Source organism: Strix aluco, chromosome 3, assembly GCF_031877795.1.
Source record: "Strix aluco isolate bStrAlu1 chromosome 3, bStrAlu1.hap1, whole genome shotgun sequence".
NCBI lineage: Eukaryota > Metazoa > Chordata > Aves > Strigiformes > Strigidae > Strix > Strix aluco.
The window spans coordinates 5,864,400-6,008,578 of NC_133933.1; the positions used below are offsets into that span (position 1 = coordinate 5,864,400).

Sequence of the window (144,179 nt, forward strand, 5' to 3'; positions counted from 1 at the left end):
TCTCCAGCAGTGTCTCAGCTTCTAGCTGGGGATATCTCTAGATTTAATTTTAATCAGATCTCTTCTAAAAGGGATTAAAGGGTGCCAGTTGTGATGAGGAGCATGGCATTTCTACCTCCTGGAAAGATTTTTTTTTTTTTTTACCTCAGCAAGTTCATTTAACATGAACAATGCTTCTACAGGGATCATTTTGACTCTTACCATTCTTAGGCTGAATATGAACTAGCACCTCGTAGATTCAAGGACCTGTGTCTCCTTGTCAGCCTCCTGACATAGTCAGGAAGCTGAGAACGTTCATTCATAAACTTTTCCAGTAAGTGGCTGGATGGAAAAAGATATTCATAGTAGTTTTTTAAAGACAGTTGCTGTTCTTCATTTCTATGATTTTTGTCTTTTGTCCATATCTTGACCTTAGCAACAAAATCCAAGGTCGTCAGTAGGGAAGATCAAATTATTTTAATAACACAGTGCTACCATCCCTCATTGTGTTTTATTGTCTAGCTTAATAACAAAGTTGTCAACAAACCTAAAACTATCCTAGTCCCTAGTCTGAAACTAGTCTGAAGATTATTTTATCAAATTAAACTTGATAAAAATCGTAACAGGCCTCAGAATAAGGAGATTCTACGTTTGCAGGAGCAAAGTCCATGAGAGAACATGTCTTACATGAGAGAATAGTTTTAGACATTGATTGGTGTATGTGGAAGTGAACTGAATGGTAGGAGAGCAGGATCCCATCTGATCAGCTCTGTTACATGCATGCTCTGTTAGAAGACTGGGAATAATTAATGTTTGTAGTGAATCTGTCATAGCCATGAAGCATGTACCTCCTCAAATCACAATTTCTTACTGCTCACAGTCTTAAATGAAAGAATTTCTAGTGAGGTTTTAATAATCACTTCACCTACCCGTTTATGAGACAATCCTCAAAGAAGGGGATGGCCCACATGCTCTTCATATGTACTGTTCAAATTGGAGGGTTAGTAAGCGCATGATAGCAAAAAAACCCCAAATATTAATGTAAAGCAAGGAGGAAATTATGATTATTGCCACCAACCTTGACATAATTGTAAAATTTTTTTGTCGTTTGTGTGATCTTTTTTTTCTTCCATACCGTTTTTCTTCCTTTTTTTTTGTTTCCAGTGTGTGAAAGTTGTTTTTATACCAACATCATTCTATAAGTTATGACTTGTTTAAAGATTTTTTAATGAACATACTTCAGTTAGAAAAATAGGATGTCATATCCAGCTGTATTTACAGTTGCTAATTCTGTTGTCCAGTGGTTCCTTCAGGGTAAATCTTTTTCTCTCCAGAAGAGTAGGAAAGCAGAGATCCAGAATGGTTCCCCTGTTTAAGGAAGGATAAGTGTTTTATGAAGCTAACCTAACTGGGTGTAGATCTGTGTGATCTTCCTGCACCTCTACAGACAGAGATAAACTGCAGATAAACTACTTTCCTGTGACAACAGTTACTAGAAGACATCTCTTTCACACAGACCCTCTTTGCTACCCAATTTCTGAAATAACCCATACAGTCTTCACCCATTTAGTATTGCTGAAGACCTACTGGGTTGTGGGCACCGTAAGACTCTTCCAAGACCATATTGTACCTAGGAACCGGATTCCTGTGATTTGCCAGTTAATCTGAAATAGCCAAGCGTTAAGTACATTTAAAGTAGAGAAAAATCTATTCATAGCAACCTAATATTATTGACACTCTTAAAATGAGCATAGGGGTAAGTGTGCATATATGTAGGCAAATCATAATTGCTTCTCTTGTACCTTTTAAATCACTTCCAGTGACAATGATCTGCTGAAGCTGCTACATCCTGACGAGGAGGTGAAGGAATGCAGTCTGCATATCATCCCCAACATCAAAAACTGTGAAGAATTTCCTAATAAGAAAGCTGATTCCTGGGCAGGGCTGTGAATGACTACAGAAACTCAAGAGCTGTGGAAGCGAGGAGCACTCTCATGAAGACTGTGCTATAGCATGAGAAGTTCTGTCCATATCTAGAAATACAGTGCTAGTCTGTTCACCTGGCAGATCAGCACGTCTCACTAGCTTCAACTCAGAAACATAGAAAGTAAAAATATTCTGAAGCAGGAGGGCATTTGGTAGAAGGGATGGAGACTTCAGGGAAAAATCGCAACAATGAAAGGTTTGATAGCTCCATTGTGAATGCATTTAGCTGTAAATATGAAATGCAGTCTGCTTAGATGGAGCTATTGATAATGTCCACCAAAACTGTAATGAATAAGTACTCATATTGATAGCGGGCCTGGCATCATCACATGGTGCCGCTCTCGGTAGTGCACTTACAGGCAAGACTTGCAGAATGTCACTCTGCTCCACAGCCAAAGCCAGAAGTTATTTTTGACTGCTAGGGATTTTAAGTTTCATCTAGATGCCAAGGTAACCTTGGAGTGTGTTAAGGAGACCCGACTGTGATCATTCATCTGTGGGTGATAGCCTGCTTGTGATGAGACTGACTATCAATCACTGTATGAGCCAGATATGGAGATGGGTGTTAAGAGGTCGTGCAGCTTCAGTAGAACCCAGCAGTCTCGACAATTCCCAACATCTTGGCACTAGAAAACAGTCTTCTGTTCAAATAAAAAAAAAAAAAAAAAACAACCAACCAAGCCAAACAATAAAGTCATACAAGAAAGAAGCCTGCTGTAAGCAAGATAATGAGACCATGGATTTTAAGAGTTGTTGAGACTCGGAAAAGAGATCGGTTCTCAGCAAAGATTGTGTTGGTATTTTCTTTGTGAGTCCCCACTGTGCAAGGACTTATGTAAACCATAAAACTTTCCCTTAGACTACGAGCTGTGTCAACTACTGGACCAGGAACAATTTACCTGTGGCTGTTTCACTTCACAAATGTACTGTCTTTTAATATATTCTGCTGTCATAGAAATGCGGGCTAGATGTTTTTCCAGTAAAAACTTGGCCATTGATTTCTTTTTAGTGCTACACAAGAGTATTTGGCCATTGATTATTGCAGATGAAAAACCTGCTGTGCAGTATATGCTTTCAAAAAATACACACAGGCATCACAGTAAAGGCAAAATCATCTTCTCTCCATTTGCAGTAGAAATGTGAGTTCCATTTAGAGGAGCATAAGATTACAAAAATAGCTATGCTGGCTCAACCCAGGGGCTCATTTTCACTCTCCTGTTTCTAAATGTTGTTGCAGGATGAAGTGTCAGGGTGCATGGAATGAAGGGACCTCAGGAATATCATTACTGCAATTAGCGGCACATCCCTAGTCTTCTGCCTGTTCTTGTTCACCAGCATGTGAATGTACTGCAAACATCAGACTACTTCTGAGTGACTGACCGTCCTGGTGGGCTGTTGAGGTCCATATTCTTCACCATCGGCCCCACAATCTTTGGCAACTTGGGAAAATTGGACTCTGGTGAAAGACACCAGGCAAAGACATTTGGCAAAATCATCACCTGCCTCTTCCTCTCCTATTCTGGCCTCATCCACTGGCCTCATGTTCATGTTTGGCCTTTACAATATCAGAAAAGATCCCCTACCGAGAGAGAGGGGAAAAGGCAAGATGAGGAACTGATACCATGTGAACTCTCCCCAAAGTAAGTAACTAGATATTTTTTCCTGTTATGACAGAAAAAAAATGAAGCCTTTTACGTACTGCTTTATCATCATCATTCTCTTTCATCTGATAGTGCAGTTTTTTAAGCCCAGCAACTGCATACTGAAGAATAGTGTGTTATGGTAAGTAACAGCAGAAATTTAATTTTCCTTTCTGTTTTGAAATTAGCAGTGTTTTTTCTTCCAAATGTATTTGTTGTTTAGAATGATTACCTGTAACGTTGAGCTATGAATTCCTTTGGACATCTGTTCAGAGGAGGTAATAGTTTATTTGATTTGACATGCTAGTCATATGATAGTGTTTCTCTTCTCTTAAGGGCGGAGCCATAAAAATTTTAATCAGGATTCTAGTTTTTATCCTAGAATAGTGAATTTGAAACTATTTTTCTCTGGGGATTGGTTGTATTGTTTTCCACCAGAAATAATTATTTAAAAAAGAATGGTAATCTAAACAATCTCCTCTCTGAGAAAGACTAATTTGTGTAAAACATCATAAATAATTGAAAATGGGATTACAATCCCTAGCTGTTTTTCAGCTTTGGTCAAATAATCTGGACAAAACTATAAGCATTTTAATGACGAAATGCTACCATATTGTCCTATGTCCTTATTTTCCTCCCTGGGTTCTCTTCATAATGTTTGTGTTTCATATTGCATTATGTGTATTTCCTAAGGGGTTGAAAGCATGCTATTTTTTGACCCCAGCATATAAAGGAGTGCAAATTCTGTGAAGCTCCAAGAATGTGCTTCAAATCCAAAATACTGTTGCTTTTGGCTAAAGCATTTAGAATGGGGCAGGGAGGATTCTTCCACGAAGTTTCCTGTGGGCAGAGGGTGATGAAGAAGAAATGTTGGTATGTTTTCAAGTGACCACTACAGAAATATTTGTTGGTATGTGTCAGACATGCATGTTCTCTGTGGAACATCAACTACAAATGTGAATACAGGTAAAATTGAATTAAAACTCGTGCCCGTGCAAATATCTGTAAGCAGTATGTTTCAGTTTGTCTTTGGCTCTTCTGTCCACTAGTCTGAACTAAATACTCTTTCAGATTGTGTTTATTATGTCTGTTGAACAATGGAGTTGTCCAGAATGCAGTCTAATTGATTTTAAATCCTAAAGAATAGGGGAGATTTTTATCTGACAATGGTGATTAATTGTAAATCTTTAAGTCCATTATGGACTAGAAGTGTTAAAAATTATTCTTGATGAACTATTGAACTGATTAATCTTTTTTTCCTTTTGTTCTGTTCCTGAACTGATTAGGTTTTCTATGAATGTGTTAATTGCTCAAAAATTCTTCCACCTCTTGTCAATAAAAAAAAAGAATATTACAAACGTTTTTTATGAAATATCCCCTGCTACTATTTCTTTAAGAATCAGATATTTTTTCAGGCATTTGATTTGTCTGCTTAGGCAAGTCTTCCATTTCTACACTATGGTTAGATAATTTAGTCTGTTAAAATGAGAAAATAACCAAAAACATCTACCCCATAATGACTTGCAATATTCCTTTTCAGCATGGATAATTATTCACTGACTATTTGTGAAGTATTTAGGATTCATAAACATCTTCAGGGCTAAAAACATTTGTCATGCAGATACACATATGCAGTTAATAATAATAAGCCACAGATAATAACTGAATGAGCCGACAGTGCTTATGACAAAATTATTCACCATTTTTTGTGGTATTTAGCCAACTCTGCTTAGGATCTATAAATAACTGCTGACTTACAGATTCTAAAGGCCAGGTAGAACTGTTAGATCTTTTTTCTGATTTCCTAGGTAATGTAGATCAAGTACTCTTACTTAGTTATGCTGGACAATGATTATATCTGTGTGCACATTTATTGTTTTAATTCTTCTGAGTGTAGATAGATTGAAAAACTTGAAATAAAACTAGAAAAAAATCTGGTATAGTAAAAGATGAGGCCTAATGAGAAAAAAAAAAAAGATGTTTAGTATAGCAGTCTCATATTTATAAACAGTGCAGTGGTCTTGTCACAGTTAAAATTTCCTCCATATACAAGGTGGAAGGGTTTAGGGAATTTCTTATTCCTTGCTTTTGCAAAATCGTGTAGAACCATGGTGGGAAATAGATTCCAGAGAGCAGTGACAGTTGTTTCTCTATAGCAAATGTGATTGTTAATGGAAAGAAATGCAAGACAGCCATCTGTTGGATTGCACAGCAACATGCTTGGTTTTCAGGTCCCAGTGTGGGCTGCCGGTCACCCAGAGAGGAACAAGTACAGTGCTCATTGCAAGGGCAGATGGTGTTTGTGGACAGTTTAAATTCAAGCTGAGCATAAGTCCGCTAAAAAAGAAATGTACGCACATGAAAATGGGTCCTGGGAGTGCTGCAGACATCTGGGATGCAGGCAAGGCTTTGTCGTCAGCATGTTAGTGGTTGTACAGAGGATTTCTGCATCTTTTCACAAGTAACAATTCTGTACTGCAGGACCATGTGGCCAGCTGCCATCAAATATGATGGATTCAGCACTGATCCACTGCTTGGGGAGAGTAAACACGCAGCTGATCTCAACATGCATGTCAGTGTAGAACAGAAGACTAGCTTGTCCCTGGACTTGTATGACACCTTCAGGTATATATTGCAAAGAAGGCACTAGTGAAGATCACAATCATATTTATCTTTAAAAAGTTGGTTTTAGTGTAAGTTTGGATTAGATATCTTGGATTCTTATATTTTGTATATTATTATTGGCTTTTATTAAAAATCTTTTCCATCATATTGATCATTAAGTGATACAGTCAATAATTGGGTCTTTAGTTGTCCCAGATCTACTGATCCAGATTTATGATTTGATAAACTAGCCTAGTTGCGTGTCATTACCATTCATGCTGAGGGTCTGAGTCAGTATATCTTCTTTTCCATCCGAGATACTCGGCCAGGCTTCTTTTTTAAACTGATTTTGTACCTTGGATCTGGGGCCATTTAGGTAGGCTTAGTTCCCAATACTAAGGAGCCAACTTTAACACTCTGCTGTCTGTCTCCAGATCTTTTTAGTAGATAGAGACAAAATAGTGGATATACTGGCTCTCCCTCTTACCACAGTCTTCAGCGTAATGCTTGAGCACGTTTTCTGTCTTCCAGGTGACAATAACACAAAGGAGAACTCTTGATATGGTACCACAGTGCTGGGTGTTTGGACAGGGATTTTGTAAGCCTCTTGCACACTGCTGTTGACAGTAGCCATTACAGCTGCATGCTGATACTTAGGACTAAGCTCTGAATCACAGTGAATTCAATGGAAATATTATCAGTGTTTTTATCTGGCACAAACTGTGCAATTTTCAAGAGCGCCCTGACTTGCTTTTTTTTTTTTTTTTTGTCCCTGCTGAGGCCAATTACGCTTAAAGGTAGAAAAAAATGAGCCAGTGTTGCAAAATCACACCCTACATGTTCCTCTGAGTACAAATAGATTGAATTTCAATTAAAAATTAGAGTGAAGTAAAAGGTCACTTGTTAATTCTAATGTGATTTAAAATGGGTCTAAATTAATTCTGTTTCTTTTGCTGTCTTTATGTTCTGTCACATGTTCTTTTGTAGGTCAGTGAAATCACAAGAATGGATAGCAGCAAGTGGTGGTAAAGGGGAGAGGGGCAAGGGTGTCTGAACCATAAGAAAGGTATCCAAATAACTGGTTATCCTAAATAACGGAGCAGAAGGCCATACTGGTTGATCTGCACTAATGATTTGTTTGCTGCATTTTGTGGCAGACATCCATTGTGAATATTTGACACATGTGATTGCTTTGGTGGAGATATTCAAATTGTTTGCAAACACCGAGGATTTGACCGCTGCATTCCATGCGATAATCGTAAGTCTCTTTCTGAATTCCTGTGCTGGTTTTCTTTCTTTTCCTAGTAATTTGGCTTAGACTGTGACAGCTTCTGATTGTGTTGCGTTTACCCCATATGTCATCAGCAGCAGATTAATATTATGTTCTAAATAAGGTTCTGCTGATACCAAACTGATACAGCTGGAAGGACAAGCGTACCAGTAGGGGTAGGCCAGCTTGTTAACATCCCTACAGGTCTTAATGTGAGCCAAATACCTGCCACTCAGGTTGTAACTTTCTGAGAGTTTTAAAATTACATAGGCAGAATTTATTAAATACAAATTCTATACCTGCACACAGAGGATCAGAGTTGCTCTTTGATATGACCATATACCCTTGACACGCAAAAATGTTCACAAAATGTATAGGAGGTAAATCTTGTGGTGTCAGTTCAAACTCAATGAATAATTCAATTGGAAAGACATTTCAGTCTCTGTACATGCAACTATTAGAATAGGGGTAATCCTCATGTCCCACTTGCTAATAAAGAGTCTTACCTGGACACAAGGCCCCTGAAAGGAGAGAAGAAAAAGGTTATACAGTTTCAGGGGAGATGCCTGACAGATTGTGTGCTGTTTTTAAGAGAAGCTGGCCTTTCTGCTATGTAAGGTTTTATTCTTGCTTAGTCAGCAAATTGTAACAAAAAAGGTCTGGTCTCATTCTGATTTTATGTTGTATTTAATATGAATTTCATTACTTTACCTCCATTTTAATCTATAGAGTCTGGATTTTTCCCTTTAATTTAAATGACCCCATTTTGAAATTGCTGACTGCCGCTGTTTTGGGGGTATTCACTTTCAGAAGCTCCTGGGGAAGGTGGACTGATCCCTAACCTCAGAGGAAGGTACACGTTTTATCCTGCATAAATAACTTACTTCTCAAATGCAATCTGGGGTTGGGATATGGGAATTGATGTATCAGTTTGTGTTGAAGGCAAGGGAAAGGTAAAGCAGCTTCAACAGAATAAGATCATAGCTACATCATATTTACTGAAAGCAAAAGAAAAACCCTCAGAAATTTGGGAGCAAAAACAAGCCAATTTTTTTTGCTAGAACAGAATGGTTTCCCAGCAATTCTGAATATGTTTGATTCTGTTAATAATCTCCAAGCTCTGCCTTTGACCCCAAAACCAAAACAGAAGAAGGTGTTGCCTTCCTTGCTCAAGAGAAATGAGTTTGTTAGAGCAAGATAACAAATGTGGATTATGTCACTACAAATACCAAAGGGGAAGGTGACACTTGAGGTGCTTGCCTCTGGCTAAGTATGTAAGGCCAGTGCTATATTCTTACCTAGGCACAACCTTTCTGCTTACCTTACAGTAAATTAAAGTGACTACTTGTCTTCGCTATGGCTGAAGCAGCTCTTTTTTTTCTTTTCTTTTTTTTTTTTTTCATTTTAACCTGAGGGTAACTAATACACCTTAACTTTCCTGAGGTAAAACATAGCGAAGGCAAGACACTTCAGTTTACAAGATCAGTGCTATACATCTGCCTAAGGTTGACTTAGCTAAATTTATCTCACAGTAAAACTGAAGTACTCTGACATTGCTGTCTTTTTTTGTCTTTTTTTTAAAAAAAAAAACCTTACACAACCTTGTGTGTGCTAATTACCCTGCCTAAATCACAGTGCAGCTTGAGCAATGAATTAATTGTTTTAACTGCAGCATTCCTAGGTTATGCTAGTATGGAGATCACAATGCTGATGGTACAATACTTATCTTGAAAGTAATTTATCTTTTCCCATAGGCAAGGAATCTTCCTCCTTCTCCTGGTTCATTAGTCAATTGTGTATTTCAAATTGATTTACTCGTGTGTGGCATTCTGCTGTTCTCCTTACCAGATGTACCTGCTCAGATTTAGGTACTTCTAAAGTGCTTATCCAGCTGTGGGCTTCCTGTGCTGCTGTCACCTGCTCTCTGTCACTAAAGCAGGTGTAATTAATATAGGAACAGTATTTGATATCTCTGCACAATTTATCCTTCCACCTCAGAGTGACAGCCTGAGATTTTCTGACTTTGTTGCACTTAAATAGACAAACTCAATTTCCCATGATTCTTATTTAATTGTTTCTATTATCTGTTAAATACAAGTTAATAGGTCAGGATCCTGACTCTGTTCCTGTGCCACTCAACTTCTTCATTTCACTGTACAATGGCAAAAAGTCTGTATATCATCGTAAAAAAACAAACAAACAAACAAACTTTTTTCCATTCGCACTGCACCCAGAATTTCCTGACTATACTGTTAAAGAAATTATACTGGGTTATTTTAGGTGCTAACACTCTCAGTGTATTGTGCTTCCCTAACTTGAAAACATCTCTCGCCTATTTTCCTAAAAGCTCATTTGTGTACCTGTTTCTCTCTTGACCTATCTCCTGACAACCCACATTCCAGTTAAGTTGCATTGAGTGTCCTGAAATGAGAGCCATAGTATTATAAAGAACTTTCTAGCTCATAGTCTCAGCTTATAATAGCACAAAGGTTGACCATAATTTTGAGATCAACAAAGTGCATGAAGCATTTCAGCTCAAATACTCTTTTGTATTTCTAGAAATATATTTACCAACAAGATTCTTCTATCTCCTAAAGAGAGTGAAGAAGTTGATGTGTCCAATCCTTTCCAATATAGATTAGAAAAGCCGACTGCCTCACCAATCTGAAAAATCTTCTACTAAGTGTGAATTTAGTTTTACTTCCCCCACTTAATTGTAAAACTAACTTTATCTTCTTTTTTCAAAAAGTTTTAGGCATAGATTTGATCAGAGCCACTCTTGCAATGGCATTAATCTGTGCTAACAGTGGCGGTTTAGAAACCAAAATTCAAATGAGTGGAAGCTGGATTTAGCATAATGCTCTCAAACATAATCAAATTTTTGATAAATGGGCCAATTTTCCTGCTAATTGTGTGATTATCCTAGGAAATGAACTGTGAATCGTACGTTCTGTAATATATTTGTGACACTTTGCTGTAAAGGTCATTCGATCAAGCAATTATTTAACCCACGATGTTTATTAATTTTTTAGATGGTACAAATTATTCTCAGTATTAAGGACACTCCAGTAATTGAAGACATATGCTTGAATTTCTAGTCTTAAATCACAATGCTTAACATTAACCCATCATCCAACTGGCACAATTCAAGCCAGAGCAGAAATTAAAACCAACAGAGATGATGTGTGTCTGTGTGTGTGTGTGTGTGTGTGTGTGTACACTGTCTTTTAATGTCAAAGCATCTGGACATATATATGTTACCCACTGTATTCTTGGGACTCTTTAGTGTGCCGTTATTATTAAAGTAAGAAATGAAATGGATAGAATTTTGGATGTTGAAATGTCTTTATGCGAGAGCAGGCTATCGTTCAAAGGCTTACTAGCCACCAATGCTTGCTGCCTGTGCAGCAGCAGGTCTGCAGGTGCCACTCAGTCACCACTTTTCAGCAGTTCTCTGGCAAAAGGAATTGTGACTTGAGTCACTCGGGATATTCTTTTTATTCACTTGCAAATGAGTACTTTTCCTGTTGATTTTAGACTTCACCCTAGTGCTGTGCTGTACTAAGTCAGCTGTATTTTCTCACTCAATTTATAGCACATAATATGACCTGCCTCTCAAAAAAAATCTAAATAGTGTAAGCTAAGAGCGTGTTCTTTCGTAACCACTTTATACTTTTTTACATAAATTCACACCTGCTTGTATTTAAAGCTCACAAGTAGTGATATTTCAGCATGCTACAAAAGTCTCCAATACATCAGAGAAGCAAGGTTCTTGATTTTGCCAAAGCCCACTTCTCTGGCAGCGTAAAAAGCCTTGAAGAAAGTGGAAATAGGTGCAGAGAGGATGCTGTGACTTTGCTGGGAGTTTTTCCTTCAATGGCTGGGTTTTTTCTCAGTGACCACTTTAGGCTTAAAGTGCTTTTGAGTAGAAGTGCTTTATTCAGTATCGGGTTCCAGCTAGCTGTGACTGGCAAGAGCTTTTCAGAAGGATTCAGATGCTGTCTGGCAAGTTCAACCTTTCAAGTCCCTGTCTTCATATACAGTCAGATTGTGCAGTAATGAGGCTCCTCTAATTTAAACCAAAAACTGAAACAGTCTCTCAATGGCTTTGTGTTATCAACGAGAAGTTGGCATAAAACCCTCCTTATCCCTTCCCTGCAGAGGAACTGAACTTCTATAATTCAGGAAGGCTTTTGGCAATGTCTAGGATATCAGGGTTGCTGTGCCAAGACTGCTGCCTTTATATTTTCTTTGGAAAAATGGAGTTTCATCAAAATAATAATTTTTTGCAGGACTATTTCCATCCCAACTATACCATTGAAAGATATGTTTGTAAATGTTTCAAAAAAATCAATGAATTTATTTTGTTTGCATTTTCTTACTTTTGTCTTTATTCCCTTTATTTTGACAGATTATTCTGCTGTATTTTTAGGTTTAATATCAAATTATCAAAGGCATTTCAGAATTGCCAGTCTGTTTAGTATTTCAATTATGAATTTTTCTCCAAAGTAGGACAAAATAAAATTGTGAAAAGTCGGACTATCCAACACGATGGAAGTTCTGTAGCTGGTTTCATGTTCCCATCTGGGCTTTTGTACTCCAAGGACCTGATTCAGTGCCCACCAAAAGAAATGGGAATCTTTCTCTTGAATTGGATGACTTCGGGCTCAACTTTAAGATCAAAGAATTTTCAAACTTATGATAGAGGCCAAGAGGGTTTTTTTCTTTCTCTTTTAATTTTAAATATTCCTGGTGTTATCTTCTATGGAAACCCAGCTGGCAGTAGGAAGTGTGCACTGAACATCCCCATTTAACTCAAAAGGAGAAAGTGAGAGAGCTCCCAGTTTCTACACTGAATCCCAACTATGCCAGAGGATTAGTTTAGTGGAATCGGCTATGAACCATTACTTGGCTCCAATGCCTTATTACTGGATCTCTGCAAACAGTGTGATGTTGAATGTTCAAGAACAATGTTTTATAAATATTGGAGACTTTGGTGTAGATCGCTTTTTTTTTAAGGGATTGAACAGATTTCCTGAGACAGCCAGTATGTATTGGGGTGTTGAATATGGAGTTGAGATGGGGCACAGAAGTGACACTGGTCACACGTCAGTATTCAAGTATGCTGCTTCAAGTGGTTCACTATTGGTCCTGAGCACTCTAATAAGTTTTTGATGCCACCAGAAGTACTTCAGGACAAGAGGCCAGCTCACCTCCTCTGTTACACTTGTGTGAACCTCTCTGCCTATTCAAGGTTACACAGGTAGCAGTGATAAGAAATTATCATATATGAAATGCTTCTCCCATCACACCCTCCTTATGCCCCATCCTGTGCTGTAATGGGCGCCTGCTGTTTCCTCAGCTCTGCCTTGCTCTGTGCAACACAGTGACCCAAGAGCAAATAAAGCCTCTCACTTCTCAGCCATTCAAGCTAAGCAAAGAGAATCAAGCCTCACTTTTAAATTCATATCTCATGTCACCCATGTCAGCAAATATGACTGGACATATAGAGGGAGCAGCTGGCACTTTCACAGAGCTGAAAGGAACTGTAAGCTGCTGACCAGCTGATTTTCTTGAAAACTTAGTGGTACACTGTTAAATGCAAAAGAAATTTCGATGATACACACTGTGTTCCACTTCTGCCATTGCACTTTTGTGAGATGTGATTCGTTTGGACTGACTCAAAATGCAGGTGGTTTCTTTTCTACAGCCTTTGGCAGATACTCAAGTTAGATGTTTGGTTTGCAGCTTCTTTCTGCAGACAGGGAAGCTAGGCACTTGCTCCTTTCATTCTCAAAGCTCTTTAATCAGGCTTTTGGGGCTAGTTTAGGCTATCTTCACAAGACCTGTGTGTTGGGTTTTTTTGTTCTTTTGTTGATTTTTTTTTTTTTTTTTTTTACTAAAGCATGATCTTTCCACTTAAGAGGCTTGAAGTTATTGCTAATAAGACTCCTGGATAAAACTCTAGAAATTCTCAGAGTTTGCCTCAGGGACAAACCCTTGGGAGAAAATCATGCCAGAATGAAGGTAGCTTCTGCCCCTGCCCCACCAACATTTTTGGTGGCCCAGGTGGGCCTATTCTGAAGATCAAAAGACAGTTTCTACCATATTGACAGTTATTTAAGTTCTTGTGCTTCTCCTAAATTAGCGGTGCTAGGAATCTGGTCTTATGTAGTGTATTGTGAATTCAGCAGCCATGAAAATTTTGACAGTAGTTTTTTCATGCTTCATGTGTTTTCTGCCCTATGATCAGAAAGAGAAACTCAGTTATAAAGAAAGAATAAGGTGGACAAGTGTTTTAGTAAAACCTTCTTGTGAAATTTCCAAAAAGCTGAAAGATAGAAAAACAGACATTCCATTGGGAATAACTTTTTTTTGCAAACACTGGGCTTGTATATATTTTCACCATGCTTTCAAAAGAAAATGATGATGCAAAGCAAAAATAATCCCAGGGCTCCCTTATAAATCATTTGGTTTCCATCTCAAAAGAGCTTTTTTTCTTATCATGTCAATGTTATTTTAATTAAACACTGGAGCTCCTAAGGAAGCACAAATAATTGCAGGACCGTGTTTCATACACATTCACAGCCATCAGAGGTCAGTACAAGTTCATTCATCTGAGCAGTTTTAAGGTCCTTTATTCCTCCAGTTTTACATAAGAAGTTTTTGGTAAATATGAAAATGAGCCTTCATGTTTCTGACATCTTACTAGATAAGAATATTCTTCAGAACTGTAAAAAGCTAATGAACACAAAATATATGCTTACGCTAATATCTTGATGCCATATAGTGTGCCAGGAAAAGCTCCACTTCATGTTTGTTCTAGTTTTGGGAGTATAACTCGGCAATTGCAAAAGTGCTGGAATGAGTGGAATAACTATACTAGGTGCTCTTCCAGATTTTGGTTAATGCTTGTGCCTCGCTGAAATCTGTTTGACATTAATCCTACTCGTTATGAAGATTAAACTGCTAAGAGTAGGCACCAGGACAGCTACAGCAAAGAGCCTAGACCTTGCAATGTATTATTTCAGTGGCTCACTTAAGCCAAATATTAAAGGGCAACAGTGAAGAGCCCTCTAAAAAAAAAATCTAAATAGTCTTCAGTTAAAGAGAATGAAGTTTTGAGGGCTACATTCTGTGAATTTATAACTGATTTTACAATATACGATATTTATTTCAAAAAAACATTCTATAAACTGCTAAAAATGGAAAGTATAACAAAACTCTGAGGAATAGAAGGTTCAGGAAGTTCTGAACTTATTTTCCCAAACCAATACTTACTTCTGTATCCTTCTGCATCTGTTTCACTGAAAAATTTTCCTTAGAGGAAAGTGAATAAAATTTTATTTGGCTGTAGTGTGGGAGAGTGAAAGACAGACAGTGAATCTAGTGGTTTAAGTCCCTGCTGCAGAAAAGGACTGAGAATCTCTGTTATGAATCTGGCAGAGAATTAATTTGAACTTCTGTCTCCCACTATAAAAATGGTCTATCAGTTATGGGATCTTCTTCCTCTGGAGACAAATTCAAAAGGTAAAAAAAAAAAAAAAAAAAAAGGTGACTAAAATGGGTTTAAGTGTTTAGGAAAAACTTTCAAAACAATTTTGGTTTTGACCCAAAACAAATATTGAAACAGAAAAATTCTATGAAATATGATTTTAGTTCCCTGGACAGCAGAAATAGTAATGTGAACTGCTTCTTATCTGTAACTAAGCTATGAAAATAAAATTCAAGTGTAGAAGGTCAGTTGAAAATTAAAAATGCAATTTATTAACTTGGTTTTATTGGAAGAAACACTGAAACTCAGTCTCAGAGGATAATAAATATTACAAAATGCTGCATAACCAGAATTGCCAAGGCTTCAGGTTCAACATGGTTCTCACTATATTGGTTGTTTATCTTGAAGCCTAGTTCCCACAGCCATTTATCATCTGAAAATCTCAGCTTTCATTAAGATGCCATGTTGTTGCCTTTGTGCCTGTAGAGGAACACATGAAAATATAAAAAGCACTAACTCAAGTGTTCCTCTACTGTCACTAAAAAAAATAAATTAAAAAAAAAGTATAAAGTTAATCTCAAAGTCCCATTGCTCCAGAAGCTAGGGCTACAGGAGAAAACATTAAATGCTGTTAGACTATTGATGAAACCGTGACATTTGGCAATGCTGAGTGTGGGAAGAGAATCCTCTCACAGTATTTAGCTCAAATGCAAGTACAGTAAATACATATCAGGAGTATCAGCTTTGAACTGACTAGGAAACGATCATAGTCCTGGTGAATGACTTAGAAAATCCCAGTATCTGATAAAAAGTACACCCTCCATCAGGATCAAACATCATCACGTATATTCTGAGGGGTCAAAGACTAAACAAGGCAGTAACCGGACTTCTGTTGCCACATCAGCTAGTGTTAACCCAAAAGTATTTGCTTTTTACTGATGTTAGCTCAGTAATAATTAGCTATCTTGTACTATTCCAAGATAGCAAAGCAACTTGGATTTTATTGAAGATTCACATGGAGGGACAGAGGTACACAGTGAGGTCTTAGGAAGGCCATGACAACCCTGGAAAGAAGACTCACTAGAATCCAAACTGTAACCACATCGAATAATCATGATTTAAGAAATGTCATGAGAATGGTCAAGAATTTTGCTGTATCTTATAAACATTTATTCTCAGCCTTACCTTCACACTGGGAACAACTGTATTGATTTGATTGGAAATATTCAAAGTGTGTATGTAACTGTAGGAAGGCAGGGATGTTTGCAAGAAAAGCTTTGTCTGGTATTCTGAGAGAGACTAGTTAGATAAAAAGGCTTAATTCAAAGGTGTTCTGTGTTATCAAAAGGTCATGACAGGAAACAATGGTTTGAGTTCTTGTAAAGTCCACTGACAATGGACTGGAAAAGAGGAAATATGTGGATGATTTGCTTACTGTTCTATACTACCTGAAATCTGGGATATATCTTTATCTTTAATTATGCTGCTTCCTGACATTAATTAAACTATTGCCCTAAACATCATGTGGAAGGTGGGTTTGGTCTGAAACTTGCCATGCTTGATGTCAGGGAGGATATCTAACTTTCTTATCAAGTTTCAGTAAGACACAGTGAATTAAGCTAGCAAGAATACAAACAATCTTAAACTAAGCCTGGCTAGACTCTGGTCTGAGTCTATCTGGTTGTAAATCTGAATCTAGACAGAGTGCCTAGAGTCAAGGGAGCTCTGTAGAGGCACATGTGTCTCTGAACATGAGCCAACGGTGTCTGAACATGAGCCAGCAGTGTGCCCAGGTGGCCAAGAAGGCCAATCGTATCCTGGCTTGCATCAGCAATAGCGTGGCCAGCAGGTACAGGGAAGGGATCTTGCCCCTGTACTCGGCACTGGTGAGGCCGCACCTCGATGAGTGTGTTCAGTTTTGGGCCCCTCACTACAAAAAGGTCATTGAATGACTTGAGCGTGTCCAGAGAAGGGCAACGAAGCTGGTGCAGGGTCTGGAGCACAGGTCTGATGGGGAGCGGCTGAGGGAACTGGGGGGGTTTAGTCTGGAGAAGAGGAGGCTGAGGGGAGACCTCATCGCCCTCTACAACTACCTGAAAGGAGGGTGCAGAGAGCTGGGGATGAGTCTCTTTAACCAAGTAACAAGCAATAAGACAAGAGGGAATGGCCTCAAAGTTGGGCCAGGGAAGGTTTAGACTGGATATTAGGAAGCATTTCTTTACAGAACGGGTGGTTAGGCGTTGGAATGGGCTGCCCAGGGAGGTGGTGGTGTCCCCATCCCTGGAGGGGTTTAAGAGTCGGGTCGACATAGCGCTTAGGGACATGGTGTAGTTGGGAACTGTCAATGTTAGGTTAATGGTTGGACTGGATGATCTTCAAGGTCTTTTCCAACGTAGACGATTCTGTGTCATTTTAGGGAGAGGGCCATGACTCATCACAGGATTTTTTTTTCCCCCTCTAGAGTTTGTTTTTACATAGAACCACTGATCTTGAGTGTGCATCTGTGTCTTTGTCTTAAACATCAACATCTGGACCGGGATAATCCTGAACATATTGCTAAAGTATTACATTTTCCATTATTGAGGAATTCTGGTTAAATTAGAGAATTTTCTTGAGATATCCTTTGGTCAAACCCAGATCACTAATAGAGCACCAGGATATGGACTAGGAGAGCACTGAAGTGAGTATAATTGTACATTAGATTCAAGATTAGTGGTGTCTCCTGTCCTCAGAGATCTAATGATAAAGATGTCACACTGTTTTAAAAGGGTTAAAATCAGTATCAGAATTCTAAAATTTTTACATCACAAGGAGTAGCGCATACTCTACTAATGCTGTTGATGTAAGTCAGTTGGTTCATAGCTCGATAGAAAATGGGCTCCAAAAAACAAGTGCTTCTGCCAGATCTGTTTAATGACTGCATAATAAGTATAATATATTATAAAAGAGTATATAAGTATAATATAAGTATAATATAAAAGAGGCAGACAGCTAGGGCAGCTGGCAGCTAGGGCAATAAAATGGCCATGTCTTAGTTGTCCCCATTACCAGAGCTAGAAATCTTAGGAGCTAAATTGGCTGGTAGAGCTGACAAGGGAAAGGTTGGAGTTTGAAGCGTGGCAGTTGCTGTGGGAGGGAAAGAAGGAGTGAGGCCTTTTTCCTCATATTTCTTTCACAGAAGTACGATAGCAAACCTCAGTCTCCAGAATTTCTCCCAACAGTTCTCAATCCCTGCTCCACCCCTTTTCTCTATACACCTGCTTTCAATTAAAATAGTCTATTAAGCTTCCCTCCACCCTCAGTTCTCTCCTTCCCGATTGAGTATTCAGTTTTTGCCTATCTCAGAAGTCTTGAGTCACCTCCGTTCTATTTTTAGCTCGCTTTCCTTCAGCAAAGAAAAGGAAGAGAAGGAAACCATATGCAAAGAAACTGCATTTAATGCTGCAGCAAATCTATGACATCAGCTGCTCTTTGCCAGCATAGTGAATAGCAGGTGAGGGAAAGATCTACTGAAGGTAAAAGACTTTAGCTAAGGTGAAAGTGCTGGAACTGAAGGACACGCACTAGTCTCAGAGCAAATTGTAGCTGGTCACTTAATAGCTTGAAATTTTAGCAACACTGAAAAAGCAGCACAAGACCTCTATCCTGGGGTACAGTCTCATGTATAGGAAAGGTTGCTCTGAAATCCACTGCAAGCAGTAGACTGCTAAATATAGCTGGAACAGCCACCTCCCAGGCTGAGGGATGAATGTGCACGTAGCTGGAGAGTGGAATGAGGCCTGCCTAAAAGTACTCCAAGGCCTGACTTGCCTAGCCTTCTCCAGTGATATAAAATATGCTGCTTTGTTTGACACAGGAATTTGTTTCAAAAGAGAACTATAGAGACTGGAAAAAAGCAACACTTGATTCCATTTTTTTACTGAGGTCTGTCAAACTTATCTTGTGTAATATTAAAACTAGAGATTACATGGAATATAAAAACAAACGAACACCGTAGGAAAGAAGCTTTAGTTTTTCGGTGTCTTGGCATGACAGTTAAAGACTCCAATCATAAAATAGCTTCCTGTAAGAATATGAGTGTGTTTAACAAAAATCCTGTGACTGAAACGAATATATTGAAAAATAACCTGCTGGGTAACCTTCAGACCTTTCTGGGAAAAGTTCAGATGAATTTATTCTCTAATACGTGTACCAGCTTTGAGCTGAACTCTTGGAGTCCTAACTCCTGAAACACGGCAGTGTTTTTGGAATACCAGAGTGTGTTCCTAAAGCTTCTGTACCAAATGCAGGGTGTTTCAAACTTGTATACAAAATCTTAAATACAAATAATGCCAAGTAAGATACAACAACATTTTATTTTGTTGACAAAATTATATAGTGCGATTAAATATAAGGCTTAAACCAACTTCAAAAAACTTCTGTCTCAGAACTTTGTGGATTTTAAAAATTCTTGGGATAATTTTGTAATGTTGCCCTTCCTGTGTTTGGGACCAATTTCTAGGATGAATTCTCACTCACCCTTTCATCCTCCCATCCGAGCCTTGGTACCTCTTCAGAGCTCCATTGACTTCAGCGAGGCATGAAATTGAGAAAGAGTTGCAGCTAAATCTGCTTAAAACAGAATTGCAACTAAGCCTGCAGAGCCAGAAATGGAAAAAAACCTCTCAAAAATCAAAAGAAATTCTGCACAAGTAAAAACAGAAGAAAATGGATCTGGAAAACCTTCTGAAAATTACAGTAAGTAGGTAAAGTGAGCAATAATTTGGTTTCTTCCATCTGTTTGACAGTGTAGGGTAAAAAAAGAAATAACGTCAACCATAATAAAGTATCATGAGGCAACTGAATGAAAAGATTTTAGTTTTTATGACAACCTAGCTACAAGCTCTTTACCATAATAACTGGTAATAAACATAGATATTTATTTTTTCTCTCTCTTGACCTGTATTTCCCTAAGACATAGGATGAACAGAACTGAAATGATGAATAACAAAACTATAGACAGTGACAACAGGAAATGAGACTACAGAGAGCCCATGTATGGAGTCACATTTAACACAGTAATCTAATTCCGTGTCACGTCTTGAAATGATTTGTTCACTGGCAATGGGGAAGGCAAATTATCTACTATATCGTGTCACTAAGTTTAGTAATGCTAATAAAAAGGTGTTGAAGCATAACTAATACTTGGATGAGTAGGGCTATTGACCTCACATAAAGTGCCTCATTGAATGAGTAGGAATTGCAAAATGGAGCCACATGTTAGATTAAAAAAAAGATTTTGGGTATTTTGCAATGCTTTTTTTTTTTTTTTACCTGGGTAGCATTGCTAGTTCTCAGCTGGACCTGTATAAATCTCATGCTTCCGGAAGAACCAAACCATTACATTGCAAGAACAATGAGCAATAACCTTTAAGCTTTGTGTGAAATCACTTCTTAATTTCCTGTTCACAGACTGAAATTCCATCATTAAACATAGGTTAAACCTATGTCTTTTGGTTCAGTTTTATTAGTAATACTAAGGAGATTTGTCTTCCTGGTTAAGTATCATTTGTCTTAATGTTCCAGATGTTTGTAGCTAAGAATGACTTGTCTGGATTGATGTGGTGATGACACAGAGAAGGAACAGATGGCACAGAGCTGTCCTTGCTCTATTCATCACATCAGCGACTGAAAACAATGACAATACCACACTGGCTCGTTCCAAATTGTGGAGCCCAGCAAACAAATTAGCCTGAATGGCAGGAGGTCTCGGAAAAGTAAACTGAAATTTGCCTTGGACAGCTGTAGAGGTTACATGGCTGTGGATCACACTGCTGGAGAAAGAGGTCAGTAGAAAAATGTCCAAAGAAAGAGATTTTGCTTCTACCTGGTGCTTGTAAAGTTCTTTCAGGCTTTCGCTTGGGTGAGTAGTTCTGTTGACTTCACTGGGTCTAGCTACATGAAGAAGTTTTTCATTTGAGGTGTAACAATTGCAGATTCAAGTTTATAATCAAATACTAGGTAAGACTGTAGTAATGACATTATACTTGTAAGTGGAAGAAGCTAGAGCAGAAGGGTATACTAGGCTTCCTTGTGCTTACTGCTGTATTTTTGCAGCAGGCTCTTAGTTACTGTACTGTTATTCTTTTTGTCTGGGTCCGACTTTCTGTATTACTGTTGGTTTTCTCTGACCATGACATTCCAGTCAGGTATTTTGTATTTTTGTATTGTAAATAGATAGGGACAGAACCATATCAACTGTGCAATTTGTAAGGTCTTAATCCTTGCAAGGAGATTAAAGTGTCAGGTGTCGCAAACATCCTGGGGTTGGGTACAGATTCCTAACGAGATATGTGTACCATATATCAAAAATCCCAACAATTCCATTCCTAATGTTATACTTACAGCTGATTGACATCTGGATACACACAGAGAACAAGTTCTGGTAATATTGTTTAAGAAACCAGGGGACAGTATTATATGCTTATGGCTTGCAGCCCTTTTACCTGTTGTCTTATCATACATCATGAAAGAACAAGGAGGAAGAAAAGCAGATTTTGTTGTTCCATAAAAAAGGAAACTTGGGCTTTTTCTACTCAGGCCTGTGATACCGGTTGTTATAGAACACCAAATACAAGTTTTTTGGTATAAGATATTTATTGATGTGAGTCTTTATGAAGTTTCTTCTGTGCCTTGGTGGACACATTGTTTTTGTGAGGGGCATACTTATCATTTTGAAGGAATAGGAGTATTCATAGCGGTGTACTTAAAAAAAAAATAGTAAAATTACTTGCTTGCTAAATATAAAGTGAATAAAATTAACTGTTTTATCCGGATTGGAAAGTGAGATGTGGATAAAATCCAGTTGCCTCCTTTACAAGTGATAAACTGTTTACCTGTTTTACTCTTGACTGCTCTGGCAGTGTTGAGGTTGTCTGGCAGACTATTTTGTACAGTGAGTGGAAAAAGGTGAACTTGTAGTTCTTGTGCTAAGGGTGTGAATAGTTCCCCAAATATGTAAGTTTGGGGATTTGAACCCAAGGTAATTTTTCATACCTTTTCCCTACAAGCAGAGTAGCTTGTTCTGTGCTTTCTTTTATTACCTAATGTGAGTTCCATATGTCCATCTGAAAAGATCTTGGAAAAATGTTTGCATCAGGTTCTTGTACACAAGAGTTAGCAGAATTCTTTGAAATGAAAAAGTCAGAAAAATTCCCTCTCCGCTGCAAAGCCTACAATAACACTTTGAGATTATTGCAGCAAAGCCTATGTTTCTAACTATGGTGATTTCAGGCTGTTAGAAATTAACTTTCTGTCAGAAGAGATCCCCAGCTTTCAATAGCAACAAAAGATTTTGCATTAGTACTTGAAAATATGACTCAAATGCATCTAAAAGTTTTGGAAAGGAGGATGTCTCAAATCATTATTATTTTAAACTTGTTTTATGATATTTCAATACCTGATATTCACTGTGCCCAGTAAATCATGAAAACAATGATAAAATGATTTTGTCATCTATATAATGACCAAAAATGGTAAAGATAAGTAGGTATTTTGAGAGGAAAATGCAACTGTCACTGAATTTCCAGTAGATCAGTTATGATAATGGCAGACTGTTAATACAGAGTACACGTGGTCTGAGGATTTAAGTTTTATGGTAGAATAAACAAAAGGGAAAGAAAGAAGAATTTAGAAGCCTCATTTCTCAAGAGAAATGGCCAAAATCAGAGGTTATATGCAAACTTCTTAGACCATACAATAATATTATAATTTAATTTTCAGTTTATAGACACTAAAAAAACAAAGGGACTACAAATATAATGATAGTGACAGCAAAACAGCAGAGGACCTTAGTCTAAGTTTTAATAGGTCTAAATGGTCCAGACAAACACAGCTCTACAATATTAATTGACATTCAAAAATATCAGCAAGAATCACATGCCAAGAAGACACCCCAAACTACCAATCACAGTAACTGAGTTATCCTGAACCATCATGCTTTTCCTTCATAACATAATACATCTGATTAACCAGTAGAAACTTGGCTACCTGGAAGTCTAGTGTTGTTTTTTTTTCTACTCAAAACTTACAGCCTCCTTTGTTTCTATAACTGAGCTAATGCAGACTTAAGATTTTTAAGATGCGTACCACTGATTATAACCAGGAAAAAAAACAGAGACTATCTTATTAATTTTATCTAATCCTGGCCTGAATAGTAGATTTCATCACTAATGGCTCTGGAATATAAACTGAAGATTTGAAACGTGTGGTTTCCTTTTATAGTTCCAGAGTAACATCCAAAGTGATGTGTACATGCTGATACGTGAAGCTTTAGGTCTGGTTATAATATGCCAGTCTGTCATCTTTTACTAGTCTATAATTAATGATCCATGGATTTAATAATCTGAAGTGTTCTTCAGCAGTCCACGAAAACTTTGCTAGTTGCTGACACACTCTTGACAAAAGTTAGGATGAAAAAATCATTAGAAATTGAAGACGTCTGCCACAGCCAGTAACTTATTCATACTGCTGTTACTCCACCGACATATATTGACTTAAGTAATGTATTACTGTAGTGCAAGAGTAGAATGAGACTTCAGCTGTATTAGAGAAGGGAATGGCATCTGTGGATAGCAAGAAATATGTTGTATTTGTCTTTTTAACACCTACATATTAAAGTGGTAAAAGCAAAAATGACAGAAACAAAACACTTAAAGATCTTGCTGTCCAACAATCAGACGATCTGGCTTTCAGACATATAATACTGTCCTGCATAACTCAAATTAGTAAAACAGTTGTGCTTGGTTCATGCATCTCCTTTTAGCCACTGTTTTTGCTCAGAGAAATGTACGTTACGGTTTCAGTACATTTCCCTGAACCACTGGAACACTAACACTAAGTGCATCCAGGGAGGGTTTAATAGAATTCAGTATTAAAATCAGAAATGTTATGCATACTGTGTTTAATTTGGGGTTTTTAGATGTCCAGTGTGATTGAGGGTACTTGGGTTATCTGTGATGGTCTGGCAATTCATGCGGTCCTGTCTGCTTTGATTTAATTTCATTAGTGCACACAACTAGTCCTGGTTGCACTGATACCAAACAGCAAAATTCTCTCTGTAGTTTATTCTGTTTTTCAAGAAAAGATAATTTCTTTCCAGTGTCATATAAGCACTTGGAGGTGTGATTGGAGCTTCATTACATTCCATGTGTAAAATGAGAGCCTTGTTCTGAAGAGCCTACAACAAATTTGAAACAAAAGACATAGAGGTGGTGGGAAGCCAAATTCAGAATATGTCTGAGCCAGGGGTGTGCAAGCAGCATAAATAGAGCATCTGCTCTAGTCAACAATGTTTGAGCTTCCCTTTGAAAACATGTATTTTCACGTAGGTGTGAGGAAGCTTTCTCTCCTTTCTCCTCAAAGTAAACAATTGGTAGAAATGTACCTACATTTAAATTAGTAGCACTTCATCCCTCTCTCAGCTGTGGTTTTACCAAAACTTCTTTTCTTTCACTGGCACTTCTCTTCAGTCCCTTCAGCCAACAGTTTCTGAGATAAGAAGGGTCATTTGGTTTTAAAACAGTTTCTGATCCCTTCATGAACATAGTGTAATCAAGTTGTGAAACTGAATTCACCCCTGTCTTCATAGGAGTTATAAGCCTGAAGGAAAGTTTTTGGAAGTGTATGGAACTGCCAGCCTGGGTGGTCTAAGAAGTGTTCATACAGGGCACCTAGTTCTCCACATCTTTTTGATGGGTGTATTGATTTATGCCTGTGTCCTGTAGATTTCATGCTCTGAGCAGTTCAGTGACTTTACTCACATCAAAGTAAACCTTTGATTCCCATTAAATACTCATGTATAACACTGCTTTGCTGCTAGCCTGTGATCATAACTGGAAATCTCCTCCCTTCCTTATACCCATGCAAACATTTTTTATTAGTGCCATGCAATATGAATTCTCAAAATTTTCAGTGGCTACTCTGTGTTTGTTTGTGGTTTTTGTTTTTGGTTTTTTTTTTTTCTGAAGCCCACTGATGATTTTGTGGGCAAGAAGGATGGATGAAGGCCAAAAGCTCTTTGTGCATTACTGAGAGCCTATCCACAAAAATCTGTTGAAAGGAAGGAAAGAGCAAAACAATGGATTGTGATGATAAAGCAATACAGATGAAATTCAGATGGAAAATGTAAAAGATCAAGTCTCTGCCTGCTTCATGCTGTTTCCCAAGAGCTTCCCTTGGGCCATCCATCAAAGAAAGAACTGGAGAGGATTAATGAGGTGTGTCACATTTCAAAGGTGACACCTGTTCTGGACTGCCCAGAGCTGGATTTTGGGGGGCTTATAGACTTTTTTTCCCCCTTCTAGAGACATGGGATCAGATGTGGGGGAGGGGTAGAAAATGCCAACTGCTTGAAAAAATGTGGAATTTCGTATTTTCCTTGTGGAAGTGCTTTCTTCATGTACCTGTGTACATATGACTTCCCACAGAATCATGCTGTTGTGCCACTCCTTGATGTATGAGCCTGAAAGTAGGTTAGTAATGTCCCACCTCTGTGATTAAAAATCAACAAATCCATCGGGGCTGTGCTAAATAACAACCAATTTTCAAGGGCCATTTGGGGGGGGAAAAAAAAACCCAAACAGTTTTTCGATGGAGTGTTGTAGCTTCATAGTGTACCAAATGAAATTTTCAATCTTTTGTAGACCCCTCAGATGTGTGAATCCATGTGTAAAGACTGCAAGTTTGCACAATAGGCTTTCTTTCCTTAGGTACCTATATCCATGATTCCTAAGAAGTTCTTGCACCCTGGTAGTTCCTTGTGAACTACCAGAGTAAATTTTCCAAAAATATCTCTTAGGGAAAACCAATGCAGTTCAGAAGCCTGGAATAACATTTTGAACTATGAAGCAACACTAACCCTTAAAGAGACCGCCACCTCTTTTAAGTTTTAGTTGCAGTCTGAGGTGTGGAGGAGGGACCTCTGCCAGCAGAATGTCAACTTCCATGTCCCTTAGGACAGGAGCCATGTTGAGGAAAACTCATCAAGACTTGATATGCACTTGTAGAGCAAAAGGTAAAGAAGTTTACATAAGTAAGGAAAAAAAGTTGCTTCCTAGCACACAGTAGTCATTTGTACATGCTGACAGGATAAAATTGCTAAACTGGTATTCTTGCTTCACCCAGAAAGGTTTCTATAACGAGCAATCAAATGACTGTATAAGGCTAATCTGTCTGTTCAACAGTTGGGTCCAACAACAGGCTGCAATGCAGGACTGTAAGCATGTCAGACTGCACCCTCCAAGTCCTTGCCTGCTCCCCTGGCTCTTGTTTCCTAGGGCTAGCTCAGCTTTCACAGCTGGACATGGCTTCTTGCACCTGTGCCAACACCTCTGGCTGTGCTTTTCCTGCCAGAGTGTGAGCATTTTACAGTGAATTCAAGGAAATTTGAAGTAGTACAAGACTACCTTGTTGGCAGGACCTTCCTGTTCTGGAGATCTCACAGCCTCTCTTCCAGAATTTCATATAACCCAACAAAGCTGTAAAACGTGCAAATTTTCCTTGGGGTTGATCTTCCCAGCCACTGATATCTAATGTAACTCAGATTATATACCCTCCTCTACCTCACTGCTGGGGAGCGTGTTTGTGCCCTTCTCTCCTCTCCAGCCCCTGGACTCTGCAGATGATGCATGGACCTGCCAGAGTTGTACCTTGTCCTCTCTGTTGCAATGCTGGTTGCGTGCATCCGCCTATGCCATGGGTCTTGGTTCTGAGACACTCTAGGATTATTTCCCAACCAATTTCAAAGCATTTTGTATATCCTTCAAGGGACGGTTGTGCAAGGGGACTTGAGGGAACCCATCAGCACTTCTGTGCAGTTTTATGCCCAGGTATAGAGTCATATCCCTACTCATTCCCACATATTTATTGGCCAGATAGGGTTTAAAGAGCAAACATGGATTAAGGGTTTTTCCATGTGAACGTTTAGGAGTTTTAGCCTACAGCGAGTACTGATGAAGTCTGGATGAATCTGGAAAGACACCCAGGGAGATCACTGGCCAGCTGATAGCCTGGTACTTGCTGTTTCTTATGTTGCTTTGTTGTTATGGTGTCTTCCCATTTGTTCATTTATATTAGCCTCACTGGTGCTGCTATATCATAAGTCATTTACATACCTGAGACAGAAATTCTGTTAGCTATGTGTCCACTGGCACCAAACATACTGGGATCCTAATCAGAGAATAAGTCATCAATGGTACACAGAGTTTATAAGGTGGACTTCCATTGTAAGAGAAGTGATTGGGAGAGCAAAATGCTTTTTAACTGTGTACTCCATTACCGGGGCATGCTCTGCAGCTATTTTAAAAATATTATTAGAACCATGACTTTTAACAAATAGAGTTAGGCTCCCAGTTTTTTCAGCTTCTGTTTGACACTAGTGTCTCTCCAGTGAAAATAAGCATGAAGTTAGTAGATGTCTTGGTGTAGATCCTTATTGTTTCATGTGGCATGTAAATTTGCATGTCATGAACTGAAATTATCAAGATCTTGCAACTAGATTGCAATACCATTTCACAACTATGCCGCAACTAACTGTTCTCTGGGATGAGCAGGAATCCTGTGGAAATCCTTCTGGCTTATGACATTACACTTTTCTGGGGATCAGCTCTCATGCTTTCTTGCAACATGTACTCTTTTTATTGGTAGGTAATCCAGTAGTGCCATTATAAATGGGGACCCTGTGGCCACTCTCATGACACTAAATGGTCTGACTGGGCCAAAAATCTCATAGAAGGTTAGATGGTTTTGCCCCCATTTCTTGAATGTGTCGGCCGAGGTCAACCTTTTAACCTATCCTGTGTAACAATGGTAGTGCATAGCAGAAAAGTTATTTTCCTCAAGAACTGAGAAACTGCTTAGACAAACCCCTACCCCTCCCTTTTCTCTCTGCTCTGTTGTTAAATCTCAGCTAATTAACTGTATATATTTTACTTCACTTTTGCTGTTCCTCAGCAATTTGTCTCAAAGCATCTACAAAGGTTTTAAACACTTTTATCCTAATTTCAAGAAGTGAGTCAGCAAACACCCAATGGTGTTACCATGCTAATGGCATGTTAAAAAGGGACCCTGGGAATTTATTGGTGTCTCTTCTACAGATTTATAATAATTCTAGTGACATCTTACAAACTTTACCAGCATCTATGTAGAACAGTGTGTGGGGTCTGGTAGTAATCTTAGAAATTAACCATCTTCTTGCTAATATACGAAGAGCAACTTTGTCACTTCTGACCAGTACCTAAGCCACTAAAGAGAAGCACACATATAATCAAAGTAGGACTGGGGTCCGCTGCAGTTACATACACACAGTTCTTGTACAGTCAACATAGCAATTTTTTTTCCTCCCACTTCCCAGAATGGTAAAAAGACAGGGTACTGCTGGTAGTGGTTTTGGTGTTGCAAAGTACACAATTATTGGGTCCTTCCTCCGGTGTCCAGGCAGCATAGACACTCATATTTTTGAGTACTAGATTTAGATGAAGCTAATTGGTAGCATGATAGATATGGATATAGAAGCCTGAGGAACAGATGGCTTTGAGATGGAGTTCTGAAGGTCACAATTCAACATTTTTTTTTACTGCAGGAGAAATACTTCATCCTGTTTACAGATCATCTGTGTGTATTTGGCCAGACTCATCTCTTCTATAAATCACTTGCTCTGAATGGAATCAGGGCAGGAATTATACTCAGCCCCTAATGGTGTTTGTTTTGTGAGCTCTGGCTTTCAGAGCATGGTTAAAAGAAATCTGAAAGGACACCTGTTCTCTGAGGTTTTTAAAATTGCTCAGTTAAATTCATATCTAAATGTAGTCTCTTTTTTTAAGTGCTGCTTGTTTGTGTTCTTAAATGTTAGAGATGTTGAAAACTAAAGTTAATATAGCATATTTAATTCACTATTTTATTCATATAAGGGCACTGGTATTTCATGGGCCTTGAAATAGATAAGAAGTGTAGACTTACACCTTGGGACCAGAGACAGAATTTGTATCATCTGAACTGTTACCTAATCAGAGATTCCAATCCCCCATAAACCTAACTGAAAAAAAAAAATAAGACACATATGAGATGTTAATTATATCACTTTGTGCCCTGGAAGGTGCTCAGTCTGTTGGGAAGCATACCTGGCAGAGGTGCTAGCTGAGACACTGGAAGCTGTTAAGGGGAAGAATGCTACTATGGTAAGTTTTCTTGTCTTGTGTTTATCCCAACAGGGTCAAGATGATCAGCAACTGAGTGAGCAGACAGGATGTTGTACAGATGTTTGATTTGCTGTGACAATCAAGGAAACAATTCCCAAATGAAGAATGCTTCTTGGTGGGAGGGGGATGCCAGGTGCAGAGAGCATGTTCTACATTATTTTGTACTATTTATCATGGTACCATAGGTGATAGATATGCAGGGAATTATTACTGACCGTTCTTTCTGCCTATTTCTGGCTTGTCCTCATCTTAGTCTTTTTCTTGCAAATATGAACTCCTAGCCACTTATCATGACCAATAATTTATCACTACATATTCACAATTAATCTGTAATTGAGTTATCCTTACAAATGCCTTAATGAAGACTGAAAAATACTTTCATACAGAAATGCCTAGGAAAAACACCAAAAAGGTGAAACCTAGAAAATTTGAGTTCTGATGGTGAATCTGGTGTAACAGAAGCAAACATTTTGGTGGTTTACTGCTCTGTGTCATTTTAGTCAGTTAAGGGGATATCTTCTTGACCAAAACTACTACTGTCTTATTAATTGGAATATGTAAGTAAAAGGCTTCTTTCCAAGGATATAAAATCAAACCTAGAGATGGACTGCTTTTTCAGTTGTGCTACACTATAGTGTATCATGGAGGTTTTCTACAGATCTCAGTAGAAGTCTCTGCAGGCCACTGGGTGGTATGAAACGAGGTGAAATGCAGAAGGAAATATACACAGATATTTCTTTTAAACACAGTTCAGTTTAAGTCTCTCCTGGGTAGGAACCAAAAGTTTTCCAACACATCGAAGATATCCCACTTTCCAGATCACTTCAAAGGAGAAAATACATTTTAGCAATTCAGTACATGTCTAAGACAAGTTTCCAAAACCAAGGCAATGTGTTTCCTTGTATATTTTCGCAGTGGTTCATTTAAGATTTAATCTTCTGCATTCCACATACTCAAGTTGTAGGCTGCTTTTTCTGTATATTGCATTTCATTGCCAAGATGACATAGTAATTTTTTCTAATTAAAAATCTCCAAATATTTTTATTCTCCAAGACTTTCATCCTTACTGTTTTCCAAAATAGATACTATAATACAGCTTTCCTTTAATCTGTCTCCATGCTAATTTTAATTATTTTGGGAGGAATTCTCTCAAATGCTGCCAGAGATGCTTATACTTCTATGTTTTGCCACTAAAATCTGAAACAGGAGAATTTGGTTCAGCAAAAGCAATATATGTATTTCCACAATCAATAAACTCTTGTCTTAAAAGCAAGGATGTATTTTAGTCCTGCTTAGTAGTTTCACATGTGATTAAAGCCTGACTTGTTTTAAAACTAAATTAATCAACTTTATAAAAGTCCATTTCCGATTAATTATAATAGCATGCCATTTATTCCATTACTGGCCAAACTGAGTTTAAAGGGACAGTTCACTCTAGTAAACACCTGTGCACGCATCTGTAGGATAGGGCCAAATATATTGTTTCTAGCTCTAGATAAAATTTCGTTTTAATACTAAAATGTTTTCCATTTCCTTGCAGCATTAATGGTGTGTCTATCATGTTACCTATATAAGAAGACATTAAAAAACAAAAGAAAAAAAGTTGTTGTGTTCTACTCAGCGAAATACTACTTTTTGCTGGCCAATGTGCTCTTAGCAGGATGAACCATGTAATTGTAAAGATTACTCTGTTTAAATTTTCAAAACATTTTGTTACTCTACTCTAAACGGAGTGACGTAGCTCTATGTTGAGTGTAATCAGGAGAAAGAAACGTAATGTTCCTCACTGGGAGATATTTAAGAGGTAATATATCTTTAAGTGTCTCCGCCTCTGAATCCACCCACTCCTTGATAGCTGCAGCAGTCTTGTTGACTCATAGAAGCTGTGTTCATACAATAGCCAGCAATGAGCAGTATTTTTCAGAGATTTTAAGAGCACACCTTCTGCTATGTATTTCGCGTTCTAGCTTGCTGGGGCTGAAGGTGTATGAAAGAAACAGTTTTAAGTTTCTAAGATATTGCAAAAGATAGTTCCTCCTCTCATCCCGGAAAATCCTGACAGACCAGTTGGATACCTTTCAGGCCTTAACCAAGAACTTTATCTGCTCGTCCCACTGTCTTTTTACAGTAGAAAGACCTGAGACACCCTTAAGAACTGAGAATCTGACTAATTTAAACAGATGGCTAATCCCAGTGCTGTCTGCAATGGACATCTACATCATCATCATCATCAGAAACAGAATAACCTCTTAAAAAGTGGAATGTATAAGAAAAATGGAATTACTAAAGGAATGAAGGTAAGGTTCAATTGTTTACCCTAATTGCCTCAATATTGAAAACAAATAGGTAGTTGCAACATTACTTATTAAGCTAGATTTATGGCAGTCTTAGTCTTCATTGAACAGGTTGTATGGATTAGGCTTGTGTGTTAAATTTGATAGTCTTGGGACCAGAAGCTGCTTTTTTTCTGCCATCCTGAACTGCAGTGAGAGTTGTGAATGCTCATGCAACATACTGTTGGTCCCGTGGACTAACTAGGGTCTAGTTCATATCAAACACAACGAACACATGCACTCTGAAATGTAGTAGTTTCCTTCTAAAGCTTAACCGATGGTGGAATTGACTTTGCGATGTATTAATCACTAGTGGAAAGCTGTTTTATCACCTTAAAGTGTGTGTGGAGTGGTCTTTAAAGTGTGATTTATTGCTGTACAAGTATAACCAAAAAAACGTAGGCAGGAGAAGCAGTCTTTTCTTAATGTTTACATTACTGCAAGGTTGGTTTAACTGATGCCTGCACTTTACTGATGCCTGCTTTCCAGCCTTGTACTCCTTAAAATCCGAGTCAGTTTACTATTTTCTCAAGCTGTTCTTTTTGAAACTAGTGCTTCTCATTTATGTGAATGTTCTGTAGCACAGTCGGCATGTAACATCCTAAAGAATGAACCACAAAACCAAAGGTATGCTTTTGCCAAAAAAGCCCAAATCTTAAATATTGTCTGTCTGCAGTACCTGTTCTGACTGGGAACATACTGTCTTGAAACGTCATAACTCTGGATCTTGATGTGATAATTAGTAGAAAGTCTTGTATTGACTAGAAAAAGGCTGGCTTTACAGCGTGGTGTGACGGTGAGAGGGGGATGGAGAAGGTTGCTTTTGGAGCCTGAGAACTCACCTGACCATCCCTGTCGAAAGCTTTAGACAACAACTGTGGCGAGGTCTCCTCCGTTTTACAAATAAACTGCTATCTTATATCTTTCTCTAAATGGCGCTCTCACACGCCTAGCACACTAATGAAGGCACGCCCAGTGTCATGCTTAATGATTGTCTGGCTTTAGGTGTCTCCCTTGGTATGGGTGTTTCCCAATCCTTGGCTTGTGTAGGATGAGGAAAGCAAAAAAGCTTGTGCAATGATTGAAAAGGCCTTTCTCGGGATTTGCTTCCAGAAAGATAATCTAGCATCCTTTTATCTATCACATATATCTCCTCATCATTTTATGTGTTAGCTATTTGACACAACAATGCCTGAAATCTTTGCCTTCAGTTTGAGTGACAAATTCCAAGGACTAAGCCTTGCCATTCATTTATTGTTAACCTGCTGCAAACGACCGGTTTTTAAAGCAGTAGACTCCCAGGAGGGGATTAATTAGGATTTCCTCCTTAATAGGAAAGATATGGCTAGAGAAGTAAAGTAGAATATTACTGAGGGTGAGCAAAAAGGAAATAAAGATTGCCCTGAAAGGGGTGGCAAAGAGATGAAGGAAATGTTAGTAGATGTACCTGCTAGATTAGTGAAGTCTTACAAGAACCATATGGTTGGAGGAGAAGGGGTTTTACCCTGCCATGTGACATATGAAAGAAGCACTGCACCACTGGTAAATACCTTCCATGGCTGAGGAAGTGGTAAGGAAGTGAAACCTTAGAAAGTTCAGGAGGCTTATCAAAAGCACATTTGGTAAGTCGAGGTCTAGTGCTGTGTTCCGAATTACATGCCATTTCCCCTCTCTTCCTGCTTCAAACACAGATTGGGAAAGAAGGAAACAATAACAGACAAGAGTCTGTATGAACCAGGAATCTCATTCCTGGTAGGAATCTCCCCATTCCTGTCTGGTCTGTTTCCCCGCCCCAGCTGCCTCACCCTGTTCGGTACTTACGCTTTATCCCATTTTACAGGAACAGATACTGCTCCTTCCTACCCGATCTGTTTACATGACTTACTGCTGTAGGTGTGCGACTTCACGCAGTCTTCCAGTGTGTTTATATTTGCAACACCTCGCTGAGGTGTGCTTCCCACTTTACAGCTGGGATCTGAGGAGCAGGGAATATGGCAGCTGGGTGCACAAGGAAGCCTGTGCAGGAACCAGACCCAGGTTTGTCATGATTCCAGTCATCCTCCTCTTTTGCTCTTTCTCCACTTTGCCCCAATTTCCCCTAACACACACACGTATATGTACTTTACTGCCTATTCAGTAAATCAATTCACCATTAAACAACTTAACATAGGAGGGGAAATACAGCGCTAGGATATTCAGAGGACGTGACTAATGATGCTGGTTCTAGCACTTGAGACTTGTGGCAGTTCTTGGGGTTAGTTACAGCTGTGTTACTTTGTAAGGAGGGAAAGAGGATGTGTTCTCGTCTGAGAGAGGCAACTGGTGGTACAGAAGCTGCAGCAAGGGCATGGCACAGTGAAGGCTTCTAAACCGGGAATATGTAGCAATAGTTGCACACAATTGACTGACTGGAACATCAGGCTTTGCAGAAATTAGCTCCATAAACCCTTTTTTTTCTAGGGAGCCCACAGGAAGCATTGGCTTCAGGAAATGCTGGCTTTGGAAACACTGCTTTTGAAAACAGTGGCTCAGCAACAATGTGTTTTGCATCTTAATGATTTAAGAACATTCTGCGTGTCTGTGTGTGCATGACAGAAATAGAGAAGCAATTCTGATACAGCAAAACCCCCAGGTTTCCAAAGAAAGGATTTTGTTCAATGCGTTGGGGGAGGTAATTAGGGATGATCAAATGTGGGGGAGTAGGGAGGCTCTCTTTGCTTCTAGCAATCTGTGGCATACCAAGGACGGAAAGGGAGGTAGCCAAGTAATAAAGCCTCAGTGAAGCACCCTACCAGAAGAGAAGCTGTTGCTGCTCTGGGGTGGGACTGCTTGTTTGAATAGCTTCTGGGATTATTTTAAGTCCGAGTCGCTCAATTCTAGCTGATAGCACAGACTCCTGGACACCAGGCCTAACCACGTCCCCACAACCATGCTGCATCCTTGCATTCATTGGAAGTTGAGCCACAGTAAGACCTAAGCTTTGGGAGGTGGGTCATGGGCCATGTCTTCCACTTCATTAGTGCTTATAACACAGGCAGATGCTTTGTGTTCTTCCAGAACCTGTAGCATGGACTTGCCTTTATCCAAAGCACAATTCAATAGCTAACCTATTTGTTTATGTAACTGTAGTAGCCAGGAGAAGGTGTTTTCCTAGCAGTGGTTTCTTTTGCTGTTATATTGCTGTTGATTAGGTGTCAAATGTAGGGGACATTGGAATTTTAAAACAATAAATATGTTTGTCCAGTGGAAACTTCTTTTTTTCTAAAGTACACATGCAACATTTTATTTCTTTGATAGATCCCCTTGGATGCCTTAGAGAGCTTCCAAGACACTATAAAGCTGTTTGCAAATTCTTTTTTTTTTTTCTGTTCTGCACTGAGAATGGCAGTAGCTTGGAAGAAACTTGCAATGAACAAGACTACAGCCTTTTCCAGGGCTTTCAATCTCCTTTCTGAAAGCAAAAAAGAGCCCAGGATGAGATCAAACTCAGTAACATCTGCCCCACTTACTTGATAGCCCGAAAATATTATAGTCTCTGGCATTTAAGGGCTCTAAAATTTGGAAGCTGATTATATTTACCCTCTTCCCCGTGACATCTGGACCTCCTCCGAACTGTTCTACTCTGCTACTGATTCAGTACTTCAGCAGTTAGTTTCAGTCCCTTCCATGCTTTTGTCTCCTTTGCTTTTCTTCCTCTCGTTTCTACACTATAATGTCACTTACTCCCCAGTGAAGATCTTAAAGAAAACATTGATTGTTCAAAAAGAGAGTCATGCCGTGCAACTGGGAATTATTTTCTTGTATGTTGTAAATGCACCCTGTAATTTCTTTGTGCTTTGTCCTCTCGCATATATAGATCACACTTACTTCATGTGCTTCTGCAGTAGTTCGTGTAACTGGGGCATTCTGGATGCAAACTCAATATAAATGTTAATAAGTCCCTCGGGGAAAAAAAAGTAAGCTAATTCCCACAATTAGAGTCATGAGATAAGGCATATTAATAAGAGAAAGGAGGGAGCATTAAGGCTGATCACATTATAGCCTTTTCAGATGTTTGCAGCCTCAGCTGTACAACCAGAATCATTTTTTTTTTTCCTGAAATACCTTCATTTTTTGGTGTTACTTTGGGTGAAAACAAACTGAAAGGAGACATCATTGGCCGCAGCTTGTTTCACTTGCAGCACCTAAGCCTTTTGGACTTGTTCCATTGTGTATGTATTAGTGGAAAGTGCAATCCCCATAAGCCCTCTGGATTTCATAGCTGTAGTGACAACAGGAAAATACTGAGAATGGGTTTCCAGTCAGAGTTCTCTACCAATCACTACACCTGTTGCTTCACCTGCACCACAGACATGACTTCCTCATCCTCAGTTCCTGGCTTCTCTTCTCCTTGGTTTCGAGCCCCAGAAATTTGTTGCTTTGTACCAGCACTCTTGGCTAATAATCACAGGCCTTGGATCCACACCCTTGTTTCTGTCATCTACCCTGCTATGTGATGAGCTCAATGCACTGGAAGCAGGAAATGTTGAAGACGTCTTTCTGCAAACTGAGATGTGACCAGTGTGTAGGCAGATGTAACAGTCAATGACTCTTGTAACAATGCTTTAAGTGTGTTGCATGAGACTTTACATGCAGGGCTAGAGATTTTTCACATAGCACAATAAGTAAGTTTCCAGTAGGGCTGGAGTCACTACCCTGTTAACACCTGGAAATCTCTAAATTCGGGAAATTAAATTTTGGAAGTTTAAGCCCTGAGCATGTATTTATTTGCTTTGACTTGAAAGACCTAGTATGTCAGGTCTTTAAGGACAACCTCCTCTTAGCACAAGAACAGCTCATCCTTGTACTCATGAAAACAAGTAAATGTATCAGGAGGCTAGTTTAGCTAACCAGATAACCTATGATGGAGCTCCAGTGCAAAGAAGTGGTATCCAAGAGGTAGAAGTAGGAATGGGCTACAAAAGAAGAATTTTGGAGCGTTGCAGGGGCAAGTAGGGATGGTATTAGGAAAGCCAAAGCTCACCTGGAGTTGAATTTGCAAGGGACATCAAGGGAAGCAAGAAGAGCTTTTACTGCTACATTAGTAGTAAATAAATAAATGGGGAAAATGTGGCCCATTTCTGGATGGTGTGGGTGACTTAGTGACTGCAGATACAGGTAAGGCTGAGGTACTCCATGCTTTCTTTGCCTCATTTTTCCCCAACAAAGTCTTCCAAGCCTCTGTGTCGTCAAACTACCAGTAGTGGAAGAAGACTGAGTCATAGATCTCTTGAGAAATCTCAACCCAGGGTGCTGGCTGATGTCATAGTGCTATCACACACTATCATCTTTGAAAGGTCATGGATATCAAAGAAGATATTTGGTAACTTAAGAAAGGCAAATATTTCACAGGTAGATTTCTAGCGAAGGTTGTTTCTGCAAGCATAGAGAGGAAGGTGATTTGGAATAGCAGGCATGGATGTACAAAAGATAAAGGATGTTTGACTGACTGATTGTCTTTTATGATGAAGTAGCTAGATTTGTGAATGAGGGGAGAGTGATGAATGACATCTACCTTGACTTTAGCAATACTGTCCTCATAAGCTACTTGGGATATTACGGTCTCGATGGGTAGACTACTATATGGGTTAATAACTAGCTGGATCATTGGGCTCAAAGGGTAGTGGTTAATGGTTCATACTTTGCCTGGAGGCTAGAGAGGTTTCATATATGGGAAAAAAAAAAAAAAAAGGTGCAGATAACAGCACTGGGACATGTTGCTCCGGAGCCTCTATCATGGAGGCTTTAAGGATCCAGCTGGGCAAAACCCCTAGCACCCTGCTGGGAATTTGGTGTTGACCTGCCTTTGAACACAAGGATGAACCAGAGACCAGCTGAGGGCTGATTCAGTCTAAATGAGTCTGTGACCTTTTAGTGTAAGGAGGCAGCATTTCTCTGGTAAGAGTCAGCTGCAGTGATCTAAAAATGGACATAACTGATGTAGAACCCCAGTGGGGCTTCTGTGGGTAATTAGCTGGCAAGCAGCTTATTCTTGCTCAGTAGAGGTAATTAGTAAAAGAAAGCCATGAAGTGGCTAGTCCCATTGCCTGCCTACTTACGTCCCTTCAGCATGGGAATTAATTACCTTTGCAAGCTGTAAGTGGAGTCTAGCTTTCAGAAACAAGTAAGGTAATGCGCGTTTCCTACTTGCTATGTCAGCAAGGGATGTAGCTGGCTGTGTTCCATTGCAGAAGCAAGTTCATTAATATAATGGGCAGAATGATAAGATAATGGCTGCTTTGGAACTGTCTAGGTCTCTGTGTGAGCTGACACTGGCAGGATACAGGAACAAACACAAAGCCTACAGACGAAATGCAAAAAGTAAATTTATTTTCATTACCTCACCAACCAGGGGATCCCTGAAGCAGCACCCAGGCAGAGGCACACAAGCGGGGACACAGGCACCGCAGAGCTCAGTCCATGCTAGAGGGTCACCAAACCTGCTCTTTTCCCCTGTATTTCAGGGATTTGCGCAGGTGTAGTTTACCACTGTGCTTTGCTCTTTCCCACAGCAGGGGAGGAATCTCAAGCGTGTTCGATAGGGTGTCTCTAAGTCTCTCACAGGCCAATGTTATCAAAAGACAGATGTTGTACTTGTCCAACACACAAGGCTAGACAACAATTAATATGATATATGTGTTTTTCTACACCTCAGCTGTAGGTGACTTGAGCGTGTTTATAAACCTTCTTGTCAGTCTCCCCTTATTTTCCCACATTCCATCCCCTCGCTCAAGCAACCACTTCTGCTCGGGCTGGCAAAGCGGGAGGTGTCCATTTGGGCTTGCGGGGTTTAGGGCAGGGTAATTTAGAGGCACATAATAAACACATATAGAAAAAGGAATAAACACATCTCTATAGTAATGCTTTGAATCAGGTGTTCCACTCATCCTGTCAGGGAATTAAACCATTCAGCCAGCCAGGTACAACCAGTAGATTGTTTCATTTGATGCATTAAGTTGAATGTCGTCCGATTCATCAGTTATGTTAAAGCAACACATGCCGTCAAAATCGGAGCAGTGTTTATGGTGTCAAAGAAGGGGATGGTCCACCGCCAATCGATTTTGTAATGTTCCTTGGTGTACAGCCGTTACCTACTTGGAAATAATAAGAATGAGGAACATTAATATCAAAAGTACTTAGCATAGCATAGTTCTGCAATACAGCTACTGGGGTTGGCACGCCAATGAAACACGTTGTCAAAAGATCTGCAGCTGTTAATCCTCTCTTAATACAAAAGGCAGATGAGTTAGTTAGAGACCAACCAAATCCGAGTATTTGTAAGTTGATCTTAGAAATGTATCCAGGGCATGTGTGTCTAGTACAAGACTACAAAGCACGACAAGCCAGCCTGTGATAAGGGAGGAAAAGAGGAGTGTCATCTCCTTCCAGTAATACATATGCTGTTGCTCCAGCTCCTTCAGCTAATATCACTCTGGTTTGATAACCTCATGTGAGGTAATAGCCTTCACAGATTGAAGAGCTATGGCTTGCACTTTTTCAGATTGAACTTCAATTCAGCGTTGAGTTCATGACACCTATAACACTGTTCCTCTAGGTTAGGCACAGGTATTCACTGGAAATACCTGAAATACAAGAACTCAAGAATCTGATATCAACAGAGGATGTAAAATAAGAGAAGTTGGGATACAGAACCATATGGCGTTCTCAGGGGTTATTATATGAATCTTCATGTTTAGACTAATAGGTTGCGGTCCCACCACACAATCCGTCAGTGTAAACAATTCCATTTCCCCTGTAGTAAATGTTTTGGGAGAGATACCATCTGGAAGAATTTCAATCCTCACCATGTTTTGTAATGCGATCACAGGGTGTTTGATTATGATTATTTTGGCTATTTAACCAAAAACCTGCTTTAGTAAGATGTGATCTCCAGCATTGTAAAGTTTTAGTACTGGTTAGCTTTTTTAATTGTTCCTTCAACATCCCATTCATTCTTTCAATCAAGTTATTAGCTTAGGGATGGTAGGCAATGTGGAATATCCAATCCATCCCTAATCCTTGACCCCAATCTTGGACATTATGTCCAATAAAGTGTGTTCCTTTGGTCACATTGCATTTGGTGAGGAGGTCTGTATTGGTGAGTTGTTCTAATGCTTCAATTGTGTTATGTTGATTAGCATATTCAGTGGGTTTAGCAAAAAACAGTCCTGACACTGTATCCACAGTAGAGGATACATATCGCCACCCCCTTGACAGGGGCAGGGAGCCCCTGTAATCAACCTGCCAGGTATTCAAGGCCCACTGACCCTGTTTTATCTTTCCCTATGGCCTACATAATGCCCTTAAATATAGCTGCATACGAATAGTACAATTATGTGCACCTGCTTTATAAATATGTAATGGCTATTGAAAAGAAAGCATTAACAAAATCTGTTGCCACCATCCAGGGTTGTAAATTTTTGCTGATTTTTTTCTATGAGTAACCATATCTGGTACCATAACTGCAAGGGGGAAGGTGAGTGACTTTATTCAACTCTCTACAGTCTACAGTCATTCTCCAAGTGCCGTCTGGTTTTCGAACAGGCCAAATAGGATTATTAAAAGCAGTTATGGTTTCCTTAACGATTCCCACTTGTTGAAGTGCCTGAATGGTTTGAGTAATTTCCTCCTCCCTCCTGGAATATGATATTGTTTTACAGTTACCACCTTGGCAGACACAGGCACCACAACAGGATCCTACTTCATGAATCCACAGAAGATGGTTATGGGTTGAATAGAAAATCCCGCCTGTGAAGTCCTGAAGCAGAAGTGACCATTTAAAGTTTCAACTGTTCATCCTGCCAACACATCAATACCCAAGATATAGTCTTTAATTGGGGAAATTAACACTGTTGTGGTAAATGAAGTGGCATTTCCTATTGTTAAGGTAACCTTAGCTCGGAGGCAGGGGTCGGATTTCCCCCAGTCCACAGATCTGTCATGTGGCTTCTTTACTATTAATATTGCTATGTAATACAGTAACCTCAGCTCCAGTATCCACCAGACCTAACACATGTAAAATCCCCCAGACCGCCACTTTATAGTTAAAGGAACGTAGGGGTGTCTGTCCCCTTCACAGTAAGAGGCTACAGTGGCAGCAATTTTGGGGGACCTGTCAAACCTTCATTTCTGCTGTTTTGGCATTTGCCAGGTAATTCCTTGCCTTGAGGTGGCAGGCGGGGGTGGAGGGTGGGCGCAGAGTTGGTGGTGGGGCCAGGGGCCATTGGCTTTTTTGCGTAGGTGTTAACTCCTGCCATCGGTGAAACATTTCTGATGTTGTAATCCCATTTATTTCTGATCGTGGGACACCAGCCTGTACAAGATCATTCCACATTTGTTTCCTCATCACCCGTGATGTAACTCCTTTCGGTTTTGCCAGCTTTCCTTTATTCACCACCCACACAGATGGTCCCAAAGTTATAGCCCAATTTTCCCTCAAGGTATTTGCTAGAGTGCCTACATTACCCATCGCATTTGTGACTGCTGGTATAATCAAGGGTTTTAGTGAGGCAGGCACTCCTCTCAGAAGCTGCGTTTTGATACTTCTTGTTACTTGCTACCCTGTCCAGATTGAATTCTGTAATCAATGCATGAGCCACTGCTGTTATCAGAATGTTCCCAGGCACAGCAGAGTAAGAAGATAAGCAGTACAGCAAGCAGCGACAGCAAAAACCAGCCAATGAGTACTAGACTCTAATATAGAGTAAGACAAGCAAGGTCCATGGCAAGCACAGAAGCCTGCCAATTAATAACTAAACAGCAATAACAACTATAAATTTGATCTAGCACCTTCCAATCAAATCTGTCATTATCTTGAATCCTTCACGCCCCGTGTTGGGTGCCAAGAAAGTGTCATGGTTTAACCCCGACCCGCAACTAAGCACCACACAGCCACTCGCTCACTCCTCCTCTCTGTTTATTAGGGGTATGCACTATCAACCGTTCTTCAGTATCTTGCAGCCCACTGCAATGCTCTGTTTCAGTAGTAATTACTTCTTGCGCAATTGCCTTTGCATCTTGTAAAGTCCTGCCTTTCCTTTCCAATTTTCTCATTTTACTCTGTAATACAACAACTTCATGGTCAAGAGCTCTAAGATCAGTGACTAATAACCATCCCAATCTCCCCTCTAACTTGCAACAAGAATCTGATGCTGCTGTCCACGGCAATCCCCATATAGCTGTTTTAATTCTTTGGGGGGTAACCACCACACTGTCATCTGTTTCAGGCCATGCTTCTACCCCATGTAGCCAGGAAAGTGGCCATGGGGGTCCAGGGCTCAGTATTGGGCCATCCAAGAATATGGACAATCACTGTCGTGGCCTCCCCAGTCCCCAACTTTTTTGCCACTGTTCCTGGATCCTGCTGACTATGCCCAAAGTGTAAGCCAGTACAGGCAGAACACAGGAGCAACCACAAAGCCTACAGATGAAATGCAAAAAGTAAATTTATTTTCATTACCTCACCAACCAGGGGATCTCCGAAGCAGCACCCGGGCAGAGGCACACAAGCGGGGACACAGGTACCGCAGAGCTCAGTCCATGCTAGAGGGTCACCAAACCTGCACTTTTCCCCTGTATTTCAGGGATTTGCGCAGGTGTAGTTTACCACTGTGCTTTGATCTTTCCCACAGCAGGGGAGGAATCTCAAGCATGTTCGATAGGGTGTCTCTAAGTCTCTCACAGGCCAATGTTATCAAAAGACAGATGTTGTACTTGTCCAACACACAAGGCTAGACAACAATTAGTATGATATATGTGTTTTTCTACACCTCAGCTGTAGGTGACTTGAGCATGTTTATAATCCTTCTTGTCAGTCTCCCCTTATTTTCCCACAGTCTCTATAAAACCTGATTTTTCACCAGAATGATGGTTAACATCATGCTGCCTCTCACAGCTTGCTGTTTGCAAATGTGCAGTGGTGATTCAAATCCTGTTTTATAGGGTACTAGACGACCATAAAGACCCCTTAATTTATCATGATATGCAGGACTGTTTCTGCTTCCAACAAGACTTATGAACTCTCTTATGGATTATTATTTTTTAATTTCTTTTTAAAGAAAATTAACTTCTGTTGTGGCTAGGACTGTGGCATTAGCCAGCAAAACAGGAAATTAAATTTCCGTACAATGACCAGTGGCTCAGCCAGAGAATTCCTGCCATTCCTGGCAGCTAATTTTTCCACTTTTAGAAAGCAACCAAGTGGGAAGTTTTGTGAGACTATTGTCTGAGAGAGTTGTCATTGTGGGATGGATGTTGAATTGGGAAGAAAAATTCGTTTAAGGAGAAGAGGAGGAAGCAGGAACCAGCAGTATTGTGTGCCAGACTGAAGAGGAGCTGGAATGTTTTGCACTTTAAGCTATATTAATTTAGCCAGATAGGTAGAGCATTCAGTGGGATACCTTTAGTATAAAACTGCAAGGTGAAGGAAGAGCTGAATTTCCAGGGCAGATACCATCTATCTGCACCCATGTCTTCAGCGCAAACTAATGTTTAACCTGTTCTGTCCAGGTGACTTTCTGCCTCCTGAAGTGTTTTAAATTTCTGGGAGAACATTCAGTGTAGATGAAACTCAGCAAAGCCTTGTCTGTTCTTCTGATCATCTGTCATTTTGGAAATTACTTAGCTGTATACTTTCCTTTGTTCATTTGGCCAAGCATAGGCTTTGACATGTGCTCTGTCGTTTCCCCCTCTTCCAAAAAAATCTCTTGCTTCCCCTCAGCCTACCAAGAAGTGAGAATTTATTCACTTAGCAACAGGAATATGGAAAGACAAATTTGTGGTGAGGAGCTGAGACTTGTAGCCATTTCAGCCAACACCATGCTGCTCTCTGGTCCCTCCAGGAAATTTCATTTGAGTTTCTGCTTCCCTGTCACTGCTGCTGATTCACATGGTCTGAAGAGCTGCCATACATCCCTCTCTGTGACTTGCATACAGCTATCTAAGACTTTAACCTGGCTAATCTTCTCACAGTTGCAAAGCTATCAGCCTACACGTGGAATCACAGTGGTCATTTGTACATTCTTGAGCTTCTTGGGGCTGGTCTGCAAGAGAGTGCCTCACTCTGTCCCTGTATTTCAATTCCCTGTCCATTCCTCGTGTCTCCACAAAACTTTGTGTTTCTCTTCTGAAAGAAACATTTCTCCCTCCGTGGTTCCCAGGTTGCACTCCCTGAAGGTAAATGTAGCTGTGATCAGGCGTTTGTGTACACTGTTGTGGGGTTGATCTGTAAAGATCACCCAAGCCACTGCCTGGAGAGGGCAGGATACAGGTGTTTCCACCCAGTCCTAGCAGCCATGTGTCAGTGACTGTAGTAATTTAGGTGGGAACTTTTGAGGCCAGGGAATATAACTCAAGAAATAAATTTAAGATCACCTGTGCTCGTCTGGTTGTACCTCATTGTCAGCTGTTCCCTGAAAGAATCCCCGACCCGTGATCTGATCAAATATATCTCCTACTTGGGCCACGTGCTGATCAGCCTCAAAGTTTCCAGTGCTACACAGATACCCACAGCAAACAATGAAACAGTTCAAGGCCAATGAGCTTTTGTTGAAGGCATTTCATGGTCCAAGAAAGCATTTGAAAAATCAATATATTTTCCCAGCTTTTTAAGATCATATTCATGTAAGTTCCTGAGTTTGAGCTTTTGAACTTCCAGCAATGTCTTGTCTTCAGGCATGCTCAAAGGGAACATTTTACTTTGTCTCTGGCACAAAAATGTGTGTCTGCACATCTCTTGATGTCGTATCTTCTTTATAAGGCATTGGTCTCCTGTGCAATTTTTTCCTTGCATCATTGTTGCATAAACAGTTTTTTTTGTTTGCATATGTGGGTGGTAAGATTGTTTGGGAGGTTCTAGGAGGTACCAGGGTGTGTTAATCCCGAAGGGGGAAATCTTGGTTTTTTGTTGTTTTGTTTTGACCACAAAGGAAACAAACCCTTTTCAAACTGTTTTGATGCAATCTCCACCCCTTTTCCTCTCTTCTAATCACAATCCTTCACCTGTGGGCCATCATCCTCGGTTTCTTTTCACTTACTCTAGATTATAAAAGAACCAATAGTGAGATTTTTATAAGCCTTTAACTATTGGATTGGTCCATCTGTGTGTGAACATATAAGGGGTCTTACAAAGTAGATTCTGCTTTCTGTGTGTGTGTAGTCCAGTTTCATCCCCAGCTAAGAAATACAAAATTACTTTATCAAATAATCTAGGAAGAATCCCACATGGGTGGAACTTGCTTATTAGTATTTTTGGCTTTCAGCACATTTGTTAACAGTTGAACTGTAAAGTTGAACTCAGAACCTTTGTTTCTAAAATCTAATTCATACCCATAACCAAGCAGGAACAAGTACAGATCCCAAACCAGAAATGAGCATTTGCCAAAATCTACACGTTTTAAAGAAAAAAGTTAACGCTGTTGGTTTTCATTCTGTGACAAGTATGCTGTTGGTATATGCTAAGTCTAATTGCTTGTTCTTAAAATCTACACACATTTTCAAGGGATAGAAAGCTTATCAATTCTGTAATCTGTCTTTATTTTCAGGTGTATATTAATGGAACTGGTATGTTGACATGCAGTAGTGTGGAATGTTGGCTATGCTGTGTGCATTAGTAAGACTTAGCAAAATAATTATGACTAAGTGTGTGTCCTGAGACAGGAGACATGTGCTTTGGGCGCTGAGGAGTAGCTTTAATAAAATACAGTTTCACCTTGGGTTAAACCTTTTGTCCCAGGAGAGGTGTAATTTATTGCATCCCTGAAAAGGAATTAATTGGCCTCTTCACATCTCTTGCTCACCAGTGAAAGCTAAAGAAATAAAATTCTGTAAGAGATGACTGTCTTTAACCAAAGATATACAGGATCAAGAAGGGCTGGAAGGAAGCTTTCCTTTTTTTTGTATGTCTATTGTGAGGATGGATAGCTGAGCAGGGTCGCCCCAAAGTCCTGGCCCTTGGGCATTGGTGCTTAGTGTAGAAATCTGGCAGAGGACTTGTTGTTACAGCAGCAGTTTTCAGCATGAAGTAACATCTACAAGATCCTTCCATCTCCCTCCATGTCCAATGTCTTCCCAAGCACACAGATTCACCTGTCCATTTTCAACAGGCTTTTCTCTGCACTTCAAAAGTGTCTTGGCTCTTCCTCAATTTCTGTCGTGACAAGAGAAATCTCTTCCCTTTATTGTCTTATTATATAAAGGAAGTCCTGTCATCACCACTTTGATTTGGTAAAGAAATCACTGTGGCTTTTGCATTAGAGATACGTCTCTGAAGGTTACGCAAGAGTGAAAGTCAACAGACTCTCTGCTAGTAATGAACAAGACGGCGTTACCAAGCATGACAGATCAAAAGTGGAGCTCTATCAGCTTCCATCTCACCCCCAACCCAAAGTATCAATTAATTGATGCTTTTGAAAATGTTGGTGTGAACTTCTTTATGCTTTCGGCACAGCATAATTAAATCAAGCAAATCAGAATGTAAAAATCAGCTTTACCCATCAATAGGTGGAAAATATTTTAAAATTTGCAGAGATGAGGTACTATTGGTAGTTTTTTATATCTGTGATTCAGTATAACTGGACATCTTTTGAAAACTTGTCTCACATGTGGGCTGAGGATTACATGGGTTTATGTAAGTGAAGTGAAGCATATTTTTATTTGGTTTTGTCAGTATTACTATCAGACGCTTTAGCTTTTTTGACTGTTTCGGTATGTACCTGATGAGAAGCAAAGCATCATAATCCCATGATTTTGTTAGAAAGATGTTAACATTTATAGGAAACAAAATTTCTTTCAATGACAAGTTATGCAGATTTTTAGAAGGTCAGGTAGGCATGCTTATTTTTATTCCCTGCTGAACGCTTTATAGGTGTCAAAAATGTATGTGGTTGGGAAGGGGAGTGTTGTAAGAGGGGGAAAAAACGCCAACACCCACAGAGTTTGTTCTTTCAGCATGGTGGCATTATACAGTCTCGGTTGGTTTTGGCCTCATTTCCTATAGAGACAAGACTTATTTAATGATACTATCTGTCTGTCAGCTCCTTAACAACTTGTGAACTGTTCAGTCATTTTCAGTCAGATTTGACAAAGGCATATCATCCACTCTTTCCTTAACATAGGCAGCTGGGCACAGGAGAAAGGCCCTGCACTTTCCCTGTTGAAAGAGAAGCTGCAGTGTCAACTCATTCCTCCAATATCCTGGAGAATCTGTAGTGGAAAGGAGATTTGATCTACCTCCCAAATAAGAAGGAAGTTTCTGTCAGTGTGTTGCTTTATTTGACACCAAAGTCAGTCAACATGAGACACATGTAGAAACCCAGAATTTCTTATTTCCAGAGTTCATAGTGCTCTGTTTACTTCTGCTCTAAGTCATTTCCACATGATGCGTATCTTCCCATGCATTTCTCTGGAATTTATTTAGTCTGTAAGTCTTCTGAGATAAAGACTTCATTTTCTGTCCTCTTCTTGTAAAATACTCGGTACACACAGGAGCAGTATCTATTAAATGTACCTTCACTCACAGGGATTTTCATCAAAGTCTTCCCACTTTTTCAAATGTCAGTGATTTGTTATCAGTATTGTGTAAAGCAGTTGACCTATCTCCTGTTCTACTTGCTTGCTAGTAAGTTAAGATAGAAAAGTGTATCTTGGTCTCATGTCTCATGGGACATTTCTCCTCTACCAGTCTAGAGATGAAACTTGAGTTCAAGTTAAATGTTATACTTATTGTTTTGCAGTAATTCGATTCTAATTCAGTCATGAATCATTTCTTCACCTTTAGAGGAGACCGATCCAAAGGTGAGCAGATTGAGACTCATTATTGTCATCTGATTGGTGTTTACCCATTTCACAAAGGCTGCAAGGTTTCAGTTCACCTCCTGTTGAATTCAGCAACGGCATTCTAGTGGGAGCTGTATTTTGGGACATCAGCATAAAGACAGAAATGGAACGGATACAAACCTCTCACTCTGTGACAGGTAGTTTCTGTAAGCTTGGGCTGAAGGTTGATGGTTAGGCATTTTAAAGAGCTTTGACTATTTCTTCCTTGAGATTTAGGAGATCATAATTAGAGGATTTTGTTTTTCAGAGCTACCCATAGAATAACTTGAATAGTTTGGAAAGCCTGTTAAAGAGCTTTTAGACAGATATCCCAAAAAGGCTTCTGCCTTAAAAATGTAGTCTAAAAGACTGGCAGAGGAAACTTTGAGGGTTCTTTAGTTTTCTTGTTATTTTGAGTGCTGTTTTGCTGGGGGAATCTATTCAAAATATCTTCACACCCTGACACTTCTCAGTAAGTAGCCACTATGGTTGGCTAACAATAATTTGTTTGCAGACTTCACTGTTTGCTGTGTGTTCCTATCTTCCTTTTTTCCAGCCCTGTACATCTTCCTGGCTTATGGCTAACATTTCAAGGCTACGTCTAGTCACTGTTGCACAGTGTGTTGCATTCTTCTCTGTGCCACATGGCCACTTAGCTGTGTGGCCAAAAAGCCCAGCCATTTTCCACAGAACTCAGACAGGATTTGCAATGCGGTATTTCAGCAGAGGTGTGAAATGGGTATCGATCATGTGTAGGCAATCATATTTACCCACTGTGCCTTCTTGGCATAGGAAACAGCTTTAACTATGAGATCATGATGACAGAGTTACCAAGTCTGATGATAAATCTTCTGGCACAATTTCTGGAAACTCATGGTAGAAGCAAAACAACCAGTATTACTTCCTGTGCTATTGGACAAAGAATTTTTTTCTTAACTTGAAACAACTGCTGGAGTCTTGTTTCTTTATTAGCCTCATTTAGCTGTGGTTAAAACAAGCAGACACACCTGCGCTCTATCTATTCACATGTTCTGGCAGATTAATGCAGAACTGAAAAGGAGTTTTTGATTTTGGGTTTTTTTTCAGCCCATATTGTTCAACATGTAAGATTTAGCAGAGCTTGTAAACAAGACTGTTTTAACAATTGAGTAGGTAAGAACATTGCCATGAAACATTCTGTGTTTTGAAAAGAGAATTAAATTGCAAAAAAGGATATCTAAACTGCACACACATGCAAGACATTGGAAGGGAAGGATGCTCCTAAAGCTGCCAGATATAGGTCCTTATGTATGGATACTGAACACTTTTGAAATAGGAAAATTAATTTTCAAGCTGCATAATATCTGATTTATCTAATATTGGCTAGTTTCACATATTCAGATTACTCATCAGCTAGATGCAAAGCCACGTACGTCATAAGCCAAGCAGGTTACACTTCTAAATAAAGTTTGGTTTAGGTCCCATTTTCACGTCTGTTATGAGAATAAGACATACGTGCCTGGCACAATTTCTAATTATTCAAGTGTCAAGGAGTCATAGCTGAAGTTTTGTGACTCCTCACTTTCAAGTGAAGGTCAGTAAAATCTGTATTAATCAATGAAAGGGACAAAGAGCTCTCTCACAAGTGGCAATTGGCCAGTCGGGGTGGAAATGGGGGAGTGAGATAAGGCAGTGGTTGAACTGGCCAGTCTGGCTTGCTTGGCTGTGTGGAGGAGCGAGCTGCAGCGGGCAGTGGTAGTGCTGGGGTGGGGTGAGGCAGAGCTGCCCGGGGGGGCCAAATGCGCTGTGAGAACTAGGCCAGGGGAGTGCCCAGCTGGCTGGGGGTGCCGGCGGGGCCGCAGGCTAGAGAGGGAAAGCCAGAAGGAGGTGAAAGGTGGATGGGTTGAGTCTGTGGCAGGTGATCTCAGCCAGGGTGAAGGCAAAGAACCAAGGGGAAGGAATGGCGCAAGAAGGGAAGGTGTAGATCTGTAAGCAGCTGCAGTCTCAAAGGAAGGGAGTTGATTTTGATTTTTATTCCTTCCTTTTTCTTCAAGTAGCAAAGAAATAGGACTGGCAAGCAGATAGCCACAGAAACATGAATTATTTCACAGCCAGCGTGTGTATTGAGTAGCACTTAGTACTCTGAAATAAAATACTTTAGAGTTGACTGAACATTTACTTAAAACAAAAGCAGTAGTGCTTGCCGTGGCTGCCACCACCAGTGTTTTATCATACCCCCATTAGGAGAATTCTAGCATAACCTTTTTTGTAACTGTTTGCAACACCCTTGTTCTGTTCATCTGGGCTAGTAAGAGTGCTTTAATCCATTTTGTCATACATTCTTCAAAAATACACTTAAATTTTACAGTTTGCTTTCCAAATCCAAAATGGGCTGTAGTAGTTCTGGGGAAGTGTGGTCTCCTCTGCAGTATGTCTCTTAAGATACCAGAAGTAGATTTGAGGGCTGTGTGGGGCTGAGATGGATCTTAGGAAATAAGGATAGAATTGCAGTTTTTTGTGTAGGAATGCAAGCCTTCCACATTATTTTACTGAGGTTTGTAACACAGGAAAAAGTTGGTAACACTTAGCTCTCATTCACTACAGAGACACAGGGACATATATGGAATTTCAAAATGAGTCAACTCTGCTTTGCAAACTAAGTGGTCAGAGTTTTGGAATGACTCCCACAGAAAATAAAAATCTTTCAAAATTCTGTGGTCTGTGATCCTTTCTCCTGGCAATGCAGGAATGCTCTTGTCAAATATTTTCCATTCCTGGCATGAATTTACTCCCCCAGAGGTTATGTTCTGCTTTAATGCAAATAATCTACATGGTGTGACGCACCTGAGTGAGCGTGCTTTAAAGATTTTACATTTCATTCCAGTCAAGACATAAGTGATAATCTGAACCTTAAGCATCATTATATCTTTATTTTCTCTACCTTCCTGTGTATCTTCACTTGCCACTGCACTGACAGTTGCATTTTCAGTTCTCTAGGCATGGTGTAGGACCCAATCTTACTACCTTGCTGTTCTCAAGTGATTTTGACATACAGTGGTTAGATCTAGCCAAGTCTACCTTTTCAGGCAATGTGTCTGTGGTAGAATCCCAGTTTGGATACTCTTCCGTTGTTCAGGGTTTTTACCTTCCGAAAAAACTTCTAATCTGTTTTGTTCGTTAACAAATAACAGAGGATACTGGATTTTACCCCTATGCTTTGGTTTATAGTGATTCTGTGAGAATGAAGCAGCAATGCATTTGGTAAGGCAAACCTGTAAATAAGCTACCTGAATACAGAATTTATGTTTTAGAGTATGTGACATGAAGTGATATAATCTCTCTTCACATTTTCTCCAACTCTTCTGAAATGCGTGTAATTTTTTTCTGGTACTTTTCAAGGTCCCTCAGGGAAACCAGTGCTTTTCACTGTACATTTCTATATCATTTCCACACAACTCCAATGGACATGGCTATACTGAGCACTTAGCTTAGTCTGAACTGCCTTAATCCTTCTTTCATTCAAAAGGAGAAACCTCTCATTTATTTCTCTTTTAACTTGACTTAAAGCTAAAGCTCACAGTACACTTTTGGGATTAGACGCTAGAACTGGATGGGGATGTGAACTGCCATTTCTTTCTGTGTGGGTGTAGGCAAGACTCAAGCCAAACCACTGCTCAGATAGAACTGAGTCTGATTCCAGCGCCACTACCTCTTGCAGAGGTACTGCAGAGGTATCACGATTTCATAAAGCTCAGCGTCAGGAAGCAGTTGACAAACCTGCCAGCTCCCATAAAAGCTGTGGGCCAGGAGCCCCTGTGTGTCACTGAGGCAAGACCTTGCCTTCAGGCACTGCAGAAATCGCCTGCCACATGGATTGATTTACTGCAAAATAAGGAGCGTAGCTTGGCAGCGGAGGGCATTCTGTGTGATCTCCTGCCAGCCTGGAGTGGAAGCATTGCTGGTTAAAGAGAAGAGTAAGAGACATCGTTGGAAACATCAGGTCCTCCCATAATTCAAGCAATTATTTAAACAGGTAACTCAAGCTAATTACATAGTTTAGCCTTTGCAGCTGACAGTTCTCTTTTTCTGGAAGCAAGACCCATCTTTTTTAGAAGTTTCTCTAGGGCCTTGTGCTGGTGCCCATAGCTGTGTATCCTGGGTACTGAGTTGCGTTTTCTTTGGAGCTCACGGTGCCTCAGCCATATTCCCTCAATGATTGACTTTGGATTTTGCCTCATGAGTCCCTTAGGTCTGCCATAAGTCCCTTAGGTCTGCCTAAGTTTTGTTCTAAGAGCCTCCACTTTCTTCCTCCTGAGCAGAATGAAGAAAAAAAATTAACATGTAGGAACTGCAAATAGTGTTTTACTATACTTTTTATCTTCCAGCAGCTGCCATGCTCTAAAAGATTAGCTTTGATCCATGAAAATGAAGAAAAAAGGGCAGGGGGGAAGAGACAACCATGCTCTCCAGTATGAATTTGGTCCCCAAGTAGGGATATTCTTGAGTTATGATGGTTACTCTGCATGTCTCTCTTGTCATTCTTGATTTTGTATCAACTGATTTTTTACACAGGCTAAAGTTATTCCATTAGCCCATAAGGGACCTGTCAAGATGGGTGCATAAAATTTCTTAATTCATTTTAGGATGATTAATTTTCTGTATGAGAATGAGGGGAGTGCAGAGCTTCCTTCTCTATGGAATAGGAAAGCATATAAACCAAGGAGTTAATAGAGTATACTGGTATCATTTCAGAGTTCACTGTGAAGCATTATATCCCAAACATCTAAATATTCACCTACAGGTTAGACAGATTTTTGTGAGGAGTTTATGTGCACGAGACCTCAGGTAGTTGGGGTTTTTTTCCCCCACTGTAACTGAGCTTTATTAATTCTTTATCAACTGATTTGTACAATGGGATATGCTAGTAAGGTCATATTATTTTGCACGTGTGGACATTCCTCAGAAGTAAATGATGTTTTTCTCTTGCTAGATGATAGGATGTAAGTATGTAGTTCACCTTCTCAGAGTAGATACTGGATGAACTAAAGTTGTCAGAATAAATTTGAGACTTCTCTACACTGCAGTTGAGAGAGACACCTGCAACTTTTGTCATTGCTCGTTATTTGCCTCATTGCACAAATATATTTGTAGCAGCCATCATAGAAGGGCACAGCATTAATCTTATGTTTGGGTTTGTAATTTTTTTTCTCTTTTTTGCAGATGTGGAAAGGTAGAGGTGAAACGAGGTCTTCTGAAAAAGGTTTATTTATCTTCTATGTGAAGTTTTACTGTGACTTGCTTATAACGTATAACTTTAAACAACTATTTTTTTCAGAAATATGAGACTGTTTTACTAGTACTTTAAAATATTTGCGTTTTAATGGGCTTTAAACCGACATTCCTTTCTGAGAGAGAGTGAGCCTTCCTTTTGCGTTTTGTTGACAACGGTCATATCTGAGAAATAAGATTGGTGTATAGGCATTTTCTGTCACTCCTGAAATGTGTCAGGTAGCTCAGGACAGCGTATGGTTGATCAGAGCTTCAGCAGATCCCTTCTAGATGGTCCTGCCTAGTCTTTGCTTTGTCAGCTACTGTTGGTCTATCTTGGTATTTCCCAGATTTAGGAGTACAGGCACACATGTGTGAACAGAAGTGTTATCCTAATGGAAACGTCAGAGAAACATTATCATATCTCTCAGAGGAGACATACTGGGATGATACTATGTAAAGATGTTAATGAAATAGAGATAACAGGGGGTTTGTGTGGCCACAAAAGAAGGGAAAAAAAGGTCTATACGGTCTTTGTTAGCCAGAACTTTGTTCACCAATTTGTAAAGTGTACTGAACAGATTTAAATTCTCCAAATACGTACAGTTGCCAAAAGCCAGTGTCATGTTAATTTTATTTTCATTTTAAACATAAACTCTGTATAGCTACTTCCTTCTTCCAGAATCCATGGTTTGCTTGCATTTCACACTGTGCCAAGCATGTAACAGCTTTTCTTTGGAGTATTCAGTCTTTTCTGTTCCATGTTTCATGTCATGGTGAGGTTTCTGAATGTAAGGTAAATGGGAAAAATAGGTAATAAGGCTTAAAAGTATTTTGAGTTTTCATTTAGACCATTTCTATACAACAAGGCAGGCTCAGTTTTATCCAGGGCTAGTTTTATGCTAGAATATCTTGAAGACTATTCTGGAGCCTATTAAACCATGCACTCTGGGGATTTTGTTAAGAGACTGACAGCACTGCTTTCTGATATCTTTTGCTAGACAATATTAGCTTTGACTGTAGATAAAACATTCCCAACAGAGCTTTGTTTATACCCATCTTAAACACCTCCATTGCTCTAGCTCCATGTTTAACTGCTTTTATCGGTAGAAAGTTCTTTCTAATGTCTGATTTAGATCAGCTTGGCTGTGATTTAAGGATGTTGATGCTTTCCAGAGCATAGATTATTCTCTTCCTCTTGCAGTTACCTTTTAAATGTTTGAAGACTGTTAGGCTGCCAGTCATTAGGGTTTTTTCTTCTCTTTAGACTAGACAATTCAAACTCTTTTATTCTTTCCTCATAACTTACTTGACGAGACTTTATGCTTCTCTTCCCAGCTGTCTCCATTTGGTTCACCTCTTCTTTCTCAAAAAGCATTGCCCAAAGCTGGATGGAGTACTTCAGCTGAGACCTGCATATTGCTTAGTAGCACTAGAGTGGTTTGTCCTTTTGCCCTTAACATTATTTTCTTAAGAAATGGCTGGTTTTTTTTCTGATTCCTTTTAGCTTTAATATTGCTTCCTATAGAGTTGCCAGCTATTTCTGAGTACAGTTGTGCTCTCCTGAAATCTGTTATTCTGCTGTTCCATTTCCTGCTTTTCCTAAGTCCCTTGATTTCTACCATTTTATGATCAGTATAAATGAAAACTTTGACTTAAGATACCCTAATGACTACTTAAACTCCTTCCAAGGTGCAACAATATTTTGAGTATTGTTTTTTTAATTTGCCCCACAGCTATATGGGAAGAAATAATATTGGAGGTAAGACAAAGGTTTGCAAAATGTCCACAACTGGTTTTTCTGTGAGCAATGGGGTCTAATGAAGCCTGATTTCATCTTGGTTTGTGTCCAGCATCTTCTACCACCCCAGAATATCCCTGCTTGCCTGCCACATTCTCACTTTCCAGATGGGCAAGAGACAGATGTGCTGAACCTTGTTCAGAGCTATGTAGGTGCTGGCTTGTGGGTCATTACGCTTGTGCTTATGTAATTCACTCCGAGAATGGTTAAAGAGGCATTTTATTGCTGTCTTTCCTTCAGCACATGGATTTGGATTTCTTCACACTATCAAGGTCAGATGTTCCTGAAGCTTTCGGGAAAGTTCATGTCTTGAAGATCTCTTTTCTTCCATCAGATTTGATTGAAATTGATCTATGAGCTCAAAAGCTACTAGAGGGGTACTTGCAGACAGAGGGGTAACATGAAGGCATAAGCCATTGCTTTCTTAGAAAGCAGGTTAAAATTGTTCAAAAGCTAATTCAACTGACTTTCTGCTTCTTGCTATGCATTTGAAAAGGTGTCTTCCATTGCTGAACCAACAAAACATGCTTCAGTCACCCCTTTCCCTCGGTATTCTTGCACATGATTTCTGTTTCTTGAATTTCTGGTGTGCTGCTTTTTCCTAGTCCTTGTCTTTTCTGCCAAGAATCACAGCCTCTGGATGTTTGCCTCTAGGTAGATATGGATCTACTGATGAAAATTAGTACATGGTGGGGTGAGGACTTTCCTTTTTGTCTATATCTAGACTGCTATAAAACCTGAAGAGAGCATTTATTTAAGGGTGATTTTTGCAAACCTGATAGATACAAAAGGTTCAAATGAGAGAAAGCCAGCCATTCAGTGTTATGACCTACATAATTACTGGAAAAACTTATAAAGAGTTTGTTAATATATGATGTACTAAACAAGAATCATGTAATAATTTAATAATGCTCAATGAATATCATTACAATTAAGACATTAAGAAGTCATCAAGGCCCAGATCATCTTTTCCAGTTGTACAAGGCAGAAACTGAAATCAGTGGGAAAAGACAGCCTCTTACAGAACTGTTATATCACCTCTAGGATCCTAGAGGAGTCCACCTGTGAGTTCTTCACAAGTATAGAGGTGGGCATTACTTAATCATAACAGATTGAAACCACCTTTTTTTGATATTTTACAAACGAAAAAAATAGCTAGAGAAGGATGTTGCTGTTTGTATAGAGTTTTAGGTGAGGGGAAAAAAAATTCTAAAGTGATAGGTTGTCATCTGTTAAAATATATAGCATTTCTGCATTAGGGCACAAGTTGGTGAATCCAGGTTACTCTGTAAACTTTCTGGGGTTCTCGCAACATAATTTGAAGATAGGTGGGTTGCAGCCCTTGTCATGCTGTTAAATTGATCACATATGATTTGATCACATATGCCAGTTCTGATGCTGGCTTTGGCATAGTCCAGCTGCCTTTAATTATGCCAGTGGCACTGCTGCCAAGTTGCTTAACTATTGTTTAAATGAATTCCTGTCTTCTTGCTTAAGACAGCCTCTCTTGTGTTTGAAGGTGTCAAGCTATTCATTTTCTCAACATTATTCCCACTGTGATGTGCTGTGAGACTATTGGCATGTTTACAGGATGGCTGTCTCCCTCATCTTCCGTGATTTCTTCTGTCCTAAAAACCTTTATGTTATACAATAAGTGAGTTTATCCTGAATATTTTTTTTCCCTAGGGCTCTTTTTTCATGCATAAGTCCTATGCTAGCTCAGATAAGGAGACCTTTTCTACCCAGATGGTCATTTTCCTACTGAGTTTTTAATTCCCCTACCTGTAAAACTAACAACACAAATCCTCACTGCTTCTTTCCCAGCTGTTCTTGAGAAATTCTGCTTTCCTCATCATTAAATTGGTAAATTTTTTTATTATGGTATTTCATATCTCCCTTTTTCCTCTCTGTCCATGGTATGCCAAGAGAGCTGTATTTAAATATAATTTAAAAGTAGTTGATTACCTTGGAAGAGGTAGCGTAAATCCAGCTAGGGCTCTGATCGCATTAACAAAATTGACAATGGTTTTCTCTGTTGTCACCTTTCTGAACTATGACACATTACTCCTTGCAATAATAGGAGTGTCTTGGAGGGCACACTGTTTCAACTTAACCTGTGCATAACTCTCAGAATGATTGGAATAATGCGAAATTATTCTAATGATAAACAACTTTCAGGTAGGAAGTGTGAATGACGTAAATTACATTTGTGATCCTTTAACAAGGGACCTGATGTTTAAAGACTTCATCAAAACTGGTGCTGTCATCTCAGGAGCCAACAATGGCCTGAGACCATTTTTGAAGTTTTAACACATTAAGATTGAATCTTGTGATGTGTTTGGCATGATCCAGGAAAGTCCAGGGACACATCAATTCTGATAGGAGATAGGTGTCTCATTATTAAACTGTTTCCATTTGTCACCTGTGCAAAATCCTGTCCCTGTTTGCAGCTGTTGTACTGTATAATGGGAAAAGCTCTGGGATCCAAAGATGATTCAGTTATGCAAGTTAGTCCATAAGATCTGTCTGTTCACCTGTAACATTTTCTTCACAAGGGCATTTTGCAGGGAGAGCAATTTGATGCTAGTTAGAACATTTTCTGATGTTCTTTGCAAAGTCACTGCGTAGGAAATTGAGTTGATGGATTGCTTCATGTAGATTTTAGCTCAGAATCCACAATGGGCAAAATCACTGACAGTCTGGTTAGATCATCTCAAGTATCTTTCCATTCAGTTACAGTCTTGATCCCAACAAATATTAGTTTCTTATCAAAAATGTGTATGAGATTCATAGAATGAGTTTCTAAATGCTGAATCACTTCTGGAAGAAATCTCCTGTATTAGTAGATCATCACCAGTGATGTGTGAATCTGACAGCCTTTGAAGTGATACCACTTCATCATCATCTTTTTTGTTTGTTTATTTAGTCTTAAAGCCAAAGCCATAGGATTTGAATGATCAGGAGATATACTAATGTTGCCAGGCAGCGCAAATCTTGTAGCTTACTATGAGCTTTGGAAATAATAGCAAACACTTGCTGCAACTTGACGCCATGAACTATGTCAGGATTGCTGTAACCTAGGCGTTTGATCCAGTTCCTTTGTCTGATTCAACGTGCCTGTCTTTCTACTCTGTAATTGCTGTAAGGTTAGGAAATACCTTCTGGTGTTTGTAAGTGTCTCTCTGGGTAGTGAACTTCATTGTTTTGTCTCTAATAATTTGAAATTATTACGCTTCATCTTTGCCCTCATGCCTTCCTTGTTATGTTGAGTTGACTCCATTTAGAATTTTCTGGGAGTAATGACAGAGTCATAGCTGTATCAGGTGTACGTATTCCTTTTTCTTTCTAGTGTTTCTTGCTATTGCTTGCAATGCACAGGTGCAAAGCCATTGTGAGAAGAGTTTACTGTGCATTATTTTTTTTTTTCTCCCATGTACTGTTTGATTTAAGTGCCCTAGTTGGTGTTGGATAGTATCTGTTATGGTTTATATTGCAATTTCTGAAACCTACAGTTCAAAGTAGTGTTTTCTTAGATTTCTGTCCCCGTCATCACATTGTGTTTTTGTGGTTTGCTACTGACATTTGTCCTGAGTCTGTGTGCATAACTCAGCTTCTGTGCTGTAAAGAGATGTATGTGGCTTTTCTTTTGACAAACACTGTAGTATGACCATTCTGAAATGTGCAGTTCTACTTGCTGGACTAAATTCATACCAGATGATCTACAGGTTTTGGGAAAATTGCACACAGTAGACAGTTTACTTAATAGTTGCAAATAAACATTCATTGATGCTGGAATGCACATTGCTTGTAGGGTGTGCAGGGCTAGAAATTCATATCCTGATATACCAGGATAAGAGACTTCATGAATTAATATAAATATTTGCATGAAAACTTACAAAACTAAGACAATGAAATGTGCACCTTCCGGGTACATCTTTATTCTAGTTTGGACCCCTTGCCAACTGCTGTCTCTAGACTTTTACCAACTTCTTTTCTTCCTAAACATTATTTATTAGTAAGTCTTCTGCATCCTTCCAACCTCCTATGTTACACTCAAAAGTATAATTTTAGCATCAGGGTAAGTGTTAGTCTGAAAATTACATAGGAAGAGTATTTTTTTCTTAGTTATATAACAATGTTTTCTATTTGACACTGTATTTCTAATGTGCTTGTCATTCACATCTGTATTTTCACAGTATTAGTGTCATAGCGTTGCAGGACTTGATTATTTTGTGCTGAAAGAATTTATTGTAAGGTCAATATGTTGGAGTTTCATTTGTGCTCAAGTGAAAAAATGATACAAGTCTGGAAGGTGAAGATCCTGTCTTTTCATACTTTTGTTGGTATTTGCCTGTAGTACGCTGTCATGAACCTGTACTGTCGTGGTTTGAGCCCAGAGGGAAACTGAGCACCACGCAGCCGTTCACTCACCCCTTCCATCCCAGCACTGGGAAGGAGAAAAATGAATCAAAATGCTCAGGAATGGAGATAAGGACAAGGAAATGTTGCTCACCCATTATGATCACAGGTAAAAGACAGGCTCATTGGGGAAGAAAAAAATGGACATCACTTTAATTCAGAACACTAACAGCAGCAACACTTAACAGACAGAATGGGACAGTGAGAAGCATTACCATATCTTAAAACACCTCCCCCCACTCCTCCCTTCTTCCCAGGCTCTGTTTTGTTCCCGATATCTCTACCTCCTTCCCCAGTGGCACAGGGGCAGAGGATGGGGGGTGCAGACAGTCCTCCGCTTCTTCCTCCAAGGCAGGGTAAGCACTCTTCTGCATTCTTCCCCCTGCTCCACGTGGTGTCCCTCTCACGGGAGACCCTCCTCCACAAGCTCTCTCGGCTGTGAGTCCTCCCCACGGAATGCATTGTTCTTGAGATGCTCTGGCGTGGGTCACCTCCGTGTGCTGTAGTCTGAACTACAACAGCAGGGGCTGCTTCTTCCCACAGAGTCCCGGGGGTCCTCCACAGGTGAATCTCTGCTCCACCAGTAGCCTCCATGGGTGGCAGGGAGGGCAGCCCTGCTGTCTCACCATGGGATACAGGAGGGCTCTCTGCTCCGGCGTACCTCCTCCCTTTCCTCTTTCTTCCTTCCACTGACCTTGGTGTTTGCATAGATGTCCTTCTACGAACGCCTCCTCACAAGTCCCCACCCCCTCCCAGATTCCCCTTCTTAAATACGTTATCACAGAGGTGCGGCCACCATCGCTAATTGGCTCAGCCTTGGCCAGAGGCGGGTCCCACTTGGAGCCGGGGGAGCTTTTGAGAAGCATCTCACAGGGGGCCACCGCTGTAGTCCCCTCCTCCACTACCAAAAACCCTGCCACACAAACCCAGCACAGTACAGAGAGGCTGCAAGTTTTTAGTCACTAATTAGATGACAGTTAATTGAAAAATCCAGAATCATTTCCTGCTGCATGTGAAAAATATGGTGATAGGACCCAATCTTCATACAAACCTCAAGCAGCAGGACAGAACAAGCAGCAAACTTTTCAGAGTTCCTGAGTTGTTAAATTCTAAATCTCTGGCAAGTTCAATAACATGTGGGTTCCTAAGTTATTCTGAAGGTGTCTTATATTTCCCAAACCTTCTGGACAGTCTTGGAAATTTTACTCTTAGTCCTTATCGACTGCCTTGCTACCAGATATATATTTTTTCTTGAAACTTCAGCAGAAATCAATAATCATTCTAAACAAGGATTCTGCAGACACACAGTATTAAGAACTAAAGTTTTTTTGGCTTGGTTGCTATTTGTAGTTTGTGTTGTGTGAAGATTGTACTTTCTTGTGGCTTTGTCACGTTGCAAGAGGCTGTGACCTTCATTTTAGCACCTTCTAGACATACAAGTTTCACAACTATTTCCAATTTAAGTCTTGTCTGTATAGCTCAGTAAACTATGAATTCCCCATGAAACCATTTTGGTTTATGTTTTAGAAACTTGAGCCTGTAAGATCTGAAATGTGTTGTAACAGAAGAGAAACCACATACTTAAAGTAAAGGATATCATTGCCAGTAACTGAAAAGATTTGTGAAGTAATCTCAATTTGTGTCAACGGAATATTCATTACAGGAAACTTCCGACTTTCATAATTTCAATTTCCTTTTTCTTTTTCTGGGGACTGCATAAAATCATTAAGAATCCCCCAGTGTCTAATGGATGCCTAGGTATGGTGGTTTGGGGATAATGTAATAATTATGGCAGTCAACTTGGTGGGTTTGCACAGAACCTGACAGTTTTATTCTTTGAGACCCAGCCTTCTGGTGACAATGATCCATAGAGGACAGAATTGCACACCAACCACTTCAAACTGTGACTATCCAGTGGCAATCTCTGACTGGGATTCAGCTGGATGCAGCTAAATGGAACCCCGTAGTACCCCATCTTCAGCTTCTGCTCCAGAGGGGTACAGGCCTCTATAGGTCCTGTCATCCCCACGTGGCTGTCTTACACATCCTAGGGACATCTACAGTCGTCTTACATTTAGGGTCTTCTCTCAGATGCTTTTCTTCTAATGTTAGGGAGGAAACATCTGTTTAGAACCAAACCATCTGCAAGCAATCCCATGTTGCTTCAGTGATTATCAGTCTGTTCTGCCATCAATTTTTAGCTATAGCAATGCACTGTCCTAATTTGCTCAGGATTTCAATGTCATCTTGAAATCTGGAAGATATTGAGCAAACGTGGCTGTCACTTGGTTCACAGTTTTCAACACCTATCTCTTCATATACATATCTGTCTGGAAAGCTTTATGTAGAGCAGTCAACTTGCATTGTTTTTTTTAATAGATTGTATGCAGCAACATGATAAAATCTGATCCAGAAACAGATTAAACATTCTTCTTAAGTTAAGGGAGAGTAAAATAAAGTTTCATCCACTTCTGGATCAGATTTTATTCCTAGTGGGGAACTTACATTTAAAGAGAAAGACTTTATTATTCTCCCAGTAGTTTTATTTCAAGAATATAGCTGTCTGCGCCTACTGTTGCTGTATTGGAAGTTGCCATAATAGCTAAAAAAAGATTTCATTCAGGAGAGGTTTCAAAAAGCACATTGGGATTTCTGGATTTCTTTAGAGTTTATGTTGCATCTATAGGACAGATTTGCATGAAGTGTTGGGTCTCAGTTTCCTTGACACAACTCCACTCACACAAGTTTACTCCTAACTTACACCAGCGTAAGTGGTTACCTCTTAGCTAGTAAATTAATCAGGGCCAGCACACAGGTTTAGTCCTGTGACTGTGTCTGTGCTGTTCAATTCTTAGCTTTCCCCTTGGTACAAATCAGGCTCATGCCAACTAGCACTATGCAGGACCTAAATTCAGTGAAAAACTCACTCCTCACTTTAAGGGTAGTATGAACAAATATTTAAGTATTATTCATGCTATTGCATAGCTATCTTTTATTTTTATTTGCTAATGCAAATACCGTGTTTTGTAACTATTCCTTATAAAGGTGTTGCCAAGAGTGTGCTTAATAGATTTTGAGATTAGTTTACATTATTATTAGAGCAAGCTATTTTGATTAAGATTGTGTGTCCATTATGTTCAGTATTTAATACTGATGCCCATTCTAATAGCACTGTTAGATTTGTTGTGCGTGTTAATTTCTCCATTTTAAAAACGGAAGGCATTTAGGAGGGGTTTCTTCATCAGGGAAGAGTTTCAAAATAGTTTGGGTAACTACAGAATATGGGGATCTAAGAGGTATTACACTTAAAGCTGACACTACTGCATTGGCATCAGTCCTGTTAACTTCCTTGACATCAAAATCTTGCCCAGGAATTCTCTTGCTGTGAGTGTCTTACTGGAAGACAATTTGCAGCTGTGGTTTAAGGCCACTGCCAAATCTGTTGACATGGGTTCTCTATAACTATGTGCTACAGTGTTATAAGGCTGAGCTAGCAGTGTGGCCTTTGGTATCAAGAAAGTACAAGACAGCATGATCTGATAAGCTAAGCAGAGACTCAGCACACAGATTTTGCATATCCTGATTTTGCTTTTGGTTTCTGAGAAGCCAAAGAAAGCCTAGATTCGTCAAACTCCATGGCAAAACATCCATTCATTTTGAATTTCATCTACAGCTTTTTGGCATTGGGTGTCTTTATATTGCATGAGTAGATTCCTTCCACTTCTGCCTAGAAAGTATACTTACTCTGTGGCAGACTACTGAGAAACTATTTTGATTTGGAATGCCAGCACAATTTTTAAAACAAGTCAATAAAATGTGGATTAGCATATCACAAAGGGTATTTACTCAAGATTTTTAAAGGAAGCCAAGCATAAAATTGCTGAGTAACTCTGGACTGCTGCTTAGGTTGGCTTTTTTGCCAGAAAAATGGGGAGTTACAAATAAGATATGATTTTTGAAAAAGTGACCAGGAAGATGCCGGGAATGGATCTCTTATTGGACCTGTGCTCTCTCTCATTTTCATCAATGGTCTGGAAAAAGGAGTGAGAAGAAATAGGTGACAATATGTCACAAAATGTGTTGAAAATACGGAATTCTTCAGGGTAGTGAAAAATTAGCTCTGGACAACAAGCATTGCCAAAAGTTCTCCCTGGTAGTGTGTAATGCTGATAAAACAGTACATAAAATTGCCGGTCACTAAATAAAAAACAGTGAATGAACTGGAGGGATATATGATCCTAAGAATGCACAAATAGCAGTGTGCTCTAAATTAGGTATTTATTGCAACTGAAGAAGCAATAACCATCATTGTAACCATGAGAAATATTTCTGAAACTGTGAACTGTGGCAAGAAGGCAAATAGAATGTAAACAATCTTTAAAAAAAAAAGCAACAGAAAGCAAGACAAAGCATCATTTGCAGATGTATAAATCCATACTGTGCCCTCAAGTGTTGTATGCAATTCTAATTCCTTTCCTCTGCATCTCAAAAAGGTATTACTGAATTTGGCGTAATGAAGAGAAAGTTGAGCATTAAAATACAGATGTTTTTAAATCATTTTATCTTTTAAATCGGTGTAAAGACAAGGACTCTAGACTAGACTAGAATTAAACAGATTAAGATTCTTCAGCTTGGGAAGACGCAGGTGGAGAGGCAGAAATCATTTAAGTACAGAAAATTATGAGTTGTGTAATTGGTTGAATAGCAAAGTTGAACAGATAACAATGGTCAAAGTAAATTGTCAGATAAAATTATCAGGCAATTTTATAATAAATAAAGGAAATACTTTTTCTACAGATTAAATCAATTATCAAAATCCACAATTCATTCCCACAGTATTTGTGGGTTCAAAAATGATGAACAAATTCATAGTTATCCCCTGATGACTAATAAATGCGATAACACAATCTCAGGCTCATGAAATCTCAAAGCCACAAATGGCTGGAAGTTGGGTGTATATACTAAAAGAGTATCATTCTCTGGTTTTGTTTTTAGAATCTTTGCCTAATCATCTGCTTTTTAGGATGGCTACAGTTGAGGTATGGAGCTAGAAAATGTACTGTCTACTACAGGTGTTATTACAAATAATAATATACTTCTGAGTGTACAATTCAGCGAGTACCCAGTGTGTAACTAGTGATCTCTGAATCATTTCAGCCATTTGTAGGAGATCTACTGTATTTGATTTTGGTGCCAGCAACACCTTAATTACATCTGTCTTCACTGTCTAGATGCTTTACATGCACAGTCTCCAATTCCACCTCTTCCTGCTCAAATAAAACTTTGTGATAACACGTAAAAAGTCAACAGTAATGTAATGCAAAATGGCAATTAACCATTCATCCACTGACCATTTAGACTGGCTGAAACTGTTGAACTTCCTCATGATGTTCAGTTGTTCACCCCTACCCCAGTGCTTGGCTTTGAAGTGCTGCACAAAAGCATCCACATCACCGCTCTCCAAAAGCAGCAAATCCACTTGTTTGGGTTATTCCAATACTGAGACTTTCTCTACTTTTTTTTTTTTTTTTGATGGGATTCTAGGGATGGATGAAATGCTCTTTGTTTTCCTCACTTTGGTTTTTAGACAAGATGTATTTTTTGAAATTTGTTTTCCCAGCCTCATACTAACCTTGGGCTATTTGAAGACTCTTGGTTTTCATCATTCATAGACTGGAGAATATGGGTTACAGTCTGACTCCACATTCTTAGGACTTTACTACCATTGATGCCATTTACTACTAGATGTTTGTATTAAGGATAGGAGGTGACAGTGGTTACATGTTTAAATTCATATGCTATACTGACTGCATAAAACAGCAGCAGCTGAAATGAGTTCCACAACAGAAAGGTTTTATTGTGGAACAAGAGTTTTGCAACGCAGGAGTCTGATATGAGCTTCCCTGTTCCTTTACCAATAAGATATATAACAACAAAGTGTTTCTTAATAAAATTGATAAACAGAATCATCATACTAATTCTCTCCTCTGGGCTCAGGTGCATTATCACATCATCACAGCTTGACAAGCTACAATGTTGAATTGCCATAGATGACCATAAGTATGCTCTTAGCCCATGGCAAATGTAAGGTAATGTGACTGAGCTTAATCCTTGATGAAATACTTACTTTATCTTGTCACTCTGTGCACACAGCTGTTGTGGCTCATCTGAAATATGACTTGACCATGTATTTAACTCCTCCTCATAAAATGTTTTTCATGGTAAATAGGTTGCCCTAAAAGAGCAATTAGCTTGAGGTGGGAGTGCATGTGTAGCATTGCTTCAAAGGTCTACCCTCACATGGTGAGAGCCAGCCCTGCATTCCTTCTCACTCACAGGGCAATAGGTCTTTCCAAAGTCTAAATGTGTTGCTGTTCAGCTCTACCAGCAATTTTTTTCCTTTTTGGGTTTCCTTCAAAATCTTTATGTTCTATCTTCTGCCGAACATTATTTTTTTTTTCTTTTCTCTCCCAAGAAAACTTTGTGAATCCAGGATTGGACAGCAAATTACTACTGAAATCAAAATCTTTTAAGGATAAAGTCATTTTAATGCAGTATGAAGATCAATAATTCTCTAGGTCTGACAAGCACGGTGAATTTGCAGTTGTTCTTAATATGATTATTCTATTTCAGCTTGCTGCATTACATAAATAGATAAACTACTTTTTTTTTGTTTCATCCATCCCACAGTCAGCAATGTATTAATGGTATTTCTTCATATGTTAGTAGTCTTGCTTTATAACATGCTCCAGAAATGTGTGTCTTGTGTCTTTTTTTTTACAGAAGGCACTATTTTTTCTGGATTACATTTTGTTATTTTTGTATTGGCAGGTTGTCTGTTACCAGCCTGTAACTGTAAATACCATCATATTTTGCAGAAATAAGGCTGTTACTTACCTTCCAAAGAATAATCTGATAAGCCTACTGAATATAAGTTGATTTGAGAAGACTGCAGCTGAAAAACTTAGCTTCTTTAATTTTAAAATGAAAATTTTAGAATATTTTCAAGGCATAATATTTTGTCCACACATAGTTGTAAACTTCTAGAATTTGCTCACAATAGGGTCACTAATTCAACAAGCAGGATGTCTGTGTGTGTGTCTTTTTTTTCCCCCCCTTCTTTTTTTTTTTAAGTATCCTTAGATGTATGGAAGAGGTCACTGAAAATATTATTAGAAGCATTTGTGAGATCAGAACAGAAGTAGATGGCTGGGGTCATAGCTGTTTTGGATAATTCCTCAGATTTGAAGGACATCATGGTAAAGGTGCCCTATTTTAGGCAGGATTTGTTGTATATAGGTTAGTTGCTGCAATGGGTTACACAAGACTTCCAGAAGCAGAGTCAGGCACAGTGTAGGTGAGTTTTTAATGCTGCCCTTCCCTTTTTATAGCTCTCTCTTGCAAGAACAGAGTATTGTGGTTTCCATTTAATCACCTTTGAAATAATTGTCCAATTACACAATAATATGTTGCCAATCTTTCATAAGTTTCACATGTTTCAAAATAGACAAGGGAGTGGTGTTGAAGACACCTGCGACTGGGGACATTGGTGGAGAGGAGAGAAAAGGGAAGATACTTGCTGTAGTCAGTAACAACTGCAGTTTTAAAGGTCCTCCTCTTCAGGTATAGGTTGCATCAGCTGATACAGCGTGAGGTCTAAATGTCTGTCCTAATTTGTGTCCTACTAGAGAAAAAGATGTACCTCAAAGTCTAAGGTCTAAGCTTTGATGAGATGAAATATATTAATCACAAGTTTCTGTTCTATATTTTCAGAAGAATGGCATATCAAATGGAACTCTCTACAAAAAAACATTTATTGAGCACTTTGAACAGGCACCAATGTATGTTGCTGTTCTTACTTTCCTGGGTTTTGGAGTGGGAACAATATTTGGCTACCTGCGAGATTTTATGAGAGCCTGGGGACTAGAAAAACGTAACGTTGCTACAGAGAGAGAACAACAAAAAGTATGTATGAAAAAGACATTATGTATCCACAGCTGAGTTGTCCCCTGCTTGCAAGTTATGTACAATAACCTACCAAAGTAACAAGGCAGACAGCTTTTGTCTTAGAGAAGGACATTGCATAGGGATGAGAGTAATGACATGCACTAAAGTATGATTAAACACATGTGTATGAATATGTACCTAAATATATGTAAAATCATAATTTTCACCCTGAGAGATGTTCACCTTGTTCTAAGAGTGTCAGAATACTCTCAGCGAAATAGATTCTCAGTGTTTTAGGTCAAACCACAGAAAAAGAAAACTCAGAAATGCATTATTGTTAAACATATCACCTCTCCAAACCTCTTAAACCCCAATTTTTCTGTCCCTTCTGGCTATCTTACTTTCTCCTCCGTAGCAACAGGCAGTGCTGACATCTTTGTAATTGCTGACATGTTTGCCAAACTGCTGGTTGCAGAGCGCTCGGGGATCATTGTCCCAGCACAGAGTGAATGTAGCCTGAATTCTTGTGAGTCCTGACTTAGAAATTTTTTCACTCTGCATAGTTCTGAGTGAAACTTGGACCTCAGCAAGATCAGTTGCCTTCTAACTTTGTTTAGATTTTGCTGTTGCTCCTCCTTCTCTGTGCAGTTTGAGCCATCATTTACAATAACACCTGGCATAATGGAGGAAAAATGCGAATAGTGTTACTGTTCTTCTTAAAAATAAAATTCCCTAAATTGTTTCCTGTTTTGGCTTTTCAAAGGTTCATGAACTACTTAATAAAATACCATGGTGCAGTCTTTTTGTCAGTATTCTCAAGGAATATCCTTTTCAGTTCCCTTCATGATTTGGCCATTTGTTGAGCTATTTTGATTCCAGACACGCCAGTTAAATCTTCTGCCATCCACCATGGATTATGTGTCCATTTAATTCTCCAATTTCCCACATATGTAACTACATACCATGTTATTTTATCAGTTTATTGTACCTAGTGTCTAATATGGCTATATTGCTGTTTCATATAAAGCTTTGTTTAGATTCCATAACTTTCTTTTAATTTAATTTCCAAGTAAAATGCATAGATAGAAATTAATTGTCAACCAAACTAGTTGTCTTAACTGGCTGTTTGCATGTCCAGTCTAGGCCAATAATGCCCGGGCCAATTACATTGGACTAGCTTTAATCTAATGTACCCAGCATTTCATGAAATATGAGCTGTTTATCCTAGTTTCGCAATCTGCTCCACACATAGCAAAATGCTCAGTTTGAAGCATTTAGTTTCTCCAAGTGAAAGAATCGTGGATTCTTCCATTTCCAACTTGCCAAATATTGGACTGGAGAATTAGGCCAACTTGTTGACCATTTAAAAAAATTTTAAAAAACAAACCAAACGAAAAAAACTCCACCCCCTAAAAAACCAACACTGTATTTCAGGGGAATTAAAGATATTTGCTGATTGGAGTTGTTTGTGACATAGGAACATGTGGCTGTTATAGCTCTCTGTTTACTAATGAAGCAGTTTTTCCTTTTTAAGGGGAATGACTTGGGTACAGAAGCAGATATTTTCCTAGCAACATAACCCTGTGCATGTTTTCAAACCAGGATTTTGTGCCACTTTATCAAGATTTTGAGAACTTTTACACCAGAAACCTCTATATGAGAATACGGGACAACTGGAATCGTCCAATTTGCAGTGTCCCAGGGCCACAGTTTGACCTCATGGAACGCGTTACAGATGATTACAACTGGACATTTAGGTGAGTCAGCTTACACTGTGCAGCTGTCAGCTTCATAAGAATATTCCTGATACCTCTGCAGAGCACAGATAGTTGCATCTAGTCCCTCTTACCTAGATCCTCGGCTAATCTACATCAACATATTTTTTCCTGAAATCAGTACCATGCTGACAATCTGTCCCCTTCCTTCTGAATATTGTTTGGAAATGCAGTGTGGAAGGGACTGAACTCTTATCACAAATGGGTTTTGTTTGGCTGTGTCAGCACAAGTAAGACTGCTTGTGCTTCATTTATAACAGACCTTTAGTCAGAATATTACAATGAAATTTGTTGTATCCCTTGGTTAGGATTTAAATCATAATTTCTTGCATTGCATGAATGTGGCTTCTTACATAGTGAGTCTTTGGCAGTGAGTTTTAAGCAGTTTACAGCTTAAAGGTTTCAGTGTACCACAACTGTTGCTGAGTTAAATAGATGTGGAAATTCACCACATAGACAATATGTAGGTTGACTATATTTCAGCTTATTGAGAATGTATCAGAGTGTTTCCCCCACCATTTTCCTCATGTTTAATTTCTCTGTGTGTGAGTGTGAACACTCATGACTTTCTGGAAGCTGTTGAAAATTCACTTGAAAAAATAGTGTCTCTGAGTTGTTCCCTATATAAATTCCTAGCTTTGTTTGTTTATTTACAGCTATAGAGGCACCATTTCACCTAATACCAGTCTATTGCCATCTACAGCTTGGAATCTGGAAAACATTCTGAGCAGGATGCAGTATTTAGTCAGGAAAATAGAAAGACTGGAAAAACTTTTAGGATGTTAAAGTATGAGGATTATAAATTCCCGAATAGGATTTTGACAGAAGAACAACATTTGGTGGGAAAATTTTTGGGGTTTTTCTTTTCTTTTTGTTTGGGGTTGGAGGGAAAGTTGCACTATTCTTTAAAATTTGCTTTAATTATAGGTTTACAGGAAGGACTATCAAGAATGTAATCAATATGGGTTCTTATAACTACCTCGGCTTTGCAGAAACGGATGTTAATGCTTTGAAAACTGTGACCATAGAGTTACAAAAATATGGGACAGGAATCTGCAGTACCAGACAGGAAATGGGTGAGTAAACAGCTAGATGGCCACCAAGGTTTCTGTAACTGTATGCTTTTTCTTACAGATATTTTAAAGGAATTGGATACTTAAAGAATTTTTGTCACATCAACAATTACTTATTTCACTGTTAAAAGTGATGCTGTGTTTTATTCATTATCACGTAAGGATTTTTTTAAAAGGAAAAATGTTGCTGATTTTTGGAAAAGCAAAACCAAATGTATCATATCGTGGCCTGGGATTTTTTAATGATGGAATTAACAGGCTTATTTTTTAATAGAAGTAAAATAAACATTGAGACTTCAAGAATTGTTCTAGGGCAGTTTAATTGCATCACAGATTTGTATCAGTTACCACGTACAGAGTGTTCTGATTAGTAAAATGAGCTTTTACATATTTTTTTTTTTTTTAATCCCATGTTCTAAGAATATGTTGTAATGTTTTTTGAGACATTAATGGGCACAACATAGAAATTACCAGTGTGCATCTAAGGAATAAATTCAGGAAGGCTCCATCTGACTTTTTTGTTTATATGTCCTTTATGATTTGTCTGCTTTTTTGGTTTGTAGGCTGTATGTAGTGTTATCTTCAATTGTATATTTTTACACAAAGCCTTGCATTCCTAGTGGTGCAATCAGCCTGCATTTCAGAGAAAACAATTCCCAGTCATAGAAATGCAAGGGGAGGTTTCTCTTCAGGCTTTATCTTTCTTGGGAGCTCTCAAAAGAAAAAAAAAAAGGTAGGCTTCCCAGCATGAGAAGTCTTTCATAGACTTTTTTTTTTATCCAGCAACCTGAAAAATTTTGTATCTGTCAAAGCAAACTCTTTTCCTCCAGAAATCTTATGGAAAAAAAATATTGTATTTCATTTGTTGGTTTTTTTTGAAGTCTCATTTCCAGACAAATAATGCAAACCTTGTTGTCTGCTTCTTATCTTGTCATCGTGGTTTGATTTGCCAATAATAAATATGTCAGTAACGCCACTCAGAGAGGGTTTACAGATTGACCCTACTTTCCTTTTGTAGGTGACCCATCTGGTGACTGCAATATATTGTTTAACCTGAATTGCATGCTTGAAAGTGGTCACCATTACTAGTCATCTAAGGTACTGAAGGAACATTTCTCTGTGTCTTTTTCTCTTGGATTCTATTTTGTCTGAGAACATTTCAAGCTGTTTTCAGTACATCAAAGAATATGCCTTTATCTTTTGCAGAATTTTTTAGATGGAAGACTTGCATAACTTTAACTGATTCTCAAAAAAGAAAAAAAACTTATTAAAAGATTGGTTCTGTCTTCAAATATTAAAAATCTTATTAATTAGTTTCATCTAGTCTGTTTTGAGAGTCAACGCATACAGAATTTTAGGACTTTCTCTTCATCTGAACTCCTATGCAGTACTCAAAGTTATCTCGACAGATTGAGCCAAGTTTTAGATTCAATCTAATTGCTTTCACAACAAATAGTCCCACGAACTTCATTCAGACTATACACAATGCAAGAATAAGCTACAGATAAAGAGCATTGTACAAGTCTTGTCAGTATCAGTATTTTAGGGAATGAATTTCGGAGAGCAGCTTGGACATCAAGACTTAATAAAATAGGAAAGCAGGGTGTTAAGACCTGACTTAGATGGTGTAGGTGAGCAGTTCTAGCATTCTGTCCTAGCCAGCTAACAGAGAGCCTCTGCTTGTGTAGTCAGTGGAGAGAGAGGTTGCTCCACAGAGCAATTTTGAGCAACGGTTTCTTCATTGACCCTGGCTCTGTTGGAGCCTGTCTACCGCCAAGAACTGTGTCAAGAACCTAAGGAAAATAACTTCTTATTAGTAGTGTGGATACCCTCTTTGCTTTTTCCTTTAACTTCTTGTGCTGCTCCAGCTCTGTTCTGGTTCACAGTTGAGCAGATTTGAAAAATGCTATCCCAGTTAAATATATATATATACAATCATATACTTCAAGAGACAGGTAGGGAAGGGTCTGTATGAAAGGTCTTACCTTTTTTAATTATCATTGGCCATCTTCATCTTAGACAAATAGAACAGAATGGTTTTGTTCCTGAGTAGATAACATTTCAAAACTTTTGTTTTTATTGTGTGGCTGAGCTAAAGTGGTTTGAAGTAAAAATGCAGTGAGCTGTAGGAACCAAAGCTGTAAATTGCCTGTGGGGTCCTAATCCAAGAGAGCACTTGAACATATTTCTAATTTCAAACTAATTGACTTTGAAAGTACTGTTCTGTTTATGTGCATTTAAGTGTCTGGCATGTTCAGGGTTTTACCAAGATCTCTCTCAAAGCAGTGATAGGTCTCTCTTTTTGAGAAGGATCATTCTACTACTTTGAGAAGATTTCAGAGAGGGGGTAAAACAAAGAAGAAACAAATAAAATTAATGCAAGTGATGTTTGAAAGAATACATGATGGTAAAACTGTCTTTTGTGGTCTTCTGCCTAAACTCCTCCTCTTATAACTGTGCAGACTGGAGTGAGTATAAAATGCTGTCATAACAGAATGTTGTTGCAGGTAGTTTGTTCTCAGAATAAGTTAATATGGATTTTTTAATGTGGTTGTTTGTATTTTTACAAAACTGTGCTGTATTAAGGAAACTTAGTGAAGCTAAACCTTGCTAAACATAAAACAGTTATTCTACATTCCCAGAAAAGTAACTTAAGACTGTGTGTAAACAGTTCAAAAACTAACTTCAGTGAGAACCGTGAAGCCCTTCTCATGCTTCCTCTAAAATCATAATGCACATGCCGCTTGAACAGACATTCCCATTTAAGCACAAAAGCATAGGAAACTGATAAAAACAGTGGCTAGTCTTCCTAGACTTGTCCTCCGTAAGAAGTTTTAAGGCTTTTCACTCCATTTTTGATTCCATGCTCTTTTTAAGTTATAATAATAATAAATCACTTTCTTAGCATAACAGTGTCATTTAAGACACATTCCTGAGGCTTTTGTGGGACTTTCAATCTGAAAGAGAAATATTTTCCTTTTTTTAAGACCAAGCTAACTATTATCCCTTAGGAGCGAGATCTTGGGGTTATAAATGGTAGTTCTGTGAAAGCATTAGCTTATTGTTCAGTGGTCAGAAAGCAAATCAAATACTAGAAATCATTAGGAAGTGAACAGAAAGCCAACCATAGAACCTCAGTATGCTACTGCATAAAGCTGTGGTTTGCTGTCATCTTGAGTGCTCTGTGCAGTTCTGGTCAAAAACATTTAACAGAACTGGGAAGTGTCAGAAAAGGGCAACAAGGATCATTAAAAGCCCTCAAACCGCTTCTGGGTGAAGAACTATTGAGCTGTCTTCAGCTGTCAGAAATGCCTGTCATCTGGCTCAAAAAGAGCCTAAAGGGGAATATTATAGAAATCTTTGAAATTATGTGTGACATGGAAGAGTGGTCAGGGTTGGCTGTTCATTGTCTCTTCCACTACAGGATCTACAGGGCATTGTATGAAGTTGGTAGCAGGTTTCCATCTAAATACAGGAGGCAACTCTTCACATTGGAGGCTGCCAGACCCAAGGAACTCATTGAAAAGAAGGCTGCAGATACTAAAACTTTACGCTCCCTTGCATTGTAGGAGACACTGGCCACATACAGAGGAGACATCATTGATGGTTATTAGAAATACCAAAACTATTGTCTGATTCAGATTGTCCTTATACTGAAATTATTTAGAAGCTGGGATGCTACTATAAATATGTTTGTCCTGCTTTCATTCTTCCCCAGACATTGATACCAGACCACTGTCAGATGAAGGATTATGGGCAAAAGGGACCTTTTGTGTGGATGCTAATACTAGTTGTTTAACATTATTTTATGTAATTAGTTATTTAGTACTCATTTATATTATTACTTATATGTCTATAGCCATTGATGTATAATCATTAATACTAGACCTGTGGACTAGCAAATCATTGTACAAATTTGTCTTGAATCAGAAACGTGCATATACTCATATTTTTATAAAGTTGGGCAGTGTTTACGATAGAGGTAGCATATAAGGAACTAATGAAGCAGTAACCTGGCTGTCTTCAGTGTTTCTGAGGACATCAAGACTAAAAAGACATTAAGGGAAGACACTTAAGAGATTAACAAGAGCTGCACATATGCTTGGGGCATGTCTTCTAAGAGCAGTAGCTTGTGTGAATGTGTGAAAGTGGTTGTTTGCAGATGGTAGGCAGAAGGCAAAAAACGCTGATACCATGATCTGCTTAGAGGTGAAAGACTTTTCAGTTCTGTGTGGTACATGGGATGGAAGTAGTCCCTGAAGGATCTTGGCAGCAAAAACTTAAGCATAAGAAAAATTCTTCAGAAAATTTCCGAGCACGTAGAGATGTAGAATGAGGACCCTGTTGGTCAGAGGGACAAGTTGGGAGGAACGATAGGACCATTCTGTACGTACCATGTCTGACAAAAGTGTGTAATGTTTTTCAGGTGTAATTTAAATTAAAACAGTTTTGTCAGCAGCAGTCTCTCCTGCAGGTGCAAAAAAAGTAATTTTTTAAATTTCTTTGGCTAGTTAAGAAACCGATCAGAACATGGAAAAAGCAGGAAGTTTTGTTTTCCGGAAATAAACATTGGGTCTGAGACAACAATTCTTAAATGTTGCAGGATTTAAATAACTGGAAACCAGCTATTCAAGTAACTGGATTATTTGGAATGTTAGGGAATTTCATGTAAACTACCCCCAAAAAATCTCTATAATATGTTTTATTAATGTTTTATTTGTTCTAATCTTCCTCTCAAAAGTGTTTTCTTTTAGCTTAATAAAAATTCTAACAAGTAGGAATCTAAATAAATTTGAAATAGCATGTATTTCCTCTGTACAGTGAAAGGAATGACAACTTGAATGCGAAGTCCTTTTCCCATGCAAATCAATGTATTTTAATGGCTAGAATGGGACTTGCCTACTATTGGAGGCAGGCTGACAAACCTTTTGTCTGAGCCCATCCTGTCATTCTTTTTTTATAATCAACCTTTTCTAAGCAACATAACTTAAAATTATTAAGGGAGAAATATGCAAATGATTATTTAACACTGTTTGCTGATTGCAGATAATAATAAAATCAGTAATGTTACACATTTTTTAAGATAAGGCAGGTTATCGTGCCCTGAACTCTCCTAGACTTAGCGCCAGGACGGTGACGGGGCTGTCACATGAGCAACTAGTAGTTCCACTGCTCTGTTTATCTAACTCACCATTATTCCGTATGGAGATGATCTACGTGAGTAACAGGAGCAAATGTATCATTAGTGCTACTTAAGCAGCCAAGCAGGATTCCTGCCTTCTGAAATCTTCTCCTGTGATTATGCCTTGGACCAAAAGACAAGATGGAGCCTGCACAGAACACTTGCAGGTGATTCATTCTGGAGGGCATGGTTAGGAGGTTACCTTTTAACGCCTCAGTTGTAGGGTTTTTTGTTTGTTTGAGGATTTTTTTATATCTGATTGTGATCTGATTTCTAAAAAGCAGACCTGTTAACCTGTGCCAACGCTTAAGCTGCAAAAGTATCTCCATCCCCTTCACTTCCTTCTGTTAGGTTCTAAGGCCTAGTATGAATTTCTAGCAGCATTTCAAGAAAGTAAAAATAGTTATTTGGTCGTTCTTTCTTTTATACCACTTCAAAGCTTTAATTAGGGCCAGGGCTTGTTTTAAACTCAGTACTGTACAAACACAGAAATAAATGGTCCATTTTTCAGTTAGGAAAAGAGATAAGGAACTAAAGTTCACATAATTTACAATTTTCAAGTAAGAGTTTAAGGAGAAATACAGTCGTGTAAATAAGAATTAGTCTGTATATATATGTATTTCATAATCTTGGCTACTTTCTGATAGGATATGGTATAAATTAGGAAACAGTTCATGAGAGGAATTTTCCTTCCTTGTTATCTCCTATTAACATCATTTTCCTTTTTGCACCTACCCTTTCATAAATAACTGATCCAAATTATGATCAAAGGGTCAGGTTTGTTCCTGGTATTTCACCATTGCAGAAGTATGCTTTGCAAAGCATGATTAAGCTTCTGGCAGATGGAACTAAAGGCATCAGGAGTAACTAAGGGTTGTGTGACCTGTTTAAAACCTAAAATATCTCCAATATATAATGTTATCTATGTACATGCAAGTATTTAGACACTTAAGATACTGTTATCCAGGCTTTGGCATGAAGAGACTGGACTTAAACTGTAAATTTTAGCCTTGTGTTTTTATAAAGTAAAAAGACAAAGAAAACCGGAAGATCTAAATTAAACTGGAAATTTTGTTAAAATGAATATACTCTTTTCTGAAAATCAGTAAAGTACACAGGTACATTATTATATCTATGACACCCGCAGCATATTTGCGGTATGAAAGCCTGATCAGCTGGTAGCAACATTAAGGAAGCTTGAGCATTTCGTTTCTTTCAAATGCTTCCTCAAAACCCACTTGTTTTGGGCCTCTCTTATGAACATGCAGTGTTAAATGAGGCAACTACACAACATACCACGTGCTTCAATCCCTCTCTCTTACCAATTTGTATCATCCTATAAGTTTAGGCTTTGCTCTTGTAGTGGGCTCTGCAGGACCGTGATACCACCTGCATCATCCATTCTTGTAGAATGGTGTAAATAAATAATACACTTTCTACATCGTCTGTTCCTTCATCCTTCTAGTAATAACTCACCCTATCTTGCTTTTGTAAAAGTGTGTATTGTTTCAGTAATATTATTTTTTTCATCTCTGACAAACATTGTTACTAGAGAGAGTTTGTGACCTTAAGTTTCAAACATGACAGGGAAGTTTAGGTGTTTTGTTCTGTTCCCCGCCCTCCTGAGGATACCTCTGACAAACTTCATTTTCACAGAGTAATGGTTCTTACTCACCTTGGTGAGTCGCATCAGTGATCCATAGGATCCCCAGTTGCTGTTCATATGTACAAGTGGCTTTTATGGGAATCTGTTCTTTTTCTTTCAACGACTTGTTTCATATATCAGCTTAACCCTCCTGCTTTTGTTTAACTTGAAGCAAGGAGGTTATTTTGCTCTCTTCTTTGGGTCTCAGAATTTCAGATGAAAAATCGTGTTAAAGGATACTGTTGCCAGTGTTGGCAGTTTAACCAGTACATTGCATTAGCACATAAGAACCTGAAAGTCTGTATTGGTCAGACTAACCAGTAGCATAAACCACCTTGTCCAAGCTGAAAGTGTCAAAGCTAAATAATGAACTGTGTGGATCATGGGAAGTGCATTTTCAAGCTTTTATCTGTGTAGTAGACTGACACTGACCCAGGAGCATGGATAAGCCTATGAAGGCCTGCCAAAGCACAGTGTACTTCGTGTTCCCTGTCCCCAGAGTGCAGTGGCAAGTTAATGGACGGAACTGGGTCATCAGATTTTGAAAAGGAGGAGATTTGCTTTGGAAAGTGTGGGAATCTGTGGAGGTGGCTAACATTGTGAAAGTCCACTTTTGATAAGATCTTCGCTTTTACTTTCCATAACACCTATATAATCCTGAAACACAGTAACACCTGCTGTACTCTGTTGCATACAACGGTTCAGCATGGGGTGAAAAACTTTCAGAAGAATGTATTCCATTTTGTCTCTGAAACATGCAGGTAGCTTTCTCTTTTCCTTTTTGTCTTAAATCTTTCCCAGTAAGATGGCATAAGTTATTTAGTTGTGTCCTCATTTCTCAGGTCAAACCAAGCTGTACTCAGCATAAAAATCAGAGCGGGTACAGCATGGGGTACAGCAATTCTAATGTCTATACGTACGGCAAGTATAGAAGGTATCTGTGTATACAGTGTATTAATAAAAATGTATCTAGTATATCACTTTTCATTCACCAGATCATGATGCTGGTCTGAATCCAGCACAATACAAGACACTTTAAGGGCCATGATAACCTGACTTGACACTGCTAAGGTATTTAATGAAGAGCAGTGTAATTACTGCCTTTCTTATGTACCTTGAGATGGAGCAGCTTGTGCCAGTGGAAGTACCTTTGGATCAAATTTGCATCTGTCTGGTAGTGCTGTTTATGCTTGTTGGGGTGGTTGGTGTGACCAGCTGGGAATGCTAGTGGACAAGTCTCATTCCAGCAGAGCATATCTGACCCCTTCTATCCTCCAGTGGAGAGAAGTGATACAATTGGTGCAGTTTATACGGTGTCCAAAGACTGACATATACTGGAGAAATCTTCTGATATAATTAAAGAATTGCATAACTTTATTTAATAAATACCCCTTTTACTTTAAACTTGGGAAAATGCAAGCTGGTGTGCTTTATCAGCTCTACTCAACATATATCTCCGTCACAAACCTCCCACTGTCAGTACTGAAGTGTATTGTATTGTTTCTGCAACACCTCAGCTACTACCTATAATGTTGCCCTTATAATTAAAGTAACTCAAAGCCAGGGCTCATTTTGCAAATCCTTGTCATTCAGGTTTTGGTTTTGCAAACCAAAGCCCCGTTGATTCCAATTTGTATTCCAGGATTTGTAGGCAATAGTGATATACAGTATCATCTGCGTTCACTGTTAAGATTAGTAAATAATAAGTAGAAATTGGTCACTTTCAGAATGTCTCATTCTTCACCATCCCAAAATCAATAAAAATAGGTCAAAAATGTGCTGTTTCTTTCTGGTTCATCTAATAGATACTTGAACAGAATAATCTGTAGTGAGTCAAGCTTTCTCGTTTGTAAAAACAGAAAACATATGATGCAACCCCAAAAAGCAATTTAACTCCACCCGAGTAGTGTCAAATTTACCCCTGGAAGAGTCAGGGACAATTTTCTCATGCCTTAAAATGCCTGTCTTGCAAAGCACACTCAGCTTGTTTCCCATGCTTTCACAAACCTCTTTCTAATTCAAGCTGTGACCATAGTGTGGTTGGCTTCAAGCTTCCATTTCAGACTTCATCTTTTCTTTATGTGCCGATAGCTGTCAAGCAACAAAATAACATCTGCAGGGAACACTAGGGCAGCTGACCATGCTGGGACCCTCAGTTATCAATGGGTGCTGTAACCAGATGGAACACTAACTGGGCCCAAAACACAAAAAATAGAGAACTAACCATAGAAATACACCCTGAGACCTACTGGGCTTACAAGTTAAGATGTGGATTCTCACACACATCTCCAGTGAGCGGCTCAACTCTGAAACACTATGTGGTTTTGTATTTCAAGGAGCTTGGCTACTAAGTGGTGGCTGTGTGCAGAGCCAGCACATGTCCTTGTGTATCTCGGGATCTACAAAAGCAAAAAGTAGCCATCCTCAAAGAGCTTCACGCAGTCAGCGCACATCTACTGGAGGTTCTGCAGAGCCAAATTTTCTGCGTCGTGTTACCTAACTTATCGGAGCCCAGAGCTAGAGACAGCCCAGCTCAATGTACATCCAGTGTGATACAATGAGTGCAGAGACACTCTTGAGGCTCTGCAAGAGTTGGCTGAGGTCTAGCAGAACCCGGGCGGGATCTGTGCAAAATCACGACACCACTGATCTTTACTGTCCATGTAACCCAGGTTTTTCCAGAAACCACATGATCCTTACTCCTTATCTCCCTGGCTATTGGAGAGTTACCTGCCTGCATGATATTTTTCATGTTCTGTTTCCAAGTGAATATCATTCTCACTTTGGATATTTAATGAGAAAAAATAATAAAAACACTACCTCACTGTAATCAGCTGAGTTAATGTTGTTGCTGAAACTGTACTGCTGCCATTTTTATTTGATTCTTTTTTTTTTTTTTAATGACCTTTCCTCCATGATGAAGGTAAGATCATCTTCCTGACTCATCATTCTTGTTGAGACACTCTAGCCAAGCTTCAGCTTTCCTTCATTCATCTGCCCATTGTCCATCACAGAGAACACAGATTTCTTGTTCCCATCAATTGTAATTCACTTTGCCTGTGTGATTGTGACATCAATTTGTGTAGCACAAATGAGGTGAGGTATTCATTTCCCTATTTTTTTTCTTCTGTTCCCTGCTTACAGCCTCATTCATAGGGGAAACGCTCTGTCAGAATCCACAGGCCACTCTCTTTTCTTCCCCACAGATCATCCTGTAAGAGTCCCTTCTGCCTTGGTACCTGCAATGCACAGCCAGGCAACCAAAGACTAGAGAGCTGGCAAGTTGAGATGATTCATTACTGTTCAAAGTTATTTGTTATCTCAGTCTCTTAACACCACTCTTTTGTTTGTTGCCTTCTGTATTTTGTCATCCTCCATTGTGAGTTGGGAAAGATATTGCTTTTGTTGGATAGTTGGAGCACCTTATTTGTTTGGAGACTCCAGGCACTCATATTAGATAAGTAACATGTGATAAAGAAGACTCTCTAGTGTTGCCTTATCATTTATGTCTGACTGTTGAGAGGGAGGGAAGAGGAGAGTTATCATCAATTAAGGAGAGTGGCATAGCTTTTACCTTCCAAAGCAGAAAAAGACAGAGAACACCTTTTTTTGTCTATCCGTATAAAATCATAGCTAAGGATTTTGTACACATACATAGGCACCCAAGAAAAAATGGAAGAATTTTGTTGCCATCGGTTTTTGCTTTCACATCCAGAGAGAACTCAAGAATGACTAAGTCCAACATTTCCTATAAAAAGGAGGTATTTTTGTCCTCATTGTAGGGGGAGAAAAATTACTTTTCAGAATAAACTTCATCAACAGTCGTTGTTATGGAAAAAGGAAACTTTTTTCCTAAAGCAAGTGCTTTGCTACCGTAACAGCAACAGTATTTGTTAACATTAGTTATAGCTGGTTTACATCCTTGATTTTTCTTGCATTATCCCACATGCACAAGATACAAATGGAAAACCTTCATTAGAACTTCATGTCATATAGCTTAAAATGACGCACTTCTAGCCTGTTCTTTTTATGTTTTATGTCCTTACAATTAATAACTTCCACAATTTAATGAGATTTAAGATTCCCTGTGCTTATTTCTGCAGGCACCCTAGACAAACATGTAGAACTAGAGAAACTTGTGGCCAAGTTCCTTGGTGTGGAAGATGCTATGGTGTTTGGCATGGGCTTTGCAACTAACTCGATGAATATTCCAGCCCTTGTTGGGAAGGTGAGTACTTCCTTAAGGAACACATAGAACAATCATTTATTAATTGTTTTAACAACTACTGCAGTATTCTGGGGACACATTAAGTGGAAAGGCTTGATTGAGGAACAAAGCTTGATATCAGGAATGCATGAGTCATAAGGCTGATGACCTTGTGACCTTAAATATGCTCCTTCATCATTTTTTCTATGTCTGGATGTTGCTATCACACGTACCATACCTAACACCTATTTAAGAATGAGTGATATGGTTGTTTAGCCTCTCTTGACAAAGTTGCTTCTCTCTAAAAAGTAAGCAAATGTCGCATCCCATGTCTCAGGTGACGATGAAGTATTTGGACTACTTGCAGAGATATTGCCCAGCTACCTGTGGTGAAAAATGATTAGGATATTTTTTACAACACTTTCAGAAAAGAGAAAGCACAGTGTTTAGCCTTTCTGATGAACAGATCTCCATCCAGCCCTGCAAAGCTGTGAGCAAAATGCAAGTCTAAAAATTGTGACCATATGACAAAAGTTGGGTTCTTATTTGGTGTTGAAGGGACTTCATCTCCAATTTGGGGTACGTAACACAAAGGCATGAAAATCCATCATCCTGTCAACACAACTCCTGACATAACAAGTAGATACACTGTGCTGTTAGCTGAGAAAGTGGGTAGCTCCTCTTTAGTTCATGCAAGTGTGAAACAGTATGAAGTGTGTCATGCAAGTGTGAAACAGTGTTTCCCTCTTGGTGGAGGTGGAATGAACTCACTGTGTAGTGTATGATCAAGATTTCTTCTAAAGCACTGGCGTAGAGGTGGAGTCACTTCTTCACTCACTATTGAAGATGAGTCCAGCTTTTGCAAGAGATTTCTAAAATACATGTGTACAAGGGTTGAGCAGGGAGAACTGCTTCAGCTGCCCAGAACACAAACTTCAGTCTGCAACGGTGCTGGAGAAGTTGTCCAGCAATTTCAAAGGGAACAGACACAGAGAATTAATAAAGGTAAATTTATGAAAATGCAGACATACATAACAGTGTAAGATACTTGTCCCTTGCTTAGCTATAAAATAATTTTGCCTCACTTAGCCGGCCTCTGTCAGAGGTGGGATATTTAGATATAAGTGGCACAAATAAAGATGTTACTTATATGTATTATATAGAATTTAACACTGTAGTATATATTAATATTATGTAGTATTATCATAAATTATATGTATTACAGATATTATGTAATTTCCCTATGTTGGGGAAATTTACTCCTAAATTTTCCTCTATAATTAAGCCTAGCAACCACATTTTCTTGTCAAGATGCATATACTCTTACTGTTAGTTCTGCATACCAGTCTTTAGGCAGATTTGTGCATCTCTCAATTTAGGCATAATCTGTGTTTCCAAAATAATTATTTACTTAACGTTGTATTGCCCTTTGGGTACTGAAACCACAGCACAAGATGTATGATAGAAAGCAGAGCTAAATTAGGTTTGCAGCTTGAATTTCAACTGTGAATCCTGGCTCCTGTTAATATAATAGACAAAGTTACTTCTCCTGCATTTCTCTCTTAGTTTCTAAAAAGAAAAAGAGTTTTCAGCTGAGTTAATTAATGAAAAATATACTACAGGTGAACTGTATATGCATTTACCAGAGAAAGACTCTGCCTAGTGCCTAGGCTCCACTCATACCTCAATAGAGGTTTTTGAGGCATCAATCTGTCCCGATCTCATTTCTGCAGCTCAAAGTGCTGATGTCAGTCCAGCTTCAGTATCACTCCTCCTTACGTTACTGTTATGCAGCCTTAATCTATGGGGTGGTGACTGCATTTTCCTTATAGCACAAAATAGACTGTAGACAGGTGGTAGAGGAAGCAACATCACTTGATTTTACTATAAAGCAGTCAATCTCTACTAGGGTTACTCACTACTTTCCAGTTACAGGAAATATTTGGCCCCTTTGCACCACCTGGGAATGCCTGAGACTCTGATCCCACAGTTTCTGCCTGCCTTTGCAGTGCGTCCTGGCACCTTCAGAAAAGTGGCAGAAAATCCAGTTCATGTTTAATACTTACAGCTTAATTGGTGTAGTGCTATCTCACAAACACACGTGTATGCTGACACACACACGCACGCATGTCAACAGCCTCCAAATTCATGCAGATGCTTATTGTACTCCTTCTCCACAGGGCTGCCTCATTTTAAGTGATGAGTTGAACCACACTTCTCTCGTTCTTGGTGCGAGGCTTTCAGGTGCTACTATTAGAATCTTCAAGCATAATAGTGAGTATTGAAGTTGGAAATATTTAGAGACAGAGTTGTTCACACCTCAAAGGCAAGAACACTTCATATCAATGCTTACTTTGCTGTAAGTTCCCAGATAATACTTTTGTCCAGGCAGAAGGATTAACTGTTCAATATTATGAGTGATTTCTGAAGGGGAAAAATTAATACCGTAATCGTATAATTGCTATTGTGCATGATTTGGGTCACCAGGTTGGACCTTAATTTCAAAATCCAGAGTCTTAATCTTGTTGCTGTCTTTTTGACACACTGAATGACTGTGTGCTGTCATAAAGGTTTTATTTTTATTGTCACTATAGCCAAAATACTACAAACGTACTTACAAAAATGTACTCCATATTTCCTGCCTCTGTTTCTAGCAGGTTCAGTGCAACCAGTTACATTAATGTGGCATTACTTTGAAATGGTTACGCTGAATTCACAGGGGGCTATACCAAAGATGCAGGTGGTTATATCAAGAGCATCATCCCAAATATATGCTTTAAAGTATAATTTTAGTATAGAAATCACACATTAACTTTGCAATCATATAATTATTTTCTAAAATACTGATGCTTTTTAACTTCTATTTAGTTAATGCTGCTGTGGTTACTGTCAGAGACATTGTGGCTGGCTTTGATGACAAGAGCTTGTTCTTTTCCCATATTCCCAATTGCAATTCCCCTTTCCATCCCCACTGCTGCCACCAGGCAGTGATTGCAACAGAGGTTAAGAAGCTAGAGAAGTGGTGAGGAATGAGCAAAGAGTTCTGATCACCTTTTTTAATAGCTAACACAGTCCCTTCTCTTTATTAAGTGTTGTGTTCAGCCCTGAGGTGACCTGAAATGAATTATGCATATGCTATAAAAAGGCCTAAGGATCTGTTGGAATGAAAAGCACACTATAATTATAATATAAGGTGTTGTTATAATTAATATCTATTCATAATTTGGCCAAGAAGCAATTTCTGAGGATCATTCAATAATTAAAGATCGTCTGAACCTGAATGTTTGTACAGAAGTAATTATTCATGGATTAGCCTGTAGCATACCCCAACTTGGTTCACGTCCACAAATCTGGATATCCTAGGGATGGTTGCTATACCAGTCTTTTTTCAACTCTTCCTGGGTTTGTTCAATGCCTTATCCCATTCAGACTTAGGTTTGTTTCACATCTGGCAGGATGGCCTCTCACTATCCAAACCCAAATGTTCTCAGCCTCTCCACCCATCTATACTGCATGCAGCCCAGCTGGCTTGTGTTGTTTCCCACAGCATTTCAAAGAACATTCCAGTTTGAGGAGTGTATTACTCTCAACTGCTAGGGAAACAGTGGAGACATCATTTGGAGCTGTTGTTCTCGCTTTAAGGAATTTGGTCTCTAACCATCCCCCAGTATCTCATTTTGCTCACAGGAACCTGACACCTAACCAGCCTCTGCTTGAGCTTATCATAAATTTAGGTTGATGTTCTTTTGAATAATGTGTGAATCTGAAAAAAAAGTGACCTGTCCAAAAGTCACTAATCCAGCACTGGAAAATGTAGACAGTCCCTTTAAAGGGTCTCAGCAAACATCAGTGGAAGCCCATCCAAGTTTCTCTGGAAAAACTCACTACTTTCTAGATTAGAGATCTGATTTGCCAAAGTCCATCTTGTGTGCCATTTCTGAGACATCATCGTAACTTATTTTCAAAATGAACTGTGGAAACTTATGCAAATACTGTTTGGAATTTGAGTGTCAACTTTTGTCATCACAATTTTGTAGGCCTTGAGTCTAAATCTAAGTTGCGTTTAGAGGACACTTTATGTGAAGAAGCTTCACACATTCATGCTCTCTCTCTCAGCCCCCTGTTAGTCTCTCAGTTCTGAGTTCCGTGGTTAGAAAGTCCTTTCTTTTGAATATTTCCTTAATCAGACCCAGGAGTTACACATCACCAACAGCTTTTAAAATCACCTGTGCGGGAATGTAAATATGTGCCTTTTGCTTTAGAGAAAATAGGATGTGTACTGGGGGAAGATAGCAGTGGAAAGCGTAATCCAGCAGGACTGCCTTTGTAGGATGCACGGTTTCACCCAAAACAAGGTGGACAGCTTTGTTCTCTGCGGATCTGTCAGGGAGTAGTGTAATACAAGTCAGTACAGAAAATTAATTAAGGGCACACATAACCAAAACTTCCAGCTTGTGTTAGGAGGGGTCTTTTCAGTTGGGCAGGTGCTTCCTTGTTTTGTTAGATCAGAGCTGTGTTGCTTACAGTCCCAGATTATCCTTCTTGCTAATGTGTGGATATATAGCATATATACAGGCATGCACACGCATGCCCAAATTGTCAGAGTATGTCACTGCTGTCATACTTGTGAACAGGGGAATTAAGCCATTATCCGTGTCATACTGCATGATGCAAAAGGAGGATTCCTTATGCTGTACTGGCCCTGTGGATGAATAGAAAACTTTACACCTTGAGTTACTACTTGAAGATCTTTAATAAGCATTAGTTTCAGCATCAGGTAGTAAAGTGTTTTGTCTTTTTAAAATCCTCCTCTGTATCCTAGTAGAAAAAGGCAATCCCCTCTGCCTCTTCTTTCCAAGAACAGGGGATTGACGTGTGTCATTTCATATCAGGAAATCAATGACCCTTTAAAGAGCTTGGCCCTGGGCATCAACCAGAGGATGTTGCTGTGTCAAAGGCTTGGTTAGGGCCCTCTGATGAGCAGTTGGAACAGTTCTCCAGCAAGGTGCAGAAACAAAGAATAAATCTGAGTCCTATCCCAAAGAGGATTAGTGCTTAATGTACATTTCATTCTTACTCGTATGTACGAAGCCAAGTTGCGTGCTGGTGAGAGTTGGCTCATCTCCTCTGGAGCTATGCCAAGTTACACATACATACTGTTTGGCCCAGTATTGCTCTACACTAAAGATAATAAAAGAGATGCCAAGCGGCACCACCACTAGTGCCCGAGACATGCTTTCTGGGCAGGAGAATCAAAAATCAATTCAACTCAGGCAGTAGATTTTGAAGTTAACCTTTTGCTATTAGAATGCAGCTTGAGAAAGCAGACTTTTCTCCATGGTCCTTGTTGCTTACATCAGCCTCTTTTGGAATGCTGTGTAATACCCTTGATAAAACTGCCTAAAACATATTTACTTTGGCTCCAGCTTCCTTGGTTGCACATGTGTAGAAGAGATACTGGGAGAAGGGTGAGGTGTGAATGTTTGTCGCAGTTATTATAAATGGTTATCAAAATGAGGAGGAATAATTATGTAACAATTTAGTGAAGCAACGTTATATTTTCTGAACCAGCTACTTCCTTAATATTATACAAAAACCATGCAGAGGTGTGTGCTAGTAACCTCCCTTTCTAACAAGCTTGCCATTGTAAACCTCTCTCCCCTCCTTTTTTACCCCCTGTTATGGAAAAACTATTTTTAAAATAAAAATTATAGGAAAATGTGTTCTACGATAAAAATAGTTCAGAAAAGGGAGTAAAACCTGCCATTTTAAACTTGCTACTGAAGTACATTCGTCTTTCAAAAGCTATGCTGTAGCTAACTCTGTAAAATTCTGTGTTGTTTCAAAGCATATAATCTGTAATACTGGATCTATTTGTCATTACACAAAAGTAAATAATTGTGCTTATTTCATTAGTAAGCCAAGAAGTAATCTCTACCTATTACCTTAATTATGTATAATATAATTTTATTCTTACACAAGTTAATGAAATTCTATTTCATTAAGTGGGTAGCTGTCCTAGGCGTTACACTTTCCACAAAATATCTGAATGGTTTTCTAGAACAGATGAAATTGTTAGACCTGTCTGCTTCTCCTAAGTAAAATAAAAGGCACCTAGAGATGTTTCTCCTTTTTGACAAAAACATTGCACAGGTGTATGAGAAGGTTTTCAACCCATAAGGTGAATAATAGAACAAAAATGTGCTGTGGACCTATAAGTACATTTTTATTTGGACATAGGAATGTGCCCTGCATCCTGCCTGCCAGTGAACAATCCCTTCCTTGTAAACAGACAGGAATTTACAGGCCTGAGAGAAATGGCCTGGGCTGAGAGAAATGCACAGGCACACAAATGCACAGGCACACACCCACAGATCATCTACGTGAGAAAAATTTAGGAGAATACTCCATTTCAGCCCTATAACTAAAAACTACTGAACAGGGCATTCCCTTTCTGTGGGCTCTCGTTAGCACTATTGCTAGTCTTCACCCTGCCAAGGTCACGCAGTGTGCCATGGAGTATTTGGCTTTTAAAGGACTTTCTCTGTTCCAGGGACTTGTGAGTTTTTGTGGGTGCTAGCAGCAAAGCTCAGCTCCCTGGAGCCCCTGCTCCGAGGAACGGGTGTAGGGGGATTTTTTTATTTTTTTTATTTTTTTTTAATTTTGGGACCTGAGCAGTCCTAAATTTATTCAGTACTGCTTTTAATGGGCTAAAATCATTCTGACCTGCCCATAAAGCACCTGTCTTTTGTCTCCCCTGCTGTGGTGTGAGCACCATTCAAGCTGCCATTCCCCAGGCAGTGACTTGTTTGGGGAGCTAGAGAAGAGCTGCAATTCTACACTTGAAATGCAGCCAGCAGCACGGTCCAACAGCTCGTATGCAGTGGGAGAAAGGTGGGAGGCTAAAACATCTCCCTGCCTCTGTGGCAGTAGCGGCCTTGCCTTGGTTAGTTTTGTGCCAGGAGTCTGATGTTACCCTTACCAGGCCTGGGCTCCAGGGACCCTCTTCCACCCTCCCCACGTGGCCAGCATGGGGGTCCTTCAGCTATATGGGGACTACAATCTTGGATGTTTTTATTTCCTGGCCCAGGGAGAGATTGACTTATCACCTGCTCTTTTTCATTTCTAAGAAAATCTTTTATTAATACCATATATTTTAAAGCACTTTTTCAGAACCTCTGACTTTTATCTTGGTTAAATATTAGCCAAAATGCCTTGACCCTTCCAATAAAACTTGAAAAGCAAACCCAAATAGCTAACCATTAATCAGCTTGTGATTTTATCAAGAGTTTTCTGTCACAGCAGTTCTGGGTCTTGTATTGGCATCAGGTGCAGCAGTTTTGGGTCTTATACGGCTATCAAGTGAAAGACTATTTCTGTTCGTTCAGTGGATGGATGAGTGTGTTACTCTAACTTCATCCAAGTGAATTCTGTTCGTATCAGCCTGTATAAGAAGGTGCTGTACAAGGCTTAGGATTTGTTTATTCCTTCTAATTCTACTACATTTTTCCCATATAGCATCAAACAACTCAATTGCAGTCACATTTTCAGGTTTAGATTTTCAACTGAAAATCTAAACAGCGTGAGCAGTCTGTGGGAATGTCGTGACTATGCACAGAAATCAGGCCATGTGGAAAAAAATTTTCCAGTTCTCTTCATTGCGAGGGCACATCAACATGCAATCAGAACAAGTGATACTACGAGGAGGGCAGGCAATTGCAAGGCACAACCAAGCACCTTGGTTAGATGAAAATCTGGCCTCTAATCTGGTGCTTGAATCCACATCTGAAATGGGAATCACAGTAGTGCATTCCTAGCTCCTCCTTACGCACCTTTTCAGAGTGTTGTGAAAGTAGTAAGGGGTTTTTTGGGTACTCACAAATCAGGTGGTTGATGACAGAAGTGTGTCATGCAGGTGTGAGCTGTTCAGGTTTCCATACAAAATATAGTTTCCTGCTTGGACAACTGCTGTGAATTTATGTTAATCCAACTGGCATTTCTCAGTCTACTCAGTCAAATTAATGCTTTGGAGTTCAGATATGTGTGCCATGAGGACACCTTAAAGAGAAAACACAGCTACCTGGAGAAGTTGTAGTTAACACTGAAAGAACTTTTAGACAGCAGAAGGCCCTTACCTTTCAGTGCAAATATATTCTCTAGCAAAAAAAGAAGGAAAGAAGAGAAAAAAGAAGTGGAAAACTGTAAGTGCATGTCTTTAAGCAAGCAAGCAAATAAAATAGGGGGGAAACAACAGAGATAAATGAACAGGTAAAAATTAGCAAAAATTCTCTTTGGTTGCAAAAAAGCAGAGTTTGCAGTGGCTTAGTGCAAGATGTTCCTTACTTTATTTATTTTTTTTCCAAAGGTGTTAGTGGCCCTTGAATTCAAGAAGGGAGGGCAGTGTTATAGCTATTTCAGAGCAGGATGAAAGGCACATTACCCACTAAGGTTTTGTCCTCCTTGAAGCCTCTGGCCACTATCAGAGACAAGATTATTGCACCAGATAGGTGGACCGCAGCTTAATCCAGTTTGGCATGTATTTCCCTGTGACACATACAGACGCTGCCACAGAGAGAAGACTGGAATATCCTGCTTCTAGCATGCTGTGTCTGCATTTGCCCTCTCTGATTGGAGAAAGTCATGTCTGACTTGCCAAGTGTAGAGGAAGTTTCCTGAGTGAGTGCTCTTTACTTTCACAGAGATACATGTTTATCGAGGGGCAGGGAGGGGAGTCTCAGATTGTCACTGTGGCTGCAGTCATCACCACTCCCACCACCCCATTCCAAATGAAGATATTCAAAGCTGTGATTTCAGGGAAACGACTCTAGAGATGCTTTTGCTGTTCAGAGCTGTGCCAGCAGCCAGGGACTTTTCAGACACTAATTTTCACTAGAATGAAACCCACCTTCTACAGTCCTACAGTTACTGTTTGGATCAACAAAACCCTTTGTTGCTTTAGGGATCTGCAAGGAGGGACAGCATTGGAGGTAGCCACTTGAGTCACCCACAGAAGGCCAGTGACAAGGAAAGGTACCAGCAGGGGGTAGGTGTCACCACCAGAGAGGAGGAGGTGGATGCTGCAGCAGATGCACTGCAGCAGGGGAAAGGTGGTAGCATGAGAAGCTGAGAAGGGACAGGTAGCCACAAAGTCTGTATGAACTTGCATGAGGGTGCAAAATGGGAGAAACTGAAAATGAGAGTGGCAAACACAAGGTGAAGGAAAGAATGTGATAAGGGTAGTAGTAGCTTGTTTAATTAAAAATGATTCAGCTGACATCGTGCAGGAGATTTCCAGCCCACGCAGAGGAATGGTGATGACATCCCCGGCATTGCAATGTAAGGATGAGGGGTGGAGACGCCGAGTCTCCCTGTGAGGAGGCACTGAGCGTGCCTGGGAGAGGGCAGGGGCCCCTCCAGGAGCCTGGAGTCCCACCTGCACTGGAGGCAGCATGACACATGGCTTCCTGCCCAGGTCCAGGCTCCCTTCAACCCACTGGCAGTTTGTGCTGTTGGTATTTCTGTTGAAGTAACTCTGAAGGATCCCAAACAGGGATTACAAGTCTATATTCAATTCTAAAAAACCTAAGAGATGCACTGTCCCTGCTTAGGAGACTTTATCCTCCATATCTAGACAATATGCCATAGGTGGAAGGTGAGGCAAGGGTGGATTTGGTTGTGCTTTGACTAATTAATCAAGTGAAATTCTTAACACCACCTCCTGGGCTGGTGAATGGTTGTTAGCCATTACCGCTGAAAAGCTTGGGCTGGTGATGGTCAAACAAAGAAGGACAGTTATTTTCCCCGTAACTGGTTATTCAAGATGGACTTGTGCAACTCATCATCTCAATGTCTCAGTGTTTCATTTCACAGTCTAACTATATTTAATGAGCAAATAATTCGATATCAGAAAGTCACATGGGGTTGCACTGGCATTCAGTATATCCCACTTTGGAAAGTCTGAGCACAAGCATATAGGGAGCACTGCATCTTCACTTCGAATAACAGAAGCAGCCTTTTGGGGGGAAGATTAAAGGGAACAGATTTTCTCTTCATCCCAGTTTCCCCTTTCCAAATGAGGCATTACAAGCACAGAGTAAAAAAGGTCAATAGAATTCATTAGCACCTAAACAAATTATGTGTTGACTGTTACAGGCCTAAGAAGGGGTCACACATACATGTTTTCCAGAATGAGACATCAAAACCAAAGTAAGAAGCCCTGATCCTGCAAACAGACATGTCCTTAGCCTGTACTACAGCAGGACTGTGTCATGTGTAAAGACAGGCAAGCTCATCCCTTGGAGAGGTTCCCTATCTGTGGTCTTATGTTCCACGCTAGTTTCAACAGAGGAGTTATTCACATCCATGTATTTTTTAAACAGCTCTGTTAAAGTTATATACATTTCACTTCTCTATCCTGTCCTCTTTTTTTCTTCATGTGGATGTATGTTAAAATAACTGAATCTTCAAGACTTGCTTTTAGCCTGGAGGGATGAGCAAAGTGACTTTCCTGGAGTCTAGAACCAATCTGGACTGACACATAGAGAGAATACTGAATTGAAAGACCCTGGGTGATTCAGAGGGTTTCAAAGGTCCCGAAAGGATTTAGATGACAATGAAATAAATCAGTGGAGAAAAGGGGTCACCCAGATTTTACTTTGAGTGACTGAGTTTTCTGTCATCCTGGGGAATCTGTTAATGCTCAGAACGTAAGAGGATTTCTGAATATTATCTACTCAAAACAAAGGAGAAGGTGAGCAGTTCTATGAAATATGCATGTGCTGCAAATGCTCAGCTGGTTTATAAATTCCCCTTTTAAAGCACCAAGGAACTTTTATTTCCTTGATTGCCATCTAGTGGAAACTGTGCTGTCTACATTGCATTCTTCATAATAGCATTTCCATCTCAGAGCTCACTGAGCCGTGCAGATGATTGTACCATTGAAATAAGGGGCAACTTAATGCATGTTTTGTGCTTCGCAAATTATGGCAAGGTCTTGCTAGGTCAAAAGATTACATGGTAAGGTGCAGAGTGGCAAAGTGTTTCTGAAAAATTTATCTTTCACCGACATCAGTAAACGGTACTAGCAAGAGGTGAGAGTATCAGGATGGAAGGGTTCACATCATAAACTCGCCATCTCTCAGGTCACAGGACATTCATGATGGACAGTTACCGTGCAAATGGCCTGGTGCCAGTCAGGCAGAAACCAGGCTATAGGTCAATATTAATATATCTAAGGTGTACTTTCTTCACTTGGGACAATTATATTTTAAAGATTAGCTTTGTACTATTTTAGAAGGTTATAATAACTGCATTAAGATGTGTGGTTGAAACAGTGGGGTTATATCATGAAAAAATGCCATTGATTTTCTCAGCCCATAATTTGAGCTGATCTGTAGTGTTCCTTGGGGTATTACAAGTCTCTGTAAGATGTTCTTTGAAAAACATTTTTAAATGTAGATCTAGATTGCTAAAAAGTGCCAGAATAATTCATTCTGGAGAGTGTTCATTCATGTGGAGACACCAGAATGCTGGTTAGATTTTAATTCTGCATTGAGAGTCAGATTTGGTCTGACCCTTTTTCCTGTGATGGTTTTGCTTGTTTTTTCCATGGTTTTCAAAACTTTCCTTCAAGAATTGTATTAGATTATCCACACTCAGCCCTTGAGAAAGCAGCTAAGTTTCTAACATTTTTCCAGGCCTCCTTATGTCAAAGTCCCACCAGTGCCAAACATTTTGGCACCAAATTAGTGTATCCATGCCATGTGCTTGTACCCACTTGTCTCTCCCTCTCTCATCAGCAATCTTTCACTCACTTTCCTTCTTGAGAAGGACAAGATTTCTCTTACCGCCATCCTGACATGCATCACACAGCCCGAACCAAACCTTTGCTGAAGCAGTGCATATTTTTCATGAGCTTATGGTGATGTTGGAAAGTGTCCTGGTTTCGGCTGGGATAGAGTTAATTTTTCTTCTTAGTAGCTAGAAGAGTGCTGTGTTTTGGATTCAGTATGGGATTTGATACGAGAAGAATGATGATAATATTCTGATGTCCTTAGTTGTTGCTAAGAAATCAAGGACTTTTCAACTTCCCACATCCTGCTAGTGCGCAGGTACACGAGAAGCTGGAAGGGAGAAGAGCCAGAGCAACAGACCCAAATTGGCCAATGGAATATTCCATATCATACAACGTCATGCTCAGTAGATAGATGAGGGTTGGCCGGAAAGCTCTCTCTCTCTTCCGGGATTGCGGTTTCGACATTTTCTCCTCTCTGGGATCGCTAGCTGGGAACGGGCTGGGCATCGGTCAGCAGGTGGTGAGCAATCGCATTGTGCATTACTTGTTTATATATTATATTATTACAATTACTATTATCACTGTTATTATTTTTTTATTTCATTTCAATTATTAAATTGTTTTTATCTCACCTACATGTCTCCTTACCTTTATGCCTCCAATTCTCTCCCCCATCCCCTGGGGAGGGTGAGTGAGAAGCTTCGTGGTGTCTGGCTGCCAGCCAGGTTTAAACCACGACAGAAAGCAACCAAAAACTCACTATTTGGAAGCCTTGAGATATGAGTAACAGCAACCCATACAGAGAACTGCTGGCAGTTAGCCTCAGTACTTAAGCAAAGTGGTTCCCTTCTACCTTTAAATAAAATGTATGCCAAGAATTTCTAGAAGTTCCACAGATAAGGTGCATAACTGGAAGCTTTTTGTAACTGCCTTTGTCACTAGATAGCATTCAGGCCAATTAAATCATTGGCTCTTGCCTACTAATGAAGGAAGCTTATCTTCGGGACACATTTTCTTAATGTTGTCTTTTTCTGTATAGGCAAAAATAGTGCCCAGTGGAAAATCAAAAGTTTGTTAGAAAAATCCTTGTTAATGTTTTTCCTTCCTCCTTCTTCTTATTTTTAAATAAAGATATGCAGAGCCTTGAGAAGTTGCTGAGAGATGCAATAATATATGGGCAGCCTCGAAGCCACAGAGCATGGAGAAAAATTATCATCCTCGTGGAGGGCATTTACAGGTATGTTTGTGTTTTGGAATCGTGAGTACTCTTTATCATTTCTGAGGACAGAATGATATATTGAGGGAAGCGAACATTGACTCTAGGCATCTGAGAGAAATCTTAATGAGAGTGAAGGTTACAATAACATTCTGTGATCTTATAAATATGTTGATTTCCATTATGTCGTCTAAGCCCTGGTGTAACTTGCTCCAGTTAGATCCTGTGCGTTGTTCTGAATGTTGATTTAGCAAATCACGGTGGAGTGGGAGATGTACTGTGAGAGCAAGACAGATCATCAGCTGGTGTATGTGATAAAATTCATGGAGCTATAGTAGGTGAGGAGTTTTACTAAGTGAGTAAGCTGAGTTTTCTGGAGTTATTTGTTATGCACGGGCAGATCAAAAGACAACTACGCAGAACTAATTAAGTTCTGTGTGCCCAGTTCTTACCCGGCTGCTGGAATCTAAAAACTCAACATAGGCCAAGTGATAACAGCACCTTTCTAGTAATTAATGCTGGATCTAATGGACTCGCACTTTAACAGGAAGAACAATTAAAAGACTGACTTTCAAAGAATTATATAGTGGAATTTCATGTAGCCCCAGTCCATGGAGGAATTTGAATGAGAGAAGTGCCTTTGAGAATACATCAGATAATATCAGCATCAATAATACCATGTAATTATAGAGCATCCTAGTCAGACAGCTCCGATTCACTAGTGTGGTGCATCTTACACCCCACCAGAAAGACAAACCATCACTAGACTTGATCAGAAAAGTAGAAACACCAGCCAGGCTCACCATCCTGGGCTTCATCCTGGCCACCACTCAAGTCAGGAGAAGTTTTCTGAGGAGGCAGCCATGGGGCTGGTGGATGACATGGAGGGGGAGTCACTGGTGGACAAGGAGCTGAAGCAGGGAGAGGTAGAGATCATGAAGAGAGGGAGAGGGCTGAAGAAGCAGGGATCTGAACAGCAAGAGGGTTTGCAGGGATCTAGGCAAGGCTACTGTAGCAATGATGAGAGGAGGGGGAGTCGGGGAAGGGTAGGTTTGGAAGTAACGACACCTGTACCAGAGAGAAGGGAACCAGAATTACTCGTTCATAGGATGTGACATGGTTTATAAAAGCAGCATTAAACTTTATATGTAGGGATCATATCATGTGTTGCTGAAATACAGCCAGTCTGGTTGGGCCCTTTTATTGAGAAATGCTAACACAGTTTTGCTGATTAACATTTTTCATAAGGAATCTTTTACGATCTTATGTCATCACAACTTCATAGTTGTCAGTGCTTTCTTTTTACTTAACATTTTCCATCTGCAAAGAGAACAAATCAGTCCTTATCTAAACACCTGTCAGTCAGATTTGAAACAGGTCGGCAGCAGATCAGCTGATCCAAAGCAGGCTGAACATCTCCTTTCAACCAGAATAAACAGAGTAAAACTGCAAATAAACATAGCTTGGCACTACTAAAAGAAAGCTCAGATTTAAGGGCTTTGATCATGCAGAATTTAAGTGGACCACCAACATTTTACTGACAAATATTCCCATCGGTCACATGGCCTGCAGAAAATGCTCCAGCTGCTGAGCTTTGTTCACTTTTAAATCCTTTACCCTGGATATTGACCACTAGGGAGCAAGAAGGTAGACTGGTGACACAAAAGCATAGGTTGGTCTGAGCAGTGGGAGAAACCCACTGTCATATTTTTGCAACTACAGTAACTATATTTCCAGGTGTATATTTGATATACAGTTTTCTTTTCCTCTAGTTTTGCAGTTCATTTTCAAAGGAGATTTCATTTTCAAAAGTTCGAAGAACCTTCTGTTGGAATGCAAAATAAAAACCTGTTAAACCTCAGAGAACCTCACTAAAAAGGAACCGTAAAGTTCCTTCAGCCCCATAAGGGCTAAATAATGTTAAGACCACTCATGCCCTGAGTGTCTATGCTTGTGAAAGGCATAAAGTAAAAGAAACACAAAGCTCAGCTCTCTAATAATCTCTCATTGGAAGCTAGCCCTAGCAGTAGCTAGGTTGGTTGGTTAGTTGTTTTCATAGTCTAAGCAGATCAGAAATTGAAGATTGTGGTTTGGTTGCAAAGCAAGTCTGCTCTGACTTGAGGGAGAATACCACCACACCCCACTGTGTTGTATCCCTGCCATCGCTGCCAGCCCGAGACACACGCAGCTGATCTGTCCCTACAGCACTGCTGGGAACAGACTCACAGGCCATGTAGTCTAATCCAGTAAGTAGCTAACAACATTTCATATGCAAAAGAAAAGCTGGAGAAAGAAATATTAGAAATACTCTTTCTGTGTGCATGTTCTTTCTTTTCTTGGCCCATGATTTTTGAAAGAGACTAAAATTTTCCAACTCCATATTGGCTAATGTTAGTTTTCCTGAAGATCTGCCAGATGCCAAATTAACATTCATCTAGAGAGTTTAAGAGAAGGTAGAGTGCTGTTAATGTATTCTTCTTACAATAGTTAATACTGCTTGCTTTTTTTTTTTTTTTTTTTTTGCCTTAAAGGACTTAAGTTATGCTTCAGGGATAACTAATACAGAATTTAAATAACTTGGTCAGAGCCATTCTCCAAGTTAAAATATATTGACTTGCAAGTTTGGCTTGGCAAATTTTTACCAAAATGCTTTTTCCAGAGATGCAAAAGAAACACTAAGATTTCCTTCTTTAAAAAAATATTGTTATATAGGACACCATAGTCCAACCATAGTTGATGGTATGGAAAAAAAATTGCCTCCTATTTCCATTAGGAGTATGTTAAAGTGTTTACACTGTGCATAAGCCTGGACTTACCAGCTGGCAAAATTTGAAAAGGGTCATTGTTAGCCAACATGAGCGTTTCTGGAAATCAGACCTGTGTTTGAAACTATAGGCCGCAGATTTTGCATGCTTACAACTGAAGGCAGAATTGGCCCCTCAACTTGGGAAACACTTGAGCTACATGTCAAATAAATAGCAGTAAGTATATGTTTGTTTGCTTTTTAATGTCTCTATTGTTTTAAAAAGAAAAAAAAATCATCAGAAGTAAATGTAACTACTAGTGAAAGCTGGTTCTTAACTTGGACTAGCCTAAGAGCAAATATATTCCATTTGTGTTCCAAACTGAGAGAGACCATGAAGCCATCAATCTTCAGTACAGAAAGCATGAACAAGTTTTGGCAGTATCCAGGGCACAAGTTAAACTGACTTGCTAAATCATATTTCTATTATTTAAATTCCAGCTAATGTTTTCCTTGGCTTCTACCATTTCCAGTTCAGGATTAATCAGTTACTGTGTTCTTACATGGTTTGTAGTAGGCTTCTTCTCTCTTGCACACATATTTACCTAGGAGTCAGACAGGCCGAGGCCCAGGGCAGGAGTTATGCGGCACCAGAAACTGATCAAGCCAGATTGGTTTTCATTTGTTTTTTCCCTGCTTTTGATTTAATTTGGGTATTTTCCCCTCCAGCTAAGAAAATAGCTCTCTGATCAGTTAGATATTGTCCAGTGCCTTTTCATGTGCATTAGAAGTTCCTTGGGATTCAATGCCAATACCATGGGAAATTTATCAGGGTTATTTTTTATATCCTGGGATTAAGTGACTGGACTTCCAGAAAAGAATGGGGTAACATTTAATGTCTTTGGCCAGAGACCAGCATTAAACGTTAACATTTCTATCCTTTCAGTGTATGGGATTGTATTTGAGGGCAGGATTGGAAGGCTTCCTTAAAACTACTGCTCTAAACTACAAAACAGGGTTCGTTGTATGAATGTGCAAGATTTATGTATGAAAACAATACCTAAAGTAAACATTAAAATGGAATGCATACGTCTTGGGAGTAACAGGTCAGAAAAGGAGGGATTTTCCCAATTACAAGCTAGCCTGAAAGAGGAACAGATAAAGTTTTCAAATGTTGAAAGGATAGTGGTACTATAAGGCATGTTTAGAGACGTTGAATGATGCAGTTATGAAGAAGATAACAGGTTGAATATCGGTAAATTAATTTTCCTTACAGAAAAAAAAATTGAAACTGTGGTACCATAGTAGGATGTAGAAATCTCTTTTCCCAAGAAGTTTCAAAATAAACTGGACAAAAACCATCAGTATCCTGTCAGAAGCAAGCTTGTGTTCCAAGCGAAGGGACCAGCACAAGTGTGCACCTCCTGTCTCTCAAAGCACATGGCTCCACAATTCATCAGCTGCATCAGGAAAAATCTCAGTGGTTTGGTAGGGATTGAATCAAGCTTCAAAATTCCGTGATCCCAAAATTTTGGATTATCTCCTTACATCTTGAAGTAGATTCAAACTGAGTGTGTACTGAAGAAAGATTTTGTGTCTGCCCACCGAACAAGGGAAATGAGGGTCATCTGCAATCTAGAAGTTTTACATCCCTGCCACCAAGCTCATAATTTTTGCTACAAGACAGGATGTAATACCACGTAATGAGAATGTCTGGCCAGGGCAGAGCCAGCTTATGCTTGTCTCCATCCAGCTTTTTCGACGTGCCCTGTGTGCTTGAGCAGATCTGGAAACAGATCAATAGCTTTGTAAAAGTGACACAACCAGACTGAGACAGAACGATTACAGTTCTCTTCTGGCCCTCTGGTTCAAACTCAGTTGACATCAATATTTACTGACGGATTCAGTAAACTTTCCATTTGGGCTACCCAAGGGGTTACGTGAAGTGAGCTTTATCTTGGAGCAATTCTAAACAGAGCAGTGTTCATATCACAAACGATCTCCCAGCGTCAAAAGAGAGACCAAGAACAAAGTAGGCAGCAAAACAGCTCTCATCTCTGCCATCAGGAGGGCTGAGGCCTGTCTGAATGGCAGCACAGAAAATGTACACGAAACCAGCAGCGCTTTTTCTACTCCATGGACATTTCAAGGCCATGTTAGGATCTGTGCCAACTATTATAACATTTATGTCAGCTAGCATCTTTCAAGAGCAGTAAATCAACACTGAAACTGAATATAAGTGCCGTGTTTTCCTAAACAGCTTAGAGTTCAAAGGGAAATCTCCTACTCAGACAAGTAAGAAAAGTTTTCATTAAATCTTCTTAATGGTTAAATCTTGCAACAGTCACGTACCAGCTTTATGTAGTCTTGGATTCAGCAACAACTTTGCTTCCATTCCACACATATACAGCAAATCAAGCTCTGTATTTTTAATTCACTGTTTTTAATCTTGTCTTTTTGAAGATAAATGCTGTCTCTTCCATCTGAATCTCCATGAGCCAGTAACTCTAACGATATCCGTGTAAATGTGGAAAAACTATTGTTGTCCTTCTCTGCCTAGCTGGCCCAAGTATTGCTGGGAGATGGAGGGTGGGATGCCTATTCACTTCCCTCTGCAGAGGTGCTCCTTGGCACCACTCTCACTCTCTGACTATATAGCCAACCTGCAGGCTGACCAGACAGGTGCAGCCGAAAGCTGCCATCCCTAGCACGTACACAGCTGCATGCCCAAGCGCACCCAGTGTCTCAGTATAATTCTCAGCTGACAAACACTTTGACTCTGGGCTATGTGAGGACTGTGGGCTCTGCCTCCGTATTTATTAGGGAAGTAGCTGTGGTGGTTCAAGTTGCTTCTCCCCCGCCTGCCAAGTGCCATTTGGGAAAAGTGAGAAAGCTCAGTCTTCAGAAGCTTGCAGTACAGAATCACAGAATCATCTCGGTTGGAAAAGACCTTGAAGATCACCTAGTCCAACCATTAACCTAACATTGACGGTTCCCAACTCCACCAGATCCCTCAGCGCTAGGTCAACCCGACTCTTAAACCCCTCCAAGGATGGGGACTCCACCACTGCCCTGGGCAGCCCATTCCAACGCCCAACAACCCCTTCTGGAAAGAAATACTTCCTAAGAGTCAGTCTAAACCTTCCCGGGCGCAACTTGAGGCCATTCCCTCTTGTCCTATCGCTTGTTCCTTGGTTCAAGAGACTCATCCCCAGCTCTCTGCACCCTCCTTTCAGGGAGTTGTAGAGGGCGATGAGGTCTCCCCTCAGCCTCCTCTTCTCCAGACTAAAAGCCCACCCTTCTCTGCTGCAAGAGATTGCAGTGCCGATAGACAGCCCCACAGCTGCCTCTTCTATGGCTGGGCAAGACAGAAGGGCAAGATTTGCTAGCAGTCACCTGACATCCAAATATATGCCTCCAGGCACACACAGCCAGGCCTGAACCTCCCAGTATGAACAGCACAGGCAACCCTTGTCCATGGCCGCTCCCCTGTGCTGTTCTTTCAAACTAATGGAGACTTGCCTATGGGCAGGTCTCCTTCAAAACTGGAGACTAAGCTGTTTCCGGTCTTACTCAGGAGACCAAAGGATGAAGAAGGACTAAAATTGTCAGAAATCTCCCAAGTGCTAAAAGCAATCCCGCTCCTTTTGTGGTTCCAAACTTACAGCTGCATAGTGCAGCTGGAGTGGCAATAAAACAATCTGTGAAAGCCACCAGTCCAGGATCTAAGAATTGCCCAAGAAGTTGTGTTGATTGCACTGCTCATTTGTACATGTTATTTGGGAACAAACTCGATGTTTCTGTTTACCTGAAGCTCTTGTAGCATTTGCAGTCAGATACACCTTAGCCACAGAGCACTGGTTTTCCTGGCATATACAGTGCACTCGCTTTGTGTTTGATAGGAAGTATTTAGCATTTAAAGACCTGCTTACTACACCTAGTAGAAGAGAGCATGTTTCACTCATTATGAAATGAATACTGAGTCCATCCGAGCACATCCAAGCATAGCTGCGTTATCTCACAAAGGTTTTCAAGACATAACAGTCTTCACAGCAAGTTCAGTATATTTTCTTTTCCTGCATGGCTGTAAGAAAGGAAAAAGAAAAATAATGGAAACATTTTGCCTTTTGAGTGTTAGGTAGCAGGCTGCATTTCCTAAAAAGTACATACTGGGAGCAGTAATTGGCTAGAGTGGCTTTGAGCTCCCTATTCTAATCACCGATTCCATCCCCTCTGAAGACTGGAGCTGCTTAGAGTTATGGCACCATCTGTGCATTTCATGTGGCCCATCTCTTGGGTGTGTTAGACCCAGCTCCTCTGCACCAGAGTAATTTGCTCTAGAGCTGTTACCCCCAAATGTTGCCACAATAGCTGACGATGAAATAAGCAGGGACCAGACTGAATTATAGTGGTTACTTGTAATTCATTACAATACTTGTTTTGTAGCGAATTGTAACATGCTGCTTTGGGTGAGTATCTCCCCCTTGCGTTATCCTTTCCTTCTCTTTTCTGGCATGTTGAAAATTTGGAAATGTTCAAAGACTTTTTGACTGGTTTTGATTGCTTGACTTCTAAAACTGTTTAACTGTTTTATACTAACCTGCAGATGGGAAAGAGTTGCAATTTTTCTTTGAACTGTAAGTACAAATTGAGGTTCCAGAAGATCTTTCATGGAGTAAGGCAATTAATGCCTATATTTTCTGGCAGTATCTTAAAGAGAAAGAGAGTACAGGATTTGTTGTTCATCCACGATTCTCTCCATCCACAGCATGGAAGGGTCCATCGTGCGCCTGCCAGAGATAGTCTCCTTGAAGAAGAAATACAAAGCCTACCTCTACTTGGACGAAGCTCACAGCATCGGTGCGGTGGGAGCAACGGGCCGAGGAGTTGTGGAATACTTCGGTATGAGTCCTGATGATGTTGACGTATTAATGGGAACGTTCACAAAGAGCTTTGGTGCAGCTGGAGGATACATAGCTGGCAAAAAGGTAAAAGGAAAGCACAAACGTTTTAACATCAAGGTGGGGGAAGTACCTTCTTTATCATGTATGATATAGTTCATCATCTTTTCGCATAGACTGCCTTACAGAAGCACTATTCTAAAGTTAGGGCCATTTTTGTCTGGATCGCAAATGCACATCAAACAGTCAGACTTTCTTATTTTTGTCTAATGTTCATATTATGTAATTTGCTTGGTTAGGGTATTTCTGTGCCACCCTGATGATTGTTGTTTGTCTTGGAAATGTTTAGACACGTTGTGGTTGGCTAAATATATTTCACTACATTAATTTGCATGCAGACTGCTTGTTACTTTGTTTCACATTTGTAAACAATTTGTGGAGCAATATTGAGAGATTAAAGCCACAGTTTCATCCACCGATAATAAAATTCCTAAACAGTTGGGGATTGTCATAGTTGCGTTTTTTAGGAGGATGGAGAAAGAGGGTCACTGAGGGCCTTTTGCAATAGTAAAATCCGTGTCCTCAGTTGCTCTGCGTACATTAATAAAACAACTTCTTGCCAACAACAGATGTCAACAAAAAGTAGAGCTGAGCTTGTTTTAACTGGGGCTATAGAAGAAGAGAAAGCATAATCAGCACCATTGTGAAATGTCATCAGTTTTGCTGCTTGACAGAGATATCAAGTGGTTGCTGATTATTTACCCTTTTCATATCCTGATGAATGTATTTTTAAGTAGTTTGCTGAATGAGTAGGAAGCCTGTTTAGACAGCCCATATGGTTGTTGTCAGGATAACATTAATAAGGGTAGCACTTGAGTAGAATAAAAGGACTATAAGAAAGTATAAAGAGTATATTTCTTAATGTCTTTTTTGGTTTTGCCCCTGAAGATCTCAAAGCAGGCTATCATAATACATCAAGAATCAATTTTCTTTGTTTCCTTTGCTTCCTGAATTTGTATCTGAAGGTTTAACTCTTACCAAAGACAATGTGGCTAATGTAGGTATAAATTATGGAAAGCCTAGACCTGGGAAAAGCAGTCTGAAGTAATTCATCATTTAATCCTTGGAAGTTTTGTTAAACGAAAGTGGGTTGCTCTTTTCACGCCTGTGCGTATCACTAAGCTTTGCCTCAGGCTTCCGGGCCTTGGTAGCAGCTGCTCACCCAACACACTAAGCACACTTACATTCATTTCTGCAGCCAAAAACTCACTGTAGCACTGTTTATTCTGCATCAGCTAGAGCACAGAAGCTTTCTCAGCTATTTGGTCAAACCCTTAGGTTTACAAGTGCAATACAGCAATGCATAGCCTGTATAAGGTTAGGTAAATCCTATCCTTAGCATTGGACTTACGGCACAGACTCATACAGCTTTTTTAGCAATAATTTGTGTTACTTTCAGGGTTTTTCTGGTGATATTTTTTATCAAAGGTAGTTTTCAAGCGGGCCTCATCCCTTTCTCACTATCATGCATTCAGCTTTTAGTGTGGTAACTGTACTCTGATACTTTGTACTGGGAGGTATAAGCTGTCATAACAATGATGGTCTTAATCAAGCGCTGAATTCCAACAGTGTCCCTGGATTCAGGCGAGTTACTGGTGCTTTAGACATGCCTACAGTGCAGCAATGCTTCTTCTAGGAGCACAGATTGTTCTCTTAGTTATACAAGGAAATGTTAAAGTAACTATATCAACTCTAACATGATTGTCCCTGCCACACTGATGGGAAGTTTCAATTGAAAGAAATTTATATGTTAATAGCTAAAGATAGATCCTGGTAAGGTTGCTTTTCCTGGGTTACTTCTTGTGGCAGAGAAACTGTACTGATGTCATGTAGTCATGTAGGCTTTCCTTCATTCCCAGAGAGGAACTGAGCTGTGCTTTAAGTGCAGCTGTTCATTGGTCTCTAAATGATTTTGGCTCCTTTATAGTAAGTCTAAGCACAGAAGTAAACATTGTTCTATTCCAGACCTTTGTTTCAGCTGTAATTGCCCTACTTATATGGTAAAGTATTTACACCTGCCTGATGTTTCTTCAGGCCATGCATTAACAGCAGCAGCCAAGAAAGCAAACCAATAACTGGTGAAACGTCCTCTTCCTTTTGCGTGTTCTCACTCCTGCAGTAGTTAAGAGGGAGATCTGCTGTTTGGCCAGCTCAAAGCTCATTCATGCTTTGTTTTGCTTGTGTAAGGACCTTGTGGACTTTTTACGAACTCATTCTCACAGTGCTGTGTACGCCACATCTATGTGTCCACCCGTGGCAGAGCAAATCATCAGGGCCATGAAATGTCTCATGGGACAAGACGGGACAACACAAGGTAAGCCACCTTCTTTAACTTCAAATTTCAATTACTACCAGAGCATCCACTGCACACGTGCACACACAGAATGTCATCCAGCAGCAAAGTAGTTTGGTAATGCAATGCAAAGGAAATAATGCTTACTGTAAAATTAATATCCAAATCATCATACTTGTCAGTGCTGTCAACTCTTTCTTTTTCCACACCCATCCACATGCAGCAGGGATGGAAATATTCTGGAATTCTGGCGCTGTAGTTGCCAGCAACAAATAGAAGTATACAAATTGCCCTTTGAGTAGATTGTCTGACTTTGTAGGAGGAATTTATAAGGATAAACCTTCACTAATGGGCTAGATGCTGTCAGTTTAGCTTCTTTGTAAGTGTGAACCTTCAAAACAGCAAGCAACTTGAGCATGGCACAGAATTTCAAAACAGGTATTGTATGTTAGATGATAGTATGAGAAGACGATTATAATAATTCCTTCCTCACTCAAGCATTAATTATGGTGTCCTAAAGCTCATTTTGAAGTACATTTTCTCCCAAAAGAATTGACTGCTTGGTGTCTTTATGAAAAATTTGGTTTATTTATATTCCTTTCCTGAAGTTTCAGATGCAGCTGTCGTCCAATCCTCTGCGTAACACGCTTTCTATGCAACAAGCAACAAAATAGCTGTGACCTGTCTATCTGCTACTGTTTCAAAATGATACTGAGATGTATTCAATGTTATAGGTCTTAAATCCTAACTCAGAGTGGTGGTTTTTGAATTTGTATAGCTTTTCTCAGGAATGCCCAAGAATCACGTCATTGTGTAACAGGCAGTTGAAGATACAGGTTCTGCTCTGGATTACAATCTCTTTTATACCAGTCCAGCAGCACTGGGCTGTGCTATTTTCTCTTACCTTGCGTAGGACTAATGGAGTAATTCTGTATTAGCCCTCCCTGATAGATATGACACGGGTAAGGTGGGTATGGAAAGGAAAAAGGGTATACGAGAGCAGGTAAGATGCTGCTCTGCACTATTCTGTTGCAGTGCCCTAGAGGGCAGTTTCAAACCGTGATAGACACGAGGCTATTAAGACGTTTATCGCAGCCCTTCAGTTAGGCCAGAATTTACAAGACCTCAGCGTACAAAAGAAGGGATAAAGAATCCAGTCCCGATGCCAAATTCTGCTGAGTGCAATAATGAAGCGCAGCAAAACTCCAGCGCGGTGTGCGGACAGCGAGGAAACGATGCTTTTGCCATTTTGGCAAAGTCAGAGCGTAACAACTGTTTCCAACTTGAAATCTGAAAGGTCGAGGTTGCGTATGCTGATGTCTACATCCTGTTCAATATAAGAAACCAGCTCTGACATGTTTCTTCTACCTTGGGGATTGTGCGTGCAGCCTGTCCTGCTGTGCTGCTCCCTGTGCTGGCTATAGGGAGTGCTTGCCGTCAGAGGGCGGCCTTACCCTGAGCCTTCCCAGGATTTAGGCACTTAAGGCTCTCCTAGATGCTGCGTGTAAAATATTAAACACGCAGAGCATTTCCAAACCTTCAAAGCCTCTTAAAAATGATTGTCAGCTAGCGTGATTCTGCATGCAGTTCAGTGCAGGCTAATAGCAGAACTTGGTTCAAGACGGAGCCTTTTAAGATGTGCGTGTCTGACTGTCTAAGGGTTTGCAGCATTTTCTCTTCCAGTGTTCTTTAACGACACAATGTTTGTATTTCTGCACAAAATAAGTGCTTATTAAGTCTTCTGCAAATCCTTTGTGAAATAAGTTAGTCATCTGTCAGTTTTTTAAAATTTGTCTTGCTATATGAAATGTAAATGAATAGAAAAACAAATTAATAACTCGTACATCACAACTTAGAGTATTGCACAAAGGCTAGCAAACTGGCTATGATGTGTAAAAATGTTTCTTGTCCTTCTGAGCCAGACTCATTATTTTAGTCTATTGGTTTTTCTTTCATGTGGGCCTCCCTTCATTAGGCTGTCTTGTGGACTACAAAAAAAAAACACAACCCAAAACACAGGAAAAAATGTTGTGCTGGACCACACTACAATGCTGCTTTGGCATTCAGACAGAGGAAGGTGGTGGCTCAGAAGGGAGGGGGGAACAGAAGGGAGAAAGCACTGTCTCTTAGATATTTTCATTTCCAAGGACAACAGCGGCCTTGGCTGAGTTCTTTTGGTCTGCTGTCATAGAAAACAGTGAATCCTGCATGTGAGCTGTCCTTGTGAGAGCATGAGCCATGTAGCAGAGACACCTGGCAGAGAAGTTTCAAATGACTGATTTGGTCATTTAAATTACTACTCTGAAAAACTGTATTCTATATTTTTTACTACTTCACACAGTCGTCTTTTATATTTTCCCAGAATGCTTTTACATTCCCTTCAATTTTTTGCTAGTTTTTCTCCACTGGTTTGTTAAGCAGCTGATCTAGAAAAGAGTAGCATAGGTTGAATTACATAGTGGGTAATGCCAGAGGCCAGAAATGCAGTGATGCTGCTGGTATTTATCCTGATGTGTATCCAAATGATTTATCTCCCATATTTTCTTCCTTTATTTTCGATTAGTAAGAATGTGGTTGGTTGGAAAAGGAATCAGGGTGTGCATTTCCAGGACAGGATCAGTATACTGCATACACAACTACAGGATATGAATAGGTGTTTATGGACACAGGGGGTACAGCTTCATTACAAGGAAGGAACAGGTTAGCACTTTAAAAATAATTCAATGAAACCTAAACTGTTTAGCTGGAAATTATCTACAACAGGTGTCTGTTTCAGGCTACAATTTTTTCATATCCACAAAAAAGGTTCGGTCCTTCCTCAGAAGAAGGCTAGATGTACATATGGGGGGGTTGATAATCTAGGAGGAAAAAAAAAAAAAGAGAGAAAAAAACAATTAAAAAAAAAATCCTTTTTCTCATGAAGATCTTCAGTTTCTCCAGTTTTTTGGATGAAGATTTTGATTGTGACAGCCAAGTTTTTAATTTTTGCCATGTCTATGAAATACCATCTGAGTCATGTGATGTTACAAGTCTCTAAAAAATCTCTACTTGAAAGGAACATTGACAAATCTCAAGATCCGCTGAGTGAAGGACCATCATCCAGCTCAGTCTGGGGGGCCTGAACAGAGCATCCCCCCACCTGGAGCCTGGGCAGAAGACTGGGGCCCTGAGCACCTGTGTCCATCCTGCACTGTCAGGCACTTAGGGAGTTGAGCCAGGAAGATTAAAGAGAGAAGAGACTCTGACAAGCAAAGGAAACACAACAGGGAATAGATAACAAGTGAGTGATAAGGATGGAGACTAGGACCAAAATGAGATGCTGAGAAGACAGGCTGGAGAGGCTGTGATCTGAAAGGGAACGAGAGGGAGAGGGACAAATATGTCTGCAAGAAACTACAGCGAACACATGACCCTCTAAACCACTGCTGGTACCTCAGACATTCTTTGTTCTTCTCTGGTCAGCAAACTGCTGTGGAAGTGTACTAGCAAGATGTGTACTTCCCTTCCTTTGCAGCAGGAGCCTCCAATTTGGATGGGGAAGTTCTCATTTTGAAAGCTTTGCACTGACATACGTAAAAAGATGTAAATGTAAATCTGTAAATGTAAAAAAAAAAAACAAAAACACAGAGGACATGGTATCTCCCACAGAAGCCATCTATATATAAATGTATGGGCATGTCCCATATCAATACCTGTGATAGTTGTGAGACATTAATGTCATGATAATATGACTAGGAGGATATTGCAGAGCTGTTGCAGTTTCCTTCTTTTGCTATGTTTTCTGCTGTGACTTGAGAAAATGAAGCACAAAAATATACTGAATTAGGAGAAGATAATAGTTGCCTCAAAACTGATATGCACAGTTGTTCCTGCCTGGGAGAGAGGAGTAGGTTGGGGTCAGTATGACCAAGTCCTCTGTTTCTTGAGTGACTTGTGTCAGAAGTCAGAGAACGACAACAAAAATTGCAAATGTATTTCCATTTTCATGTAAAATTATATTTTTAGTAGAGTACAAGCCCTGGTGTTTTTCAATGCCATGTTTTACAGGACTCTGAAAATTGACGGCTTGTAGAACAAGACACATTTATTCTTGGTAATATAATGTCATAGATACTATCGTAGTTCCTATAATAGAGTTGTTCAAAAGTGTATGAACTTCTGGCAGCTGCATTTCCTTTAGTAATGTCATAAGGCAGCAAGTTCCACAGTTCAATTCATGTAGTCTATAAAAAAAAAAATCATTTTATCCCTCTTAAGCCTTTGTGGCCTTTTCATCTCAAATGTGTCTCTCCTCATTTATTAGGAGATATGGGAAGCAGAAGTTCCCATGGCATTTACTCTTTATAATTCATAATGTAGATATTCCTTATATGTTCTCCTCGTGGCTTCTCATTACACCACTGGAGATACCTCAGGAAACTCAGCAGCTGCCTTAGTGGTTTTATCCCCATGATGAGACTGTAGTTGACTCAGAGTGTTTGGACCCTGCACAAATTTTCAAGTACACTTGCTTGCATGCAACACAGCCCCTCCAGCTGTGACCTCGAACCTTTTTTTTCCCTTTCTGCTTGAGAAGACCAAAAGCATATTTTTACACTTAAATTTGATAGGTAAAAAATAGAACCACTAGCAGACAGTTAAAACTGCTAGAAAATCTGAAGCAATTTTCTTGATGACTAATAATAGATTATAGTGGTGTAAAAAGCAAATTGCAGCATTTGTAAAGGCATCATTTTTCTGTTTAATGCATGGCAAACAATAATTCACCAACAGCAATCAGCATTTTTCATATGTTTTTATGGGATGCTGAAAAATTTAAAACCCTATCCTCAGGAATCTACTGTCCTTGTTATATTAAAAGATAATTCCTGACGTTGTTTAGATAGAAAGTGTTTCTTTAAAATGTTAATTTACTTTGCCATATGTGTTGATTGGTTTATCTTTTTGCAACTGCTAGTTTTGATTTTTGTTTTTAACAGACTTTGAGCTCTTGCATTTGAGCTCATTCAGATTGTGAGAAGCTGCAGAACGCTGCTTTCTGTTTTGGCTTGGCATTAAAAAGATCTGTTTTTTAAAGGTTCCTTTTTAAAACATTTCCGTCTGCCTTATTTTTTTGTATAACTGGAGGACCAGCTTCTTAAAATGCTCAGTTTCCTACGTTTTCCACTGCTATCTGTACTCAGCAATCTTTTGAAAACATTAGCTTTGCCTGTCAGGGCCCTCTGTAAATTCAAAAACCTTAGTCTCACATCACTAGAACCTGGCATAAAGCAGCACTGGTGCAAGGAAGGGCAGTCTTGCCCTCTTTTTTGCATTTCCCCCCTGCCTATGCCCTGATTCGTGCCCTTTTTCTTTACGCCAGCATTAGTGTTCATGCAGCCGTACCATGAACTGAACCAGAGAACTGCCCTAGCTGAAAAATAACCGACCCTCCCACAAATGGTTAGCCTACAGCCAGACTGGTTCCCTGAGCCAATCTACCATACAGCTACATGAATCCTAGTGCCAGGACTTGAGCAGCTGGAGCCGAGAGGAACGATCCCTTTTGCAGCAAAATAAATCTGTACCAGACTGAACTGATCATGAAACTATAGGTGTAAGCTTTAATGCTGTAAGCTTTAATACTGCAAGCTACTTAGCGACAGACCCCTTGAACCTGCTCGAAACAGGTTGCAGAATCAGTCATACTGGGTTTAGATTTTACTGTTCCCTCTCAAATTCTCATTCTGCTGCTTCGTTCCGAGATGATTGCTTCTCTCAGGTCCTCATCAAGCAGAATGCTTGAACTCTGACTTAATTTTAAGTTAATATTCCCAATGAGTATATGCTTACATTTAAAGCGTGTAAGCGAATTTGTTCCCTGTTTGCACAGCATTGACTTCATGACTAGGGCTCCCGGTCACTGTGACGGTGAAGATGCTAATGATGATAATATGCTGTCACTATTATTATTTGTCTAAGCTGAACATCACAGATGTTCTCCCAGTAGTGGATGATGAAACGGAGCTAAATTCTGCCACCTTTACTCAAAATGAGTGAGACATGCTGTTTCAGTGGAGCCACCTGCCATGTGGTTCGCCTCCTAAAGGAAGCCAAATGTATCCACGGAGGGTCAGTTGATCTGAGCAAGCGGGGCCTTTGGAGTAACAGTGTTTGCAGTGATTTGCAAGAGCTCTGAGGATTGACCAAATTCTACCTCATTTGAAGTCACTTTTTCCACATTCAAAGTTAAACCCAGTGCTGTGGTCCTCTAGCAGACCCTAGCCCTGGATAGGTGTCCCCTGTATTCACAAATAAGTATTAACTGCAGGCAGAGGAGGGATGTGATCAGACTTGGATGTGACTCATGGCCTGTCCCCAGCAACGAAAGCTACACTTTCCCCAGGGACAGCAACACGCAGCTCCGTGACACAGCTGCCTTTTAAGGGTGTCTTTGCTGCTGCGATAGAGCGTGAGGATCCCTCCTCCATTCCAGATGCTGCTTGCCGCTGCCCAAGGAATCCAGCACTGTTATCAGCCTGAGGAGCACAAAGGAGAGAAGTGCCTTTTCTAACGGCGCTTAGATCGCTGGCATTTCAGAAACACCTAATGCGATACAGATGGAGCACGTTGCGCACTGGCTGGCTTTCAGCAGGGGGACTGACGGGCTTTGTGATTAATCACCTGTGCTGGGAGTAAATAAGGCTCAGCCAAGGCTGGCTGCTCTGTCCCCGCTTTTGTGCGGGACACTGAATGCTGACATTATATACCTGAATACAGATAAGGTGCTGGGTAGGCATAGCTGACTCGTTTGAGAAATAAGGTACAGATGACAGAATTTGTACAATTTTTCTCCTTTCTGCTTCAGCTGAAATTACCACTTTTTCTTCCCTTAATCTGCTCTGGAAAGTGTTTTGCAGCAGTTCACAGTTAAAATTGGACTGACTAAATAAGTCCTTAAGGGCTTATTTAGCAGCTGAATTAAGTTGAAATTACTAGGTTTCTAGTTGGCATTAGATTGTAGAAGAAAATGTCTTCACTTCTCCCCAGTTCATAGCAAAGTTATTTTTTTATAAAGACTTTTTATCTGAGAACATATTTCCTTTAGGCACCCCAATTTTATAGCATTCTATTTGTGATTTAATGCACATGGAGGTACATGTGTGTTACTCTTATAGTGGAACCAGAGGAAAAAATGAAAATCTGTCCATCTGCAACAGTTTAGTGGGGAAGAGCTATTGTTTTCCAAATTTTTTTTCAGCCTATGAAAGTTTGCTTTTTACTATCTAGTTGTTAGTAGAGGAGGGCAGGGAGTGGAGTTCTCCATCCAAGGAATACAGATTGAAGAGACACGCTGACACCAGTATGTAAGAGTTTGATTGTGTAACTAATTATCTAGAAAGACCCTATGAAACAACAGCTGGAGAAGATTAAAGCAGGTGGATTTGTGTCTTGAAGAGTCCACCGCATGCCAAAAAAAAAGCACAGTGTGGGATTATCTTTCCTGGAATGGGTTCAGGAAAATATCTCTCCTTCAATTAAAATACACCTGAGATCTTGATATGAAAGGCTACAGGTTGCTTATTCCTGTTTTCAATATACTGAGTCAGAATTTCCAAGGGTAGAAGCCTACAGGAAGAGTTCAAAGGTAGAATGTTTGTGCAGGAATTGAACGCAGACAGCTTCTCTGCTTATTAAAATCTTGCAGGAGTGAAAAGCAGATAGCTCTGGAAGAGGAAAACAAACTTTTGTTTCAGAGAGCTGATAGTTTTACTACCTCTTTCGCTGCCAGGATAAGGTCCTCAGCTGGCATAAATAGCAAAGCTCTATTGAAGTGCCTGGAGCTGTGCCAGGTAACACCCGCCTGAGATCAGGCCATCAGACGTGCAGTCAGGATGCCTTCCTGCTGTCAAACTCCAGAGCATCTCCTCATGGACAGCAGGTCTGAAGCCATAGCCTGGCATGTGACAAAGCATCTACCAAGTCTGTCACTCTGAGTGGCTCCCTTAAAAAGCCTGTTGCTTCAAAGAAATGATGAGCAAGCCACTATCTTTTATCATTTCTCTCCCTCTTGCCTTCTTTTTGTTTGTTTTTTTTTTTTCCTTAAACTAAACCATATTAATTTTGAGCTAAAAAGCCTTCTAAAAGCCTGCAGAAATTAATAAGCTAAAATTGGCAATAGGCGATAACGCGTGTCAAATAAAATTATAATCGGCATTCTTCCCAGAATTGCCAACACCTTAGAACTTTGCAGTAAACCAAGTATTTTTAAAGCGGTGCAACAAACATAAACTCTAAATTTGCCAGCAGTAGGTGGATTGCAGATGCAGTAAATCTGTTTTTGCTGCACCACCCAGGTAATTAATCCTGTATGTCAACAAAATCCCAGTAAACTGGCTGTGTATCACTGTATGTTCTAAGCAGCGTGAAGATAACTTGTGAAATTTAAGAATCCTTTATCCTTCAGTTTTCTCTCTTTTTGTCCCTTCTTAATTCAGCTAATAAAAAGATGTAGAGCTCTTTAATAAGGTCACACTCAACCTTAGCTGAAAACTCTGGAGCATTACTGAGCTTAGTTTTAATTAGCTAAGGGTCAGTATTCCCTGTCCAGACTGTTTCCTCCAAACATATGCTGTGTTGTGGTTCACATGTTTTATGGAATATAACTATCTGAATATCCTGCATGCTGTGCTATAAGCTATTTGAAAAGACTGTAAATCCTCAAGAATTTTGAAAACTAAGAATTTTTAAACAAAGGTACTTACTAAGGACCTGATCTTCTAATTGGTGCCATACAGGTAAATTCTTACACTCAAATAGATGCAGCTATGTAGTTTTAGCTCAAGGGTCCTACTCTGTGGTTTTTCACTCAATAAATAATAAAGGATGCAAGATCACAGCCTCAAGAATCAAAGAAAATAGTTTTTAAATGCCGTGTCTTTGGTTAAACATACCACAGTGAATTTGGACTAAGATCTGATTCTAAACTGAATTCAATCACTCTTACACTGATTTAATCTGCAGTGTGGGGGAAAAATCGGGGCGATGAGACCAAAATAAATATTTTGCTCAGATCTGCCTTCTTATCTGACGTTGGAGGGTCCCATAAAGGAAGGAAAAAGAGCGTTGAAATACAGTTACAAACTTTAAGGGTTTTATTGCTCTTATCAGGACAGCATATAAGATGGCTGTGTATATGATGTGTGTATGTGGTCTTTGACCACAAAACTTAACATGAGAAAGGAAAGTGTTGACACTTGGTAAAGAAATAGGTTCCTCCCAGCCACCCACCCACAAATACAGTGTGTGTAGCAATCATCTCCTAATGTGCTTTTTTTCCCTCCAGATATATGTGAGTGCTCTGATCTTTTATTTGGCTCTTTAATGCATCCCTGCAAATGAAATTACTATTCTGGGATGTTGCTAAAACATTAAAGTGGCTCTTTTGCATCAGCACTGACTGGCTTGAACTAAGTTCCATAGGGAGTCTCGAAAGGGGATCCATCCCATCACAAACCGGTTGAGGATATAGATTTAGCAAGGAAAGCCTGGAAAAGGAAGAGGTGTTTGACTTTTGGGGGGTTGCCTGAAACTTGCCTTTCAGCTCTAATGTTTCCTGTGCTGGATTCCCCCTCTTGCTTTGGAGTCTAAATTTCCAGTACCTAAAATAAGTAGAGACAAACTGATCAACTCTGGGCCGGGCGCATCTGGTTTGATAAATACCGAACGGCCTGGAATCTTGCATGGCTGACGCTTTGTTTCCAGCTTTGTGGTAAACAGCTGAATAGAAAGGAGAAGGCAGCAAGTCTTAAACTGCACTCGCCAAGAACATCTGCATTTATGAAAACTTTCCCTAATTGAAAATCTAGTAGTTTCAAATGCTGTAGACTGAGAGTTTGGAAACTAGCTCAGGGGCTGCTGAGATAGCAAGAAGCAACAGTGGTTTTGAGCCTCCAGTTCAGGTTACTCCCCCACCCTCCTCCTTGTAATTTAGCCATCCGGGAGGTGCTAATAACATCTTTACAAATTCTAACAAGGGGAAAAGTCTCCCTTTAGACTTCAGACACATTATTCTGTGGTTCTTCTCTAACTCCCTTTCCTTTCCATCTCCCCTGCCCCCATTTCTCCTCCTCCTCCTCAATATTTCCTCCTGGTTCTTTGAGATCTACTACACCAAAAATATTTTTGGAAATACCACAGACTATTGTTTTTATTAGTGACTGGAAAGCTTTGTAGTAGGATGCTTTTGTGTTTCATTTGTTTTCCTTGCTCTGGCACAGCTGTTTTTGTTTTAGCAGCATTAGAGAGATGGTTAAACTATTTGTGGCCTTTTCTAACCCAGCAGATCTCTTCCACTGAATGCTTTAAACTGAATGACTGAAACTGTAACTAACAGGTTGTCTGTGTGGGCAGTTTTGTGCATAAAGTTACAAATGCACTGGTTTTACGAGATCTTTTAATTTGTTCAGCAAAACACTGATCACTGTGAAGCAAGTCCCAGTTTCCCTATAAATTTCCCAGCCAGAACATTGACAGAACCTTGACTCGGGAAGATACAGAACAGATGAAGCAATAGATCTTGTTCAAACCTATGTGCGCTCAGAAATGATTAATGGAAAAGAGGTTTATGTAGGTGCGGTGATCACCACCTTAGCCGAGGGGGAATAGGAAGAAAAGCCACAGCAGGTGGTGGGGCAGAATGTGGTCTGAGGACAAATCTGCCAAAGGTGGTATGGAGCAGCTACAAGTGCCTAACTGGCCACTGTGGTTACCAAGGAGGAAGATGGGAAATGAGGAAACAGGCATCCAGTCAGAGGAGGGTGACTGCAGAAAGTAGTGACTGAAGAATCAAGGGAACGAAAAGTAAAGTAAAATGAAAAAGAAAATGGAGAGTGAAAACGTAATACATCTGTGCAAAGGCACCTTAAAAGTAAAGGCAAAAAGAGGAAATGGGTGGTATTGGAGGCTTCAGTGTTCATGTCTGGTGACATAATGTAAGTGATATTGAAAGTATGGGCTGATGAATGGCAGGAAAATGAAAGTTAAGAGTGTAGCTGAGATGTGTCCTGCTAAATACCAGTCTTACCACATGTTCCCACCACCTCTGCTAGGCAGGCATAAGCAGCTGCGCAGCGATTAGGTTTAGAGAATCGATGTGTTTGACATTGGTTTGGCAGTTTTCTTTCTAGTGAGGTCAGGCAGATGATGGACCTGGCTTGATTCATTGTATGGATCTGTGAACCTAGGACTGGTACTGGGGAGGCTGGGGGAAAGAGCAGCATGTGGGTATGGGGTAGGCAGCAGCCCTGTCAGCACCTTACAGCATTGGAAGAGCAGTGCATATATCAGCTCACTGATGAAATATAATGCAGGTGGAGTGGGGAAAGGACTTCTCCCACCTACACTAATGTTGAGCATGGCTCTTCCCTTTTGTATGCAATGGATGGGGAAGCAATTGCACTTGTCAGAAACCAACTCCTTAGTGACACTGCAAAAGAAAAGGCTGAATTGACTTTTCAACCACATTTTTTCTCTGCTGTTCTCAGTCTTTTTTCTTCATTAAAAATAATTGTTTCCAACTCTCCTGTCAGTTTTGCTGGGGGACACATCAGTGGATTCATGACTGAATGAGGCCAGGGACAATGCAGAGAACAAAACTTGTGTCTGAAAGTCTTGGATGACTAAAGATTGTTGTCAGATGATGATATTGAGGTAATAATAGCAAGATAAGAGGACAGAGAAACTGAGCAGAACACCTCAAGGGATTACATATGTAGATGTATATTAGAGTAACTGGAGTTATGCTGAATGTTCGTAACAACCTGCCGATCAGACCTTGTTTATCTTGTTTAAACTTTAAACAAAGTTTATCCCATGCTTTTCCTCTGTCTAAAAAATTGCAACACGAGCATCAGTTTGAACTGACCCAAAATGCAGTATTTCCTACTTTAAATTTTATTACAGTCACAGAATAAAAACAAAACAAAACAACCATGTATGTGCAGAGCTAGCTAAGATATAAGAGGACCCCTGTGGAATATTGTTAATGAGAAAAGATATGCATATACTGACATCGGTGTCAACATCTGTAGACATTAGTTTCCCTTTATAGTGAATTATGTTGAGAAAGAACATACTCTGTTTACATGTCCTGTATCCACAGAGACCTGTAACTACTTCTCTATAGGTGTATGTCACTCAGTAGGCTTTATTCAGTGCAATACAGTAAAGGGAATTGTTCACCTACGTACCCCCAGAAGACACACTGTTTCTGCCGATGGGAAGGCACCTCACAAGTACAGGAATATCAGTCATCTGTCCTACAATGCCATAATAATCAACATAGTTGCTCATTCCATGGTTTTCTCCTGAATCAAATAGCAACATACACATCTCAGCCAAACTTTTTTGAACTCTTACCCACAGCCCTGTTTCTTGCCTGTTACTGGACTCCGGTTATGATCTTTGCACTGACTGTTCTCCTGACTAACTCATTTCAGGGCTCCAAAGAGTGCGCCAGCTGGGGAAAAACACAAGATACTTCAGACGAAGACTGCATGAAATGGGCTTCATCATTTATGGCAATGATGATTCTCCTGTTGTCCCCTTACTCCTTTATATGCCTGGTAAGATAGGGTAAGTACTGAAAAAAAACCTGTTGGCAAAACAAACACTATTTAAGTTCATAGTTTGTTTGGTATACACTGTGAAAAATGTAGTTATGCGTGGTAGATGCTTCACAAGAGAAACATAGACTGTTAGGTGAATTCATCATTTAGTTATGTTCTATTTTCAGTTTGGCCCTAGACTTAATTTTGAGATGTTCCAGCATTCACAATTTTTAAAATTTCTCTTATCCTTTTTTAACTTGGAATTTAACTCTGGAATAATACTTTGGATAGCATTTTGAATTTGGAATTTTTTTTTTAATTGTAATCATTAAAATAGATGCATTGCCTTTGATGTGTGAATTGTTTTGGATGGATGTTCTTTTTCCCCATCTGATCTTTGAACCATTTTTGCACGTTTTACTGTACAGTACCTATCAAGCAGCACTTGTGCACTGGCTTGAACATGCAGATCAGAAGTCAGTAGTAGCATAATGTAAGGGTTGAGCTGTAGGGAGTATTTGCAAGTAGCTTAGGGTGTCTGTGTGCTCTTGGTCTAGTACATACCACACAAAATGTTCCTAAACTGTCAGAGTAACTCTGAGAGCAGAGAAACCATCACACAGATTGTTTAAATCCTGTTGATACACAGGAACCCAGCTCTCATACCTTCCAGAAGCCCAACTTCTTCCGTGCTTAGGGACTGTGAATGCCCACACATTTTGATTTACACTCAAAACCTTTCACTGACATAAATGAATCATGTCTGTTCTACAGTTCTCTTTCTGCCATCATACTTGTAGTATTTGACACCCACTTGGTTTCATGAGCTGTTAAGAAGCAAAGAATCTCAGTCCTACTGGTAAAATTTTGGCTCTTATTGAATTCAATGGGAATATTACCATCCACTTCAATTGAAGACAGGATTTTACCCATTGTTTTATTATACTTGAATGTTTTCTCTCTGTGGTCAGTTTATTGGAGATAATTTACTTTTGCTTTCTTTCTTCTTCTTCTCTCCTTAGGGCTTTTGCAAGACGCATGTTAGAAAAAAATATCGGGGTGGTTGTGGTCGGGTTTCCAGCTACTCCTATCACAGAATCCAGGGCTCGGTTTTGTGTGTCAGCTGCACATACACGGGAGATGTTAGACACGGTAAGCACAGCAGATGTCCTGCTGAAATTAACTTCAGATGCAAAGGAGGTTGGGAGAAGCTGTGTGTCTGTTATTTTGAATCTCAATAATTCATTTTTACATTTGTTTTTCTGACCTTGTCACTTGATCTTTAAAGGCATTTTAGCCTTATATATTTTATTTTTTAAATGAAATTAGGGGACAGTTAACTTGTTATGTTCTTCTATTTCTAATAGTGACCAAATCTGTCATCACTAATAAAGACCTACATGAAAAGCACAGAAAGACACAAGTTAAATGCTAGATCAAAACTATCAGAGTAGGAAACCTGAAATGATATGGAAATAATTGAGAGTCAAGTTTTCCATACCCTTATTTTCATTCTGTATTTCCAGGTGTTTCTTGAATTGCAGAAGTGTATGGGACAACAGTATTTGGAACTGTTTGATCCTAATGAAGTTTAATTGGTGCTGTCTGGCCTGTCTTAGTTCTGTATCTTTCTCTGATATCAGAAATATTGTTAAGAGTATGTTGAGACTTCTGTCGTAAACCTCCATTCCAGCGCAGTCAGAAATGTATTTAAAATAAACTTTGAAATTTTCCATCTCCCTTTCTTGCTGAAGGTGTTTTTGGCCTGGCTTGATACATGTTCTTCCATTCTCAGAATGAGCCAACTTAGAGGCATGAACACGGAGGCTTAACAGTAAATTTCAGACTTTCTTTTTCCTCTCTTTGCACAATGGTCAAAGCAAAAAACCTGTGAATATGGAAAACACTTGAGTAAAAGATGCCACTCCTTCATGCAGACAAGCACCAGCCCCTGCAGAGAGCCCCTGGTTCCCCATTTGCTTCCTGAGATTCATGTGGAGCTTGAAGCCAGAGCCCTGCCCGGCTGACCAGCTCCCACACCAGTGTAGATCCCTCTCAAACAACATTGAAAAATCTGCCTTGCATGTGTGCAGTGTAAAATTCCTGCTGCTCTTAAAGGTGCAGTAATTATTAATAAGGTATAATACCATAAAGATAATACTGAGTAGAACAGGGCATAGCTACATAGCTTTTGCTGTTTGACTGTGTAGGCTTTGGCTTATGTAACTAGTAATAGGCAATGACGTTGATCTGAAGATTAATCTCTTGAGGTTGCTGCTTTGATTTTCTTCCTCTCCCCCACCCCCAAATGTCAAGCCCATTCATTTTTGGGCCGTCATTGCATGTTCACTTCCTGCTACCTGCACATTGCTGCTTCCTAGTGCCAGTGAAGGTGTGAAACACTTCCCAGCCACCTTTCTTGAAGATGCTGTATTTTTGCCTTCAAAAGTGGGATCATTGCCCTAGTACTTGTGGCATTCTTTAAATGTCCTTACAATATGGGGGAATGGAAATGCCCTGAGTTTAATTACTTGCAGATGGAAAGTTTTTTGGACAAACGCTTTGTGAATATGCCTAAACCCAGGGTAACAACAGGTAACAAGCACAATGAAAACTTTTCCCGTTGGCAAAATTTGTTTTGAATCTCAGCCTGGAACTAAAAAGAGGAAAGATCCATGAAAGGGCAAGCTCCCAAGAATAACTTCCTTAATGACCTTGAAGCTATCTCTCTGCATAAACCATTACTAAATTACTCCTTTTTGTTCTTGAGCTCATTTTAGTGGCTCAACAGAAACAGGCTCAAAATCAAAATTGCTGTTTTCTTCTTTGATGCCAAAAGGTTGACTGCTCTTGAATGTGGATCAGATGCTGCAGAACACTGAGCTGCTTCTCTACGGTGCAGAGTTCCCTGGGTACTTTTTGAATCTACTGGGAGCTGGGGACACAGCTCAGCAAATTGCATTACAATATTAATGCATTATTAATTATGCCTGTGATATTAATACAAGAAGATAATAGAATGCACTAAAAATATCTTAAACTCTTCAGACTATGATGTCTCTGATCAGCACTGTGAGCTGAGTCCCATCTAAGAAAATGCAGTGACAACTCCAGTCTTCAGGATCTATAGGGAAATATTGAAGTATTGCCTTACACATTCCTTTTGCATAAGCAAAAAAAACTTCATCTGGATTATTATCTCCCTGTGCTTTTAGAAAAAGGTCATTTTTTTTCATTTGTGCTCAATTGATGTACTTACTAATAAACCATATCTACTGAAGGAGTAAATTCTGTTCTCATAGATGCTATTGTACATCTGTGACTGCATTGACGTTCGCTATAGGAGAATGAAAGCAAAATTTGCCCATTTGCCCTTTAGAATTTCTTTAATTGATGCTTTTATAGTCTTCTTGCTCTGCTGTAACCTAAAGGCTACTAGAACTTCATTTCTTTTCCAAGAGAACTGACTCACTATAATGGTCTTGCAGGTTTTGAATGCCCTGGATGAATTGGGTGATTTTCTACATCTGAAATATTCCCGGTACTCCAAGTCATCTCATCCCGAACTGTATGAAGAAACTAGGCTTGAACTTGAAGATTAAGTTTTCCACCCATGAAGAGAACATTATGATGCTATGAAAGGGGGGAAAACCCGAAAACTAAAAAATACGAATGCATTTCTTCCCTTTTAAGGACAATTTTTGTTTCTCAGTTAATTGAAAGGAGGGGAAGCTCGGGTGTTGCATTTTATTGTATCAGATTCCTGTATTCAAGAGACTGAAATATTGATACACATTGCCTCCCCAGGGGATCTGTCTTCTTACGGTATTTTTGATGCAGAGTGAATGCATCCATTGATCGAGTTGCTAACGTACAGCTTTTCTTACGGCCCCTTTTTATGAAGAGGCTTCAGATAGTCTTAATTGTGACTGAAATAATAAAGTTTAAAAACGGAATGGATTCCAGTGTAATATGGTAATATAGCTGAGCATCATCAGTGAGATTGACTTTTATCTGTTAAAGAGCATAAATCAAGACATCGGTGTGGACTGCTACAGTGGAATGAGCAGAAAGTAACCTGTTTGACTAAGTTGCCCTATCATGCGTTTCTCTAAGGACAGAAAATGTTAGAAAAAAGCTAATGCTGGGAACAAGAAAAGTAGCCTGATCAGACTGTGTATTTCTGACAGCAGATTATGGGAAAGGGAAAACGCCTCCTCCCCTCCACAGACCCTTTCTCAACCATTTAAATACGCTATAAGCTTTGTAATGTACAAAAATTTGGGCTTAGATGTAAACAGAAATGCTTTTCTGCTAACACATTTGACCCACAGCCTATCACATCTTATCACAACATAAGTTCTTCAGCACTCTTGCTGCCTTTTCGTGTAGCAGTAGTAAATAATTTTAATAACCATTTAACTTTCCCGTAAAAACCTTGATCAAAACAGTCAGATACTTGCAGTTCACAAACTGCAGATGACATTTATGGGCCCAGTCCTAAGTTTCTTGAACTACTTACGGGCTTAATAAATTCACTAACAAGTACATAATGCTGAAGCTGTTAGTTATACAGAATGTGAAGTTCAAGGTACCACAAGCAGTTCTGCCACCTGTTAAATTGAAAACTCTGCCATTTCTAAATGTGCTAAAGTCAACCACTTAATAATGTTTCTTGAAATACTCTTGTCTGGTTTATGCATGTCAGGGGTTATTCTAGACTTCTAGTTGCAGACTTTTTTGAGTGGTTTGTTTTTCAAATAACTGATTATGTCATCTGGGCAGGAAGATGTCCTTGTCCCCTTTGCCACTGCCCGAGTGACAAATGCTCAAAGATACTTGAAGGAATTGTTACAGCCAGTAGTTTCCCTGTAATGCCTGCAGCAGCATTGTCAGGCTTATACGGGCTGAGTTGCTTGAAGGAGATTGGAGGCTTTTTCCCTTCTTTTTCAGCGTTGAAAAGCGGTTCTGCAGCTTTAAGAATGAACTCCAAACCGTTCCACGCTATCAAATGTCATTGTAAACACATCAGATGAGAGATGTTTAGCTTTCTGTTGCACAGATGTACCACACTTTCATGTTCTCTTGAAAGCTGTGGTGTAAACTTAACCCACAGCTGCAATATTAGATTTAAGAACAGAACAATTAAATTGCGGAGTACCAATTACACTATATTACTCCCTGCTTGTTAAAGCAGCTTTCAGGATATAACAAGGCTGATAGGTTATGAGGGCCCATTTTTTGCTGGATTTTTGTTGTTGTTGTCGTGCAAGTTAATAAAAATCCAGTGGTGCTATAACTTTAAGAATTGATTACAACACATTCCGTAATATCAAGTGTCGGCTTTAGGAAACATATATCAAGGGCTGGGGGAGGACTAAATGGTGTCATATGATTCTTCACTTTGGTAGACGGACTTGAAAAACATTGCAGAGGTTCAAGGGAGCTGTGTTTAAGACTCACTGTATAAATATTAAACTCACTGTATAAATATTAAAATACTCAAGCACGGGACAAGGAGAAATTAGGAAATGTGAACTTTGTCTTTGAGTAACCTGGCAATTTGTGATGTACAACTTTGTTACATGCAGGGTGAGTGCACTTACTGTGAAGGAGATGGGTTGAGAAATTTCTGCAACCTGTTCCTTGAGGAAAAGTACTGAATTTGATATATTGCGTTTTGATCTCTATTGCCGAACATCTGTGGCCAGATCCTCAGTTGACTTCTGACCTTCCATCTTGGGGTGTACAGCCATAGTTTATACTTCAGCAAACATTATTACACGTGCTGTTGCAGGCAACATGCTATTTCCCTCAAAGAGAGGCCTGAGATTGATTAAACTACAGAATGATCACTTTTTGTCCCCCTATAGGGGAATGTTTTCTGTCTAAATCTGAATTCTTCCTGCCCTCAGAACATTACTTTCTCTCATATTAAGGAGACAGGACAGCTATTTTTCAGAGACTGTCAGTTGATTTATTATATGCTCTCTTCTGATTTCTTCCATCCCTTACACATTAGCGAAAGTACAGGCTGCCTGTCCCTGGGCTTGGGGAACAGTTAGGGAGAAATCCCTGCTCCACTGGTGCAATAATAAAACTCCTAGGAACTTCAGACTTTTAGATTTTTCCCCATGAGACTCGGTTATGGTCTGGCACTGGCTTTTCCACCAGCATAATTTCAGTGGAGTTTTTTCAGATTTCCATCAATTTTAATAGATTTAGAGTTGATCAGCACTTGGAGACTCTATTTTAGCTAGTTTAAGAAAAAAACTTTTTGGAGTACTTATTAGGGATTAGCACATCTAGCAAAAGGATCACGTACTTCCTAGAATTTACTCCATCTTCAGGCATGCATGTTCTTGGGAGATATAGTTCTCTATAATTGTTTTAGAAGGTTTTGAAGAACTGCCTTCAGTAAATAAATATGGCTCAAGTTATCATATTTTAATCCAGTGGAAATGTAAGTGTGAATATGCTAACTTTTTGTTGGCAAGCTGCAATTCCAGCATCTTGTTATCTTACATAAAATCTTGATTGACCTCCAGGCTATGGGAAGACTCAAGAGTTGTCTGTCTGATGGAGTATCTGAATTGTTTGCCCTTTCCTATACCTCTATCCCACCTCATCTTTTAGAAAGCCTTCATTCCCCGAGCTTATCGAGCTTGTCAAGGTGGTTCCTCCAACCACTTCTCCTGCCTCTTTATATTGTTCTTTCTGTTCTGCTACTGTCTGTCCTCTGGGTCTAGGGGAAAGTACACTGGCAGCTGCAGAGGACCTGAAGTATAATAGCTGCTTTTTAAGCATTGCCTCATTCTGCCTGCTTTTCCTGGTATCCTCATCAGCTCCTGCAGACTTTAATCTTTCCTTTTCAAATAAAAGTTTCCTACTGATGGTGCTAAGTTTCTAAGCTGAACTGAATATGAACTGCCCAAGCTGTTGAACCAAGAATGGGCTCAATCTGTCACTCGTGCAAGTGTAGATCAGGTTAAATCTTGCTTTGAAGTCAATACTCTTGGTTTAAAACTAGTGCAACCATGAGAGCAACCTGACAGTGTGAGGTGAGCTGCCTTCATTTATTTCAGAAGGGTTTGAATGCTGATATCTCTGGACTATTTCACAGCCACTGCTTTTCACAGGGGACCAAGATATGGAAGTGGATTTATTTAAGGTAGGTTTTCAATTTTCTTTTTTTTCTTTTTTTTCAAAATGTGTTTGGTTGAAGGTGCATTTCCTTGTCCTGCTGAGACAGAGAACAAAATAACGATGTAAGAAAAACAATCTACAATAAAGGTGTTTATGTACTTTCTAGCCTGCTTAGAAATCCAACAGATATTCTCTAATATATGATCTGCTTTTTATTTGTGCATAAAGTTTAATTGTTCTTCATATTAAAACACAGATCAGGAACAAATTTTAAAGAAACCACACTACCAGTTGAGAAGTGGCAGATGTCAGTCCAATATTGGCAGCTGAACATTTGAGCCTCCAGTTGCCTTCAAGAAAGGTATCTAAGTGTTTCCCTCATTTCCTCACATACCCAGTGTTGTTTGTGCTCTCTGCAGACCAGTCACAAGATAACAAGAATCTCACTCTATTCCCATAGTGAGACAGAGCTTCAGACCTGTCAGGATGGTCCCAAAACCACCACCCAAGTGACCACACAAAATAATAATTCACCACCATCAGAACAGAAGTCTGGGGTCTGAATCAGACTGGTTGCTCAGCAGTTACCGAAGAGGTGAGTGTGTGTCTTTCCACATACGTAGTATGTCACTGACAAGTGACATAAGGGAGCAATGATAAATCCGTTATCACATGCTAATCAAAGGAAAAGGGTAATGTAGAGGCAGAGGATCTGGAGAGTTGTGGTAGACCTGGAGATTTAGACTAGATCCAGTTGTGTGCAAAGAAATTTTTTGTGCAAGTGTTACCGTAGTTGTTAAATCTTTTTAACCAGCTGGGTGGAAAACTTGTTTTTTAATATCAAAATAGTGACCGTGAAGCAGGCTGAGAGAGATACTGCAGCCCATGTGTTACTCCAGTTTGTTTATGAAGAGAACACAGGGTAGATACGGTGCCATAGCAGATGGCCCTGATACTTGGTACTCTATTACGTTTCATAGATCCTTTCTGGAGAGTCACTTCTGCCAGATTCTGTGCCAAGGCCAACAAGTATTAACTGTTACCAGTATACCTGAGTTCAACAGCTTGTGCTGCAAGGATAACCAGGTTTGCAGTAATGCTTGAGCCACTGTGTACAGAGAATAGTGCTGATGCTGAAAATTGTTCAGAGATCGTTCCTAATGACAACTGTGCGCAGTATCGCTGATGATTGTGATGCCCTCATTGGGCATCACTGCTGGGATGTCACCGCTGGGAGTGGCTGTGGTATGGTGACAACTGCCTGTGCTGCTCTGCCAGGTGTAACTGATGTGGCTCCAGGACAGGCATGACAATCTGTCCTCTTCTTTGCAGATACAGAAGGACATGGCCCATAGGTCACTCCAGCAGATGAGTTTCTTTCTGGCAAATCAGCTCAACCAGAAGATGTAGCCATGAAAGCAGGACACTGTAGAAAGTCTAGAAAATCGGTTCGCACAAGTAAGTCAAGTACTTGCAGTAACAGAGAAATTTTGATATGTGTGAAATGGAGTAACGGTGCCAGATGGGATGGGCGAAACTTGCTTTTCTATCATCTCCATTGAAATTGTCTCAAAAAATTTGCTGTGAACGTGAGTTGACTCTAGTATCCTGTGAATGGGCCAAGGTATATGTATCCTCCAGTTCCTGGAGCATAGAACTGATCTCTCATGCCATGTCCAGAGAAGGGCAACGAAGCTGGTGCAGGGTCTGGAGCACAGGTCTGATGGGGAGCGGCTGAGGGAACTGGGGGGGTTTAGTCTGGAGAAGTGGAGGCTGAGGGGAGACCTCATCGCCCTCTACAACTACCTGAAAGGAGGGTGCAGAGAGGGGGGATGAGTCTCTTGAACCAAGGAACAAGCGATAGGACAAGAGGGAATGGCCTCAAGCTGCACGAGGGCAGGGTTAGACTGGCTATTAGGAAGCATTTCTTTCCAGAAGGGGTTGTTGGGCGTTGGAATGGGCTGCCCAGGGCAGTGGTGGAGTCCCCATCCCTGGAGGGGTTTAAGAGTCGGGCTGACCCAGCGCTGAGGGATCTGGTGGAGTTGAGAACGGTCAATGTGAGGTTAATGGTTGGACTAGATGCTCTTCAAGGTCTTTTCCAACCGCGATGATTCTGTGATTCTGTGAAGTATAAAGTACCATCATGTCTGTTGCCTTTCTCTTCGGTAGCTCCATTTCCACTCCCAGCACAGCAAGCAGCAGGTCTATCTTACCAATTCAGAGCACAGCATAAAGAGGACAGCTAAGCTTTTTGGGGTCCAGTATGACCCTATATGGTCCATGGCACTGCAGTGAGTAAATGTTTTTTGGCATAGGCTCGCTTTTGCTGTGCTGCAGATAGCCTCTTGTCTGAAGCGGTTTCCTCATCTGTTGACCTCTCCAGCAGCTGTTCTGGAATAGTACAGAAGTGATGAAATCAGTGGGGACATTTCAAAAGCATAGCTTCCCCTATGTGTTTCCTGGAGCTTGCTCTGACACAAGTATCCCGTGTGTGTCCTACTCTCCCCTTGTTGTTACCACACAAACCTCGTGATGACTTGGCTCTCTGCACTGTACAGAAACCAGTTTGTGCATTGCTGGGGATCCTACTTTCATGTGGGAGCTGCTTTTCAAAAAACCCTAACACCAAGGATGCAGCTACTCTCAGCCAGAGTGGTCAGAAGAGGCATGATATTTTTCATAGTTCCTGGACCACCTATTTACACTTTTGGCATTTCCCAGTGTGCAGAACATCCTGATACAAACTCTCTGACTCTCACTGCATACTCTAATACCCATATTTTTTAAATTGCTCAGCAAACCACTGTAACCTATGGACCAGAGCCCTAAACTGGATGCAAGACACCCAGTTCTGATCTGTCTCTGCTCTGCTAAGTAATTGCAGATGAGACACATTAGTGTTCCTTGCCTCATTTTTATCCCTCTGTAAAACTGTGATAGCGGTCCTGATTTATTTGTAAAGCACTGAATTGAACTGATGAGAAGAGCTACAAAAGAGCTAAGTGTTGTTATAATCTGAGTGATCTTTTAATTTCTACATCTCAGAACTTCTCCATTAATCCTGTAAAAGTCACGAGTACTCTGTTTACCAGACCTAGTGTATGAGACAGTACAGTGATGAAGACTAATTATAAATCATAGAAAAAATTTCTGGAAAACAGATTCTTTTAACATTTCCATTCTGTGCAGGCTTTGTTAGTGTCTTATTACAATGATGCCAGTTGGATTAGGAAGCATTTTAAAATGTGATTTTATCTTTTCAAAGATTTGTAGCCAAGTCTTTCCAGTTTGTTAAAATGTAATTAGTGTCCGCTTGTTAATATGATGTTCATTGATTTTTAAAGTACACAGACTTCAAAGCTAAAAATAAATAAATAAAAAGAGAGATAATTCAAACCAGAGTGGAACAGCTCGGACAGTTTTACTCTTTTGCCAGGATCCCAAAACTGTTGTGTTCAAACAATGCCACAGTTTGAGTGGAAATGTGAAGATTAAATCCAAACCCGGCGTGTCAGCTTTTTTGCAAACGACTATCCAGGATTTCAATAAAACATCCAACCACAGCAGATCATGTTGCAGGGATTTTTATTGCTTAACAGCTTGTGATAGTCTCCTGTTTCTCTAACATGTATTATAAACCAATGCACCTAGCACCTAGTAAGTATCAGTGGAATTTTGGTACCTAATTCTGTTAGGCTCTTTTGAAGAATAATTTGAAATGGACAGAAGAGGAAAGGGTTCACAAAGATGATGGATGGTTTCAGAACTTCCCAGTTGCACAGCAGTGCAGTGTGGCACATGATGGAAGGTACATAAGTATGAAACATAACTTGACCACAGTCATGGAGAAAACGATGCAAGAGCTAAAGAGGCAAGTGGAGGTAACTTGAAATTCAGACAGGAATTCAAACGTGGGATTGAGGAATATTCTGAGGAGACAGCAGAAGGAACACGAGAGCACAATGACTTCTGAAGAAGGCGGCTCAGAGAACAAAAGGGTGGGAAGGGATATCCATGGGAGAACCCTACCCAAGTGCAAGAGAGAGGGTGAAATTTGCTAGTGCAGGAGATGTGAAGAGGAGCAACAAATTTGTTCAACTGGAGAAGGAAAACAATTCAGAGGCAAAGAAGAAAGGAAGGGAAACTACCCCCCAAAGACAAAATGACAAGACAGTGGAGACAGCCAGGATTGAGACTCCACAGGGGACAATGAAGGGGGAAAGAAAAGACAAGACGGATTTTCAGGCAAGCAGGAGAGAAGAGGAGATCCCACCACACCAGTATGACATGGGTGTCCATGACAGCAGACAGGTCCCTTGCTTGTTTAGAACAAGGGAGGAACAACGTGAAGCCAAAAAGCAGAGAGATGCCTTGTTCTTCCCTAACTAGGAATGTTAGATATGAACCAGTGGCAAAGAAAATAAGGAAAGCTGATGGAAACAAGGATTGTCTTCTATTCAGGATAAATGATGCTGTGGAAACAGGTCAAGAACAACTCCAACAGAGAGAGGTCAATGCTTTAAGATACAGATGCTCTGGTAGTTTTTCCACAGAACTCTTCCAGTCCCAATGGAAAATGATATGGTAATACAAAGTGATATATTTTGTCAGAAATAGCTCTGTGAAATAAATTTGGGCATGTTTGATCACTGAGAGACAAACAGCTAAAACAGATTCTTCTCTGAGGGTGGTTTCCATTTGACCACTTGTGATACTGGCCTTCCAGGACTAGAATTGGCAACAGTGAGTAAAGCCAGCTTTCAAGTATAAAATAGGGAGAAACGGACACAAGAGCCCTGTCTGATTTTTTTTCATGCTGGGTTTTAACAGATGGAAAAAGAAATAATCTTGGTCGTGAATATAGCAAGGGACAATGGACCTCAAAAGAATAAAGGCACACTGACAGCAAATTATTCATTCTGTGCTGGTCCCAATATACGATGATATTTTTTTTCTAAAGGTTTTGAAATTGCCATTCACGCTATAATTGCAGATTTACTGTGTGATGCCATCCATAGTGAGCACAGAAGGAGGTCAGCTGTATGATAACATCTAAGCTTTGATTTCTGTATTGTATACAATATAAGTGTTCTGGTCTCTTTCTTTCCTTTGAAAATCAAGGGGCCACCTAAGTTTTAAAACGGCTTCATAGTCATGCCAGACAGTACTGACAGGAGATGTAGTCAGTGAAAACACTTTACTAAGTGGTTAAAAAGAAAGTGGAAAAGGATGGAGAGAAATCACTGAGTTCAGTATTGCCCAGTTGCGTTAGAAACTGCTGTTTGAACAATCTCCCGATCTGAGTCTTGTCAAGTCATCACATGAGGCTGCAGACATGTCTTGATTTAAGCCATTTCAGTAGTAAGCCTTCATTACCTTGGTTCACTTTGACTTAACCAAGAGTATAGATAAAAGCATCTCTGTAGACAGACAGTAGATAGAAGATTGTAAATAGAAGCAAAGTTTAGGCGATGGTAACTTTCAGAACAGGGATGATGCTGATGACCACGAGGGAGCAGCAACTGCTTTCTTTGATACTTCTGAAGCCATCAGGGATGTTTGTCCATGGATTTGTCCATGGGTGCAGCACACTGAATGCATTTAAGTCATCTGCATAAGATTAAATCACCAGCAGCCAAAATAACAGTCAGTGAAGAGTGGAGAGCTCAGAAGTTTTGAATGTGGAGTCAGGATCTTGTCTAAGTCAAATTTTGTTTTAAAAATCATCTTAGGGATTTGCATCTCAGTGGCATCACTGGAGGGAGTCTTGGGGAAGAGGAGTTGGTAGGGAGAATGCTCTCGACTTGACTGGTTAAGTAATCCTCTCAATCTAAGAAATAAACTCAGATCCTATGGGTACAGGACAAGTGGCAAAGAAAAGCAATGCTGTGGTAAGAAAGCAGGGGTGGAAAGTGAGGACTGTGATGAAACGTCAACCTGAGAGAAATAGGGCAAAGATAATGAAAGCAAATTGTAATGGGGCTGTTAGCCATAAAAAGGGAAGCAAAGAATTGAGTCTTGATGTAGTGAAGTTGGGAAATTTACTGCATATGGCAGCAGCAAAAAAAGTCAAAGATTTGGCTATGAATGTGCCCTGAGGTGCCCAACATGATGGCAGAGGTGTGATGCAGCATTGGCTGGGCTGCCCCTGAAACAGAACCTGCAGCTCTGAGATGTACAGAACAAATGAATGAGAAATAAAGAAAAACAAAAGACAATGTTCAATGTTGGAAAGACCTAAAATAATTAAGGGAAGAGGAGATAGCATGGATCCAAACACCCTAAAAATCACTGATACAGGGGAACCGAAGACCTATAAGGGTGATCAAGAGCTTACTTAGGCAACACACAATGAAAACTTGCCCATGGAAGAGAAGTTGTAAGGTGGGTCACAATCCGTCAGCAAAGGATTAGATAACGCACTCAAGGGAACAACACAGGGATAAAGTGATGCTAGGTGTAGGGGATTGGATTTGGGGACCCACAAGGCCCTGTCCAGCTTAATCATCTACGATTCCATGGAGACAGCAATGAAAGACCTGCATTGTTTCCCTGAGAACTAATTTCGTTAGGTATGGGCTTAGGTCACGTATTACAAATAGGTCTCTTTTATGTAGGATTCTAGTTTGGAGTTTGCAGTGATTGATGGATTCATTAAAACGTCATCACTGAAATGGACAAGAATTTTCTGTTTAAAAATAAATAAATGACGACAGAAACAGCAAAAGATCCTTCTGCTTTTCTTGTTGATTCTCCCTGCAGCTTAATATGGTTCAGGAGACTGCTTGGTGGGAGAGAGAGGAGACAGGATAAGAAAGGATTAGCAAGGGATATCAGCATTTCATTTAGATCTTTGGCTACCTGGTTGCTCTTAAATTCTACCTCCCAGTATCTTTCTCTTTATTTTTCCGAACGTCACATAAGCATCATTCTGGTGCCGAATAATATTTATACTGTGATTTCCCATTTGGTCTGGACAAAGCACTTGGACAGATTCTCAGGTAGTTATAACTGAGCTTTATTGTACAGATGTAAGCAGAGTTGCACTTGAAGATCCAGTCCACTGGATTGATGCTTGTACAGCTGTGCTGTCTTTTTAAAGCCAAATTAGTCGGTATAGAAGGATTTTCTCCACAGAATTTGGCTGTCATCCTTGTGACAGTATGTTGTATTTTCAAGCAGATCCCATGGGCCAAATTAATTGTAGTATTCTACTGATGTCAGTCATGTTACCCCAAGTGTGAATTTGGCCCCATTGTTCTAAGGCTAATAGAGATTTTTTTTAATGAAAGTGGATCATAAAATATTCTCAGATTTTCATCTGGTTTTGCTTATAGTAATTATCCTTTCCTGGAGCTGAGTAGTAAAGAAAATATTCATATTCTCCAGTGTCTGGTATAAATTGCAGTGCTTGTTTGCTGCAGTCCAAGACACAAGCTACAGACAGAAATTGATGCACTGGCCCATGTGTGTATGGACAGAGTTAGCCACTTTCTCCACATGAGAAGCAGCACAGCAAAGGCTTTTAAAGTTCTCTAGTATCAGTGCTATACCAATGAAACACATTGATTTTCAGTGGCTTTTTATATTTCAGAAGGAAACTCTTCTGGCAACAAATGCATCAAGGGAACATTGATTTCCACCCTTTGTTATTAATGGAGACAAAAGACATGTTCTTTTTAACAGGTTTCCATTTTTTTGAAATAGTATCTGTAAGGCTTGCAGAACTAATACTGCAAGAGGGAGCCAGCATATTTTTGCTGACAGCTTGCACCCAGTTAGGTCAGATGAGATGTGGGATGTGATTACAGTAAAATTAGCTGAACCAGGCAGTTATTACAGGTGGTTTCTGCTCCTCATCTGAATAACACACCTGAGGGAAAGCACGGTTGGGACTCCACTGCTATCATTTTGGAGAGAGAGGCTGGCTATCTCCGCCTGGGCACTGGTGCATTGCACTCACTGTGTATCACAGCCAGTGCTCCCCAATTTCTGTTGAGTGAATCTTTGCAGAAATGTCAAGAACCAGAGAGGTCTGGTTGAACTATTGTGTCACTGTTCAGCGCAATCTTTCCATTACAAATCTGAGGAGCATCAATGAAAAAGCTTAAGTGGATACAGGACATGTTCTGAAACACCATATAAGGAGTAGAAGGAACTTTACAGGGCATACACTTATTTAAAGCAAACCTTAAGGTGCAAAGTCTATAGCTGGAGCTCTCCATCCCTCTCTAAGCCACTGGAACTCCTCACATACTCTTGTTGACCAAACCTTTTGGTCAATTTTATATTGCCATGGAATAGTCACCAAACAGGAGTTCTCTTGGTTTACAAAAAGGCATCACACAGTTGAAGACTTTGACCTCCCTAATAAACGTTTAAAGAAATAGGTGTGAAAGTGAAGGATGTGGAGCTGGTGCTGCCTCTCAAGCTTAGGAATCTGTCTTTGCAGGTGCATTTGAGGCTTCATCTGGGGAAACCAACCTTCAGAGTCCACAAGAGCTGAAAGAAACCATGGTGCAGAATGAGTTCTTTCTATCTGAGCTCAGTGGCCACTACCCTAATGCACTCCAGCAGGGTATCTGGCCCTCTGGATGTTTAGTGAAGAATAAAGACTGGTTCTACCTCTGTGGTGTTGAGAGTGGGAGTTATTCTTGAAAGAGAAATGCTGATATTGGATCAGCCCTAAAAGTAGTGGTGAAAGCTATTCTGTTATTATGCAATTTTCTTTCTGTTGTGAGTAGGGGTGGAACAAAATGCACAGAGATTGACCCTGTGCCCATGTAAACAGTGTATCTGTGAAAACCATACTTCTTGATGAAAGGAAAATAATGTCCTAAGCAAACAGATATGATGTACCCTAACAAAACAGGCAAGAGGGATCTCTAACTCTGGCTATGACTTTTTTATTCACAAGAGGGAAAGCAACTGAATCTATGTTTTCTGGAAATCTGTGGGGAGTCTCTTAAAGACAGATCATTAACCAAAGAGGTGTCTCTTGCTGGGTTTCTTCTAATTTGATATCAATGGTTTAAGTACCCTTTTTCCTCCAGAGTTAATGATCTGATTTCAGGTTTTAGTGTCAAAGACAGAATTTTCAGTAGAATAAATTTCTCTCTGGTGTATATAGGAGAAATGTCAACTGGACATAGTTGCATGTACTTCAGGGCACACTTCATGCTGTGCCTCAGAGCCGTATCTACTGACTACTGCTCCTTGGCATCTAGAAACTCCCTTTCTTTGCCATCTGTTTATCCGTCAGGCCTTCAGAGAGCACCCTGTGATTTCTGTGCAACTCTACTGTCCTATTAGAATGGCACAGCCTTAATATACAGAAATGTGGCGGAGACAATTCATTTACTGTGGTAGGGAAAAGCCAAAGACCATCTGTCTCTGAGCCTTTAAAATTAGGTTGAGAAAAAAAATAGAAAAACATGTCTGCTGTCAAGGACTGTCTCCTAGTGATGTCTCCATGCAGTGATGTTCTCCTGAAGGATGAATAGTTGTCTCCATTTTTAACAGGTGAGGTGATGTCCTGTTACCCTTAAAAATGGTTGAAGCTGAAGCAAAGCTTTCCTAGTGAAACTCAAAACCAGGTAGAACTGCCTACTTTAGGAGGTCTAATAAAATCCTGCAATTCAGGCCAGTTGTGCTGCCATTTGCAAGCTGGGGCGCAGGCTAGAGTGAATGCAGGAAATTACTGTAAGAGGTGGAAACCAGGCAGTGCTTGGTGATGCTGCATCATGCTGCTGCTGGAGTCGGCGCATCTCAATAATTTGACATTGGAGATTTTAGATGGACATAAATTGCAGAAATTAAATGTAGTTCTAAGGGAGCTGAATACATCCGAATCAAAACCAGGACAGGTTAACTAATCCATAGAAACAAATATTATCCATTTCCATACTGATCTGGTTGAAAACAAGTGTAAAAATATTGCTTCCAAGCCTCAAGGCCAAGATTTTTTTTCTCTTGCTTATAGCAGTCTGTACTTTATATCAACATCTCTTGTGGACACCCTTACTTCATAAGGTACCAGGGAAATTCCAGAGAGCTAGAAGTGAACAAATGTTTCATTATTTTAGAAGGATGAAGGAGGTGACCCCCTTTTCCCAGGCTCCCCAAGTAAATATAGGCCAGTTAACCTGATGACAGTTCTGAGACAGCTGCAAGAAAATCAGATGCACAAAATAGTCAACACCTAGTTAAAGAGATGGTGACATAAATGACACCAGTCAGAGGAGTTTTATAATAAAAATGATGGTACAATATAGTTTTAAAATGTCTCTACCTAAAGTGTAGCACATATTAAATGAGTAAACTGATCTAAAAGAAGGGTATCAAGAGGGTATTTGTATCAAGGCTCTGCAATGATTTGTTCTTGCCCCCAGGCTATTCATTATTGTTATCAAGGATTTGAAAGAAAAAAAAATAAATTAGCTGCTGGAAAAGTTGCAGATATGCCATAGTGGTAAATAAACAAGACGAGTCCAGTCTGTGAGGCAAACTGCAACACTTGGTAAACTAGACTCTCCTGAACATGTGTTTTAAAACAGCAAAATGCAAGGTCATACATTTGAGAACAACAACTACAGATGACAGTTTACATCCTGGAAGCAGTGACTGTGAAAGCCTTGGCCCAGATACAGGCTGTGGGCTTTGTCAATAGATACAGGCAGACAGATTAAATCCAATCCCAGCCATTCTAAAATCTGTTTGTTAAATCTATATAATCAGTCATTCTCATTAGCCAGACTAGTTCTCAGCCACTGTGCAGACTTCAGTGAAATTTTGCTTGCTTGGGAAAATTTTTCCCCATTTTTCCATTAGTTGGAAAAAGGCAGAAAGTACCTGATCTTGAACTTGAAATTTAGTTGGTTCTTCTCCATCTGAAATGCCTTATTATCTGCAGTGAATATCCTGCATTTGTGAACATTGACAGTTATCACACCAATTACCTGACAAGGAGTCCAGTTGTAGGGCAGCTCTGCCAATTATGAGTGAAGAAACGAGGCCCTGTGGAAATCTGAGAGTTCAAAACATCGCTGAAGATCTGTTGGATAAATGGTGATGTTGGATTGGAAAGATCACTCTTGCATTCTTGAAGCTCATAAACCCTTCAAGACTGAGCAGTTCAGCTTGTTCTTCCTTTTACATAAGAAAGAATTTGTCAGGTATTCAAATGGGAAGAAATGCCAGGATTAACGTTATCTGTGCAAAGTAAAGTAATTTTCCTTGTGAGTGGGGATTATAGCTTCTCATTGCATGACTGCTGTTGATTTTTCCACGGGTCCCCTACCTTACTGATTTGCCATTTGCATTATTTTTAACACAGGCTCCTAAGTTCTACGTGACTTCTGAAAATGCAACATGAGCTGTAAATCACTGGGGTGCTCTTGGAGAACATCAACCCATTGAGTCATCACTGAGCAGGCAAGCTGCCAAAAATGAGCATCAGGTGGGGATATACCACTGGTAGGGAGCCAGAAGGGATTTCCTTATCCTCTTGGATTTCCCACCCTCCTCCATATAACACCAAGGAGGTATTTCAAAGTCTGAGTAGGATGGAGTGGGGAGAGAGAGGACTAGCAGTGATGGTAAACAGAGCTTCTTGAATGTGCCGCAGGGTGGGAATAGGCCACGTTACAATGATGGATGGTGGGAGGTTTGGTCTTCAGTCCATAAGCAGAGGGCTCAGCAGAAGCAGCCTAGCTGCTACGGTGCACTGTTAGGCCATTTCTATGGAGGTGCTTACTTGTGGCCTGCGGGCACAAACTTTGGTACAATTATTGGAAAAACTGTATTGTAAAGCTCCACAAAGAGGTAGCACACACATACACACTTGTCCATGTTCATCTGACTAGGAACGCTCCAAGATCATGTAATCTGGACATTTGTCTGATTGATGGTAAAGTGGTCACTCCCTGCCTCACTCCCTGCAGGGCTGCAGTCTTTGCATTATTCACTGGAAGTGGCATATTTTCCTCTCTGGAAAAGGCTTGTGGCTGGTGATTTACACCCTTTGCCAGACCACCCTAGTTAAAGATTCATGCCTTTCCAACACTGCTGAATAGCATCCCTTTTCTGTGCTTTTTGGTGAAGCTGGACTCCCTCTGTAAACCTAATGCTCCACATTCCTGCTGCACCCTTCCTTGCTTTCCGTGAGCTACAGCCTGTCCTTCCTGCTGGCCTGATTAGCACCAGCTAGCTCAAACCTGAATAACAGCACAGCATTTTTACTGAAAGGACCTCAAAGATCAACCAACCTCTCATAGCTCCTATGTATTGCAGTAAAGTAAAAACTGAGGTACAAGCTGGCAGAGCAGTATTAGTTAAAAAGCTCAGCACCAGAGCACAGTGCTTATATTTTGTGATGGTGACACATCCTTTCTTTTTTTTTTGTTTTGTTTTGTTTTTTTCTGTTTTGGACTTTTTGGATGAACTGTAATGTTAGCTGTTCTCTCAGAAGGTGGCATGTCACAAAGCCTAACTGCTCTTGCCTCTTCATGGTTCTTCAAATTGCAACTTTCTAGAAGATCTGAGCTATCCTCTTCTAAGCAATGTCCTAGCACAAGAAGTGATGGGGGCTTTTTTAATCAAAATGCCTCATGGTGCTCATTTTCTCAAACAAGTGGATTTGTCTTTCTGACGAAGTATGGCTGTAAGAGCCCTCCCTGTACAGGCCTTTTTAGTTTTGCTGTCTTCCAAGCTGCTTTGCCCTGCTACAACTCTTATGTTGCAAAGGCAGGAAGGCTCCTGGATTTCCTGTCTTTACCCGATGAACATCACTTAGCATCCAGCCAGAAGACTTGGTCAGGATGAAAACAATATTGAATTTTGCAGGTCTCATTTATTTAAGAGAGTAAAACGTCTTTCTTTTCAAAGTGCTTCTCTTTAGCTTTCATTTCCTGTGCACAGAGTAGCTTTGTCTTGAGTACAATAATTAAGTTGTTGACCTTCCTTAGAGGTCAAACATAGCTTCCCTCTAGAGAAAGATAAAAACAAGCAATAATAGATACTTTGACTAGTCTTAAGATACTTGGTCTGCATAGCTGTGATGCTGCTGTAATTTCTGCTGGATATTTTTCCCCGAGATAATTCAGGATGACATGCTGTTGATCCATTTATTTTGGTAAGTACACAGTATTTACTATAGTTGTCTTTTCCCCATACTTTATGAGAAAGAAAATTATTCTGTTGTAACTACATCAAAGAGCATGAGGTAGGATGCGTACGCTCTAATGAGAATGTTCCATGTGATTTTAACATGGCATTTTACTCTTTTTAATGATTTTTTTTCCTCTAATCTCCTGAGAAATTTTTTTTCAAGATCAAAGATAGTGGAGAAGCCCAGACATCTTCATGCATTATACAAGCCAAATTGCCATTCTTTTTATATTGCTCTCTTTTTTGTGTATAAACATTTAAATTCTCCTCCTTTTAAAATGACCTGTTTCTAACCGTAATGTTTATTTAATTCTTGTTTACTTGTTTTTAAATATGACTGCTAATTGATATTAGTGTTCCTGATAGATCCATGTTCCACATAGTATATGAGATGATACCAGCAATTCAGTTCCTGGTGGCTGTGCCTGTGTGAGTAAGCAAGGCGCCTGGATCATCTGATTAGTCTCAATAAGTATTAACAGTGCGTTTGACTTCTTTTATATAGAAATTTGAGATCTTGTCCATGGCATGGAAATAGGGGTGGCACATTATCCTTTGCAAACTGGGCAAGAAATAGAAATCTTCACAGGTGGAAGAAAACCATTAATTCCAGTGATTTGGGGCTTTATTGTTGATTTGTGCAAATGGCAGTAGATGCTGGGATTGTACAACATGCAGGAGGAAGGAAAAGCAAATGTAGGCATACCATCCCCCATACTGGAATAGGCTGGGCCAGCCTTAATACTTCTGAATTACTAAACCTTCTATTCTAAACCCTCATATTCCCTATACCCTTCTTATTCCCTCCAGAAACTTTCTCCAGGCCTTTAGAGTTCCTTTTTCTGGTGCAGACAGTAAAATGAAGTCTGAAAGTGCAAGTATGTATGTAGCCATAAAAAAGCCCAAATGTACATGTACTCTTGGAAGCAAGAGAACTAACTCACATCACAGCGGAGACCATGCGCTCGCTCCATCTCTTGCTGTTGTGGCACTTCATAGCTATTAATACATGAGCAATCCCCTCCTTGTTCACCAAAACCCTTAAGTTCATCCTACTGTCCCATCATGGTGAATTAAAGTTAAATATGCCTTAATGAAAGGGGGGCTAAGTGGAAAAAGTCAGGCCTTTTTGTTCAGAAGCAAAAGAGCAATGCTGGTATCTAATTTTGGACCCCTGGGAAATGTCTTGATGCTGAAGTGGTCAGCACCATGTAAAAACTTAGCAAGAGACTGGTATTCTCCACTGCCAGCAGTCATTCAGACTTGTGTGGGCACCCCTCAAAACCCCTAAGTAGAAGCTATGGTTGCAGTTCTTTCAGCCATTTTAGGACTTTGTAGGTAAATGTGGTCCAGCGGCAGCAAAAGGCAGTTCTGTTTTTAATAAAGATTAAAAAATATTTTTGAATGACCCTCCTTGTTCCTTACTATTATACGGTATTAAAATATAAGAGCGCAGCCAAGGAGAATAGAAAACAAAGAGAAAAGCCTTTAAAAAAAATTCCACAATTTTATATCCTTTCCCTACTAACCCACCACAGAATTCAAGGGTGGGGGATTCGAGGGCTGAAAGAATCTTCATATGGTGCCAAAAATTCCCCACAGATCTCTCTGGTCCCTCCGCGTTTGGCTATTTAAAGCAAACACATTGTGTTTTAGATGCTAGTTTAGATCCATTTTCCATATGAGGAGGTGGGATGTAATTAATTAGCTGTTCTTTTGATTTCTAAGTATGACATGTACATTTCATAAGGGCATGTACTTTTGACAGAGGCTAGAAAAAGGAAATAAAGTACAAGTTGCACCACTTAAGTCTTCTGGGTACAAATGATGGATCAGCAGAGGATTATCGTGTATTTTATTGCTACCAATGCTGATTGAGTCATATGAGTGTTAATACAAACCTAGAAAAAAAAAAAAAAGTCTGGATGAAATCACAGTAAGAGAGTTTAAAGTATTTATTTTAGTCATAATTGCACTGTTTTTACATAACGTCTTTGATCTGTAGGTTGAAAAGAGGCAAAGCCAGTAGTCCACAGAAGTAACCAAAGATAAACTTCTCTGTAGAGTTTAAGAAAAGCAAGTCCGTAGTCAGAGATACACACATGGACATATACAGCAGGGAGGTGAAACCCAGACTCCAGCATGCCAAAAAATACAATTCATTGCCATTTCAGTTAATTAAGTCCCTGTTCTGGATTTCATAGTGACTGCATTTATTTTAACCTTTATGTGGATCATCTACTAGAGGAAATGCAATGTAACGAAGCAGTGATATAAAAATGAGGGAAAAACCTTTACACCTCCCATCCAGCACAGCAACAACAACAGAAAAACCTCACAAACTGGAAGGGCCAGCTAAGTCCTCCGGGCCCTTCATCAGCACACAGGTCTAGCTGCCCTCACTCCATGGCTCTGGTAGCCACCGATGGTCTTGGAGACCCCTCAGAGGGTCCCCTCCAGACTGGAAGCCAAATTTGTCATCTCAACAGCAATTTGGTGCCTACATCAACTTAACAAAATGATCAAAATGCCTCTGTCTTGTAGCATCAAAGTCCTGCGTGTCTGCTTTCCTACCAAGATTGAATTTGCTCATCAACCTGCAGACCTAGGGAGCTGCAGCACCCAAGTGACAGGCCTGTGACCTCTTGGGTCAGGGGAGGAACCAGAATAAACAAGTCCCATTTATCTCTTTTTTTTTCTTTTTTTTTTTTTTAATTTTATTTTTATTTTTTTCCTAAAGCTCAGGAACATCTCTTAGCTGAAATGTTTGCAGACTGAGGACGTAATGATATTGTCTAATTGCTCAAGTTCTTTGTCATCTTTACCCAGAGGAGAGAGGAGGTTTATAGAGGAAGTATTGCCTTTCTGTAAGATCTGCTGGTGTAGCAGGGAAAACAGACTAGATTTCTGTCACACAAGTCCTTTTTCCAGTCCCTCTTCCACTGGAAGGCCAAACATATTTGGTGAAAATGTATGAGCATTATCGCATGACTGTTCTTTACTTTTTTTCTTACTCACAGTTTTCCAAAATGATTCCTGGAGATTTTTGCACAAGCTGACTCTCCCACAGCCCTCTCTGAATGAGCAGAGTTCCTTTGCAGGTTCCTTTGTGGGGCATTTCAGAGCCAGAGCCTACCACAGCTGCACCAAAATGCTCTCGTGAATAAATCCCCTCACCCAGCTCCAGGGGGGACCCAGGGGTGCTTTAGGCTAATAGGGGCCCATGTGAATCCTCCCATCAGTCTACTGTCTCATGCACAGTTGGTATATGCATGCATGTTACCGCAAAAGTCAATCACACTTTAATGACAAATGTTTAAAAAACAAAGCTATAAAATTCTTAACTCAGTTATTAACTTTAAATGAATTGTTTAGGTTGTTTCCTTCCACACACCCCACTCCCGTTAACTTATTCTTGAGGGGAAAGTATTTATGGAGCCATGTGCTTCTCACATGGTTGAGGCTAAAAATAACTTTAGAAACTCATTCCAGCTAAAACTTAATTTAAAATCCAGTTTGCCAGCCTAACACAGACTGTAACTGGTCTCTTAGCCTGGTTTCTTTATTTGTAGCAATAGCCTTGACCATTCTTTTGAGTGCTGATTATTTCTGGATTTCCTATACTCTTATTTAATATATATATATCTATATACACACACATTCCTGAGCCTAAGGAAACCCCCAAATTACACACAAAATTTATTTTCTCTGTATGGCCTGGACTTCCACTTGGGCAACAGGAAAACTTACTTTCTCTCATAATACACGTGTACACTGTGGAGACAGGCAGAATCAGCCCAGGTTGCTTGTTTGGTTTGTTGGGGGTTTTTTTGAGAGAGAAGCTTATCAGACATTGCAAGTATATTGTCTAAGTACTGAACTATTTTTCCCAGGTTCTTTTTGTCAGCGATCAGCAAATCAGATGCTTCAAAATGTCTGAACCCTCATGGGTCAAATCCTTCTTCCATTTAATTCAATATGAGTTTTGTCACTCATTTTAAAGCCAAGACTGTAGCCCATAATAGATAATTATGCAATGCCTGGATGAAAGGGATGTTTTCTCCTTGCCCTAGATAATTAAGTCCAATGGAGAATCTTTCCATTCCCCTCACTAGTTGGTTTTTTTTTAATTGGTCTTGAGATGACAGTGTCCTGAGCTCCAAGGGTTGAAATCCTTTAGAAAGGAGATTTTCAGCCTGTATCTTATGACAGAGGCAGCAACAGGCAGCTAAGAAAAGCAGATGTATTGTCAGTAGGCTCAGGAACTGCACAGGGATCCATATTTCTACTGAAAAAGCCACAGCAGTCCACATTAAAAACTAGATGGAAGACCACTGATTTTGCTAATGTTATGCTATCTGTGGAAGAGATTTTTGTCTCATAAAAATGCTTAGATTTGTACAGAAATTCTTTGCTCTTCTGGTTTCAACACTTTTCTCTCTGCATCCCACTACTCACTTCTACAGTGCTAGGCATTATTTATTAAAAAGCACACTCCATTTTGCTTTCAGAAGTCATTCCATTTAGTGATGCTGCTGCATTCCCTCTGTCCAGTAATATGGAAAATGCCATTTCTCTTTGTGTAAACCAGCTGCTGTTTTAACTGGACATTATTCTGTCCACTCTTATGTCTGCTCCCTTCCTTCCATTTGGTCCTTCTAGGTCCCTTCTCACACAGGAGAGTTCCCTTGACCCTGGCTGTCATGTGGAATTCTTCATCTATTGGTTTCTAGTTATTGCTTAAAACACTAACTGAAATGACAGCAAGAGAGTATTTTCAGCGTTATTTTCTCCCCATCCTTCACAACTTTTTCTTCTGAGCACTTCTGCCCAAGTAACTGTCGATGGTCCACACTGGCACCCAGGTTAGTAGGGTTCCCTTAGCACGAAGCGATGCATGGGAGTATTTTTGCAACATCATTTCTGCTACATTTTTCTACCCTGACTTTTTTCATCGCAGCATTGTCTAGTTGGAATTTGTTCCTATTTTCCTTCAGCTTTGTTTAGCTTTATCAGTTTCGTGTTATTTAGCACACCACTTCTGGGAGGGGGGGTTAATGTGTATATATACGCACCCCACATATATGTGTGTGTATTATTCTACTTTTTTTAATTTTTGCTGTTTATATCATTTTCAGTCAGTGGTAGAATTTTGCCTTTCAACCATGATTGTTCAGTTCATTTAATAATCCTTAGTAAGAGTCTTTCTGCAAGGCCAAGTAAGCTTTGTCTGTTATTTTGCTGAAACAGTCAAAAAATGCTAGCGGACTGGAGAGGTATCATATCTCTTTTCATGTTATGCTTGCAAGTCCTCTATTTCTTTAATGATCATATCAACTATTTTACTTGGTACTGATGCCTACAATAAGCAGATGCCATTATAGATATAACCACTGCACTACATGAAGCAGAACTGTTTGTAGTCCAACTGCTTCCAAGAGGATTGACATTTGTTTTCTAGAGCTGGAATTAAAGCTGCCATACTTAAGTCATTTGAAAAGATATTGCAGCCTTGATGATCACAAGGAGACAAAACAGAGCAATTTAAACGTGTACACGTTAATTTTACCCCACGATGCTAAATGCTGTCTGGTTTAAATTAGTTTATCAGGCAATCATACGAACAGGTGAGTTTGGGATTCCTGGAGTGGGGTTCAGGCTTAGCACCCTTAACCATTGCTAACATTGTTGTCATCTAACGCACCAACAATCAGCAGCTTTTAGTTTCACACACATCCAGTTGATCTCTTCAGATCTAATATCTCAAACGGTATTATTAGCCAGGAATGACCCTGCCTTCCAGTCTTTCTATATCTGTTTTACGCATAGATTTTCTATTTCAGTTAGGGGGTATGATTTTTTTTGTTTTAATTGAAACTGTGAAATTAGCGAAAGTCCTAACGAAGGTGAGGTTAACAGCAAAGGGTGCTTTATACCGGTGTAGCTTGTTCCTGCCGATTGGAACACACTTTATGTTTGCATCGTCTCTACCTGCAGAGAGGGGGCAGTTGCACCACAGTATTTAAGTATACCAATTTCAAATTAGAAGAGCTAAACTGATAGAAAAACTCTTGTGTCCTTTAGCCTCAAGGAATCATCGGGAGTTACAAAGGGCAGAAATAAGATTTAAAGCATTTCAGTAAATACATGCTAAAAACCAGCATTTAACACAAAATTATTTGTTAATAGAATTTTAACATTGTTGAAGTGGGCGCATACTCGCCACAAAAGGCAGGAAATTCAGAGTTAGCACTCCCCTGTGCTCCATCACCTTCTTTGCCTGCCTTCGTTGGAACTGGTGCTCTGTCACACACAATATATTGTGGGTTTGGGTTTGGCTGCTCATAGGTTGTCTACCCAGCCTAGTTTCTGCAGCCTCAGCTGACAGTAGTGGCCTCCAAACTATGGGGACTCTGCAGCGGCAAACGCCACCGTGGGCAAAACTCCAAATGCAGCTTTTAGGCCTCTACTGCTGGCTGCAAGTGCTCAGAGCTAAGGAGCTGGGAGTTAAAATCTGCAGCTACTGCGGTTTGTCTTCTGCTTTGGAGTTTTTTTTACTTCATTATTTCCTCTACGTATGTCAGCGTTAGAAATGAAAGTTTAAAAAATACCCCACTAATTTGACGTACTTGCGTACCTTGAAGTTTGATGGCTTTAAGAAGAAAAAAAAACAAAAAGTGATTATGAGATTATTCATAAAAGCAGAACAGTGAATAACAGTCCAGGCTCTAACTACCACAACCCCCCCAGTGATTAAGTACACAGGCAAAAGCTTATGTGTGGACCAAATTCAGTGCAACTCCAGGGGATTAGAGGCAGGTATCTGAGGACAAAATTTGGCTTGCTGTTTGGCAGGGACAGGGATTTGGAAACCCCATGCACTACCGCATCCATGAAAAATCAAAGGACAGCAAGCAGTAGACAAAGTTCTGTTCTCTCTGAAACAAAAGAGCTGCCAAAATGTTCATGTCAGGCTTTTTTTTTTTCCTTTTCCTTTGGGCAGGCAGAGCTGGGTTGCGGCCGAGCTGCTCACGGCCTCACCCGCACCCAGGGAGCACGACTGCTGGGCCCAAAACAGAAAGTGCAAAGAGTTTATTAGGCACGCACGTGTTTAGGGGAGCCCTGCAACGGTTTGTGTGAAGGGGTTTTGTTTAAGCATATTGATGATTTGGGAGTGTTTGCTTCAGCATCTCATTATGTCCTTTAATGAAACTACTGGCAATGAGGTAGTAATTTTTTTTTCATTTGGTTTGAATTTCTAAAAAGCATAATTTCAGCAATTTTTCTCTGTTCTTACACACACACACAGAAATTGCTTTAGACAGGAAGAATTTTCTAAATTGAGTTAGACTTGAATCAAATAAGTGAAAACCTATTTTTAAAAAGCACTGTGGTACTTTGCATTCTTAAAAAAATTCTTGTATTCCCAATTGTTTTTCAGTAAACTTTCATCGGTCTGTTTAAAGTTCTGCAAGTGTGAATATTCATATTTCAAACATCTGGCTTGCAAATCGAGCATTTCAGAAGTACTATATCCTCGCTTACTACAGAATTGTCAGTAAAACTTCAGCAACAACCAA

At 39.8% G+C, this 144,179-nt stretch overlaps 1 protein-coding gene across 1 annotated transcript; it reads left to right on the forward strand.

Moving 5' to 3' along the window:
* Nucleotides 1-20,673: 20,673 nt before the first annotated feature.
* SPTLC3 (serine palmitoyltransferase long chain base subunit 3) lies at nt 20,674-119,910 on the forward strand. The gene is made up of 14 exons (XM_074820581.1): nt 20,674-20,799; nt 29,106-29,187; nt 31,337-31,505; nt 66,634-66,825; nt 68,410-68,564; nt 69,510-69,658; nt 80,586-80,710; nt 82,870-82,963; nt 93,615-93,720; nt 101,211-101,430; nt 103,591-103,717; nt 116,176-116,311; nt 117,309-117,438; nt 119,775-119,910. Exons 3-14 carry the CDS (start codon nt 31,389-31,391, stop codon nt 119,886-119,888), a joined length of 1,665 nt encoding a protein of 554 aa, XP_074676682.1. The 5' UTR covers nt 20,674-20,799; nt 29,106-29,187; nt 31,337-31,388; the 3' UTR covers nt 119,889-119,910.
* Nucleotides 119,911-144,179: the final 24,269 nt, after the last annotated feature.

Excerpts from the sequence above, each read along its gene's own strand:
- SPTLC3 (XM_074820581.1), top strand. The coding sequence starts at position 31,389 with ATGGCTAATCCCAGTGCTGTCTGCAATGGACATCTACATCATCATCAT. Across the intron at positions 82,964-93,614 it reads TAGAATCTTCAAGCATAATA|ATATGCAGAGCCTTGAGAAG; the intron begins GTGAGTATTGAA and ends TTTTAAATAAAG. Across the intron at positions 117,439-119,774 it reads CACGGGAGATGTTAGACACG|GTTTTGAATGCCCTGGATGA; the intron begins GTAAGCACAGCA and ends ATGGTCTTGCAG.